Source organism: Lathyrus oleraceus, chromosome 6 (genome assembly GCF_024323335.1).
Source record: "Lathyrus oleraceus cultivar Zhongwan6 chromosome 6, CAAS_Psat_ZW6_1.0, whole genome shotgun sequence".
NCBI classification, from domain to species: Eukaryota; Viridiplantae; Streptophyta; class Magnoliopsida; order Fabales; family Fabaceae; genus Lathyrus; species Lathyrus oleraceus.
Genome location: NC_066584.1, coordinates 402,625,352 through 402,769,530, shown reverse-complemented (window position 1 = coordinate 402,769,530; position 144,179 = coordinate 402,625,352). Strand labels below are relative to the sequence as shown.

Sequence of the window (144,179 nt, the reverse complement as noted above, 5' to 3'; positions counted from 1 at the left end):
GTATTATCCATCAACATATCAATATGTGGTAGAGGAAAATCATCTTTTGGACTAGCTTTATTCAAGTCTTTATAGTCCACACACATTCGGACTTTTCCATCTTTCTTAGGCATGGGCACAATATTGGCCACCCATTGAGGATATGTAGAAGTCACCAGAAACCCTGCATCAATTAGCTTCTGAACTTCTTCTTTAATCTTCACTGCCATATCAGGATGAGTTCTTCTGAGCTTCTGCTTCACAGGCACACACTCAGGCTTCAAAGGCAGGAAATGTTGCACGATATCAGTATCTAGACCAGACATGTCTTCATATGACCAAGCAAAGACGTCGACATATTCTTTTAGCAACTCAATCAACCCCTTCTTCACAGACTCTTCCAGGAGTGCCCCAATATTTACTTCACGAACACAATCCTCAAACCCCAAGTTGACTGTTTCTAGATTCTTAAGATGTGGCTGAATGATTTTCTCCTCGTGCTCAAGCAGACGGGTAATCTCATCAGGAATCTCTTCAACATCATCTTCTTTGGCCTCAAATACAAGGAATTCAAAGTTGGGAGATGGCGTTGGATCATTATGTTCAATGGGTTTGATCAACCTGCATAATGATTTTGAGATATAAAAGAGATTTCAGATTTCAAACAAGGCAAATCATTATGCAGATGAAAAAATGGATTTTATTTTCTTTAGAGTTTTTTGGTGATCACCAATTTCATGCAAAAAGCAAAAAGGGAAAATAATTTGGAAAAACAAACATTTAACATGTAATTATTGAATGAATATCATTGTATTAATATGTGCCAACAATGTCATCACTTCTCCTTTTGGCATGGGAGAAGGGTTTTTAAACAAAAGTGAGCGCATTACGTGGACTTATGGACAACTGTTGGAACATCAACAGCGACCCAATTATTGCAGATTCCTCCAAGGATGACAAAGTTTCCCAAATCTTCCTCTGCATCATCTTCCACTATGGCAGCAGCCTCTTGGTCTTCAACAGTGTGGATGAAACCACCACTCTGGAACAAACCGCGCTCATTGGAAATGCCTGAAGAATACCCTATGCCAGCCCGGGATTTATTATCTTCCAGCTTAATCATTTGTCTTAAACCAGTAGTTGCGCCATGCTCAATGGCCAACTTCGCATCATTGTAGGAAGCAAATGAAGATGGTCCTTTCCTTGAAGGCTCAGCAATAGATAAGGCTTGGAACGGAGTCCCAACCTCATCCTCAGCATCTATATAGGAAAAGGAAGACAAATGACTTACCAAGAGAGCCTTCTCTCCCCCTATCACCACCAACTTCTTATTCTTGACGAATTTCAACTTTTGGTGTAGGGTGGATGTCACGGCGCCTGCCTCGTGAATCCATGATCTGCCAAGCAAGCAACTATATGATGGGTGAATATCCATGACCTGGAAAGTCATCTGGAAATCACTAGGTCCAATCTTGATTGGGAGTTCAACTTCACCAATCACAGTTTTTCTCGATCCATCAAAAGCTTTGACTACCACTCCACTCTGCCTCATGGGAGGCCCCTGGTAAGAAAGTTTAGCTAGAATGGACTTTGGCAACATATTTAGCAATGATCCTGTGTCTACCAGCACATTAGACAAGGTGTCATCCTTGCAGTTTATAGAAATGTGTAAAGCCAAATTGTGGTCTTTTCCCTCCTCGGGAAGATCAGCATCACAGAAGCTCAGATTGTTACAAGCAGTTATGTTTGCAACAATACTATCAAACTGTTCAATTGTGACATCGTGATCCACGTATGCCACGTCTAACACCCTCTGCAAAGCTTCACGGTGTGGCTCAGAATTCATCAGCAAAGATAGGACAGATATCTTTGATGGAGTTTGAAGCAGTTGATCAACAATATTATACTCGCTCCTCTTGATGAGCCTCAGCATCTCATCACAGTCCTCTTTTAGAATTCCATTCTGGCCAACAGGGACAGGAGCTTTAGTAGATTTATCAACAACAAGTGCGGGATTCGGAGAAGAAGAAGTCCCCACAGGACTGGCAGAATTATTAACAACATCAGCTTTTCTCATGTCATCTTGGGGTTTCGGCGGCGCCGAGAAAACACGACCAATGCGGGTCACACCATTGACATCAAATATACTCATAATAGAAGTGGAGGGCAACGAAACCTCCTTCCCATCTTCTAACGCGGCCGCGTTATATCTGTAGGGAACAGCTTTATCTGAAGAGTACGGGACAGGGCCCACTGGCTTTATTATAAGAGATGGAGAAACCTTCTTCTTGCTGCCATCGTATCTGACAACAACAGGTTCTGGTATTCTGAAAATAGAGGATATAACATTCATTTCATCCTCGTCACGATTCTAAAGTATCTCGATGACACCCTGATCCAACATCTCTTGGATGTCCTTCCTAACTTGGCGGCATCCTCTCTCGTTGACAGTGCACACTCGGTATCTGTCATGGTCATGCTCATAGTGACTGTATCCACATAACAGTCTGTGCATCTCGACCAAAGATTGCCTGATATGACTGACATACAGGACTTTATATTTGCCAGGGTAACCTTGGACCATGTTCATAGCAGATTTCCCATGCTCGGGCAATGGGTTCTTCTTAACATTCGGACCTACGTCCTCGAAAAACAAAATCCCACTTCTAACAAGGTCTTGCACCTTGGTCTTCAGGGGATAGCAGTTCTTCACATCATGTCGGGGAGCACCAGAATGATATACAGAGTGAAGCTCAGGCTTATACCACCATTGAGGGTTGGTCGGTACAGCAGATGGGTCACGTGGAGTAATCAACTTTCTATCTATAAGAGACGGATAGAGTTCATCATAGGTCATTGGAATTGGACCAAAAGTGACCCTCTTTCTATCGTAGCTGGTGCTGGTATTGTTGTTGTTTCGAGGCTGGTAGGCCTGCTGTTGCGGACAATGATGTTGTTGTTGATATTGTTAATGTTGTTGTTTTTGATGCTGATAATGTTGAGTTTCCCTGAAGGCAGGTGCTATATGAGCCAGCTGGTACTGGTTACTATCAGGGCGAACAGTCTTCTTCTTCACCGAGGGTCTTCGTTTGATATGGGAAGACACAACATATGCTTCTCCCTCTTTCTTCTTTGCAAAACCCCCATACCATTTTGCAGAAGAGCCTTCATCTCTGGTTAGACGTCCTTCCCAGACTCCTTCCTCTAGTCTCATCCTCATGTTCACCATTTCGGTGAAGTCCGAGGGAGCACTAGCAATCATCCTCTCGTAATAAAATGAACTCAAGGTCTTCAGAAAGATCTTGGTCATTTCCTTCTCTTCGAGTGGGGGTACAATCTGTGCGGCGAACTCACGCCACCTCTGGGCGTACTCCTTAAATGTCTCCCTCTCCTTTTGGGACATAGCCCTCAGCTGGTCCCTGTTGGGAGCCATATCAACATTGTAATTATACTGCTTGACGAAAGCTTCGCCAAGGTCATTGAAGGAGCGGATGTTAGCACTATCCAGACCCATATACCATCTGAGTGCGGCACCGGACAGGCTGTCCTGGAAATAGTGGATGAGGAGTTGATCATTCTTTGTTTGAGTTGACATCTTGCAAGCGTACATCACAAGATGGCTGAGAGGGAAAGTGTTTCCCTTGTACTTTTCAAAGTGAGGCGATTTGAATTTGATAGGGATCTTGACATTGGGCATGAGGCACAACTTAACATCAGATTTACCGAAGAGGTCTTTCCTTTTTAGAGTCTTTAGTTCCTTGCGCAGCTCAAGGAATTGGTCGTTCACAGCATCCATTTTCTCATAAACATATGGGCCCTCAGACAGCTTAGAATGATAAATGGTGTCTTCGACTCTAGGTAACATGTGCACAACGACAGGTGGCACAACAAGGACCGGGCTAGATGTCGGCAAAGAAGCGAAGGTTGGAGCAATACCCTCTAGCACAAAGTTTGCGGGCATCCCCCAGGGAAACCCGACTGGCATAGGCGGCGGAGCGAAATGAGCAGTGGCGGAAAGCACAGTAGAGGAAGCTACCTCTGAGATGACCGTCCTCGCGGGAGGAGTTGCAGGTGTTGGAGATGACTGCCTCTGAGCAGCCAACACTGACTCCATCATGGCAGTCAACCTACCTACTTCCTCCTTCAATTCTCTGTTCTCTTGTTCAAGATGATCCATCAGCTTTGGTAGATTTGCCCTGGTGTTATACCGGTGCGTCAACTTGTCTTCAAAATAAATGAAGAACACAGAGTTAGACCACTGATCAAGAAACCCTGAACAAAACCTGCTTATGCACATGATGCATGCAATGTTTGTGCATATGATTTATTTTTTATCAGAGGAACTTTATAGAGATATATCTATAAATATTTGGAAATATTAATCTTTTAGACATATATGGAATATTCATATCAATAATATTTGGAAAAAAAAAATTTACACCAAAGAAGTACAGTCTTGGTAACCAAATACAATACAAGAGAGAAGGAAAATGAACATCCTATGGAACCCTAGAAACAATCGTCCAAAGCTCTCGAGACCGGAAGATAAGTTGCACGGAGCCTCGTCACCTCTCTCTCATAGGCTGCCTTCATATTTGCCTTCTCCTTGGCGAGTCGATCATACTTCCTCTTCCAAAACCTGGATGACTGAGGAAGAAGGGAAGTAACCACGTCATCAGGCTCGTCGATAACCTGATGCTCCAGAAATTCTATCAAAGCATCCTTATCTCTGAGTTGCTGAAGTAGCTCCTCTCGCTCACGGACCCAAGCACGCGAACGATCTTCATATCTCAACTCCTCTACTCCTTGGTTAGGGAGGGTTGAAGGCCCAACCATAACCATAGGGGTAGGTATCGGATAGTCATAGGGCATGCGGTACTCAGAAGCTCTCTTCCTCACCCACGAGGTGTAGGGTTCCAAAGCAATAAAATTCTTCGGACCAAGCTCTTTCCTTCCCTTTCTATGGATCTTGCGCCAAGCGCGGACCATTCTACCCTTCAAGTTTTGGGGATCTTTACCCTCTTGAAGAACACACCTTCCAACAAAATGTTGTTAGGTTTATTCTTTAAGGGGAACCCAAGCTGACGGCAAGCCAAAATAGGGTTGTAGTTAATTCCACCACATGTACCAAGAAGAGGCACATTGGAGAATTCACCACAAGAATCATTGATCTGGACACCATCATACACACGATTATACCAAACGATATCATCATTAGTGAAAGAGATAAGTCTCGTAGACCACCGTAGACATCCTTTGTTCTCCTTGAAGGCAAGCGTCTGTGGTAAGTGCGAAATAAACCACTTGTACAACAGAGGCAAACAACACACAATGGTACCACCACCCTTTGCATTCCTCATATGCAAAGAAAAATAAGTGTCGCCCAACAGAGTAGGAACGTGATTAAGAGTAGAGAAAATCCTAATAGCATTCACATCCACAAAATTGTTGATGTTGGGGAATAACACTAGCCCATAAATGAGAAGTACAAATATGGCTTTAAAGGCATCCTCACTCATGGCCTTCCCAAACAAAGTAGCTTGGGCAATAAGAAAATCAGATGGAAGACCTTGAATTCCACCTTTGGTAGTTATATGAGCACCAATATCAGATACATCTATGTGCAACAGATCAACAATCTCTTGAGAAGAAGGAATTCTCTCCAAGCCACTGAACGGAAACTGATCTAAGATAGGTATACCTACAAGATAGACATGCTCTTCAAGCGTAGGCAAAAGCTGGAAATCCGGGAAAGTGAAGCAACGGTACAAGGGATCATAAAACGGCACCAAGACACTCATCAGACCTTCATCCACCTGAGTAGCTAGAATAGACAGAAGTTTCCCATGGCGAGCTTTGAACTCCAAGGGATCTAATATATAGGATGTCAAACTCCTTAACTCTTTCTAGTCGGGTTGTCTGAAATTGTACTTCTTCGTATTCCTTCTTTGCTTATCCATGTCTGAAAATTTTCAAATAGACCTCTTAAGTTCCTTAAAAATTTTCTTGTTGATGATATGGATGCAAATGAATGCATGAATGCATGGATGCAACAATCACACTCAAGGATCAAGCAAATCACACCACACAAAGGTCACGAGATGGATCAAGTCATCCTCAATATCAATCATCTATTTTGGTGGATTATGGTTTACACCTTATCGACACCCAAGTTCCATTGATATTAAGGATATACGAGAACGGATCAACCGCGGATCAAGGGTTTGTTGCAAGTCACAAGCATGGAGTCTCGGTTAAGAACCACCCAAAGGGAGTGTACTATGGTTAAACCTGATAATCATGTTCTAAAAGAGGTTCCCATAGTCATCATCTCATCTTTCGGATATTATCGGATAAATGACTACTCGTATTCCAAAAATATTCTCAAGAGGGACTCTTATGAGTGTAGTATCGCGTAACAATCGTATCAAATCTTACACTTGAACGAACTTCGCACTACATCCTAAAATAGGCCAAGATGGGCTAGGTAATCTAAGGTCCTTGGCTTCTAAGGTTTATATTGGAAAGAGTAATGCCTAACCACGACTACTCGTGTGACATTATTGATCCCAACATGACCTCCACCAAGTGAATGGGCTTGCAAGTCAACTTGCTAAGAAATAACTCCACACAAGTCAACAAGACTATGCCATTCTCCTATCATAAGTGCACTTGTGTTCGGGTATAGAACTCATCTCACAAGAGACCACCAAGCACACAAGCAATTGATATATCAAGCAATTCATACATTACAAACAATACAGTCATCCCAAATTTGCACAAAAAATATGTCACAAATAAATATAATCATACAATACAACAAAGGTAAAAAAGTAGGCTAATCCCACTAGGAAAGATATATCCCTAGCAGAGTCGCCATTTTTCTGTAGCGGGGTATTCGTTACCTTTAGATTTATTGACTAAATCAAAAGTAAGCATACAATTCGAGTCGCCAGCGCACTTCTATTTATCCAAAGGAAAGGTTAGAAAGCAAACAAAACCCGAGAAGTTTTATCAAATCAAAACTAATAAAAATGTCAGAGATCTGGGTAAGGGGGTTGGTTATGCAATGGGAAGGTTTTAAGCACCCAAAACATCCTTAGTACTCTAAGGGAGCCCTTTTTGCAAAGTGTATTGTAGGTTGGTATTTGTGAAAATATTTGTGCAAACAAGATTGGGGAGATGAGAAGAGAATATACATATTATTTACAATTTTTGTTGTTTGAATGGATAAACCCATTGCCTACGTGCCATCACAAAGGTAGGACCAAAACCTCGTAGTTCGGGGTAAAAATCTTAAAATATGGGTGAGTTGATTTGACCAAAAGCCTTAAGGTCTTTTGTTATCAAAGGGAGAAAACTCAACCTAAACCAACAATCCACCATGTGAGGAGAGCTTCAACATACTAGTGAGGGATCCACCCTATAATAAGTATGGAAGACTTATAGTCCAATCACTAAGGATAAGGTGAGGTTTACATCAGCCACTATGATAACTCAAACCTATGGCTAATGTTTATGAAAAGTTTTAACCAAAAGTGGCCATTGGAACCACAAAAAATCACTTGAAGTGAGTTGTATTTACAAGTTAGAAGTATTCACAAAATGAAGTCAAAGTTGACTTAAGGTTCATTCAAAATAAGTATTAATGAAAAGAGTTTGAAAAATCAAAGGCATAAGGCCTAGGTTTCTAGTTTGAAAACAATGTCAATGTTTGCACAAAAATAAGTTTGGCTTGGGTTAGAGTGGAGAGAAGAAGAGAATGGCTAGTCCTAATCATGCAAAGAAGAGGGAAGAGATAAAAACCCTTGGAGTTCCTTTCTTGAGGTTGTAAAGATGATTCAAGATACTCCTTTATGTAAGACCCCAATTTTGACCCTAAGATCCCTCATGGCATCATAACATTGCATTTGCATCTTGCCTCAAGGATCATAAGCATCTTGGCTCTTAACTTTGGGTGGGATCTCTTGAGAGTTGGTTTTAGATCACCAAGCATGCTTGAATTGTATTATTTCTTTTCATATTTTATTTACTAACAAAAAGCATAAAAATATGTCACTAACATCTTTTGTTTGTAGCTTGAGCAGTCACAAGATCCAAAGCTTCTAGGAGATCCTATGGTCAAGGGAAGATGAAAGCAAGCATGGAAATGGTCCCCAAAGCTCCCATCCTTCAAATATGCCTCCCAAGTATCTCAATTCATCATTTTGATCAAATCAAACCAAAGGGTTTGAGGTTTGTTTCCCAAGGAAACCCTAATTCATCTGTGTACCAATTGTGCCTTACTCATGAAGCAACCTCAACCTATGATCAAATGCAATCAAGGGAAGTTCTTTAATGATCATCTCATGCATATTTGAGCTTATATGAGTGTCCTCAATCATTAACTCATCAAGATATGAGGTATAGACTTGAGAAGTTGATCAGTCAATTCATTTGACTATTTTGAAGTACACTGAGACCTAACTTTTAATGTGTTTGTCAAATGGAGATGACCCCAAGAGAAATAATGTTCTTAAGATCCATATGAACAACTTTCATGTTCATCAAAAATTTATTTGAAGCATGGAAGGTCATCATCCATTTCAAGATATTATAGGTCATTTTGACTAAAACCCTAATTTTGGGTCAACTTCCCAAGGACATAACTCCTTCACTTTTCATGATTTTGAGGTGGGATCAAATGCATTGGAAAGCTTAAGATGTATATTTCAAATGTTATGTTTAGTAAAATTTCAAAATCCCAAAATAAATACATGTGATAATGCAAAACATCATAGGTCACTTTGGACCAAAGGCATTGAAATGTGAAAAAGTCCAACTTCAAGTGCCCATAACTTCTTCATCAAAAATCCAAATGATGCAAACTTTAAGTTAAAATTGATTGTCTTTAAAATCTATACAACTTTTATGTTGAAGATTGTGTCATTTGGAGCTTGCATCATTGAAACAGAGGTGCTTAAAGTTTGGCTATTTTTGAAAATCTCACATGTACATGTTTTGCACCCTACACTTCATGATCACTTTTCACCAATTTCCAAGTTTCAAATGAAGTTTTGATCAACATAACAATTGATCCTCATGCAAAAATCTTTCCAACCATTACTCATAAGGTTGTGTTTCAATTATGGAGATGGCATTTTTGAAGGCATGAGCAAGTTTGTACAATTTTGGAAACCATTTAAATTTGCATTGCATGAAATGATTATGCACAATCTGCACGACCAATTTGATTCCAATTAGCATCAACTTGCAAATCCAAGTGGAATTGGGCCCACCATGCGCCTGTACAGGCCCATGCATGGAGGCCCTTTCCATCCATGCACATGAATTGATCATGCATTTCAGCTGCAATCTGCTATAAATACAATGCCAATGCCTCTCATTTCAGCAACCTGAAGGCGCCCTAAATGCTGCAAAATTGATTCTTCACCCACACTCAAAGGAACTCACCATTTTTTTCTCTCAATTTTTTCAGATCTAAACTTCAATTGCATTGATTGATTTTAGATCTAAAGTTCCTAAGTCTCACTACCTTGATTCATAGAGCACACTGCAAGCATCAACCTCAAAAAATTGTGTCTCCAAGCTCTGCAAATCAGAGGTTTACTTCTGATTTTATTTTCTTCGAATATGCTCATACATTGCTTGTTTCTTGTTGTTTTTGTGAGATCTGAAGTCCTCTTCATAGAGGCGGTTGATTTGAGCTTTAAATTTTCAAATTCCAACAAGTTCAGTTGAACACCACAGAAATTCAACCTCTGATTTCTCTTAATGTAGAAACCTAGAGTGGATTTGGTTGGCACAGAGGTGATGTACATCACCCCAGCTTTCGATTCGTACCTAGATCGTGGCATTTGGTGCTCTTTTATTTCTCTGCAATTTTTGCCTTCGCCGGAAGCTGGCCGGAGAAGACGGTGGCGCAGGTCACCGTCCAATCTCTAGATTGAATCTGAGCCATTCATTTGCTTTTCCAGATTTAATCCAGGCCACTCAATGTTATGACTTGTTTATTGGCTATGTGTGATTCAGTTGACTAGAGTGTATGGTGAGCGCGCGCTTCCTGGCCACGTGATGATCCACGTCAATTAATGAAATCAGATCAGACGCTCCACGCTTTTTTCACATTTTTAAATTCTGATTTTAATTTTCTTTTATTTCTTTTAATTCCATTTCATTTTAAAAATTCATATCTCCTTCATTATTGGTCCAAAAAATGTGAGACCAATTGCATTTTTCTTCTTTTAATTTCTAGTTTCTAAAAATGATTTTTAATATTTTTTATTTTGTCATTTGATATTTTTTATGAATTTTCTCTTTTTCTGCTTATTTTTAATTCTTTTTAAATAGTTTTTGATATTCAAAAATTACAAAAATATTTTTCCAACCTCTTTGAATGACGATAGATCTATGAAAAATATTCTCATCAATTTATTAATTAATTTGAGATTTATTTGAGATTTTAATTCAATTAGGTTATTTTTATGCATTTTTAATTGATTAAAAATAGTTTCTGACTTCTAAAAATGCTGAATTTTTTTGTCAAACTTTGTTTGACCTTGTTGAACTTAGGATAATTCACTTGGACTTTTCAAAGTTGATTTGAAGTGAGTTTGAAGTTTGACCTTTCTTTATTATTTTAATTCAAGTATTATCTTAAATTTGAAAAATACCAAAAATATTTTATTTGTTTCTTGACTTCTAATCTTCATTTTGCTTCTGTTTACTATTTTTTGACCTTGATCTTCTCTATCTTTGGTCAATGCTTATTTATTATTTCATTTCATTTCCATTAATGTACTTTAATATTCTCCTTCTTCTTCTTCTTCTTTTTCTTTTTTGATCAATGAGTTAAAGATTGGTGGTTAGCCTTGATACATGGGAGGTTTAACCTTCCTTGATTCAAATCTAATTCAACTTGATCATGGATCAAGTGAATGGCTTTGCATTAAGGATAGGTTGCTTCCTAATCAAGCAAAGAACCTAAATCAATACAAGATCATTTCTCATCTTCTTTTGGCATGGCAAGTTGTAGGAGCTTGGTTCACTAATCAAGATCTCTAACTTGTGTTGTTGCCTACATTATTATTGACCGACCTCAGATAGTTGTGACTTCTCCATAAGTTCAATTACGATTGCTTAACATAGCGCTAAATTGCCTTATGGCACACTAACACTAACCATTAACCATTAACATTTAATTCTTGCACTTTACATTTATGCAATTTACTATTCTTGTACATATTATTCATTTGCTTTTTCCTTTGCTCATTTGAGCACATGTTTATGTTAATGCAATTTGCCTTTTGCTCACTTGAGCACATAATTGTGTATATACTTTTGTGCTTGTGTTTTGTTTGATTGTTGTGAACCAAATGCCAAAATGGACAAAAAGGACTTAGACTTTAGGATATTCCCTATGCAAAATTGGAGTCAAAGAGCAACTAGGCATTGGGCCTTTAGAGTGCTATAAAAGTCAAAGAGCAACTAGGCATTGGGCCTTTAGAGTGTTATAAATGTTGAAGAAACTTTGAGAGGACCAATTTCTAAACTCCTTCTTGTTCATTCTTTGTTTGCTTGATAGAACTTTTTGATGTGTGTGTTCTTGTGCTAGGGATCCCAACATTGAGCCTAAGTGAAGAACCATTGTCATGAGCTTCTAAAGAGAGAGATCTAAGAGCCATTGGGGATCTTCTAAGAGTTTGCTTGATTGATTTGATTGCTTGAACTTACACTTATTTTCTTGCTTATTCCAAAGGATGGGAGCTACTTGGATCATCAATATGATCTCAAGAGAGGAACTCCATTTGTGGTCTTATTTCTTCTCCTTCATCTCTTGTATGATTAGGACTTAGCATTTCTTCTTCTTCCCTCCACTTTAACCCAAGCCAAAACTTTTGTGCAAACATTGACACTTGTTTTCAAACATTAGAAACCTAAGCATTATGCTTTTGATTTTCAAACTTTCTTTTCATAACACTTATTTTGAATTGAATCTCTAAGTCAACTTTGACCATATTTTGTAAATACTTCTCATTGGTAAATATAACTCATTCAAATACTTTTTGTGGTTTCAATGGCCACTTTCTTATCAAAACTTTTCATAACCTTTAGCTATTAGGTTTGAGTTATCCTTGAGGTAGATGTAATACTCACCTATATCCTTAGTGATGGACAATGAGTCATCCATGCTTATTATAGGGTTAACCCCTCACTAGCATGTTGAAGCTATCCTCACATGGTGGATTTGTGGTTTTAGGTTGAGTTTTCTCCCTTGGATAACAAAAGACCTTAAGGCTTTTGGACCAACCAATTCACCAACTTGTTTTGAGATTTTTACCCCGAACTACGAGGTTTTGATCCTAATCTTTTTAAGATGGTACGTAGGCAATGGGTTTATCCATTCAAACACAAAATTGTAAATAACTTGTATATTCTCTTTTCACCTCTTCCATCATGTTTGCACAAACAAATTTTCACAAAATACCAACCTTACAACAAGTGTGAAAAGGGCTCCCTTGGAGTACCTAGGATGTTTTGGGTGCTTAACACCTTCCCATTGCATAACCAACCCCCTTACCCCGATCTCTGACATATTTATTAGTTTTTGATTCGATAAAACTTCTCGTTTTTTGTTCGCTTTCTAGCCTTTCCTTTGGATAAATAGAAGTGCGGTGGTGACTCGACTTATATGGTTTACTTTTGATTTAGTCAATAAATCTAAAGGTAACGAATACCCCGCTACACTTTCCTTTGGACTTAGCAATTAACTCAAGTAATCAAACAAATATTCAATCAAGCTCCTAGGATCTCCACTTGGCTTGTCTCTCTTAACTTGGATCCTTATGACAATGGTCCTTCTAATTATCTCAAGTTTGGAATCCCTATCACACAGGAACAAACAATCAAAAAGTTCACAATGTAATAAGAGGAATGGACAAAGAGAGAGTTTAGATTAGGGGTCCTTTCAAGTCAACTTCAAGATTAAGCATTCTAAAGGTATGAGGCCTAGTTGCTCTTCAATCAATTTTAGCATTCTAAAGGCATGAGGCCTAGTTGCTCTTGAACTCCATTAAGCATATGTGAGGTCTTAATTCTAAGTCCTTTCTCCTTTTTGCATTGGGTTCACACAAACAATCACAAAAACAAACACAAAGCAACAATATATTTACACAATAATGTGCTCAAATGAGCAAAAGGAAAATGGAATAAACATAAACATGAGCTCAAATGAGCAAAGGGAAAAGACAATATGAATAAATTGTTAGACGGTGTGGCTAGTGATCGAGAGGGGGGGTGAATAGATCACCTCTTTAAAAGTAACGGATTTAAAGTTTTAACAGAATTATTGAAACTTAGCGGAAAAATTCGGTCCTGAATCGACTTTCGTCTATTCTGAACCGCTGCTGGAAAACCGGACACGCGAATATAATGCTGGATTTGAATTAGAATGACAAAGATAATCAACACCAGAAACTAATTAAATTGAATGCACTTATTACTAGATCCTATTTCCAATGGAAGAAAACACTGCAAATAGTTTTATCAAACAGTTGGTGTGTATGCGCTTTGTGATGAACAATGGTGGACTTTATTTAACAAAGTTTTCTTGCCACTATTGTATCGCGAAGAACACAGCCACAACACACTAACTGAAATTTCAAAACTATTGAAAACGTAAAGAGAGATAAGGAGAGAATATGATACGCAGAGATTTGGTAAGGAAGTTCCCCACGTCGTCCTCGCGTGTGGGTACGTCTCCCTCTCAATTTCAAATGAAATTGAGAACTGTGATTATCAATTAATGCCGAATTCGTTGATACAAGGTTACAATACAAAGACAGAATTCTAAATCCCAAGAACTTCTTCTTGTATGAAACCTCCACTTGATCTGAGCTCGATCAAGAATTTCCTGCAAGAAATTGCAAATAATTCACCGGTTCCATGACCTGTTTGTGAAATCCCCTGATCTCCAAACGCAACGCTGCGGCGGAATCTGTTCTGCAAACGTGACTGACAAACCCTCAAGAACACTCCAGTTCTTGAAGGACAAACCAATTGGTTTTTCCTCGAAACCCCCTTCAATATTCAACTCAGCTAGATCCTCGATCGTTCCACTGAACACCTCAGCTAGATCCTTGATCGTACCACTGAACGTTATCTCGTTGATCCTTTTATCCGAAGAACAAGAATGATTATGTGTTGATGTTCTTGAAGAAAAGTGATTAAGAAGATGAAGAAGATGAAGTATCTTTCAGGTTTCTATGTGCTCCAAAACAATTGCTCTTACACTGCTTTAATCTTGTGTTCAACTGTTTTTCTCTTTGTGAATTCGTTTATATTCACTGCTGTCAAAAAATATTTCTTATATACAAGGACAGAAGCTGGTAGTTGGTTAAAACAGACTTATGTATTGATGCATGATGTTATGTATCGATTCATACTGTAACATTGAATATTTTTAGAGAATTAATGAAGGCATGTATCGATGCAAGGCTCGTATGTATCGATGCATGAAGCATTTCAACTAAGCTTGTATCGATACAAGATGCGTGTGGATCGATCCATAGAGCAATTTGCCTGTCCATGTATCGATGCATGACTCGTATGGATCGATGCATGCTTAAGCAAAAGTGTTTTGTGGTTTACAATATATTTCATGGATCGATGCATAAGATCATGTATTGATCCATACTGATACAAAATAGTTTTTATGAGTTCTTTTAATAGGTGTATCACTGTGGATCTTTATGTATAGATGTGAGACGCTAGTATGAGATAAAAACACAAATGAATCATGCAAACTGATGCACATGCCAACAATTGGTCAATGATCACACAATTTGCTATCATTCAAAACTTTATTCAAGGTAAGGACTTTGCTCACAAACTCCCCCTTTTTGATGATGGAAAATTTTGGCAAGATGTGTGATACTCCCCCTGAGTTTGTGCATTCTTGTCAGCTGTGTCAACATCTGCTTTCTCCCCCTTTGTCAACATCAAAAAGAAGAACCAGTTTCATCAAGGCAATATGTAAGTAGCAAGACACAACAAAATTGATAATAAAGCTAACAGTCACAGAGAAGGAAGCTTAAAAGTAACGAGTCACTCACAAAGAATGACAAATAGGGGTAAAGACACCGAAGGCGGAAAGTAAACAGAAAGTAATAGGCATTTTACTAGGAGAAGATGTTTTAAGATACATAGAAACCAAAACATATAAAGTACAACCAAATCGACAGAGAAACAAAACTAGAGCAATATGCAATGAAATGTAATGAGATGAAATGGGGATGGTTCAATGTGGATTATATCCACCACATGACTCCTCGTCATCTCTATCAGGATCTCTGAAGCTAGGCGGTGGAGGAGGAGGAAATTAGGGCTAGCCGCTGGTTTTGGGAGGAGTGGTGATGGTTGAGATGAAGTTTTGTGACAGGATGTGATAAAGTGGCTGATGTGTCGATCCATGAGAGAGAGAAAAATGCATTTAATCCAAGTAGCAGACAGTATGTATCGATGCATATTTCCATGGATCGATCCATGTCGCGAATTTTAGTTTGTATAGGATCTATGTATCGATACATACGATGGTTGGATCGATGCATACTAAACTCATTTTGAAATATTTGTAATCCTGAGAACATGAATCGATGCATACATGTTTTGGATCGATGCATACTGATGCTAAACCATATTTTTAACTAAGTTTTATGCAATATGCTCAATTATGATTCACACATCAGATTTGAATGTTCAAACAGTATATGCAGAGATATTTACATAAACGATAGTTGTTGTAACATACATAATTACATAGTTCGAAATGAGATATAGAGAGGAGTGATATTACCTCTGTTGGTGTAACCTTGAGAGGAATAGGTAGAATCTAAAGCAAGTCTCATAAACCAAGGTGAAGTATAATATAAATAAATTCAACCAAGCTTAAGACACCAGTGGAGATAGATCTAATATCCCTAATTCGCGACGAATGTTGAAGAATGGTTCCGTTGCCAAGGGTTTAGTGAAAATATCAGCAAGCTGATTTTTAGAATCAACATGCTCAAATACAACGTCTTCTTTTTCAACATGATCGCGAAGAAAGTGATGTCTAATCTCTATATGTTTAGTGCGAGAGTGTAAAACAGGGTTTTTAGTAAGGTTTATGGCACTAGTGTTGTCACATTTTATTGGAATACGTTTGAGTTGAATGTTAAAGTCTTGTAGTTGTTGTTTTAGCCACAAGATCTGAGCGCAACAACTACCGGCTGCAACGTATTCAGCCTCTGCAGTTGACAAAGCCACAGATACCTGCTTTTTGCTATGCCAACTTACCAAGGAGTTTGAAAACAGGTGACACGTACCACTTGTGCTTTTCCTATCTGATTTGCAGCCAAAAAAATCAGAATCGGAGTAACCTACTAAACTACAATCACTTCCTTTGGAGTACCAAAGCCCATATTTAGATGGTCCATGAAGGTATCTAAATATACGCTTAACCGCTTTTAGGTGCGATTCCTTAGGATTTGATTGATACCGTGCACACATACAAACATTAAACATGATGTCAGGTCTAGAAGCAGAAAGATACAGAAGAGATCCAATCATACCTCTGAACTTTTTGACATCTACACTCTTACCATGCTCATCTTTATCTAAGTTCCCGTTGGTAGGCATAGGGGTGTCAATTGATTTTGAGTCATTCATTCCAAAGCGCTTGAGTAGTTCTCTGCAGTATTTTGTTTGACATACTGTTGTACCTTCATCAAGTTGCTTTATCTGAAGTCCTAGGAAGTAGGTCAGCTCCCCCATAAGACTCATCTCAAATTCACCCGGCATAACCTTAGAAAATTCTTCGACCAAGTGTATGTTAGTTGAACCAAAAATTATATCGTCTACATAAACCTGAACTAAAAGAATGTGCTTTCCTTTGTGTTTAATGAAGAGTGTATTATCCACTTTACCTCTTGAATATCCATGATCAATTAGAAATTTGCTAAGCCTTTCATACCAAACCCGAGGGGCTTGTTTAAGACCATACAAAGCTCGTTTTAATTTGTAAACATGATCTGGATTTTCAACATTCTCAAAACTAGGAGGTTGTGAAACATATACCCCTTCATTTATGACACCATTTAGAAACGCACTCTTTACGTCCATTTGGTAAAGCTTAAAATCATTAGAGCACGCATAGGCAAGCAAGAGCCGTATAGCTTCAAGGCAAGCAACTGGAGCATAAGTTTCCTCATAATCTATGCCCTCCTCTTGGTTATACCCTTGTGCTACTAAACGTGCCTTGTTCCTAGTTATCACTCCGCTTTCGTCAAGTTTATTTCTAAAAACCCATTTAGTACCTATGATATGATGATCTCGCGGACGAGGGACAAGTTCCCAAACGTCATTTCTTTTAAATTGATTAAGCTCTTCTTGCATGGCCATTAGCCAAAATTCATCAATCAAGGCCTCTTTGGCATTTTTAGGTTCTACTTGGGATACAAAAGCGAAGTGAGAACAAAAGTTACTTATCTTAGAACGAGTCATTACTCCCTTTGAAATGTCTCCCAAGATGTTGTCGATAGGATGGTCTTTTGAGGATTTCCAAGCTGGTGGAAGGTCGTTCACTTCAGCTGTCCTTTCTTCCTCATCTTCTTCATGACTAGTATCTTCATCCTTCTCATGGGCAGCTGTTCTAGACTGATCAATTTCCGTAGCAGCTTCCTTGAGTATGTCTTCTGTAGATACACCTGCGTCATCAAGAGAAATACCTTTTCCGAATAAGACTCATCAAAAGAAACATGGACAGATTCTTCAACAGTAAGTAAACGCTTATTATACACTCTATATGCTTTACTTGATTGTGAGTATCCAAGAAAGATACCTTCATCTGCTTTTGCATCAAACTTCCCAATATTTTCTTTACCATTATTCAAAACAAAACACTTACAACCGAATACGTGAAGATGTGACAAGTTTGGCTTTCTCCCTTTCAAAAGCTCATAAGGGGTTTTATTTAAAATAGGACGGATTAGGATCATGTTTAAAACATAACAGGCTGTGCTAACTGCATCAGCCCAAAAGTATTTTGGTAATCCACCCTCATATTTAGCATTGTTCTTGCCAACTCCTCTAAAACACGATTTTTACGCTCCACAACGCCATTTTGTTGTGGAGTTCGAGGAGCTGAAAAGTTATGCTCAATACCATACTTGTCACAGTACTTATCAAAGTGGTAGTTTTGAAATTCACCACCATGATCGCTACGGATTGTAACTATTTTGGAATTCATTTTGTTTTGGGACAGATTTGCAAAATTCTTAAAAGCAGAAAAAGTTTCATCTTTGCTATGAAGGAATATGGTCCAAGTAAATCTAGAGTAGTCGTCAACAATTACAAAACCATAATAATTTCCACCTAAGCTCTTTGTCCTAGAAGGTCCAAAGAGATCCATATGGAGAAGCTCAAGGGGTCTTGAAGTTGAAATTACATTTTTTGATTTGAAAGAGACCCTTGTTTGTTTTCCCATTTGGCACGCGTCACATAGGTGGTCTTTTGAGAATTTTATTTTTGGAAGACCGACTACTAGATCCTTAGATACAACCTTATTAAGCAAATCGAAATTAACATGTGCTAAACGTCTATGCCAAAGCCAAGAATCATCATTCAAGGTAACTAGACATTTAGTACTTGTTAAAGATACATCAAAAAGGTCAAGCATATAGATGTTGTTTACTCTTACACCCTTAAACACAACGTTCTGTTCAGCATGTTCAATTATGCAGCAAGTTTTTGTGAAGGAAACTTTATAGCCCATGTCACATAATTGACTTATGCTTAACAAATTGTGTTTAAGTCCCTCTACTAGATGGACATTAGAAATAGTAGTGGTGGAGGGATTACCTACACTACCTTTGCCGAGTATAACTCCTTTGTTATTGTCTCCATAAGTAACATATCCCTTCTTCTTTGCTTTGAAGTCTATGAAAAGCGATATGTCACCGGTCATGTGCCTTGAGCAGCCGCTGTCAAGAAACCATCTTCTATCTACGGAAGCAAGGCACTCATCCTACAATATCAAAAGAGAGAAGCTGGTACCCAATTTTCATTGGGTCCAAGTGGGTAAGTGTTAACATGGTTGCCTTTTGGCTTCCATTGATAAATACCTTTAGGGACAAGAAATCTCCTAAACTTGCATTTCTCAATGGTATGGCCAGCACGACAACAATAATGACATAAACCATGATGATGTGGTTGTTTATTCTTGTTCATTAAATCCTTTGGAGCGTAAGAGTATTTTGCATATGGTGGATTTAACGACTTCTTAAACAACATATATCCATCAATGTCAATATCTTTTGAATTTTCTGCAATACTAGCTTTTAACGCTTCTAAATCATTTTCAGCTTTGTATACTTTACCTTCCAAAAATGAAAAAATTTGTTTATCGGAAGATAGTCTTTTAAAAGCATCTACAGCTTCGTTATGCAGTTTTTCAAAAGCTATTTTCAGTTCGGAAAAAGATATAGAAGAGAAATTATTGTAATAGGCTTGTTTTACCTTTTTGTCATTGCTTTTCTTCTTGTGGTAGGACAGATTTTTGGTGTGAGCCATAAGGCACAGATTTGCGGTTTCATCACTATCACTTGAGCTTTGTGTGCTTGATGAGTCACTATCACTTTCCCATGCAATGTAAGCTCTTCTTTGTTTGATGTACCCTTTTGGTGAGGCTTTTCTTTGATCCTTATATTTCATAGGACAGTCTGTTTTATAATGTCCAGATTTACCACAATTAAAACAAGATCCTCTTCCTCTACTCTTCTTATTCTCTTCCTGTTTCGCATCTGTAGATTGTCTTCGAAACTTCATGAGGTTTTTGTCGGAATGCTTGACTCCATTCTTTCGAATAAATCTATTATATCTCCTTACAAACAGTCCTATTTCCTCATCATCCGAATCTTTGCCACTACTAGAATCATTGTCACTTTGCTCTTTTCGTAAGGACTTAGAGCTAGAGGCCCTAAGAGCTATTGGTTTCTTCTCTCCCTCTTTGTCTCTTTTCTTCTCCTTTTCCTTCTTACTTTTGTTCTCATATTTTTCAAGACTTTCCAATGCTTGCTGATGTTCTTCCAGCTTTCCAAACAGAGTTGTAATCGTAAGTCTTGTTAAATCGTTGGCTTCCTTAATTGCTGTTACTTTAGGTTGCCATTCCCTGCTAAGACACCTGAGAATTTTATTAGTAGCGATTTCATTGGAAACAGGTTTTCCAAGTGCATTCAACCTATTTGTGAGATGAGTGAATTTCTTTTGCATGTCGGAGATAGATTCTCCTTGTTTCATGCGAAAGAGCTCAAACTCTTGATTTAGTGTATTAATGCGGGACTGTTGTACTTCAGTAGTACCCTCATGGGCAACTTCTAAAGCATCCCACATTTCTTTAGCTGTCGTGCAATGGGATACTCGATAATACTCATCAACACCAAGTGCTGAAATTAGCATATTTCGAGCTTTCCAATCACACGACCACTTTTTCTCATCTTTCTCATTCCAATCAGCTTCTGGTTTAGGAACTATGGCGCCAGTCTCATTTGTCATTGTAATTTGAAAAGGACCATTTTCAATGGTAGCCCATACTAGCCTATCCACAGAATTTATATGAACTCGCATGCAGTCTTTCCAGTAGCTATAATTTTCACCGTTGAAAATAGGCGCTCTATTATACGCCCCCTTTGGTTCAGAATCCATACTGTTACAGGCAGCCACAGAGCACCAACGAACCGGCGCTCTGATACCACTTGCTAGACGGTGTGGCTAGTGATCGAGAGGGGGGGTGAATAGATCACCTCTTTAAAAGTAACGGATTTAAAGTTTTAACAGAGTTATTGAAACTTAGCGGAAAAATTCGGTCCTGAATCGACATCCGTCTATTCTAAACCGCTGCTGGAAAACCGGACACGCGAATATAATGCTGGATTTGAATTAGAATGACAAAGATAATCAACACCAGAAACTAATTAAATTGAATGCACTTATTACTAGATCCTATTTCCAATGGAAGAAAACACTGCAAATAGTTTTGTCAAACAGTTGGTGTGTATGCGCTTTGTGATGAACAATGGTGGACTTTATTTAACAAAGTTTTCTTGCCACTATTGTATCGCGAAGAACACAGCCACAACACACTAACTGAAATTTCAAAACTATTGAAAACGTAAAGAGAGAAAATGAGAGAATATGATACGCAGAGATTTGGTAAGGAAGTTCCCCACGTCGTCCTCGCGTGTGGGTACGTCTCCCTCTCAATTTCAAATGAAATTGAGAACTGTGATTATCAATTAATGCCGAATTCGTTGATACAAGGTTACAATACAAAGACAGAATTCTAAATCCCAAGAACTTCTTCTTGTATGAAACCTCCACTTGATCTGAGCTCGATCAAGAATTTCCTGCAAGAAATTGCAAACAATTCACCGGTTCCACGACCTGTTTGCGAAATCCCCCGATCTCCAAACGCAACGCTGCGGCTGAATCTGTTCTGCAAACGTGACTGACAAACCCTCAAGAACACTCCAGTTATTGAAGGACAAACCAATTGGTTTTTCCTCGAAACCCCCTTCAATCTTCAACTCAGCTAGATCCTCGATCGTTCCACTGAACACCTCAGCTAGATCCTTGATCGTACCACTGAACGTTATCTCGTTGATCCTTTTATCTGAAGAACAAGAATGATTATGTGTTGATGTTCTTGAAGAAAAGTGATTGAGAAGATGAAGAAGATGAAGTATCTTTCAGGTTTTTATGTGCTCCAAAATAATTGCTCTTACACTGCTTTAATCTTGTGTTCAACTGTTTTTCTCTTTGTGAATTCGTTTATATTCACTGCTGTCAAAAAATATTTCTTATATACAAGGACAGAAGCTGTTAGTTGGTTAAAACAGACTTACGTATTGATGCATGATGTTATGTATCGATTCATACTGTAACATTGAATATTTTTAGAGAATTAATGAAGGCATGTATCGATGCAAGGCTCGTATGTATCGATGCATGAAGCATTTCAACTAAGCTTGTATCGATACAAGATGCGTGTGGATCGATCCATAGAGCAATTTTCCTGTCCATGTATCGATGCATGACTCGTATGGATCGATGCATGCTGAAGCAAAAGTGTTTTGTGGTTTACAATATATTTCATGGATCGATGCATAAGATCATGTATTGATCCATACTGATACAAAATAGTTTTTATGAGTTCTTTTAATAGGTGTATCACTGTGGATCTTTATGTATAGATGTGAGACGCTAGTATGAGATAAAAACACAAATGAATCATGCAAACTGATGCACATGCCAACAATTTGTCAATGATCACACAATTTGCTATCATTCAAAACTTTATTCAAGGTAAGGACTTTGCTCACATAAATGAGCAAGAAATTAAATTGCATTAAAGTAAATTGCAAGAATTAAATGCTTGAATTAAAGGTTAGTAATTATTAGTTAGTGTTAGTGTGCCATAAGGCAATTTAGCGCTATGTTAAGCAATCGTAAGTGGACTAATGTAGTAGTCACACCTATCTGAGGCCGGTCAATAAAACTATAGGCAAATAAACACAAGTTAGAGATCATGACTAGTAAGCCAAGCTCCTATAACTTGCCATGCCAAAAGAAAAGAAGAATGACCTTGTATGGATTTTAGGTTTTTTTCTTGACCAAGAAGCAACCTATCTTGGACACAAAGCAATTCACTTGATCTTTGATCAAGTTGAATTTGATTTGGATCAAAGAAGGTTAAGTCTCTCATATGTCAAGGCTAACCACAAATTATTAACTCATTGGTCAAAAGAAAAAGAAGAAGATGAAGAAGAAAATGAAATGGACAAAATGAGAATCCAAATGACATAATCAAAACACAATGATCAAATGTGAATGGAATCAACATCGATCAATGGTAAACAGAAGTGAAATGAAGATTAGAAGTCAAGAAAGGTCAAACATATTTTTGGTATTTTTTGGAATTAAAATAATACATAAAAATAAAATGAACAAAGTAAGGTCAAACTTCAAATCCAATTCAAATCAACTTGGATAAGTCCAATTGGATCATCATAAGTCTAACATGGTCAAACTAGGTTTGACAAATTTTCTCAATATTTTTTGAAAACAGAAACTATTTTTAAACAATTAAATATCAAGAAAAATAACACAAATGAATTAAAATCTCAAATCAATTAAGAAATTGATGAGAATATTTTTCATAGACTTATCATCATCCATGTGTTAAGAAAATATTTTTGGCATTTTTGAATATCAAAAGGTATTTAAAATGAATTAAAAACTAATAGAAACAAAATAATTCACAAAAAATATCAAATGGAATCATAAAAATAATTAAAAATCGGATTATGAAACTAGATTTTAAAAGAAATTTTTTGCAATTGGTCTCATATTTTTTGGATTCCAAATAAAAGAGTTATGAATTTTTGAAAATAAATGGAATAAAAGAAAATAAAACAGAAATTAGAAAAATAGAAAAATCAGGAAGCGCACGATCCATCTCATTAATTGACGTGGACAAAATCAACGGATCAGAGGCGCGCGCACATCATGTACATAAGTCAAACGCGAAACATAATGCATTTAAAAAAGTCAAATATAACAAAGGCTGAGATTAGATCATAGGGGTCAGATCCAAGGGCCAAGGGAGTTCCACGTGGGGACGGTGGTGGAAACCACCGTCTTCTCCGGCGAGCAAACAGAAACCAGCCACCAGTTGCAGGTTTTACAACCTCAACCAAATTGCATGATCTTTATACCAAATTAAAGCTGGGGTGATGTACATCACCCCTGTAACCTTGGATTTCTCTCAAGATCCCTATGGAAGGAGAAATCTGAGATGGAAAATTCAGGTGCTCAATCTGAAATGCATCAATTCATGAAATTAAAGCCACCATTGGCTTGCCTCTCACACGAGGACTTCAAAGAACCAAACAAACACAAGCAAAGCATAATATATGATGAGATTCGAATCAAAACAGTTGAGATGTAAACCTTTGAAGTGCAGCTTTGATGAGCACGATCCAACCAAACTCTTGCTTGCAGCTTGATCCTGAGGTATGGTATGAATGCAAGGCTAAGGAATAAGTGTTGAAGATCAACTGATTTTGTTGAAATTCAAACTTGAAAAGAGAAATGAAAATTCAAAATTCCATTGGTGTGAGGTTTGGTATGGATTTCAGCAGAGCTTTAGGCGCCTTCAGGTTGATAATTGAATGAAGCAAGGTTCCTATTTATAGCTGAAATGCAAGGCAAGGTGAGAAGAAACTCGTGTGCATGATCATTGGATCCTCCATGCATGGGCCTGTACAGGCACATGTGAGGCCTAAAACAAATTGGAAATGCAAGCTGAAGTCACTTGGAGTTGAAATGGACGTGCATTCTGAGATGCATTGGCTTGTGCTTCAAGTTACAACGTGAAATGCATAATTGATCACAAATGTTCCTCTCTTTGAAAGTCCCATATGGAAAATCCAAAAATAGGAATGTGAGTAATGGTTGGAAAGGTCTTGACATCAGGAACAAAAGCTATGTTGGAAAAAAATCCATTTGGAGTTTGGAAAATTGTGAAAACTGGTCATGAAGTTTGATGTACAAAACATGTCTTTGAAAAATTTGTCAAAAGTGACCAAGTTCAAGCCCGTCTGTTTTAATGATGAATGCCTAAAATGAAAACACCTCCAACATAAAAGTTGTATATATTTTCAATATGATCAACTTGGACTTAAATTTTGCATCATTTGGATTTTTGATGAGAAAGTTATGTGCACTTGAAGTTGGAATTTTTCAAGATTCAATGGCTTTGGTCCAAAGTAACCTATAATGTTTTGTATTATCACATGTGTTTATTTTAGGATTATGAAATTTTGTCCAATATAACATTTGAATTAGACATCTCAAATTTCCAATGCAATTGGTCTCACCTCAAAATCATAAAAAATGAAGGAGTTAGGTCCTTGGGAAGTTGACCCAAAATTAGGGTTTCAGTCAAAATGACCTATAATGTTTTGAAATGAATGATGACCTTCCAAGTTTCAAATGAATTTTTGATGAACATGAAAGTTGTTCATATGGTTCTTAAGAACATTTTTGCTCTTGGGTCATCTTAATTTGACAAACACATCAAAAGTTAGGTCTCAGTGGATTTCAATTTAGTCAGATGACTTGACTGGTTAACTTCTCAAGTCCAAACTTCAAATCTTGTTGAATGAATGATTTAGGAGCCTCACATAGGCTCATATGTGCATAAAATTATGAATGAAATAACCTCCCTTGATTGTATTTGATCATAAGTTGAGGTTGCTTCATGAGCAAGGCACAGTCAATGCACAGTTGAATTAGGGTTTCCTTGGGAGACAATCCTCAAGCCCTTTGGTTTATCTTGATCAAATTGACAAATTAAGATACTTGGGAGACATATATGATGATTGAGAGCTTTGAGAACCATTGTCATGCTTGCTTTCATCTTCATCTAGCCACTTCATTGAGCATAGGAGCCTCCTAGGAGCAAGGGATCTCATGATTGCTTAAGCTTCAAAACAAAACAAGTTAGTGACATATTTTTGTGCTTTTGGTTAGTAATCAAAATAAGAAAAGAAATAATATACAATTCAAGCATGCTTGGTGGTCTTAAACCAAATCACACAAGTCCCAACCCTAGGGTTAAGGAGCCAAGATGTTATGATCCTTGAGGCAAAATGCAATGAGCAATGATACGATGCCATGAGGGATCTTAGGGTCAAAATTAGGGTCTTACACTAAGGTTTTTGAGTTTTCACCCCGAATCTCAACAACTTTGAGCTAAAAGCACCTGCTACTCACATATTACCGTCAAAGGCATCCATAGCCAGGATTCTAACAGAAGGAAAAGGAATTCAAAGGGAAACGAAATGTACACAAAGACAACTAACCTGACAATATTTTTTTTCTTCATTTACGTCCGAACTGGTAGATCCTTGCATCTTTACTCTCTTACTCTGACTCATTGCACGCATCTGTAACACCGAGGGACTAAGATTCATATTTTTTGTGCATCGCATATCTATTATTGTGGGTTGCTCATTGCTTGCTTCACATTTTTTTCCCTATGCCATGTTTTGCTTGTAAGATTGATTGTTATGGTGGGACTGTTTGAAGAACTCGTTTGTCTTCTAAGAACAGGGCTTGTATCGATTTAAAGCATAAAACGAGTTGTTTGTTTTTTCGTGTGCGAAATGGTTTTAAGAATGTTTCTTTTTGATGGTTTTGGTTTTAAGAGGATAGGTTGAGAGAAGATAGAGAGTGATGGTCGGGAGGGAGAAAAGGACGCATCTGAATGTCATTCTTCTAGGTTCAGAGCTGGTTTTTTATTTCTTTTTTAAAGGTAGTTTTAAAGCACAATCATGAAAACGCTTTCATCACTGCTCGACGTCTGAGTCCTTTTCGGTACTCCCTCATGCATTAATGACCCCTTCACCTTTGAAAAACCGCTACCATGTGACCGTTGGAATAGGGAAAGCCTTCTTTCCCTCTTTCATTTCCCTGCAGATTTTGGGAAGATGTTGTTGGATTCAAACCAGTTCTCCGGTTGGGCCGAACCGAGGTCTATTTTCTTGGGCCTTACATTTTTTTGGCCCACCATTTGCCTGTTACTGTGCGCCCCAACTGGGCTTAGGGTGTTAAAAAAAAGCACATCCGTTTTGTGTACAGTTTCTTGTTCACTTTAGTATATTTGTTCTTTTTCTTTTCATTTCAAATTTTATTTGATTTAAGTGAAGTCTTATTTATCAATTAAATTTTTTATTATTAAAACCTTGTATTTAATTATATAATTCTCACTATTTAATTTATTAATATGTTCTTTTTGTTGGTGTAAGCCCTAAAGGACAATACTTTTGGTACTTGTATCTAATTATTTATTAATAATAAAAGGCTTTTTCTTTATTATGTTTGTCTAATAAAGTCCCTAGAATAGCTAGTCCGTTTAATGTATCAAGTGTGACTTAATCATGAGTTCACATTAAACATAAGGATACTATTCTTAAAGTATCTGTAGTCGAGCTTTATTGTGAAGTGGGATAACATTAAAGCATTAAGACTATTATGTATATAGACTGATGATCACATCTCATGGATCATGGATAAGGAGTTATCAAGTCTTAAACATAGGTATGAATATAAAGAGTAATATTTATACTGGATTTACCCGCTATGAGAATACTATATAGAATGTTATGCAAAGTGTCATAAGTTATTCTCATGGTGATAGTGGTGTATACCACCCTTCGACCTGAAACCATTATGGACCCTAGATGTAGAGTCGAGTGCCTTATTGCTGATCAAACATTGTCTATAACTGGATGACCATAAAGACAATTGATGGGTACTCCACGAAGCATGCTAAGGGACATGAGTGACCTAGATGGAATTTGCCCATCCTGCATAACAAGATAAATGTCTATGGGCCCAATATTGAACTGGACAAGGATGACACGGTCTATGCCTTGTGTTCAATATAGACATAAGGGCAAAAGGGTAATTGTACATATAAGTATTATCACAAAAGGATTTGTCAGATCACATGACATTTTCGTGTCTTGGGTAGCAGTGATGTGTTGCTAGATACCGCTCACTGTTTATTATGTTAAATACGTGATTTAATATAATTGCCAATGCCGCGAAAATCTACCGGGTCATACACAAAAGGACGGATTGATGAGAGATAGAGTAACTAAGGAACACCGTAAGGTACCGTGGACTTAAGTGAATTGTAGAACATCGTAAAGTACGGTGTACTTAAGTAGAATACGAAATATGGTAAGGTACCATGCGCTTAAGTGATTTTGGCATATTATAAGATATGGGCCACGTACACTTAAGTGGGCTTTTGAGCTTGCAGCCCACACAAGTGGTTCTATAAATAGATCCCTTGTGCAGAAGCATTAATGCAGTTGCAATTTCATTTGTCTCTCTATCACACTCAAAGCCTTCATTCGTAGCAGCTAGCACTGAGATTGAAGGAATTCGTTCGTGTGGACTGAGTAGAGGCGTTGTCATCGTTCAACATTCGTGATCGCTCCGTAGATCTGCATCAAAGGTTACAATCGCCACAAGAGGTGACAATTCTATCACTGATCATGCCCATTTGTAAGGATCACTAAAGGATAAATTTTAAATTCTGCTGCATTTTGGAACCACCGTCCGCTGACCAGGCAGCGGACCCCCGGCTAACTCTGCGTAGTATGATTGGTCGCCGAAATTTAATTTGGTTTTAATTAATTAAAAGAATTAAAATTAATAATAATAATGTGTTTATTATTATTGTCTTGTGGTGATCTGTTATGGCCTTAGTTCTCCTTTATTTTGTTTTGGGTTTTTAAAATACGACTTGTGTGTCGTGCCTCTCTTTTAATCTCTTAATGTAACTTCTTTTCTCATCTCACTCCCTCATATGTAAAACGAGTTTCTTTTATGCAATGTAATGTTATGAAGAAAGAGAAGAATTCAATATCAAAGGAGGACAACCTTGAAGATCTTGCTTGGAGAAGCTTAGATCGTTATTAGGTTAGCTTAGGTTCTCTCATTGGCTTGGGAGAACAATTGCGCTAGGGGCCATAACTGTTTCATTATGTATGTTCATACATGTGAATGTATGTTGATGCATGTGAGAGACGATTTATATGATAAATAAGCCGATGAGATCAGAATAATTGCAAATTCCCTCAAATTAAATATTAAGTTCATGTTTTCCAAGTTTTAGCACTCATAAAGACTAGTATCGAATAATGTGGGTTTCGCCTACGCGAGGTGCATGTTCTATATTAGTAAGGTGCGATGGGATAATTGTAATATCCAATTGCTAAAACAATGGTTCAAACTTAACTAAACAAATTATAATAAGATTATATATGTTTAGAAGCAAGTGTTGGAAATGATCCATGTGATGGATTGGAATAAGGAGTTATTCACCCAACTAAAATATTCGAGTTGTATTAGATACAATTGGAAGGAGTTCCTACCTAAATAACCTAGTTTTATGTAATCCGTCTACGCGGACTTAAAACAAAGTGAAATGTGGATCTCGACCCACTAGAAAATCTTCCAACGGGATTTTCCGAATCAAATGGTGAGGGTTACTTGTTTTGAGTAAAATAGTGGGAGCATATTTAATTAAAGGCCTAATTAAATATGTTATTGATACTTATATTTTCATTATTTTCATGTAGATTACCATGACAACAAACACCTCTAACAACATTTTGCGATCAATCCTTGACAAGGAAAAATTGTCTGGGACAAATTTTCTAGATTGGTATCGAAATCTGAGGATTATCCTCAAACATGATAGAAAGCTGTATGTCTTGGAGAAACCTGTTCCTAAAGAGGAACCTCCTAGTTCTGCACCTAAGGCAGAAAGAGATGCTTATAAGAAGCATGTCGATGATGCCAATGAAACTTCTTGTCTCATGCTAGCTACCATGAACTCAGAGTTGTAAAAGCAACATGTAAACATGGCAGCGTTCGATATGATTGAACACCTGAAGATGCTCTATCAAGAGCAAGCAAGGCATGAAAGGTTTGAAGTTTCAAAAGCCCTTTTTCAAGGCAAGTTAGCTAAGGGAGCCCCTGTAGGTCCCCATGTGCTCAAGATGATTGAGTATGTGGAGAACCTTGAGAGGTTGGGTTTTCCCCTCGGAAAGGAACTTGCGACTGATTTAATCTTGCAATCGTTGCCAGATAGATTCAGTCAATTTGTCCTAAATTTCAATATGACTGATATGGACAAATCTCTTCCTGAACTGCTAGCCATGTTAAGAATTGCTTAGCAGAATCTGAAGTCAAAAGGGAAGTCCATTCTGATGATCGGAAATGGAAAGAGACAGAACAAAAGACCCACCAAGCAGGGTGATAAAGGGAAAGGCAAGGAAGTTGCCAAACCCAAACCCGTTGTTGCTGCTTTGAAGCCTAGTGGAGGCATAGCAAAGGAAGGCACCTGCTTCCATTGCGGTAAGACCGGACACTGGAAGAGAAACTGCCCAAAGTACCTGGAAGATAAGAAGAATGGAGTAGAGACTTCAACTTAAGGTATTTTTGTTATTGAAATTAATTTATCTACTTCTGCATCATGGGTATTAGATACTGGATGCGGTTCTCACATTTGTACCAATGTGCAAGGGCTAAAAAGGAGTAGAGATTTGGCAAAAGGTGAAGTTGACCTATGAGTTGGCAATGGAGCAAAGGTTGCTACTTTATCCGTAGGAACTTATGTATTGACTTTACCTAGTGGTTTAATAATTCAGTTAGAGAACTGTTATTATGTACCTGCAATTAGCAGGAATATTATTTCCGTTTCTTGTTTGGATAAGTTTGGTTTTTCATTTATAATAAAGAACAATTGTTGCTCAATTTATTTGAATGATATATTCTATGCTACTGCACAAATAAACAATGGACTATATGTCCTTGATCTTGAAATGCATATTTATAACATTAATACTAAAAGGATGAAACCTAATGAGTTAAATCCAACTTACCTTTGGCATTGTCGATTAGGCCAAATAAATGAGAAACGCATTTCCAAACTCCATAAAGATGGACTCTTGTGTTAGTTCTAAGTGTTGGCAACAATTTTGGTAAAACAAAGAGTGTTCACAAGATGTTCTGTGTGATGTCTTAACATGAGATATCCTATGTACCTGCTGGAGCTTAAGAAACATAATCATGCAGGATTGTTTCAGAATGTCATACACAAGGTCATGGCATCTGATATGTGTGTACCTGCTGGAGTTCAGATGGAAAATATGATCATGCAGGATTGTTTCAGAATGCCATACACAATGTCATGGCATCTGATATGTTTGTACCTGCTGGAAATTATAAAAGGAATTATGGAATTATGTAGGATTGTTCCAGGATGTCAGACCCGATGTCATGACATCCTGTACACAGAACATTTAGTGTGAATGTCTGGTGTTTTGTGATTGCGCATTTAATGGCAATCTGTGTATGATTGAAGATCTGATTTGCAGGCGCATTCAATCATTGATTACAACCTGTTTTACTTATTTTCCAAAGAGATCTAACCAACTGTCATGAGAAGATTTGATTGGAAAATAGATTTAGGGTTTTCAAGATGTCCAAGCCCAGCTGAAAGCTTCTATAAAAAGGGACTTAGAAAACCTGTTTTTACACACAACCAATACTGAGCGAAATATAGAGAGAGAGCTAGGGTTTGTGTCTGTTTAGTCGTGAGACTTGTAAGCCATTCAAGTCATCCATAGATGATTAAATTGGTCTGATTTGTGGTTGTAATTTGTCACTCTAAGCTTGTAAGCAAGAGTGTGTGTCTACTTGATCAAAGTTGTTAAGCAAGATCAAGTGAGTGTCTTCTTGAACAAAGTTGTTAAGCAAGATCAAGAGTGTGTCTACTTGATTAAAAATGTGAAGTAAAATCAAGTGTGTGTTATTGAAAAGTGTTTTCTTTTCACAAGGGATTGTTGTTTAAAATCAGAGGTGTGATTGAAGGGAAGTGAGTGGGTTCTCATATCTAAGAGTGCTTAGGTAGAAATTGCACGGGTAGAGATTAGGTGAGAAAGACTGTAACTTGTTGAAGTGTACGGAGAGTCTTTGAACTGATTCTATTTTAGTGAATTTCCTTCCTGGCTTGGTAGCCCCCATATGTAGTTGAGTTGGACCGAACTGGGTTAACAATTGCTTGTGTCTCTTGCATTACTATTCTTTATCTTTATCCTGTTTGTTTTACTCATATATTAGTGTTATGACATTACCTTCGACATTTCATATCTGATACCAGAATTTCAATTGGTATCAGAGAAGGCATCCTGCTCTGGTTCTGGGTGAGATCTAGGGACGATACTTTCTGGTACTATGGAGAGAGATGGAGGATCTGTTCACAGACCACCTATTTTGGATGGATCCAACTATGACTATTAGACACCTCGAATGGTAGCCTTCCTAAAATCTCTAGATAATAAGACTTGGAAGGCTGTGTTAATAGGCTGGGAACATCCAGTTGTTACCAAGAATGGAGAAGCTACTATTGATAAGAAGGCTGAAGAACAATGGACCAAGGAGGAGGATGACTTAACCCTTGGGAACTCTAAAGCATTGAATTCTATATTCAATGGTGTAGATAAGTATATATTCAGATTGGTAAACAACTGTGAAGTGGCTAAAGATGCTTGGGACATTCTCAAAACCACTCATGAAGGCACCTCTAGAGTGAAGATGTCTAGACTGCAACTGCTCACTACCAAGTTTGAAAATTTAAGGATGAAGGAAGATGAAAATATTCATGAATTTTATATGAATATCCTTGAAATTGATAATGCCTCAGGAGCCCTGGGTGAGAAGATGTCAGATGAAAAATTAGTGAGGAAAATACTCAGGTCACTCCCTAAGAGATTTGCCATGAAAGTGACAGCCATAGAAGAGTCTGAAGACATTTCTAATATGAGAGTTGATGAGCTAATTGGATCCCTTCAAACATTTGAGATGGGAATGTGTGATGGATATGAAAAGAAAGCCAAAAGCATATCATTCAAGTCAAACACTGAGGAGGAAGAGGAGGAAGGTGGTCCAGATATTGATGAAGATCTGGCAGATGATGTAGTAATGCTGGGAAGACAGTTCAACAAGCTTGTGAAAAAGATGGATGTAAGATCTAAGGCTAATGTCAAGAACATCGCATCTGACATCAGTAAATCCAACAATATTGGAAGAAGAACAAGGTCAAATGAAAAGCCCAAAGAAGAAAAAGGAGTTCAGTGCCATGAATGTGATGGGTATAGACACATTAGAACTGAATGTATGACCTACCTCTAGAAACAGAAGAGGAGTCTTGCTGCCACTTGGTCAGATGAAAGTGAAACAGAAGAGTCTGTAAATCTTGTGACTGCCTTGACTGGAAGATGGGATTCTGATGAAGACTCAAGTGATGGTGAAGTAACCTTTGAAGAGTTGGCCACTACCTACAGAAAGTTGTGTCTCAGAAGTGCAGAAGTGTGTAAACAGGTTGAAAGCCAGAAGAAGGTGATAGTACAGTTGGAGAATGAGAAGGTAGAACACTTGGAAACCATCTCTAAATTAAAAACAGAAGCAGTGGTTCTGAATGCCAAACTAGATGAGAGTCAACAAGTTGAAAGCCAGAAGAAAGTAATAGCACAGCTGGAAAATGAGAAGGCAGAACATGTGGAAACCATCTCCAAGTTAAAAACTGAAGCTGTATTCTTAAATTCTAAACTGGATGAGATGACCAAGTATGTAAGAATGTTAAACAATGGATCTGACACCTTAGACAAGATTCTCCAGACTGGACAAATAACAAGAGACAAATCAGGCATTGGGTTCAATGAATCTAAGGCTGAGTGCAGTTACACTGGTGGCAAACCTAAATCCAAACCTAAGTGCAGCCATATTGATAGCAGACCTGCGATGTCACATCACATGTCACAACATCATAAAGGAAGATAGCAGAAAGGGAAACACCAAAAATGGAGATGTCACTACTGTGGAAAGTTTGGCCACATAAAACCTTTCTGCTATAAGCTGTATGGTTACCCTCAGCCTGCTCATCATCAACCTAGACCCAAACATCAAAGGTCTGTCAACAAAAAGCAATGGGTTCCTAAGACTAATGTTACAAATCTAATAGCTCACACTTCCTTCAGAGTTTCAGCCAATGAAGATTGGTATTTTGACAGTGGGTGCTCCAGACACATGACTGGAAACAAAAACCTTCTAACTGGCCTTCATCCTCATGCCATGAGTTATGTAACCTTTGGTGATGGAGCAAAGGGTGAAATCAAGGGGATTGGTAAGCTTGATTGCCCTGGAGTTCCTGACCTTGACAATGTCCTACTTGTTAAGGGCTTGATCGCAAATCTAATAAGCATCAGTCAACTATGTGACCAAGGTCTAAATGTTAACTTCACTAAAACTGAATGTCTGATTACTAACAAAGAAAGTGAAGTGATCATGAAAGGAGTCAGGACCAAAGATAACTGTTACATGTGAAGTTTTCAAATTGGTTATTCTTCAAAGGGTACCTTAGTCAAATAAGAAGGATTGAAGATATGGCATCAAAGATTGAGCCATCTGCATCTTAAAGGTATGAAGATGATTATATCTGTTGAAACTGTTAGAGGAATTCCCAACTTGAAGATTGATGAAAGAAAAGTCAGTGGGAAATGTCAGACAAGGATGTCACACCAGAAACTTAGACATGACACCACTTCCAAAGGTTTGGAACTCCTCCATATGGAGTTGATGGGACCCATGCAGGAGGAAAGCCTTGATGGGAAGAAGTTTGCATATGTAGTGGTGGATGACTTCTCCAGATACACCTGGATCAACTTTATAAGAAACAAATTTGATGTGTTTGAAGTCTTCAAAGATCTTTGTCTAAAACTTCAAGGAGAAAAGGAAAGTCAAGTTATCAAAATTAGAAGTGAACAAAGAAGGAAGATGGATCCCAAAGGATTATTTCTGGGCTACAGCAGAGCATATAGAGTCCTTAATTCCAGAATCAAAATAATGATGGAATCTATTAATGGTGTGGTTGATGACCAACAGACTAATGTCTCAGACGAGGTTAAGACATCTCTGAATGATCCCCCAGCTGATTTCTCAAACAAGGTGAATGAACCTTCTCAAGCTGAACCTGACAAAGTCAACAAGGGACCCTCCATCAGAGTTCAGAAGGATCATCCCAAAGATCTCATTCGAAGAGATCCAAGTAAAAGGGTCACAACTAGATCAAGGGAAGTGATCTCAAATGGCTACTTGAAAGAGGAAGTATATGTTGAACAGCCTAAAAGGCATGTGTACAGATTGAAGAAAGCCCTCTATGGTTTGAAGCAAGCTCCTAGGGCTTGGTATGAGAGACTCATAATGTTCCTCACTAACAATGGTTACAAGAGGGGAGGTATTGACAAGATCCTATCTGTGAAAAATGAAAGAGAAAAGCTCATGGTGGCTCAAATAGATGTGGATAATATTGGGTTTGGTGGAAGGTCAAATCAAATGGTAGAACATGTTGTTAGACAAATGCAGTCTAAGGTTGAGATGAACCTTATTGGACTTGGGTACAAGTCAAGCAGATAGAATAGTCTATTTTTCTATCTCAAAGCAATTATGCCAAGAACAAGGTTAAGAAGGTTGGCATGGAGAATGCAGATCATAAAATGACACCTGCTCCTACACATTTGAAAGATGAAAATGGTGTTTGTGCTAGATATCAAGATGAATACATAGCAGCTGGAAGTAGCTGTTCTCAACTGGTTTTGATGAAACAAATGTTGACAGAATACAATGTCACACAAGATGTCATGACAGTGTACTGTGACAACCTGAGTGCTATTAGGGGTGTTCAAAACCAAACCAACCCAATAGAAAACCGCAAACCAAACCAAACCAAACCGAAACCGCAAAAAACCGCATTTGGTTCGGATTTGTTTGGGTCATTTTTTAATAAAACCGCACGATTTGGTTCGGTTTGCGGTTTGTATTTTGCAAACCGAACTAAACCAAACCAAACCGCATTATGTTACAACCCAAAGTTCACTTATCCCACATCCAACCCAAACCTAAAACCTAGTATGCCTTAACCTTACAATTACAAACGATTTTCTCTTAATCACACTTAGGGTTTCAATGTCAACCTTCTTAAATCTCTCATAGTATTATCACACATTCTTCTCATCTTCTTTTCCATGTAGGTCTCGCCTATTCTACTCTAATAAGTCTTCTATTATGTTCTTTCTTTTTTATCTTTTATGTTACTATTTTCTCTTCCAATTACGTTTTTATTGCACTTTTCTTCTCAATCTCGCATCTCTTATGTTCTTTTTTTCATCTTCTCTAATCTCTCATCTCATATGTTTTTTTTATGTTTTATTATAATATCTTTGATATTATTTTATGCTACTATTTATATTTGTCTTTTATTCTACTTTTGTCTAATCTGGTTTTTTGTATATTGAATGAAACGTTTTTGTCTAAATATGATGAATTTTGATGTTATTTAGTCATATATGAATGATTAAATACAAAGTTATGTCATTATTTATAGGAGTATATTTGGCTCAATAAAAATATTATAAAAAACCGAACCAACCCAAACCGCATTGATTTGGTTTGGTTTGGTTTGGTTTTATTTTTAAAAGTCAACCGAACCAAACCGAACCGCATGCTTTTTTCTCTTGCGGTTCGGGTGATTTTTATCGCAAAAACCGCCCAAACCGCACCGCGAACACCCCTAAGTGCTATAAATATTTCTAAACATCCTATTCAGCACAGCAAGACAAAGCACATTGATATTCGCCATCACTTCATTAGAGAACTTGTGAAAGAGAAAATCATAGCACTGGAGCATGTTACAACTGAAATGCAATTAGCTGACATATTTACAAAGGCTTTGGATGCTAATCAATTTAAATGTTTAAAAGGGAAATTGGGGATTTGTATCCATGAGAATTTATAGAAATTAATGTGGAGTGGAAAAAGCTCAGATAAGGAAGATGACACTGCTGAGAATGTTATTAATCTGGAGGAAGAGAGTTCAGAAGAAGAAGAGGACACCTTGGTTCATCATGTAAAACCAAGTGTTGCTAGGAAATTCAAGACCAGAAAAGGGAAGACAGTATCTGAGATGTTGATAGCCAGAACTAGGAAGAAGACTGTTGGTGTAGGACCCTCCAAATCATGGAGAAAAGTTGAGGTTAAGAAGAGGAAAGTCAGAGAAAGTTTTGACTCTGAAGAGGATGTCGAAGACGATGTCCCAGACATCTCTCCTGCTAAAAGGCAGGCTGTTAAAAAGTCCCAAGCCAAAGAGGCAGTTGTGCACTTAGACAACATCTCTTTCCATCTGGAAGATGGTGCTGCCAAGTGGAAGTTTGTCATTCAAAGGAGGGTTGTTGTTGAAAGGGGGAAAGGAGGTTGTGGAAGTGAAGGAGGTTATGCAATTGATCAAGTCTGCTGGTTTGATGAAAACAGTTAGTGCATTGCCCCAATGTTTTGAAGGTCTTGTGAAGCAGTTTGTGGCTAATATCCCAGAGGATATTTCTGACAAAAATAGCAAGGATTTTAGCAAGGTGTTTATAAGAAGAAGATGTTGCTTCCTCAGACTGAGTAGTAAAGGTCCCCCTGTTATGATGACATGTGTGTTCTGGATGCTGTTGTAGATGCTGGATAATTTGTTTGTAATTTTTGGCAGTCCTTTTTGATGCCATATTTGGGCTCTTTATGAGTTCCCTGGATGTCTAATTATCTCAGCTATTACAATTGTGTATAATTGTGGTTTGTATCTCCTAACATTTATGTTTTAACATTTTATATGTTATAACATCGGTTATGACATTCTTTGCTAGGCTGATTGACATTTATTTTGTCTAATTGGTCATCTTTGGTCAATTTTGACTAAAAAGGGGGAGAAGTGATTATGTGGAGAGTTGTAGTTAAATATGTGATTGTGGAGATCTACAGTGTTGATGTAGCTAGCTAGGCTAAACAAATGACAGCTGATGATGTTGAATAGAATGATGTTCTATGATGTTCTGTTCTGTGATGTTGGAGGAGATGTCTGATGTAAGACAGAATGATGTTTTGTTCTGTGATGTTGGAGGAGATGTCTGATGTAAGACAAAATGGTGTTCTGTTCTGAGATGTTGGAGGAGATGTTTGATGGTTTGTGCAAGCTTTGTGTTGTACAGGTGATGTTGAAGGAGATGTCAGAAGGAGGTTTTGAATGTTAACATGTTGAAGCAGATATCAGAATGATATTTTGATTGTTACAGGTGATGTGGTTACAAGTGTTGTTCTTATTAAAGAAGATGTATGTGGTGCACAGATTTAGGGGGAGAAGGAGTACCCTTGTGTATTTGTGTGTCTTACTAGTTGCATCCATAACTAGTAATTCTGTTTCTGTTGCACAAATTTAGGGGGAGGAGAAGTACCCTTGTGCATGTGTGTATTACTAGTAGCTATAGCTAGTAATTGCATTTGCTTCTGCTGCTGTTTAAACTGTTGTTTAACTGTTGATAGTTTCTCTTGTGAACAAAAAGGACAAATATATGTTTTAGCCAAAATTTGCCAAAGGGGGAGTTTGTTGGTTCTAAGTGTTAGCAGCAATTTTGGTAAAACAAAGAGTGTTCACAAGATGTTATGTGTGATGTCTTAACATGAGATATCCTATGTACCTGCTGGAGCTTAAGAGACATAATCATGCAGGATTGTTTCAGAATGTCATACACAAGGTCATGGCATCTGATATGTGTGTACCTGCTGGAGTTCAGATGGAAAACATGATCATGCAGGATTGTTTCAGAATGTCATACACAATGTCATGGCATCTGATATGTTTGTACCTGCTGGAAATTATAAAAGGAATTATGGAATTATGTAGGATTGTTCCAGGATGTCAGACCCGATGTCATGACATCCTATACACAGAACATTCAGTGTAACTGTCTGGTGTTTTGTGATTGCGCATTTAATGGCAATCTGTGTATGATTGAAGATCTGATTTGCAGGCGCATTCAATCATTGATTACAACCTGTTTTACTTATTTCCCAAAGAGATCTAACCAACTGTCATGAGAAGATTTGATTGGAAAATAGATTTAGGGTTTTCAAGATGTCCAAGCCCAACTGAAAGCTTCTATAAAAAGGGACTTAGAAAACACGTTTTTACACACAACCATTATTGAGCGAAATATAGAGAGAGAGCTAGGGTTGTGTCTGTTTAGTCGTGAGACTTGTAAGCCATTCAAGTCATCCATAGATGATTGAATTGGTCTAATTTGTGGTTGTAATTTGTCACTCTAAGCTTGTAAGCAAGAGTGTGTGTCTACTTGATCAAAGTTGTTAAGCAAGATCAAGTGTGTGTCTTCTTGATCAAAGCTGTTAAGCAAGATCAAGAGTGTGTCTACTTGATTAAAACTGTGAAGTAAAATCAAGTGTGTGTTATTGAAAAGTGTTTTCTTTTCACAAGGGATTGTTGTTTAAAATCACAGGTGTGATTGTAGGGAAGTGAGTGGGTTCTCATATCTAAGAGTTCTTAGGTAGAAATTGCACGGGTAGAGATTAAGTGAGAAAGACTGTAACATGTTGAAATGTACGGAGAGTCTTTGAATTGATTCTATTTTAGTGAATTTCCTTCCTGGCTTGGTAGCCCCCAGATGTAGGTGAGTTGGACCGAACTGGGTTAACAATTGCTTATGTCTCTTGCATTACTATTCTTTATCTTTATCCTGTTTGTTTTACTCAGATATTAGTGTCGTGACAATACCTTCGACATCTCATATCTGATACCAGAATTTCATCTTGGACTCTTTTGATTATGAATGATATGAGACATGCAGGTCTTGTTTAATTGGAAAGATGACAAAGTCTCCATTCATAGGAAAAGGTGAAAGAAATAATGATCTTTTGGCCCTCATACATATTGATGTATGTGGACCACTGAACATACCAGCCAGAGGAGGTTTTCAGTACTTCATCACATTTACTGATGATTTCAGTAGATATGGTTATGTGTATTTAATGAAACACAAATCAGAATCCTTTGAAAAGTTCAAGGAATTCAAGAATGAAGTACAAAACCAACTAGGTAAGAATATTAAAACTCTTCAATCAGATCGAGGTGGTGAGTATTTAAGCCTAGAGTTTGATGACCATCTGAAAGAGTGTGGGATCCTATCCCAACTTACTCCTCCTGGAACACCCCAACGGAATGGTGTATTTGAGAAAAGAAATTGAACCCTGTTAGACATGGTTCGATCCATGATGAGTCACGCCGATCTTCCAAACTCCTTTTGGGGACATGCACTATTGACAGCAGCTTATACACTTAACCGTGTTCCATCCAAAAAGGTTGGAAGACACCATATGAGATATGGAGTGGTAAGAAACCACATATGTCTTACATGAAGAGTTGGGGTTGCGAAGTTTATGTGAAACGACAAATTTCAACTAAGCTTGAGCCCAAATCTGACAAATGCTTATTTGTGGGGTATCCTAAAGAAACAAGAGGGTATTACTTCTACAATCCTTCTGAGGGCAAAGTGTTTTTCGCTCGAACTGGAGTTTTCCTAGAAAAGGATTTTATTTCCAAAGGAATCAGTGGGAGGAAGGTAGAGCTTGAAGAAATTCAAGAATCACAAAGCATTGATACACCTATGGAGGAATTAGAGCAAGAAACATAAGTATTTGTGGAAGAGCAACCTGCTCAAGTAGAACAAGACCAGCGTAGGTCAAGCAGGATACGTCACCAACCTGAGAGATATGGATATATCATAACTGATCAAGGTGATGTATTACTCATGGATCAAGATGAGCTTGTGACCTACCAAGAGGTCATAACTGGTCCCGAGTCTGAGAAGTGGCTAAAAGCCATGAAATCTGAAATGGATTCCATGTACACAAACCAAGTTTGGACCTTGGTAGAGCCTCCTGTAGGAGTTAACCCTATAGGATGCAAGTGGGTCTTCAAAAAGAAGACTGACATGGATGGTAAGGTACATACCTATAAGGCAAGACTGGTTTAACACCCCAAAATTTGCCCTCCTCATTCATGCATTCATTTAGCATTTCATATTGCATTTCATCATGTCAATCAGAATAAGATCCGGAAAAAAAAATAAAAAAATAATAAAAAACGAAAAAAAAATGAAAAAAAAAACGAAAAAAAATAATAATAATAATTTTTTACAAAATAAATAAATAAATAAAAATAATAATAAAAAAATAAATAAAATATAATAAAATTTTTTGGACTTGGGTCTCTCTCATTTGAGCCCACAAAACCATGAAATTCAGTCTATAAATACCAAGGCTTCACTTGAGAAAAAGGAAGAGAAGCAAAATACTCTGAGGTTTCCTTGGAACAAAACCCTGAGGAAAAAGATAGTGAGAGAAGAGCTAACAGAGTTCAGAGCAGCCTCCAAACCCTGAAGGGAACTCAACTGCACAGAATCACCTTTGCCTCACGGGTGCAACTCAATTTCAATCAAGCTCTCCAATCAGGTTTGCCCTATATCCATCATCTTTATGCCTTTAATTTGAATGCTCTAAATGTATGAGGTATTATGGGTGAATTTGATACCCTTTTGATGCATGTGTTTGACAAGAGGTTTAGGCCTCCTACCCTTGGTTGCTTTTTGTGAATTGAAAGAGCATGATTCATGTGGTTACATTTTGATTTGGGGGCAACTCTTGGTTACCCTATCTTGTTTCACTAACCCTTTTGTTGAGTTTTTGTGAAGGCACATGACTTTTGCAGGGATAACTTGCGTGGTTTCCCACTTTATTGGTGGGATAACCCCTGGAGGTTCATTCCGATTACCTGTACTGACCCACTTTCTTTGATGATGTTAGCTTGGAAGGATCTCAGGATTTCCCATTCCTCTAATTGCTGTTACTTCGGATCTTTATCCGCGTGGTACTTTTACATTTTTCCCGCATTTTACTGCTTTCCTAGCTGGAAGACCTCGATAGGAGGCATTTGTTTTCTTTTGTTTATTTACTTCTGAGCCCCTTGTTGGCACATTTACTTTATACATGTTTGTTTTGTATGTGTTCATATCCCTGCAGGTAGTGCGGTTCCTTCGTCAAGGACTGCCTTTTTGCCCTTGAGCATCCCAAACCCTAAAACCCAAAGCAACACGTTAACTCCTTCTACTACAGGCGAGTAAGTCTCCAAAGGTCGAGCATCCGGTAGATTGCGTAGTGACGTCGTTCGTCCAAAACCCAATCCACAACCCCGTAGTTAGCCGAACTACGTTTTGCTCTGATTCTCAGGCCAGATGAGATACGTAGGCATAAGACGCGATGTCTTAGCGAGCACACATCCCCCAACCCCTAGGTAGCCGAGCTACGAAGACTCTGATTCTCATATTCAAATGAGATACGTATGCAGTGGATGCGACATCCGCGCGAGTCATTTTCATTTAACCCTTTTTTTTTAGTAAATAGTACATTAGATAAACCCACACCCTTTAGATAAGAACTACAAAAGTGGATCCCGTAGAGTACTACGGATGCGTAGGGGTGCTAATACCTTCCCTTCGCATAACCGACTCCCGAACCCAAGATTTGGTTGCGAGACCCCGTCTTGTCCTTTCCTTTTTCAGGTTTACTTCGAGCGTTTCCTTTCCCTCCTTTGGGATGAATAACGCACGGTGGCGACTCTTCTGTCATTTTCTTTCGCCGGTTGTTTTTTCGCGCACTGTATTTTTCAGGTTGCTACAGCTGGCGACTCTGCTGGGGACAAAGAAGTTGACCTCTTGCTGGTCCATCTTCCCTAAGCGAGTCCCTCCTAGCTTGTGTGATTTCTTGTTTATTTGGTGTTCATGTTTTTGTACATTTATTTGCTTACCTGCTTGCATGCATCTGTTGTATCTATTGGATCTGTTTGTTTGTTTGTTGGGATGGGATGTTCTATGAGAGATAAGCCCATTACCCAGGCTTGAGTGTACACACAGGTTTTAGAGTGGATGATCATGAGGCTTGCGTGGCATGTTGCTACGTTAAGTCGTTCGTGAAGAACCACACCCAGACGAGGTTTCTTTTGGATATATTATGTCCTACGGATGTTCCGTAACGACATGGTGTTCCTTTAGAAATCGTCGACTCTGGTGACCATTTCCCGAGAACACAGTCGAGGCCTCTCCTCCGAGACGTGATTATGTTAACTCTGGTGGGCGCATTCTCGCTGATCAATCCGAGGACCCCGAGACTGGGAACTTGCTTTAGGATGTCCTGTTGAGGGGAGTCAGTGGAGGTCTTTTATCCCGTAATAATGCCAAACCTTCAGTGGTAAACGTATTATTCGCGACTGAAGGGCTGAAACTGACGAACTTCTGTTCTTAGAACCTACCAGTGAGGGGCGGGCTAAATTCAGGAAACCTTAACCTCCAACCAACCCGGTTTTCTGGAGCAGAGTTTTGGTCTTGTATTATATTCCTCAGTGAATTTCTCTCCAGGCAGTGCAACCTGACAGATGTTCAAGCGGATCCATCAATTCGGATTGACATGCCTTTGCATTGCATAACATCATCTGCATATTTGCATCCAACATCTCATGATGAGTCACGCCGATCTTCCAAACTCCTTTTGGGGACATGCACTATTGACAGCAGCTTATACACTTAACCGTGTTCCATCCAAAAAGGTTGGAAGACACCATATGAGATATGGAGTGGTAAGAAACCACATATGTCTTACATGAAGAGTTGGGGTTGCGAAGTTTATGTGAAACGACAAATTTCAACTAAGCTTGAGCCCAAATCTGACAAATGCTTATTTGTGGGGTATCCTAAAGAAACAAGAGGGTATTACTTCTACAATCCTTCTGAGGGCAAAGTGTTTTTCGCTCGAACTGGAGTTTTCCTAGAAAAGGATTTTATTTCCAAAGGAATCAGTGGGAGGAAGGTAGAGCTTGAAGAAATTCAAGAATCACAAAGCATTGATACACCTATGGAGGAATTAGAGCAAGAAACATAAGTATTTGTGGAAGAGCAACCTGCTCAAGTAGAACAAGACCAGCGTAGGTCAAGCAGGATACGTCACCAACCTGAGAGATATGGATATATCATAACTGATCAAGGTGATGTATTACTCATGGATCAAGATGAGCTTGTGACCTACCAAGAGGTCATAACTGGTCCCGAGTCTGAGAAGTGGCTAAAAGCCATGAAATCTGAAATGGATTCCATGTACACAAACCAAGTTTGGACCTTGGTAGAGCCTCCTGTAGGAGTTAACCCTATAGGATGCAAGTGGGTCTTCAAAAAGAAGACTGACATGGATGGTAAGGTACATACCTATAAGGCAAGACTGGTTTAACACCCCAAAATTTGCCCTCCTCATTCATGCATTCATTTAGCATTTCATATTGCATTTCATCATGTCAATCAGAATAAGATCCGGAAAAAAAAATAAAAAAATAATAAAAAACGAAAAAAAAATGAAAAAAAAAACGAAAAAAAATAATAATAATAATTTTTTACAAAATAAATAAATAAATAAAAATAATAATAAAAAAATAAATAAAATATAATAAAATTTTTTTGGACTTGGGTCTCTCTCATTTGAGCCCACAAAACCATGAAATTCAGTCTATAAATACCAAGGCTTCACTTGAGAAAAAGGAAGAGAAGCAAAATACTCTGAGGTTTCCTTGGAACAAAACCCTGAGGAAAAAGATAGTGAGAGAAGAGCTAACAGAGTTCAGAGCAGCCTCCAAACCCTGAAGGGAACTCAACTGCACAGAATCACCTTTGCCTCACGGGTGCAACTCAATTTCAATCAAGCTCTCCAATCAGGTTTGCCCTATATCCATCATCTTTATGCCTTTAATTTGAATGCTCTAAATGTATGAGGTATTATGGGTGAATTTGATACCCTTTTGATGCATGTGTTTGACAAGAGGTTTAGGCCTCCTACCCTTGGTTGCTTTTGTGAATTGAAAGAGCATGATTCATGTGGTTACATTTTGATTTGGGGGCAACTCTTGGTTACCCTATCTTGTTTCACTAACCCTTTTGTTGAGTTTTTGTGAAGGCACATGACTTTTGCAGGGATAACTTGCGTGGTTTCCCACTTTATTGGTGGGATAACCCTGGAGGTTCATTCCGATTACCTGTACTGACCCACTTTCTTTGATGATGTTAGCTTGGAAGGATCTCAGGATTTCCCATTCCTCTAATTGCTGTTACTTCGGATCTTTATCCGCGTGGTACTTTTACATTTTTCCGCATTTTACTGCTTTCCTAGCTGGAAGACCTCGATAGGAGGCATTTGTTTTCTTTTGTTTATTTACTTCTGAGCCCCTTGTTGGCACATTTACTTTATACATGTTTGTTTTGTATGTGTTCATATCCCTGCAGGTAGTGCGGTTCCTTCGTCAAGGACTGCCTTTTTGCCCTTGAGCATCCCAAACCCTAAAACCCAAAGCAACACGTTAACTCCTTCTACTACAGGCGAGTAAGTCTCCAAAGGTCGAGCATCCGGTAGATTGCGTAGTGACGTCGTTCGTCCAAAACCCAATCCACAACCCCGTAGTTAGCCGAACTACGTTTTGCTCTGATTCTCAGGCCAGATGAGATACGTAGGCATAAGACGCGATGTCTTAGCGAGCACACATCCCCCAACCCCTAGGTAGCCGAGCTACGAAGACTCTGATTCTCATATTCAAATGAGATACGTATGCAGTGGATGCGACATCCGCGCGAGTCATTTTCATTTAACCCTTTTTTTTAGTAAATAGTACATTAGATAAACCCACACCCTTTAGATAAGAACTACAAAAGTGGATCCCGTAGAGTACTACGGATGCGTAGGGGTGCTAATACCTTCCCTTCGCATAACCGACTCCCGAACCCAAGATTTGGTTGCGAGACCCCGTCTTGTCCTTTCCTTTTTCAGGTTTACTTCGAGCGTTTCCTTTCCCTCCTTTGGGATGAATAACGCACGGTGGCGACTCTTCTGTCATTTTCTTTCGCCGGTTGTTTTTTCGCGCACTGTATTTTTCAGGTTGCTACAGCTGGCGACTCTGCTGGGGACAAAGAAGTTGACCTCTTGCTGGTCCATCTTCCCTAAGCGAGTCCCTCCTAGCTTGTGTGATTTCTTGTTTATTGGGTGTTCATGTTTTGTACATTTATTTGCTTACCTGCTTGCATGCATCTGTTGTATCTATTGGATCTGTTTGTTTGTTTGTTGGGATGGGATGTTCTATGAGAGATAAGCCCATTACCCAGGCTTGAGTGTACACACAGGTTTTAGAGTGGATGATCATGAGGCTTGCGTGGCATGTTGCTACGTTAAGTCGTTCGTGAAGAACCACACCCAGACGAGGTTTCTTTTGGATATATTATGTCCTACGGATGTTCCGTAACGACATGGTGTTCCTTTAGAAATCGTCGACTCTGGTGACCATTTCCCGAGAACACAGTCGAGGCCTCTCCTCCGAGACGTGATTATGTTAACTCTGGTGGGCGCATTCTCGCTGATCAATCCGAGGACCCCGAGACTGGGAACTTGCTTTAGGATGTCCTGTTGAGGGGAGTCAGTGGAGGTCTTTTATCCCGTAATAATGCCAAACCTTCAGTGGTAAACGTATTATTCGCGACTGAAGGGCTGAAACTGACGAACTTCTGTTCTTAGAACCTACCAGTGAGGGGCGGGCTAAATTCAGGAAACCTTAACCTCCAACCAACCCGGTTTTCTGGAGCAGAGTTTTGGTCTTGTATTATATTCCTCAGTGAATTTCTCTCCAGGCAGTGCAACCTGACAGATGTTCAAGCGGATCCATCAATTCGGATTGACATGCCTTTGCATTGCATAACATCATCTGCATATTTGCATCCAACATCTCATTCTTATTCATTTTCAGGGTATTCCCTTTCAAAACGGGGGTGCCTTAAAACTGAACAAGCAGTGCATCGCATACCATGCATATTAACCCTTGTCTGTTTTGCAGGTGTCACCGCAGTGTCTAATGTTTGTTCCCTGTATCAGGCAGTTATTGGTCCCAAGCGAGTTCACAGATACCCGACAAAGGAAAACCGTCCACGACTAGCGATGGACCAAGTACAGAAAGAGCTGGCTGATATGTGTGAAAGGATGGATCAGTTCATGACATTGATGACTGGTATGGCAGTAGGTCAAGAAAAGCTGAGGGAATTGGTTGGGCAACCGAGGCCTGATCCGGAGGTGGAGATACTAAATGCTGAGGGAAACCCTGGTAACCCTGGGAACGCTGATAACCCTGTGAACACTGGTAACGCGGGTAACGCAAATGCTGATGGAAACCCGGGTAATGTTGGCAACACAGGGAATGTTGGAAATGGTATTGGTGGAAGGTACAATGTGAATCAAGGTATTCGGATTAACGGGCACCCCGTTACTGAAGATTATCAGTATGATCAATTTTCTTTGCACGACGAGGCCCTCGAGACCACTCGCCGTATGGATGAGCTTGCTGAGAAGCTCAAATCTTTGGAGTCTCAAAATTCCTTAGGCTTTGATGTCACAAATCTTGGTCTGGTTCAGGGAGTAAGGATTCCTCACAAGTTCAAACCCCCTACTTTTGAGAAATACAACGGGGCTTCTTGCCCATGCACTCATCTCCAATATTATCTGGGAAGGTTGGGAGCTCACACGGAAGATGAAAAGCTGTGGATGTACTATTTTGAAGACAGTCTAACTGGAGCTTCTCGTGAATGGTATTCTCATTTGTCTCGTACTACCATCAAGAGCTGGAAAGACTTGGCAGAGGCTTTTGTCAAGCAATATCAATACAACTTGGACATGGCTCCAAATCGGACCTTGTTGCAAGGTATGTCCCAGACTGCCAAGGAGACCTTTAGAGAATATGCTCAGCGTTGGAGACAGATTGCTGCGTCCGTCCAACCCCCTATGTCTGAAAGGGAGATGGCGGACATGTTCATGAACACTCTTCAAGGCAATTATATTGAGAGATTGGCTGCTTGCCCGTCAATCAGCTTTGCAGAGATAGTAATTGCTGGAGAAAGAATCGAGAGTCTGTTGAAGATGGGCCGAATTCAAGACAATAGTGTTTCCAACCCATCAGGTCCCAAGAGACCGTTTGCTGGTAACGGTCAGCGAAGAAAAGAAGGCGAGGCAAGCGTTGTGTATGTCGGCAGAGGCAGGAGTAAAGGACGCCCTAATTATTATCAAGATCAAGTGGCCGCAGTCACTATTCCAACACATGTTCCTCAACCGCAATATCATCCGCAACAACAACCCAGGTACAACAATCAACAACAAGGAGGTAATCCGGGTCAGCAGAGACACTATCAACAACGTCCAAGGCAGACGGACCGGGTCATCGAGCCAATCCCAATGCCTTATTCAGTATTACTTCCCAAGCTGATTGACATGAATCTGGTTACATTGAGAACTCTGGCCCCACCAATCGATCCCAATAATTTGCCTAGAGGTTATGATGTCAATGCCAGATGTGCTTTTCACTCCAACGCACCTGGCCATACTACAGATAATTGCAAGGCTCTCCAGTTAAAGGTACAAGATTTGAGAGATGCCCAGGCTATCAATTTTGCTCCGGTGCCTAATGTTATCCAGAACCCGATGCCGGCTCACGGCGGGCAGAGGATTAATGTTGTTGATAGTGGGGAAACTTTGAATTTGGTTTCTGATGTGACTAAGGTGAAGACTTCGCTATCGGTGGTTAAAGACCGAATTCTGAAAGGACAGATTTTCCCGGGCTGTGGGGAAGGATACAGAAATTGTCAAGCTGCCGAAAACGGATGTGACAGTTTGAGAAGGGGTATTCAGCAACTGATAGATGAAGGTTGTCTTCAGTTCGATCAGGCCCGTCCAGTGAAGAATGATGTATCGACGGTGACGTTTTATTTCACTCCTGAAGAAATATATGTTCCCGAGAGACTCGCTCCGACAACAATATATTTCCCAGAAAGTACAGAACCGGCAGCGGTGAACATCGAAAGTTCAGCACCAGTCGCAATTTACTCTGACAGCCCTCAACCGACTTTGGTTGGTCCAATCACCATCACGGTACCAGGACCTGTTCCGTATGAGAAAGACAGTGCTATCCCGTGGCACTATGGGGCTGATATCTACTGCCAGGGGCAGAAAGTTAACGAAGAAGACATTGACATTGGTAGCTCCGCTGTAGACAATGTTGGAGGGGTTGGTGGCTTCACTCGCAGTGGACGCCTATTTGCACCATCAACATTACGCGCGAATACTGAAGCCGAGGCAGCTGCCAAGGCTAAAGGGAAACAGGTATCCACCGAAGAGGTTACTACTGAGGAAGATCCTCCTAAGACCGCATTCGAGAAGGAAGTGGATGAGTTTATGAGGATTATCAAGAAAAGTGACTACAAGGTAGTCGACCAGCTAAATCAGACACCCTCAAAGATCTCATTCTCTCACTATTGCTGTGCTCTGAGGCGCACAGAGCAGCCTTGTTGAAAGTACTGAATATGGCCTATGTTCCACCGGAGATAACTGTTAACCAGCTGGAGTCGGTAGTTTCCAATGTAAACGCTAGCCGGGGGCTAGGTTTCACCGATAATGACCTGACACCTGAGGGCAGGAATCACAACAAAGCCTTGCATATCACAATGGAGTGCAAAGGGGTGGTGCTTTCCCATGTTTTGGTTGATACAGGCTCTTCTCTGAATGTTCTTCCAAAGAAAGCCTTAATGAAGTTGGATTGCGATGGCATCATCCTGAGGCCAAGTAACTTAGTTGTGAGGGCTTTTGATGGCTCTAAGAGAGTTGTTTTTGGCGAAGTTGAGTTGCCAGTTAAGATTGGACCGCAGGTGTTCAAGAGCACCTTTTATGTGATGGATATCCAGCCTGCCTACAGCTGTCTGCTAGGTCGGCCTTGGATTCATGCTGCCGGTGCTGTTACTTCTACCCTCCACCAGAAGCTCAAATATGAACTAGAAGGTCAGGTCGTCACTGTCTGTGGTGAAGAGGATATTTTTGTTAGCCACCTATCTACATTTAAGTATGTAGAGATGGATGGCGAGATGCACGAGATGTTGTGTCAGGGCTTCGAAGCCATAAACATCAATGAGGTCGCGCCCGAAGCTGTCTTTTCACCTGAGTTTGAGAAGGTCGGGACTTCTATCTCTTCATACAAGCAAGCTGTCGAAGTGGTTAAAGCTGGTAATGCCCAAGGCTGGGGCAAATTTGTGGAGCCAGTCATCAAAGAAGACAAGTTTGGATTGGGGTATGCTCCGGGATCTCAGAAGAATGAAACCGGTACTCTCTCCAGCGGGGGTTTGGTTTCTCCCCACATCGTCAATGCTGCAGATGAAGACAAGGCTGACAGCGACTGTGACTTAGATAGTGGATTCGCCCGTGTGTCCCGGGAGAAAAGCTCGACAATTGGTCGTCTGAAAAAACCGTCCGGGTTACTCTACTGAAAGAGTGATTTTTATTGTTTTCCTTTATTACATGCATAATAAAGTCTTACACTTTCCCAAGGTGTAACGGCTCATTTTAGGGCCATCCATTTAGTTACGTTTCGCAATTATTTTTATCATCAATAAAGGACGGCTTTTGCAAACATTTTGTGTTCTCTTTCTTTCAGTTTTTTACTTTTTACAAAAAAAAAATGGCAATGTTTCTTTTTTCGTTTTTCCTTTCTTTCCAAAAAAAATCTCTCATTCTAAGGTAAAGCATGATCCTCCATCATGCAGAGCCGACCACTCGGATCTCACTGCTAACGACACTGCTATGGCCAAGTATGACTTCGACAATCCTATCTATCAAGCCGAAGAAGGGGCTGAGGAAGATTGTGAATTGCCTGAAGGGTTAGCCAGATTGTTGAAACAGGAGGACCGAGCTATTACACCTTATCAGGAGGTGGTTGAGACCATCAACGTTGGTACCGAAGACGACAAGAAAGAGATCAAGATCGGGGCCAGTCTACAGGCCGAGAGGAAAGACCGTTGATCATGTACTTGACTGTGTTAGAAAGGTCAATGGGTTGTGTGCTCGGTCAGCATGACGAGTCAGGTCGAAAAGAGCATGCAATATACTACCTTAGCAAAAGTTTACCGACTGTGAACAAAGATACTCATTGCTCGAGAAAACTTGTCGCGCTTTGGCATGGGCTGCTCGCCGACTAAGACAGTATATGTTGACTCACACGACTCTATTGATATCAAAAATGGATCCAGTCAAGTATATTTTTGAAAAGCCAGCACTTACCGGAAAGGTTACTAGGTGACAAATGATACTGACAGAGTATGACATCCAATACACTTCACAAAAAGCCATCAAGGGAAGTGTCTTGTCAGACTATCTTGCAGAGCAACCGATTGATGATTACCAACCTATGAGGTTTGACTTTCCTGATGAGGACATCATGTTTCTCAAATCGAAAGATTGAGAGGAACCACTCCCGGAGGAGGGGCCTGACCCTGAATCCAAATGGGTTATGATGTTTGATGGGGCGGTCCACGTCAATGGTCGCGGAGTTGGTATAGTGTTGATCACACCGGAAGGGGGTTCATATGCCATTTGGTGCCAGAATAACTTTTCCCTGCACCAACAATGAAGCCGAATACGAAGCCTGTATCCTAAGACTTGAGGAAGCCGTCAATATACAGATTAAAACCCCGGATGTATACAGGGATTCAGCTTTGGTCATCAATCAAACCAACGGGAAATGGTGCTATGCTGGAACTACGTACCCAGAATTGACGTATCTCGGTCAGAGACGAATGAAGAAAGCATTTGGTCAGAAAGTGCGCCCTCGGGGGTATCAAGTCGGTGAATTGGTACTCAAAAGATTTCTTCCTCCCAACACAGATCACAGGGGCAAATAGACACCGAACTTTGAGGGTCCGTACGTGGTTAAAAGGATTTTCTATGGCGGAGCTTTGATGCTAACAACCATGGATGGCGAAGGATTCCCGTCCCCTATTAACTCAGACGCAGTTAAAAAAAAATACTTCGCATAAAATAGACCCGCTGGACGATAAAAAGAATAGTCCGGGCAAAAAAAAGGGCATCCCGACGAACCAAAAAAAAAAGAGAATAAAGAGGTTCGGGCAAAAATTAGGGATATAAAAAAGAGTACACCCGGTGAGTCGAAAACCCAAAAGGGCGGCTCAGGCAAAAATGGGTATCCCGATGGATTGAAAACCCGAAAAGGGGGCGATCCAGGCAAAAGTTAGGGAATAAGCGAATGACTGTGATCTGAGTTCATCAGTGTTATATCACCGTTTCATTCAATCCGGCAATCTTCGAAGGTTAAAGATCGACTAATCATCCACTTCAGAAAGCAAGATGAGCAGAGCGTCTTGAGGACATACGAGCCATAGCAGAGTCGAAACTCGGTGGGACCCCGTATCCCCATTGCCATTAGGATAGTTCTCTTTTTATAGCGATCACCTCTTTTCAGGGATCAGCTTCCTGATACCCTCGCCTATTCCTGGCACAAATTTTCTCCCCATTAAGAGTCGAATAATTCAGTTAAAGAGCCTCTTTATTTTTCATTTATCAGTTTGTTTGCAAAAATGTCCGAATTTTTGATAAAACATATTGCATATGAACATAATGGTGGCTTTTGCAGATGATTTGCACAGGAAAACATTTAAAATTGCTTTGAATGTGCTTAATCCCGAACGGTGAATTCAAACCGAGTAATTCCCCCGAGGCATACGTGTATTTTTGGTTGCAGGTCACAGGAACCGGATGCCAAGTCATGAATCCTCATCCCCAAGCGGTTGACAAAGTCTCTCCTCAGCAGAGCATGTTCCCCAACAGAGTTGACAGTATCCAGACTGTCTATCCCCAGTAGAGTTGACAGTATCCAGACTATATATCCCCAGTGGAGTTGACAGTGTTAGACTGTATCTTCCTAGCAACAGCGGAGTAGTTGCATAACCAACAGATGAGAGGGTGGCGTTCCCAGTGTTCATCTCATCCCCAGCAGATTATTTCTAACAGATTTGTTCTAATCCCCAGCTTGAGGACGATTAGCAAGTTTATATCCCCAGCAAAGGTCGTTTCCTACGACATTTCCCCAGGAAGTGTTTTCCCCACAAACTCTCCTCACAGAGCCTCGCCGAGCAAAGTTTCCATAGTTGATACTCCCCCCGCCAGGTCAACTTTTCAAGCAGCCAATTTATTTTTGGTGGCTCATTGGTCCCGGCAGATGGATCATTCCCCACAGAGCATTCAAGGATTGATACAGCGATATGTTCCCTACCGGAGTTTGCTTCCCCAAGCAGATTTCTTTTTACACCATGCATAACATTTGCATTTGCATGCATACCATATCAAGCATACACATAAGCTGATAAACAGGTTCTTCCAAGCAGACTGAAGAATTACTTTACAACCAAGGTCATGAGATCCAGCCAGAGGATCAAGCGTGAGTGATCCAGCTTGAGGGTCGTTTTGAAGATTCAGCCTGAGAATCGTTTTCCAGTGATCCAGCCTGAGGGTCATTTTGAAGATTCAGCCTGAGAATCGTTTTCCAGTGATCCAGCCTGAGGGTCATTTTGAAGATTCAGCCTGAGAATCGTGTTCCAGTGATCCAGCCTGAGGGTCCATTTCGAAGATTCAGCCTGAGAATCGTGTTCCAGTGATCCAGCCTGAGGGTCATTTCAAAGATTCAGCCTGAGAATCGTGTTCCAGTGATCCAGCCTGAGGGTCATTTCAAAGATTCAGCCTGAGAATCGTGTTCCAGTGATCCAGCCTGAGGGTCATTTCGAAGATTCAGCCTGAGAATCGTGTTCCAGTAAGCCAGCCTAAGGCTCAATTTGAAGATTCCCCAGTGAAGTCGCCTACAAGCTTTATTTCCCCAGCAAGCCCAAGTCTAATTGAGGAGTCGTTACAACATGTTCTAGCCCGAAGAATATGTACGAAGCCCAAAAGTGGAATATTCTCGAAGCTGCATATCTAATATGAAGGTTGGGTGTAGATTTCAAAAGAGGGTCAACCAGCGCATGCCTCAGATGCGGGATCCTAATGACGGGAATTTATCATCAAAACAATCCAGATCTAGCCAGAAGATCGAAGTAGATTCAGCCAGAGAATCGAAACAAAGAAGATCTAGCCAGAAGATCGAAAATCGCAACAATTCAGATCTAGCCAGAAGATCGAAGTAGATTCAGCCAGAGAATCAAAGGAAATAGATTCAGCCAGAGAATCGAAACGGAGGAGATCTAGCCAGAAGATCGAAGAAGATCTAGCCAGAAGATCAAAATCGTATCCAGCCCGAGGATCAAAATTAATATCCAACCAGAGGACTAAATTGAGTATAGGTTCAGCCAGAGGATCGAAACTCCAGATTAAGCCAGAGGATCAGAAGAAAAATAAACAGCACGGTGTATTTCCGCGTTTTTGTGGTGTTCTCGGAGCGCAAATTTTCGGTCTGTCTTTGGTATTCAATCACAGCTCACCCCGTTTGTCTGATAAGCTGTTCGCTTTCATCCTACTCAGTTTAGCTGATGATTGAATAGGGGCAGCTGTAACACCCTAAAATTTGCCCTCCTCATTCATGCATTCATTTAGCATTTCATATTGCATTTCATCATGTCAATCAGAATAAGATCCGGAAAAAAAAAACGAAAAAAAAAATAATGGAAAAAAAAATGAAAAATAAAACGAAAAAAAATAAAATAATAATAATAATAATAATAATAATAATTTTTTACAAAAAAAATAAATAAAATATAATAAAAAATTTTGGACTTGGGTCTCTCTCATTTGAGCCCACAAAACCATGAAATTCAGTCTATAAATACCAAGGCTTCACTTGAGAAAAAGGAAGAAAAGCAAAATACTCTGAGGTTTCCTTGGAACAAAACCCTGAGGAAAAAGATAGTGAGAGAAGAGCTAACAGAGTTCAGAGCAGCCTCCAAACCCTGAAGGGAACTCAACTGCACAGAATCACCTTTGCCTCACGGGTGCAACTCAATTTCAATCAAGCTCTCCAATCAGGTTTGCCCTATATCCATCATCTTTATGCCTTTAATTTGAATGCTCTAAATGTATGAGGTATTATGGGTGAATTTGATACCCTTTTGATGCATGTGTTTGACAAGAGGTTTAGGCCTCCTACCCTTGGTTGCTTTTTGTGAATTGAAAGAGCATGATTCATGTGGTTACATTTTGATTTGGGGGCAACTCTTGGTTACCCTATCTTGTTTCACTAACCCTTTTGTTGAGTTTTTGTGAAGGCACATGACTTTTGCAGGGATAACTTGCGTGGTTTCCCACTTTATTTGTGGGATAACCCCTGGAGGTTCATTCCGATTACCTGTACTGACCCACTTTCTTTGATGATGTTAGCTTGGAAGGATCTCAGGGTTTCCCATTCCTCTAATTGCTGTTACTTCGGATCTTTATCCGCGTGGTACTTTTACATTTTTCCCGCACTTTACTGCTTTCCTATCTGGAAGACCTCGATAGGAGGCATTTGTTTTCTTTTGTTTATTTACTTCTGAGCCCCTTGTTGGCACATTTACTTTATACATGTTTGTTTTGTATGTGTTCATATCCCTGCAGGTAGCGCGGTTCCTTCGTCAAGGACTGCCTTTTTGCCCTTGAGCATCCCAAACCCTAAAACCCAAAGCAACACGTTAACTCCTTCTACTACAGGCGAGTAAGTCTCCAAAGGTCGAGCATCCGGTAGATTGCGTAGTGACGTCGTTCGTCCAAAACCCAATCCACAACCCCGTAGTTAGCCGAACTACGTTTTGCTCTGATTCTCAGGCCAGATGAGATACGTAGGCATAAGACGCGATGTCTTAGCGAGCACACATCCCCCAACCCCTAGGTAGCCGAGCTACGAAGACTCTGATTCTCATATTCAAATGAGATACGTATGCAGTGGATGCGACATCCGCGCGAGTCATTTTCATTTAACCCTTTTTTTTTAGTAAATAGTACATTAGATAAACCCACACCCTTTAGATAAGAACTACAAAAGTGGATCCTGTAGAGTACTACGGATGCGTAGGGGTGCTAATACCTTCCCTTCGCATAACCGACTCCCGAACCCAAGATTTGGTTGCGAGACCCCGTCTTGTCCTTTCCTTTTTCAGGTTTACTTTGAGCGTTTCCTTTCCCTCCTTTGGGATGAATAACGCACGGTGGCGACTCTTCTGTCATTTTCTTTCGCCGGTTGTTTTTTCGCGCACTGTATTTTTCAGGTTGCTACAACTGGTTGCAAAAGGATATATACAACATCATGGCGTTGACTATGATGAAATCTTTTCACCAGTTGCAATGCTTAAATCTGTTCGGACTTTACTTGCTATCGCTGCATATCATGATTATGAAATATGGCAGATGGATGTCAAAATTGCTTTCCTTAATGGGAATCTTCTTGAGGATGTGTACATGACACAGCCTGAAGGATTTGACATACCAGAAGAAGCCCAAAAGATATGTAAGTTACAAAGATCAATCTATGGATTGAAGCAAGCTTCCAGAAGCTGGAATCTTCGTTTTGATAAAACGGTAAAACAATATGGATTCATCAAGAATGAAGATGAGCCTTGTGTCTACAAGAAGGCTAGTGGGAGCATGATCATTTTCCTGGTATTATATGTAGGTGACATATTACTCATTGGAAACGATGTCCCTACCCTGCAACAAGTAAAGTCTTGGTTGGAGAAATGCTTTTCTATGAAGGACCTAGGTGAAGCAGCCTATATATTAGGAATCAGAATCTATAGAGATAGATCACAAAAACTGCTTGGCCTAAGTCAGAGTACGTACATAGACAAAGTGCTGAGACGCTTTAATATGCATGATTCCAAGAAAGGATTCATACCTATGCAACATGGCCTGTGTCTATCAAAAACACAATCCCCTTCAACTAAGGAAGAAAGGGATCGCATGAATAAGATTCCATATGCATATGCAATAGGATCTATCATGTATGCCATGTTATGTACTCAACCAGATGCCTCGTATGCTTTAAGTGCAACGAGTAGGTACCAATCTAATCCTGGTGATGCTCATTGGGTAGCTGTCAAGAATATCCTTAAGTATTTGAGAAGGACTAAGGACTCATTCTTGATATATTGAGGTCAAGAAGAGCTAGCTGTAATTGGATACACCGATGCTAGTTTCCAGACAGATAAGGATGACTTTAGATCGCAATCTGGTTATGTATTTTGCTTAAACGGTGGCGCTGTGAGCTGGAAAAGTTCAAAGCAAGACACAGTTGCTGATTCTACAACCGAGGCCGAGTATATTGCTGCCTCAAGTGCAGCAAAGGAAGCTGTTTGGATCAAAAAGTTCATTAGTGAACTTGGCATAGTTCCTAGCATTGTGGATCCCATTGGTCTCTATTGTGATAACAATGGTGCCATCACACAAGCTAAGGAGCCTAGATCTCACCAACGATCCAAACACATACTTAGGCGTTATCACCTCATTCGAGAGATAATAGATAGAGGAGATGTGAAAATATGCAGAGTACCTACACTTGACAATATTGCTGACCTATTGACAAAGCCTCTTGCGCAGCAGAAGCATGATGGCCATAATAGATCTATGGGCATTAGGGGTATGCCTGATTGGATCTAGTGCTAGTGGGAGACTATTGTTGTAAGCCCTAGAGGCCAATACTTTTGGTACTTGTATCGAATTATTTATTAATAATAAAAGGATTTTTCTTTATTATGTTTGTCTAATAAAGTCCCTAGAATAGCTAGTCCGTTTAATGTATCAAGTGTGACTTAATCATGAGATCACATTAAGCATAAGGATACTATTCTTAAAGTATCCATAGTCGAGCTTTATTGTGAAGTGGGATAACATTAAAGCATTAAGACTATTATGTATATAGACTGATGATCACATCTCATGGATCATGGATAAGGAGTTATCAAGTCTTAAACATAGGTACGAATATTAAGAGTAATATTTATACTGGATTGACCCGCTATGAGAATACTATATAGAATGTTATGCAAAGTGTCATAAGTTATTCTCATGGTGATAATGGTGTATACCACCCTTCGACCTGAAACCACTATGGACCCTAGATGTAGAGTCGAGTGCCTTATTGCTGATCAAACATTGTCCATAACTGGATGACCATAAAGACAGTTGATGGGTACTCCACGAAGCATGCTAAGGGACATGAGTGACCTAGATGGAATTTGCCCATCCTGCGTAATAGGATAAATGTCTATGCGCCCAATATTGAACTGGACAAGGATGACACGGTCTATGCCTTGTGTTCAATATAGACATAAGGGCAAAAGGGTAATTGTACACATAAGTATTATCACAAAAGGATTTGCCAGATCACATGACATTTTTGTGTCTTGGGTAGCAGTGATGTGTTTCTAGATTCTGCTCTCTGTTTATTATGTTAAATACATGATTTAATATAATTGCCAATGCCGCGAAAACCTACCGGGTCACACAGAAAAGGACGGATTGATGAGAGTTAGAGTAACTAAGGAACACCATAAGGTACGTGTAGCAGTGTATTCGTCACTTTATGATTTATTGACTAAACCAAAAGCAAAGCATACAAAGAATCGAGTCGCCACCGCACTTTTATTTATCCAAAGGAATGGCTAAAAAGCGAACAAAAGCCTAAGAAGTTTTACACATAGAAAACTAATGAAAAGGTCAGAGATCTGGGTAAGGGGTTAATTACGCAATGGGAAGGTGTTAGGCACCCAAAACGTCCTAGGTACTCCTAGGGAGCCCTTTTCACACTTGTTGTACGAAATGTTATTTGTTTATGAAATATTTATTGTGCAAACATGGATTGAAGGGATGAGAGAAAGAATATACAAGTTATTATTTTTGTGTTTGAACGGATGAACCCGTTGCCTACGTACCTTTCCATGGAAGGTAAGGATCAAAACGCCGTAGTTCGGCTAAAAGATTTCCAAAATATGAGTGGATTCATTTTAAAATAAAAGCCCTAAGGTCTTTCGTTATCCACGGGAGAAAACTCAACCTTATACAAACAACAGGTCCACCACGTGAGAAAAGCTTCAACTTGCTAGTGAGGGGTTAACCCTATAATAAGCAAGGAAGTCTTACAATTCAATCACTAAGGACAAAAGGTGAGATTAACATCAACCAACTAGGATAAATCAAACCTATGGCTAATGTATGAAAACTTATCAAGGATGGACAAAGCCACAAAACAATTGAATGAGTGAAATTAACCAATTAGGATTTATTCACAAAAGAGTAGTCAAAGTATGATTAGAATTCAACTCAAAAGAAGTATTATGAAATGAAGTTTGAAAAAATCAAAGGCCTAAGGCCTAGGTTTCTAATTTGAAAAGAGATGAAAATGTTTGCACAATAGTTTTCAGGTTTGGATTAACATGCAAATGGGGGTTTGAAGAAACACAAAGGTGGGAGGGTGAGGAAGTAAAACTTCTTAGATGTTCACCTCTTGAAATCATATGTAGATGATTCAAGTGATTCCTTTGGAATAGGCAACAAATGCACATAAACAAATGAGCAAAGCAAATGGATACCGGATGCCAATCAATGGACTTATACCAATCTCCTAAAACAAAACAATGATACCAGATGCCAATCAATGGACTTACACTAATCTCACAAAACAAAAATGGATACCGGAAGCCAATCAATGGACTTATACCAATCTCCTAAAACAAAGAAACAATGATACCAAATGCCAATTAATGGACTTACACTAATCTCACAAAACAAAATCGGATACCGGAAGCCAATCAATGGACTTATACCAATCTCCTAAAACAAAGAAACAATGATACCAGATGCCAATCAATGGACTTATACTAGTCTCACAAAACAAAGAAACAAGGATACCAGAGGCCAATCAATGGACTTATACTAGTCTCCCACCATATCATAGGAACAACTGCCAAGTAATGGACTTATGCTTGTCTCCTCCATGGACAAAACAAGATGCTATAAAGCAAAGTTTATGAAATGATATACAAATGATGATGATAAATGCACAAAGGCATACTCAAGCAAATATGCACAAATGAATCAAGTAAGCAGACAATCAAGTCAGTTAGCACACACTATATACAATCAATCAGGCTCAAGCAAGGTTAGGCTTTACAGCCAACTAGAGTGGGGTATTTTGTGCTCTTAACCCTAACATTGAGAGTTAGGGTGAAGCAGATGAAAAGGAGATGAGGGGTGTGCCTCATAGCTCTTATCCCTGGTCAGGGAGAGCTTTAAACAATGGAAGGTGTGGGAGTTCAGAAAGTTGGAACTCTTCTCCACATATGACTCTATAAGATCTTGGGTTATTATCCACAATGCATCAACATATTGTGTGAGCAAAGTAGATGACACACTGAGTAGTAGGAGATGGGTTACACATCTCTTTTATCTACCAATTGCCTCATAAGAGGACTTTTCCTGCTTGGCACAAAAGATAAACAATCACAAGCATTGCCTCTTAAGGAGGACTTCAGACAGGTGCCTGCCCACATAACAGGACAGGTCTTCTAGACTACATGAAGAAGAGAGGTTATACCTAAGTGGTTAAGAAACCAAGAAAAAGCAAGTTCAAAGTGAACTTAAAGCAACTTATATACCTGTGGAAACATCAAACAAATCAGTACAAGACTCAGACAATCAAACAACAGTCAATAAGCAACCAACAATCCCAATGTACAAAATGTGTAAGCCAAAAGTCAAACTCAAATGAGATAACAATCAAGCTACAAAACACACAAAGATTAGTAATCAAAGGCAAACATCAATGCTCAAGTGATGGAGCATCAACAACTATAGAACTTGGATGTTCAACCTGAAATCAAAGCTCAAATATGAGAGGCAAACCACTAGGTCAAAGCCTAGGGTCAAAGATGGAGAAAAAATTTGAAACAGAAGCTGAAATTTAACATGAATCAACTTTAAACACATCTTGAAACATTCCAAAAGGTCTCACATCAATATCATTAACCAAAAGCATTTCATGATCAATTGAAGTTCAAGGCAATTTTAAAGCTCAAATGTGATCAACCAGAATGAAAAATCTCAATTAAATCAGAAAGGATTCAAATAATTCCAACAAAATTCATGAGGAATCACAACATTCATAACATGCATCACATAAAAAATCAGGACAATTGGAGATCATTTGGCATTGCAAACACATCACATAAGTTGAACAAGCAAAGGTGTGACACAAATTGTCACACCAACTTAGCATGATCATAAAACATAAATGGAAATTGATAAAAATACCAAATCAACACCAAAATGTCAAGCAAAGTGTCTAGTTTCATCATGCAAATTTTCAGAATCATTGGATCAAAGACCAGCATTTCACAAATGAATAAGCAAGGCAAGGTACAAAATGGATACATGCTCAATCATCCTAGCACCAAATGAAATCCAGCCAAGCACAATTTTGTAATTAATAATAAAAAAATAGTAGACAAAAAATGAAACACAATGCAAAAAACCTGGCAATTTTTGGATGATTATTCAATTTAATATGAATTTTGCAAGTTGAAGAAAAATTAAAAAAAATGTATGAAGCATGTATATGGAATCATGGAGGGAAAGTGGAAAATAGGCAAGGCATTTGAAAAATGTGGAACCGCTGGGAATCGAAGTAGGGACGGATTTGAATTCAAACGCGCGCGCCACACAAAACGACTGCGTATCACCTCAAAACCCTAAAGCGCGCGCTGTGCATGGCAAATGGAATCCGCAGGTAATCATGATGAACTCGTAACAAAATCCGCAACAAAGCCTATGCGTTTCCTAGCAAAATTCGCAGGAAACCTGGAAACGCTATGAACATGATGAACACGATGAAGATCTTCATCCAAAATTTCCAAAAAAATTCAAAGTGTCCAGAAATCAAAACCAAGCATATCATTATGTAGTGCCTTCATCATAGATCACAAATCCACAAACAAATCATCAAGAAACATCAAGACACGCATGGATCGAAGAAAATAAAAATCATCATCAAAAACTTTAATCAATCGTATCTCACTCAAAACAGCATGGATTTTCATGATTCAAAGCTCAAATTCATCAGCATAACAAGATCTATAATATCATGGCAAGGAAAATCAAAAACAAGAGAGTTGATTTGTAACCTCTTGAAGAGCAGATCTGGAATTTGTGTGGTTCAAGGCCTTGTGATGCTCAACAGTTCTTCTATGATGCTTATACAAGTGATTGGAGAAGAATATGGAGCTTAATTGTGCACGATTTTGCCAGAATCTTGATTCACCATTGTTGCTTCAAGCTTCAAGAATGCTTCAACCTTGCATTGTTTGCTTCAGTTCCACGTGTGAATCTGCTCAAGAATACCTCAGAAACAAGAATCAAGCAAGAAGAATGGATTGAATGTGAAGAAATTGCAAGAAAATTTGAGAGGAAAATTTTGAGTGTTTTAATCTAGATCTGAAATTGTGATTGCTAATCTGAAAAACAGTTAGAGTTTTTGTTTATATATGTCATGTTAATCACCCTTTAATCATGTTTAAGCCAATGTTAATGGTAATTAACAAGAATGAGGTGTAAGTGCAAATTTGGTTTTCCACCCTTATGCATGATATGCATGTGAACAGTGCACGAAATTTCATTTGATTTCACTTAAAATTCTATTTTGGAGCCAATGGTGGTGGGAAAAAGATCAAATAATGCACCAATTTTTAATTTCAAGTTTCCCTCCAAAGATCAAATGAATTACCAAATGCTCATGTGATGATAATTTATGCAATGCAATGCATGTTTTGGAATCTAGAGGTCAAAAGAAGAACAATGCAAAAAGAACCATCCAATTTGGAGCTTTGGTTGAGAAGTTATGGCCATTTGAATCTTCAAGTACACCTTGCCATGTTTTAATCATATTTCCTTAACCACACATGAGAAATTGATGATCTTTGACTTTTTGGAAATGGGAGAGAAATATCTACAACTTTCATGTTAAACAAAATTTCATTTGAAGCTTTCTTAATGATGTAATTTGAAGTTGAAGTTAGGCTAAAACCTTTCCATTTTTGGCAAATTTGAATTATAGGTCACTTTCTATTTTTGGAAAGTTTTGACCTGACTTTAAATTCTTCAATGTTGATGTTTGAAATGTTAAATGAGACTTGTTTGAACATGAATGAAGTATTTCTAATCACTTCCCACCTCTAAATCCACAGTTGAACTGGCAGTTGACTTTCTAGGCCTTCAGTTGACCTGGCAATGTTCTGATGAAATTCAAGCCTCTACCACTTGGGATTTTGATTCAAAATGGCATCATAGCTCATATGAACTCTTGTGAATGATTGTGGGGTCCAAATTCTCAAGAATGGCCACCATCTACTGCCCAATGACTGCCTTTGACTGTCTTGACTGTGATTGCTTCATCTGCAAGACAAAGGTTAGATGACATATTTTTGTACTTTTGATTAGTGATAAAAAGAAAAGCCATGACATACAAATGCAAATAATGCTTGGTGATCAAGAACCACTCTCAAAAAGATAACCCACCCACAGGGAAGGAGGCAAGGTGCACAATGATCCTTGAGGCCATGAAATGTCATGATATGATGCCATGAGGGATCTTAGGGACAAAATTGGGGTCTTACAGATGCCCCTATTTAAGGTCATTCTAGTCGGAGAAGTGAAGTTTAGAAATCTTCCTCTCGACGCGGTAGAATGGGCTTAAATAACAGTAATGAGACAAATTTTGGTCCCTAAGAGACCTCATGATGAAGATGTATGCATGTAAAAGAAACAAATTTCTGTGGGGAATATGGGTCCACAAAGAAAAGACGATCCATCGGAGTAATACACTCACCAGGAACAGAGACTCTAACAAGACTCTCATGGGGATAAGAAAAAGAAAAAAGAATGTGTGAGATGGACACGACTCTGAATTAGGGGAAACAACAACTAGACACTGCGTGAACAAAACACGACTGGACTAGAGACCTCACTGGGGAGCGAAGGACTCAAACTGGGGAAAAGAAGAAAATTCCAAAGGGACAAATCCAATGGAAAGACTCAAGCTGACTCAAACTATCCACAAAGGATACTTCGGATGAAAATCCGGACTCGGACTGGGGAAAGATTCACACAGAACCTCCCTGCCGGGGAAAAATGCATATGTTGGGCTAAAACGCCAATACAGGACAAGGGTAAAATCACAACGGAAACTCCACTGAGGAAATGTCTAACAAAGAGACTCTCTTGGGGAAGCAACAAAGAAATGAGGTGTTACCGGTATAAGGGTAACAAACTCAGGAAGAATGAATATCTAAGACCGGTATAAGGGTGAGAGATATCAATCAACCAAACATCTGAGAAAGACCTGAAAAAGGTACATCAACTCAGGAAAATCTGACTCCACAGGGGACCGAGGTCATAATAGGGAGCAGAAAGGAAGGAACACCAGGGATACCGGCTACTGGGTATATAATAGGTGACCGACCAAAACGTGAATTGGTATATATGCAAAAACACTCATCATCCGAAAGGAGGGCTTGAAAAAGCAAATCGACTTATAGGATGGACATTCGAATCCGCAACGGGAAAACGAATCTTACTCAGTTGGGGAAAAAAACCCAAAGAGCGCATGAGAAATAATATCCATTACCGTCAGAACATGGATATTATACTCGTATGAGATATATTATCTATTACCGTCAGAACATAGACAATATACTCGCATGGAAGGAACACCAGGGATACCGGTTACTGGGTATATAATAGGTGACCTACCGAAAACGTGAATTGGTATATATGCCAAAACACTCATCATCCTGGAAAGAGCAAAACGCAAACTTATCAAAGGATGGATATTCGATTCTACAAAGAATACGAATCTTACTCCGCTGGGGAAAATCAACAAAGGATTTCAACCAAAGAGCGAAAGAGATATATTATTCATTACCGTCAGAACGTGAATAATACACTCGAAAAGGAAGAGACACCAGAGATACCGGTTACTGGGTATATAATAGGTGGCCAACCAAAGATAGAGAGACAATCGTTACCAACAACAACAGGGTAAACGAAAGATAACTCACAGGGGATAAATTGCAAGCATCCGACAATTATCCAAGAAACAACAAATATTCGATTCCATAAAGGAATACGAATCTTACTCGACTGGGGAAACACAACAGGCTTCGACTGAAGAGTGCATGAGATATATTATCCATTACCGTCAGAACATGGATAACATACTCGCATGGAAGATTATCCACAACCGGTTACTTGGTTAATAAAGGGATAAATCGACCAAAAAAGAAAGGCATCGGGATACCAAAACTAGGTATATAATGATGACCGGTCAAAGGGAGCAACAATCATTACCAAGCAAAAGAGTAAATGAAAGAGGACTCACCAAGGATGCATTGATAAACAAATCAATGATCCGGGGAACAAATCACTGGCAAACGGTGAAAGGACCCACTGAGGATAAAATTGCTAGCATCTGGCAATTATCCAGAAGACTTGCTGGGGATACAATTGCTAGCAAACGGAAATTACCAGAAGCAAGGGGGGAATATCAACATTGAATACTGGATGAAGATAACCACAAAGAGTAACCATCATCGGTTAGGATGAACAACAAGGTTAACTCTGCAAAAAGGGAGAAATTAGGGTTTACAACTACCGAATACGGGGTAGAAGACCACAAGCTCTGGCTGAGGATAAGATTGCTAGCAATCAGCAACTATCCACAAGAAAGCACAGACTCCGTTGGGGATAAAACCACAACAACATAGGATTTACAACTACCGAATACTGGGTAGAAGACCACAAAATCCACCATCCATCAGAATGAACCACAACGGTTACCTCTGCTAGGGGAAAAGAGATAGGACTTACAACTACCGAATACGGGGTAGTAGCCAACAACTCTGACGAGGATAAAAAAGTAGGGTTTACATCTACCGAATACGGGGTAGAAAACCAAAACGTCCGCGTGAGAATGAAAGAATCATAATTCCGCACGGGAAACAAAAATAGGGTTTACAACAAACCACCAACTGCTGAAGAGCAAGCAAAACCAGGATTTACGACTACCGACTACTGGGTAGAAAACCGACGACTCTTGCCGAGGAATAAAAGGTATATAACCACAAATTCCGCCAAGAGGAGGGAACATAGGACTTACAACTACCGGTATAAGGGTAGAGGCCCAAAAGATTCCGCTGGGGATAACAAGAATTTTTGTCGGTTACTGGGCAATTCGTTCATTTATTCCACAGGGAAGCACAAGAAACAGTTGACAAATGCCAATTCAGGATCGAACCAAAAAGGAAAACTGAATCAAAACTCGTCCTAATGAGGAGATAACTCAATAGGAAGATCCATCCCAATATATGTGTTGGGAGGAAACGGAAGAAACCGTCATCCACGAGGATATATCTCAGTGGGGAATTGCAGAAGGAAAGACAAACACTTTCTGCTTATGGGGTTGACTCTATATGGAGAGATTAAACACCCGGCATCTGCTTGGAGAGATCTATTGGAGAGATCTATACCACCATTAGCAGGAGACAACAAACAAAAGATATATGGCAAAAAATGCAACATGAATATCTGAATGTTGATGAGTATGTATGAATATGCGTAATTTATGTTTGATGAATGTGGACAAAACAGACATTTCTAACACAAACAGGTCCAGGAATCACACGCCCAGTACTACACTTCCAGAGGAAAATCCAAGGAACCAACTGGAAAACCAATCTGGTGGAGATCTGTCTGCTAAAAAGCAAAGATCTGCGAGGAGGCAAAAGATCAGAGATATCAAAGAAATCACAAAATCTCTGAGTGATGGATCAACAATCAACCCAACTGGGGAACAGAAGTTCACAACAGGCAGAAACTGCCACCAAAACAAGTTTGTTGGGGAAATGGAGAAATCCCGAGATTTCTGCAGGAGGATCCTCAGTATCAACTGGGAAACAAAAGTTCACCGCTCAAGCAGGAAATGCTGAAGAGAACAGAACACACAAGTAGAATCTGGCCGCACAAGCAACTCTACTGGGAATACTGTCAGCCACTCCATCGGGGATAAACCCACTGAGGGAAAAAATAGATCACACAAGTAGATTCTGCAACAAGCCACTCTACTAGGGATCAAAGCATCAGGAAATCAACCAAATCTCTGGATGATAAATCACCAACCGACCCAACCGGGGAAACAGAGATTCACAACAGGCAGAAACCGCCACAAAAGTAACTCTGTTAAGGATACCAACTCCGTTGGGGAATACCAACTCTGGCGGGGATTCTGTAGGGAAATCATACAGATGCAATCCATCATACCACAAATCTAAATAGTGGCTCCACTGAGGGATGAGGAAGAGAGTTGGGGATTAACCACCAAATGCCGAACCTTCCAAGAGGAAACCAACATCCGCTGAGGAGGAAAATAATCACTGCTCTGCTGAAGGAATAAGAGGTGAAAACCTCAACAAGCACTCTGATGGAGAGATATAGCACAGCTGAAGTATATCATATCAACAACTTTGCCAGCGACTGTGCTGAGGAAAATGATGAAGTACCGGGATGTCAACCCAACCACCACTGAATCTTCCAAAGGAAAGCACCCATGCTGAGGAGAGAATACTATTGGAGAGGACTGTATAGTCCTAACAAACACCCTGCTTGGGGGAACAACCCCAACAAAAGCTCTGCTTGGGGAACAACCCCAACAACAAAATCTGGAGAAAGAGGATACAACCATGCCAGGAATATGAACAAATGTCTTACCCTGTTGGAAATCATGCCACCCTTGGGAGAGCACTGAGAAATTCTTAAGTATCCTTTTATCATAGTGAATGTTCACTTTGTTTAAAACAACAATTTGAAAAAATTCATTTGTTTAAAACAATGACATTTTATCAATTAAAACATGCAAAACATTTGTTGAATTGAAACAAATAAGAGTGCAAATAATTGGATAAAAGCTCAAATTGATTTGATGGAATGGTAGCTTGCAAATGGCAAGGCTCCATAGATCTGTACAAGTTTGAAATCAGTGATGTATATTGGAAGAGGGCTTCATTGAACATAATGATCCTTTCTCTACCAATTTGAATCTCGATGTATTCGAAGCTTCAGTCGACGACGAATCGAAAATCTCTGATGAAAAGACAGCTGCGGAACAGAAAGTATTGTCAGGATGCAGTTACTTGCCAAATCTCTAATTTTTGCCTAGATTTCCCCAAGGTGAGGTACTCAATCTAGCGGGATGCAAATTCACTTTTTTTCATGTCTCTAACTTTTGCCTGGATCGCCCTTTCGAGTTCTCCACCGAGACGCTCATTTTTGCCTAAGCCGCCCTTTCGGGTTTTCAACTTAGCGAGCTATTCTGTTTTTCTTATATACTTTTTTTTAGGCAAAGTATTTCTTGACTGCATCTGAATTCACAGGACGAGTGAAATCCTCCCCATCGATTGTTGTAAGCATCAAAGCTCCGCCTGAAAAGGCTCTCTTAACAACATATGGACCTTCATAGTTTGGAGTCCACTTGCCCCTGGAATCGGGCGCGAAAGACAAGACTTTCTTGAGCACGAGGTCACCTTCCCGGAACACACGAGGCTTGACCTTCTTATCGAATGCTTTCTTTATTCTCTGCTGATATAACTGACCATGGCACATGGCAGTCAATCGCTTCTCTTCAATCAAATTCAACTGGTCATAACGACTCTGAATCCATTCAGCATCAGTCAACTTGGCTTCCATCAAGACTCTCATTGATGGGATCTCCACCTCTACTGGGAGAACAGCCTCCATGCCGTAAACAAGAGAAAAAGGGGTTGCCCCTGTTGAAGTGCGGACAGATGTACAATAACCATGCAAAGCAAATGGCAGCATCTCATGCTAATATTTGTACGTAACTGTCATCTTCTGGATAATCTTCTTGATATTCTTATTAGCAGCTTCAACAGCCCTATTCATCTTAGGTCTGTAAGGAGAGGAGTTATGGTGTGCAATCTTGAACTCAGCGCACAACTCTTCCATCATCTTGTTATTCAGATTAGATCCATTATCAGTAATGATCTTATCTGGCACACCATAACGGAAAATCAACTGGTTCTTGATAAACTTCACGACCACCTGCCTGGTCACATTCGCATATGAAGCGGCTTCAACCCATTTGGTGAAGTAATCAATTGCTACGAGAATAAACTTGTGTCCGTTGGACGCTTTCGGTTCAATCATACCGATCATGTCGATTACCCACATAGAGAAAGGCCATGGTGATGAAATCACATTCAGAAGTGTCGGAGGAATATGAATCTTATCCGCGTAAATCTGACACTTGTGACATTTCTTCACATATTTGCAGCAGTCAGACTCCATTGTCAGCCAATAGTAGCCTGCTCTCAACATCTTTCTAGCCATGGCATGTGCATTGGAATGAGTACTAAATGAACCCTCATGGACCTCAGTCATCAATAGGTTTGCTTCGTGTCTATCCACGCATCTGAGCAAAACCATGTCAAAATTTCTCTTATACAGCACTTCACCACTGAGGTAGAAACTGTCTGACAACCTTCTTAAAGTCTTCCTATCTTTTACAGATGCCCCAGGCGGGTAGACCTGGTTCTAAAGGAAATTCTTGATATCAAAATACCAAGGCTTGGCATCATTCACTTCTTTAACTGCAAACATGTGAGTTGGTCTATCCAAGCGCATCACGGTAATGTTGGGAACTTCATTCCAATATTTGACTACAATCATGGAAGCAAGCGTAGCAAGCGCATCTGCCATCCGATTATCTTCTCGAGGAATATGATAAAAGTCAACTTCAGTAAAGAACGTTGAAATCCTCCTCACATAATCTTTGTACGGAATGAGACCTGGCTGATTCGTTTCCCATTCTCCCTTGATCTGATTGACAACTAGGGCCGAATCACCATACACATCAAGATGTTTGATTCTCAAATCAATACATTCTTCCAATCCCATGATACATGCGTCATACTCAGCCATGTTATTCGTGCATTTGAAAGTTAGCCTTGCTGTAAACGGAATATGTGTGCCATGAGGAGTAATGATTACTGCCCCAATTCCATTTCCGTATTGATTCACAGCGCCATCAAACACCATCGTCCATCTGGAACCAGGTTTTGGACCTTCATCAAGTGTATGCTCATCACAATCTTTCATTTTCAAATACAGAATCTCCTCATCTGGGAAGTCGTACTGAACAAACTGATGATCTTCAATCGGCTGGTGCGCTAAGTGGTCAGCCAAGATACTACCTTTGATAGCTTTCTGAGCTCGATACTCGATATCATACTCAGATAACAACATCTGCCAACGGGCAATCCTCCCAGTTAAAGCAGGTTTCTCGAAAATATACTTGATTGGATCCATTCTGGATATCAACCAAGTAGTATGATTTATCATGTACTGGCGTAAACGCTTAGCAGCTCAAACCAAAGCACAACACGTCTTTTCAAGCATAGAGTATCGAGACTCACAATCAGTAAACTTCTTACTGAGGTAGTAGATAGCAGATTCTTTCTTCCCTGATTCATCTTGTTGACCGAGTACACAACCCATCAAGTCTTCAAGAACAGTCAGATACATGATCAGAGGTCTTCCTTCTACAGGCGGAGACAAGATCGGAGGTTCAGACAGATACTCTTTGATACTGTCAAAAGCTTTCTGGCAATCCTCAGTCCAATCATGAGACTGATCTTTCCGGAGGAGCTTGAATATCGGCGCACATGTGGCAGTCATGTGGGATATAAATCTGGAAATATAGTTCAAGCGGCCAAGAAAACCTCGGGCTTGCTTCTCAGTTTTAGGCGCAGGCATCTCTTGTATTGCTTTGACCTTTGTAGGATCAACCTCAATACCTCTCTCGCTGACTACAAAACCCAACAACTTTCCGGAACGGACTCCAAATGTACATTTGTTCGGATTCAGGCGAAGTCTGTACTTCCTCAAACGCTGAAAAAGCTTCAACAAATGCTCAACATGTTCAACTTCCGTTCGGGACTTAGCAATCATATCATCAACATAGACCTCTATCTCCTTGTGCATCATATCATGAAACAAGGTAGTCATAGCTCGTTGATACGTGGCTCCGGCGTTCTTCAAACCGAAGGGCATCACTCGATAACAGAATGTTCCCCAAGGTGTGATGAAGGTTGTCTTCTCCATATCCTCGGGTGCCATCTTGATTTGATTATAACCGGAAAATCCGTCCATAAACGAAAAGACTTTGAATTTAGCTGTATTGTCTACCAACATGTCAATGTGTGGTAGAGGAAAATCATCTTTTGGACTAGCTTTATTCAAATCTCTGTAATCAACACACATACGGACTTTTCCGTCTTTCTTAGGCACAGGCACAATGTTGGCCACCCATAGAGGATATGTAGAAGTCACCAGAAACCCCGCATCAATTTGCTTCTGAACTTCCTCTTTGATCTTCACTGCCATATCTGGATGAGTCCTTCTGAGCAGACTAATCAACCCCTTCTTGATAGACTCTTCAAGAAGTGCCCCAATCTTCACCATACGAACACAATCTTCAGACCCCAAGTTGACTATTTCCAGATCTTCGAGATGCGGCTGAATGACCTTCTTCTCGTGCTCAAGAAGAAGGGAAATCTCATCAGGAATCCCTTCAACATCATCTTCCTCTGCTTTAAATACAGGGAATTCAAAATTGGGAGATGGCGTTGGATCATTATGTTCAATGGGTTTTAGAATCAACATGCTTAATGATTTTGGATAATAAAAAGCTTTAGAATTTAAACAAGCAAATCATTATGCAGATGAAAAAGATTGCTTTTATTCTTGTTTTTAGGGTTTTTTTGCGATCACCGATTTCATGCAAAAGCAAAAAGTGAAAACAAATGGAAAAATAAATGTTTAACAATGCATTAATTGAATGAAATATCATTGTATAAATGCTGCCAAGAATGTCATCACTTCTCCTTTTGGCATGGGAGAAGGGTTTTTAAACAAAGTGAACAAATTACGCTGACTTATGAATGACCGTAGGAACATCCACAGCGACCCAATTATGGCAGACACCGCCAGGGATAACAAAGTTGCTCAAGTCCTCTGCATCCTCTTCCAAAATAGCAGCAGCTTCTTCAGCTTGATCAGCATGGATGAAGCCTCCACTCTTGAACAGTCCTTTCTCATTGAATGCCCCAGAAGAATAGCCAATGCCAGCCCAAGATTTATTGTCTTCAAGCTCAATCATCTTTCCTAGACCAGCAACTGCACCACATTCAATGGCCAGTTTCGCATCACGGTAGGAAGCAAATGAAGGAGACTTTTTCTCAATCGGCTCATCAACAGACAAAGCTTGGAAAGGCGTTCCAACTTCATCTTCAGCATCAATATATGAGAAAGAAGACAAGTGGCTAACTAGGAGATCCTTTTCTCCCCCTACCACGACCAATTTCTTATTCTTAACGAATTTCAGCTTTTGGTGTAGGGTGGATGTCACGGCGCCAGCCTCGTGAATCCATGGTCTACCAAGGAGACAGCTATAAGATGGGTGGATATCCATAACCTGAAAGGTAACTTGGAAATCACTTGGTCCAATCTTGATTGGGAGATCAACTTCCCCAATCACGGTCTTACGTGACCCATCAAAAGCTTTCACAACAACACCACTCTACCTCATAGGAGGACCTTGATACGACAATCTCGAAAGTGTGGTTTTCGGCAATACATTCAAAGATGACCCAGTGTCCACCAGCACGTTGGACATGGCGTCAGTCTTGCAATTCATGGAAATATGTAAAGCCATGTTGTGGTCTCTTCCCTCCTCAGGGAGATCAGCGTCACAGAAACTCAAAGTGTTGCAAGCAGTAATATTTGCAACAATACTGTCAAACTGTTCAATAGTGACATCATGATTAACATAAGCCACATCCAATACTTTCTTCAGAGCCTCCCTATGGGGTTCTGAATTCAGAAGCAAAGATAGCACGGAGATCTTGGACGGCGTTTGTAGAAGCTGGTCTACAACGTTGTACTCACTCTTCTTGATGAGCCTCAACATCTCATCGCAGTCTTCATTCACAGTGCCACTTGGGCCAACAGAAGAAACAGGAGTCTTTTGTACAGAGGAGGGTTTGGCAACAGGTGCCAGATTCGGAACATCCACTGCAGTCCCAACCGGACGCACAACAGTATCAGCAACATCAGCTCTAGCCTGAGGCTTTGGCGCTGAAAATACACGACCACTACGGGTCAATCCGCTCACATCAGCAATATTAACAACGGAAGTTGAAGGCAACGGCACTTCTTTCCCATCTTCCACAGCAACGGGATTATATCGGAAAGGAATAGCTCTATCCGAAGAATAAGGCACAGGGCCTGCAGGCTTGATTACCAGAGAAGGAGAAACCTTCGGCTTGCTACCATCATAACGGATAACAACAGGCTCGGGCAATTTGAACACAGGGGAAATCATATTCACCTCTGGTTCGTCTTCATCAAACTTTTTTGTTCTGAAGAATCTCAATGGTACCTTCATTCAACAGCTCTTGAAGCTCTCTTCGCACTTGGCGACTGTCATACGGTGAACTGACTTTGGTGTGTTTTTGCTTTGGAAAGCAAATGTCGCGGATAGCAAGAGTCGCCACCGACTTTTCTTTTATCCAATAAGGAAAGGTGGAAAAGAACAGGAAAGACCTTAATTAGATTTTGGGTTCGGGAGGTACATTATACAAAGGGAAGGTGTTAGCACCCTTTGTATCCATGGTTATCCATGAGCTCTTAATTGCTTGATCACTTATGTTATTTTTCTTGTCTGAAAAAGTGTTTGTGAATTTGCTTAGAAAATGTTTTGAAAAGAGAGTTTAACTTTGTAATGATTCTTGTACGAATGTATACAAAGTATTTATCTCGTTTAATTTGAAAGTTGTTTAGAAAAATATAGCTTGGCAATGATTCTAGTATGAATGTATACCAAGTGGTGGTTTTCTAGTAGATGTTTTGCAAAGTGTGATGTATGAAAAATGTTTTAGGTTGTGAGTCAGCAATTAAGAGTTATACCTACCCAAGGTCTTTATGGGCATTTCCTATCCTTATGAGGGTAAAATTGTCCTTTCTATTGACAAGTAAGTAGTTTTATCCTTTGGATGTAAACGGGACATCGTAGGGTCATCGATTGGTCATTGAAGGCAACATCTGTAAGGATACCTTAGCATTCGAAGGGACGATCATCATTTAACCGTAGGCTACAACGACGGGTCATCGAGGGACAAAAATCATATATTCGCAGGCAACATCCGAGGGACTATGATTTATCTTATAGGGACATGATGATTTAACCGAAGGGTCTTTGCTAAGTGCATCCCCACATTCGCATGACATGACCGTAATACCGTAATACCGTAAGGCAACAAAGAGAGGTCCAAGATCACATATTCAAAGGCAATATTTTATGATCAATTAGGTAATTAGGATGAATCTCCATATTAAAATCAATTAAGTAATTAGGATGAATCTCCACAAGGGTATCCCACAAATAAAGTGGAATACCTAGCGAGCTACCTTTTCCGGGAACATGTGAACCCTTACAAAATTCAGCAAACAGGTCAGAATACCAAATCAGGGTGCAATCGAGAATTGCACCAAACAAAAGGAATCACAACAGTAATGATGTCAGGTAAACAATGCATGGTGATAATAAAACATGTCAGACGAGCAAAGATCAGAACAGAAAAGTCAGCGAATGTCATGTTCGCTGCTGCCTCGCCTAGCGAAGGCCTAGCGAACGCTCGCTACATGTTCGCTTAGCAATGTGCTAGCGAACGGCTGCGGGTTCTGAATTTTAGAACAGTACTATTTCAGCGAGCTCCAAACCCTATGGCGTCCATTACGGAAACTACATGGTTAAACATTCAAGATATTCAGGCATATTTAAATCCACATGCAAAACCTCAAATATATTTATGAATTCAATTATAATATCACATGTAAATTGGGAACATAAAGCGGTAATAGTAATTCAAACCTGTTTGCAATTGAATTACAACCTTGAATTGGCAAGTCACTCTTAGGGTTGGCGCCGAATTGAGTTGGGCGGTGGTAACCTTTGTGCAAATGAGTTTCCTTCAGGGTTTCCTTTAGGGTTGCTCTGAATTCTCTGGGTTAGCCTCCAGGGTTTGCTGTTCCTTCTCTCTGTCTCCGTCCGTCCGTCTCCTCCTTTTTTTTGGCTCTGACTGAAGTTGTGGTATTTATAATGAATTTTTGTGACCTAATGGGCTCAGAATGAAGCCCAAAATTTCTGGTATTCAAAAGCTTCGCTAGGCGAGTGGTGTAGCGAAGGGTTCGCTAGGCGAAGGATTTGCTCGCCTAGCGAGCAAGCCAGTTTAGGCCATCTTCTGGATTTGGCCACCTGTGTGCTGGGTCTTTGTTCCTTTAAGATCAGTGTCTTGAAAAATGAATTGAAGTGCCTTGAAAAATGTCTTGCAAGATTAACGGGCAAATTTTGGGGTATGACAGCTGCCCCTGTTCAATATTCTTGAACCGAGAGAGTTAGAATGGTATGTACGCCATTCGTGGTCTGGAGGTGGAAGATTATTGAACACTTAGAATGCCCCGAAAATTTGCACTTGTTAATTAGTCTTGATGGAGATGGGCTTAAAGATGCCATCCAGGAAGTTTGATGATGAAAGATCAGAACGGATTATACGCTGCTGGGGCCGCTGGATCGTATCTGAATTGCAGAATGAACCATCTATTAGGCTGCCTCTGGAGAGGTAAAGATCAGAATGGATCGTACGCTAGATCGTATCTGAGTAGCAGAATGAGTTATCCATTAGGCGGGTGACTTCGCTGGGGATGAAAGATCAGGATGGATCATAAGCTAGATCGTATCTGAGTTGCAGAATAAGTCGTAGGTTAGGCTGTATCTTACGAAGTAAGAATCAGAATGGACCGTATGCTAGATCGTATCTGAGTTGCGGAATGAGCCGTACGTTAGGCTGTATCTGACGAAGTAAGAATCAGAATGGATCGTACGCTAGATCGTATCTGAGTTGCGGAATGAGCCATATGTTAGGCTGTATCTGACAAAGTAAGAATCATTGATGATGAGAGCTTCAGAGTGCGTCGTATATCAGACCAATTTGAAGACATGGGTGCCACACCGGGTCATACGCTAGACCACATAGCGAGTCATCCATTAGGTTGTCGACTTCACTGGGAGTAAAGGATCAGAATGGATCATACGCTAGATCATATCTGAGTTGCAGAATGAGCCGTATGTTAGGCTGTATCTGAAAAAGAAAGTAGTCGTACGCTAGACTACACCTCGGAATGTACCGTACGCTAGGTAGTATCTGAGGAATGAAGATCCAAATGGGTCGTACGCTAGACCGTATTGGAGTTGCAGAATGGGCCGTACGTTAGGCTGTATCTGAAAAAGAAAATAGTCGTACGCTAGACTACACCTCGGAATGTACCGTACGCTAGGTAGTATCTGAGGAAATGAAGATCCAAATGGGTCGTACGCTAGACCGTATTGGAATAGTTGAAAGAATCATATGTTGGGCTGAATCAGAATAAACCGTACGTTAGGCTATATCTGATAATATTTGTATATGTTGTATTTGCCATAAATATCTGGGGTGGGCTTAAAGATGCCACCATTAGGAGGATATCTGAGTGTTTGTCAGAATGAATGTTCACATGGATTATATCCGAAAGATGTATTTGAATCTTGAATGTAATCGATAAAGATGTCCGTCTGAATGGATCTTTATTTTGACTGTATCAGGAGGATAATTAACCTGAAAAATAAAGTTAGCCTCATGCCATGTCATGATGCATGAGATATTTTATGCTTTCGAAAATAAATGCGAACATTGTATGCATGCGTATGTTGTGAAATGATGTAATGAATGAATTATGTGTCTGAAAAGTTCTTCTAGGGGAAAATAAATCCCGATATTCTGGTTGGAGATACTTGTATTGATGACCCTTTCTTAGCTGGGGATACTTGATTTCTGTCTGATGATAGAAACATTCAACCGGACCTGGATGGGGATAAACAGATGACCAGTTATCTAGTAATGCCAATTTCTTATGGGGAATAACTGGTTTTGCTGGGGGGTAGAATTAGCAACGGATTCATTGGAAAGCATAGTTAGACCTTATCTCGATCCCGAAGTCTTTTAGTAATTGTGATCTCTATTCTATGTATGTATTTTTGGTAAACATCGATCATATTCAAATGCATATATTAATTCAAATTAAATCAATGGACGTTTACGCAAACAAAACAGAGAAAGTAAAACAAGAGCATCTTTTTGGAAATAAAATTGTATTGATTTTGAAAGAGGGCCTATAAACAGGCAATTTGAATACAAGGAGACAGAAATCCTAGTAAGAGGAAATTGTCAAGAAAGCAAAGAACAAGCTATGAAGGAAAAGTCATATTAAGTTTAATTCTGCTACTGTCATTATGTCTTCAAGCGTCTCATTTCCTGCTGTCGGATAGAAGTGATTGGCTTGTTCAGTCCCTTTGACTTGGGTGAAGCTGACTGAGAACGGGACATAGTCATACGCTTTAATCCCTAATTTTTGCCAGGACCGCCTTTTCAGGTTTTCAGTCCACCAGGATACCCTTTTTTTGCCCAAGCCGCCTTTTCAGGTTTTCGACTTGCCGGGTGTACATTTTTATATGTTTATCCCTAATTTTTGCTCGAACCCTTTTGGTTCGCCGGGATGCCCTTACTTTTGCCTAGATACGTCGACCTAGCGGGTCTCTTTTATGCGTAGTATTTTTTAACTATGTCCGCGTTCACGGGATGCGGGAAGTCTTCGCTGTCCATTGTAGCAAGTATCATGGCTCCACCAGAGAATACCTTCTTAACCACAAATGGCCCTTCGTATGTGGGAGTCCATTTGCCTCTGGGATCACCTTGCGGTAGAATGATACGTTTGATCACCAAGTCGCCGATTTGATACACCTGTCTCTTGACCTTTTTGTTAAATGCCTGGGTCATGCGCTTCTGATATATCTGCCCATGACAAACAGCCGCAAGTCTCTTTTCATCAATCAAATTTATCTGATCGAGTCGAGTCTGAATCCATTCATCCTCATCTAAGCCTGCCTCTTTCACGATTCTTAGAGAGGGAATCTGAACTTCCACTGGTAAAATGGCTTCCATTCCGTAGACTAAAGAGAAAGGAGTTGCCCCTGTCGAAGTGCGCACAGAGGTGCAATAACCATGAAGAGCAAAGGGTAACATCTCATGCCAGTCTTTGTATGTTACTGTCATCTTTTGTATGATCTTCTTAATATTCTTATTAGCAGCTTCTACGGCGCCATTCATCTTTGGCCGGTACGGAGAAGAGTTATGGTGTTTTATTTTGAATTGCGTGCAGAGTTCAGTAATCATCTTGTTGTTCAAATTGGTACCATTATCAGTGATAATTCTTTCAGGGATGCCATATCGATAAATAAGACAATTCTTGATGAACCGTGCCACCACATTCTTGGTGACAGAAGCAAATGAGGCTGCCTCTACCCACTTTGTAAAGTAATCAATAGCAACAAGAATGAAACGATGTCCATTAGAAGCAGTAGGTTTAATCTCTCCGATCATATCAATGCCCCACATTGCAAAGGGCCAAGGTGTTGTCAACACGTTCAATGGAGCAGGAGGTATATGTACTTTGTCCGCATAGATCTGGCACTTGTGACAAGTTCTGGAGTGATGGTGGTAATCAGCTTCCATGGTAGACCAATAATACCCTGATCTCAGAATCTTCTTGGCCATCGTATGTCCACTAGAATGAGTCCCAAAAATACCGTCATGTATGTCTTCCATAATCTTTTCTGCTTCCTTTTTATCCACACAGCGAAGCAAAGTCGAATCATGATTACGTTTGTATAATACTCCATTACTCAAAAAGAATTTAGCGGAGAACTTCCTCAGAAATTTTATGTCATTGATGGATGCCCCTTCTGGGTATTCCTGAGTTTCTAAATATCTTTTTACTTCGTGGAACCAAGGTTTCTCTTCTACTTCATCAGTATTAAGTTCATAACAATAGGCTGGTTCATCTAATCGTTCAATGGTGATCCTGAGAGCTTCATCATCCCATCTGACTCTGAACATAGATGACATGGTAGCCAATGCGTCGGCCAACTGATTCTCTTCTCGTGGAATATGTTCGAATGTAATCTCTTCAAAGCATGGGATTAATGTCATCACCCGCTCTCGATAAGGGATGAGATTCGGATGTTTAGTGTCCCATTCTCCTTTGATCTGACTGATTACTAATGCTGAGTCTCCGTACACACTCAAAAACTTGATTCTTAGGTCTATAGCAGCTCTGAGTCCCAAAATACATGCTTCATACTCAGCCATATTATTGGTACAATCAAAACATAGTCTAGCAGTGAAAGGCGTATGGCAACCCTTGGGAGAAATAATTACAACACCAACACCATTGCCCAATGCATTAGAAGATCCATCAAAAACCATAGTCCATCGGGACCCCCTTTCGGGTCCTTCATCCGGTCCAGGTTCTTCATAATCAGTAACAAGCATGACATCCTCATCTGGGAACTCAAAATTCATAGATTGGTAATCATCAACTGCTTGATGAGCCAAATGGTCAGCTAGCACGCTTCCTTTGATTGCTTTATGGGTAGTATATTGGATATCATACTCTGTTAAAATCATCTTCCATCTTGCTATTCTTCCGGAGAGGGCAGGTTTCTCAAATATATATTTGATAGGATCCATCTTAGAAATCAATAAAGTGGTATGATTCAACATATACTGTCTTAGTCGGCGAGCAGCCCAAGCCAAAGCACAGCAAGTTTTCTCGAGCAGTGAGTATCTAGTTTCATAGTCGGTAAACTTTTTGCTAAGGTAGTATATGGCATGATCTTTTCGACCAGACTCGTCATGTTGCCCCAACACACACCCCATTGAATTTTCTAACACGGTCAAATACATGATTAGAGGTCTTCCTTCAACTGGTGGCATCAGAATTGGAGGTTCTTGGAGATACTTCTTGATCTTGTCAAAAGCTTCTTGACATTCATCATTCCACATCATCTCTTGATTTTTCCTCAGTAATTTGAAGATGGGTTTGCAGGTAGCAGTCAAATGGGAGATAAATCGGGCAATGTAATTCAAGCATCCCAAGAAACCTCTGACTTCTTTATCTGTACGGGGAACCGGCATTTCTTGAATAGCTCTCACCTTAGCCGGGTCAACCTCAATTCCTTTACTACTGACAATAAAGCCCAAGAGTTTACCGGATCTTACTCCAAAGGTGCATTTGTTCGGGTTCAATCTCAACTTGTACCTCTTCAACCTCTCAAACAGTTTGTATAAATGATCGAGATGTTCTTCTTCAGTATGAGATCTGGCTATCATGTCATCCACATATACCTCTATTTCATGATGGATCATATCATGGAACAAAACTACCATAGCACGCTGGTATGTTGCCCCTGCATTCTTTAAACCGAATGGCATTACTTTGTAACAGAAAGTGCCCCATTGCGTCACAAACGTAGTTTTGTCCATGTCCTCAGGTGCCATCTTAATCTGGTTATAACCCGAGAATCCATCCATGAATGAGAATACCTTGTGTTGAGCGGTGTTATCTACCAGAACATCAATGTGCGGAAGTGGAAAGTCATCCTTGGGACTCGCTTTATTCAAATCTCTGTAATCTACACACATTCGCACCTTACCATCCTTCTTTGGCACTGGTACCACATTAGCAACCCATTGAGGATAAGAAGTAACAACTAGAAAACCTGCATCAAATTGTTTCATAACCTCGGCTTTGATTTTCTCGGACATTTCAGGACGCATGCGATGAACCTTTTGCTTAACAGGATGACAATCTTCCTTCATTGGCAAACGATGCACTACTATATCAGTATCCAGTCCTGGCATGTCTTCATAAGACCAAGGAAAAATCTCTATACAGTCATGTAACATTTGAATCAATCTTTCTTTGACGCTGTTTTCCAAGCCTGCTCCTATTTTGACTTCTTTCTTGTCTACTTCGGTACCCAGATTTACAGTCTCAATTGATTCCTCATGCGGCTGTATAGTCTTTTCCTCTTGCAGTAACAGTCTGGCAAGCTCTCCAGGTACTTCACAATCTTCCTCACTTCCATCCTCGGCTTGGTAGATCGGATTTTCAAAGTCATAATGAACAGTAGCAGAATTATTATCAATAGGATCCAGAGTGGATACGGATCTGCAATTTGTTACGTGAGTGTGTGTAAGAAAGCATAGCTTGTTTGAAAGATGACAGGAAAAATAAAGAGCGCAATATTTGAATGCAAAAGGTCCATTGATTTATTGAATGCGAATATGCTTATGAAAATGACAAAACCCTTAACAAATTAGCTATTTGTGCCCCGGGCATAGACACAATGCTTTAAGAAGTTCAATTGTAAAAAAAAATAAAAATTTGCAACACTAAAATAGGCAATAACAATTACTCCTGACTAAAGGAAATCGGGATAGTGTCTTCAGCCTTCCAATTATTGAGTCTGTCACCAATTGTTGGGAAAATCCAGCTATCCAAGTCGCAATCGCTATCAGCATCTTCTACAGCATTAATCTGATCTTTGACTATCTTTTCTGAGTCAAACCCCAGGCCAGACTTGTCAGACTTGTACGGTACATCGATCAGTTGACCCCAGCCAGTATGACCACCCTCTTCAATCATGGCTTGAGCATCTTTCAGAGAAATCATAGCAGGAGGAGCACGAATAACCTTGGGCACAAGGGGAGTTGGCTCAAGGACAGGACTGGTCGGAGGAACTACTTCAAATGACTGAGAAGGAGTCTCAAAGAATTCACCATCCATCTCGATGTATCTGAAGGTATGCACACTACTGACAATATACTTTTCTTCCCCACACACAGTGACGATCTTACCCTCTATTGGATACCTCAGCTTTTGATGGAGAGACGAAGCTACAGCACTTGCCCCATGAATCCAAGGGCATCCCAGCAAGCAGGAATAGGCAGGACGAATGTTCATTACGTGAAAGATAGTGTTGAAAACCTGAGGTCCTATCTTGATAGGGAGAACCACTTCACCATGGACAACACTCTTCGCACCATCGTAAGCACGCACCACAACGTCGCTAGGTTTCAGTTCAATGCTTTTACAGTCAAGTTTATCGAGTACAGCTTTCGATAGCACGTTCAAAGAAGAGCCATTATCGATCAACACATGAGCCAAGGTGATCCCCTTACACTCAATGGAGATGTGCAGAGCTTTGTTATGATTCTTTCCTGCTGGTGTCAAGTCAGCATCGGAAAAGCCTAGGCCATTGTCAACAGTCAGGTTAGCAACATAGTTTTCGAACTGATCGACAGATGTCTCCTGAGGTACATGAGCGGTCTTCAGGAATTTTATCAATGCATTGGCATGAGATTCAGAAGATAACAACAAGGATAACATCGAAATCTTAGACGGAGTATGCCCCAACTGTTCTACCACATCAAAATCACTCTTGCGGATGATTTTCAGCATTTCTTCCATTTCCCGTTTGGCAACATCTTCGGTAGTAACTTCGACCGGTGTCCTTGACTGAGAAGGATTGGTTACTGGTTCCTTTCCTCGAGTTTCCGGGGCGGGAGGTGAGATTTCTGGAGAGAAAATCCTTCCACTTCGAGTAATTTTACTAGTCCCAACAATGTCACTAGGATTAGCAGAATTATCAACTTGCTTTATGTCGTGGATGTAAACATCACCTCCGTAATTCCACGGAATGGCTTTGCTTGAGGAATATGGTACTGGGCCAGGTGCAGTAATAATTAGGGGAGCTATCTTGGGCTCAGCAGTAATCTTCACAGGCACTCTAGTAGCGGTAATCTTTACCGGAACTTTGGACCTAGCAATCACAGATATTTCTTCAATAGGGTTTTCCACCTTAGGAATCTTTTCGAAGAGAATTGTGCGATCATCCATCAGCCGTTGAATACCACTCCTCAACTTCAAGCAATCATTGGGTCGGGGTATACAGAGATCGCAATCTTCAGCACAACCTGGAAATAATCCAGCTTGCAACAACTTCTTCTTGATGGTCAAGAGAGGAGATGCTAAGTCAGCTACATTAGAAATGTGAGAATTGTCATCCACAGCATTAACAGTCTTGTCATGATTAGGCATAGGAGAAGTGATGATATTAGGAGTCTCTGGAGGATCAAATTCAATTTCCCCAGCGTCGATCATATCCTGAATCTTATTCTTCAACAACCAATAATCGTTTGTATCATGCCCGGGGCTATCGGAATGATATGCACACCTGGCATTGGGATTATAACGAGGAGAAGTAGTGTTGGGATTTGCAGGAGGATCTCTGAGGGTAATCAAATTTGCTTTTAGCATACCCTGCAGTGCTTGTGCTAAAGTCATATTGATCTTGGTAAACTGCCTTCTTGGTCTGTCCTGTCTGTGTTGGAAGTTTTGAGATGGCGGTGCTGCAATCGTAACTGCTCCAATAGTATGGTCACGATTTTTCTTGTTATGACCCTTTTGACCGTACACAGCATTTGACTCGCTCCTCCCCTGATAGGGTTTTTTGGTGCTTGCAGAGGTAGCCGCCTGTATCTTTCCACTTCGAATGCCGCTTTCAACACGTTCACCCGTCAATATAAGTTCAGTGAAACCCGATGAGGAACTTCCCAATAGATGGCTGTAGAATGGGCCAGTCAGTGTACCCATGAACATGTCCACTAATTCTCGATCAGTCATAGGGGGTTTGACTCTGCCAGCCAAATCTCTCCATTTTTGAGCATATTCTTTGAAGCTTTCTTTAGAGCCCATAGTCATATTCTGCAACTGTAGCCGAGTAGGCGCTAATTCAGAATTATACTGGTAATGCTTGTAGAAAGTTGTTGCTAATCAGTCCAGGTGCGGATGTTAGAGCTCTCGAGCTGATAATACCACTCTAATTGTGTGCCAGACAGACTCTCTTAGAAGAAATGGATCCATAGCTTCCTATCAGTGGTATAGGGCTGAATCTTTCTCACATAAGCTCTCAGATGCATCTGAGGACAAGACGCACCATCATACTTAGTGAAAGCAGGGACCTTGAATTTGCGGGGAATGACCATATCAGAGACCAGACCTAAGCTTTCGAAATCCAGACTGGGCATCTTTTGACCCTCCATAGCTAGCATGCGTTCTTCCAGCAACTTATACTTATCATCTTTTGGAGAGTACTGTTCATTTTCATAATCTTCATCGTCGTCCTCATGGTTGAAAGGATCAGCATTCTCATCTTCCGAATCATTTTCTGTCTCCTCTCCTTGATCCTTCGGAATTCTAATCTTGACTCCTGTAGCCTGTCCTTTAAGCCTTCTTCCCGGGTTAATGTAACTCACAGCTTTCTTGTCTTTCTTCTTCTCGAGCAATAGAGCCTTCAGTTCCTCCTGCCCCTTGGATAAACTCAAGATCATTTCCCGGAATTGAGCATTTTGAGCCTGGAGATCTTTGACAGTTTGTTCGAGGGCCATTTTTCTGTTTAGAAGGAAGACCGTGAGAACATTGATCCTTTAGAATACCTGTTATGCAATGTTATGTCATGCTATGCAATGTATGAAATGTTTTCAAGGACTTTTGGAATTTAACTTTGCGTAAACCACCGAGAAAGGACTTTTATTAAAAAAAATTTAGTCAACGTTTATTATAACAAAATAATAAAATACAATGAAAGCTCAAGTCTCCCAGGGACGGCTTCTTTTTGGGCGAAGATATGCATTGAGTCTTCGTTCCTCATTAAGCTGGCTGGTGATCTCTAACACCTTCTTCCTTTCTGCACCAAACTGAGTTTCAAAAGTATCCCTTTCCTCTCTCAACTGGATCCAGGATTTCTTCAATTCTTCAACATTGGTAGGCATATCTGGATAAGGAATGATCTGAGGAGTACCTCCTTCAACTCCTGGTTCAACCATCAGCGGTCCGACCGCAAGATATGGCATGACAAGTTCACGAGCTCTTGCGCGTACCCATCTGAGATAAGGTTCCATAGGAATAGAGTTTTTCTGTCCTAAAGCGCTTCTTTTCACCATGCCCCAAGCTCGTACAAATCTTTGACGGAGACCTTGGGAATCGTTGTCATAGTCAAACACAGTGCCTTGGATAATTATCTCATGTGGACCATCTCTTCGAGCACAACCGAACTGACGTAGGGCTAAAGCAGGATTATAAGTAATACCTCCCCTCATCCCCAGGAGTGGTACGTTAGAGAATTCTCCACAACGGTCGATGAGGATAACATTTTCTTCGAGATGAGGACACCAACGGATGTCTGAATGGGAGAGCGACATTATCCTTTGAGACCATTTCAAATTTTGCTCATTCTTCAAGACGGATCGAGGAAGGTGCGAAATAAACCACCTAGATAATAAAGGTATGCAGCACATGAGAGTCCCTTGCCTCTTCATAGTACGAGTGTGAAGGGAATGCAAAATGTCTCCAAGCAAGGTAGGCACAGGGTTATGAGTGAGAAATATCTTAATAGCATTCATGTCTATGAATTGGTCTGGATTAGGAAATAACACCAAACCATAGATTAGTAATGCTAGGACATCTTCGAAAGCATGGACATCCATAACCTTTAAGAATTCTCGGGCCTTATTTATCAGAAATTTGACAAGTAAACCCTTAATTCCACTTCTTGTTACCCAATTGGTTTCAATGTCGGACTTTGTCATGTGTAAAGCCGCGGCAACTTCTTCAGACTTCGGAATATTTTCTAGACCACTGAAAGGTGTTTGATCAAGGATAGGCATCCCAAGCAGCCTGGAAAATTCTTCTAATGTGGGTACCAACTGATAATCTGGGAATGTGAAGCAATGATGTTTAGGATCGAAGAACTGGAATAGGACTCTCATCATATCTTCTTTGAAACCAGTGATAACCAAATTGAGGAGAGAACCATGTTTCTTGATGAACTGAGCATGATCGGGAAGTTCTGACACTAAATCCTTGAGTTGAGGAGAGGTCGCTACGAAATTGATCCGGATAGTCTTCCTGGAAGCCATAGCCTTACAAAACAGAGCAAAGTTAAATCCCTAAGTCCTTGAAATGGTTAGTACAATGCCATGATGTTATGATGTTATGATGTTATGATGTTATGATGTTATGATGTTAAGTAAATAACAAGCACAAGCAAGTCACACAACGATCATTCCTAAGTTTTAAGGCTTGCATGAGTTCCATAGGTAAGTACCCTCCCCACTGAAGTTTGGTTGGTTCAACCTGTCCTAGAATAGTAACTGGGTTCTAAAAGGATCTCCAATCATTGACCTTCCCTTAAGTCCACTTCGGTGCAACACCAAGTGGTTGACCAAAGCTTCCCTAAAGTCCAATCTCAAAGAGTGTAGTATCGAGTCTCAACCAACCCCAGTCGGAACCGAAGTCAGTTATCTCACTACTTTCTAATGGCCAAGATGAGTCAATTAGGGTTCTAAAGGTCTGGTTAATGCTTTGATGACACCACGCAGACGCCAAATTTCTCCTCAAGTAAACATGAGGAACATCAGGACATCCAAAGTGTCACATTAACCGTAGCCATCATTTTAACCATTCCAGTATACGTCGGATAGTCGCGATGATCTCTTGCTACTTACCTAAGGTATACTAGATCCGGGTGTAGGATCTTTCACTCAAGCATAAAATACCCAAGCAATCCCTTAAAATTAAATCAGACAATTCAAATAAGTGATCTTTTTTTTTAAGGCGACCTCTCTTTTAACGATCCAGCGTCCCTAGCAGAGTCGTCAGTTCTGTCATACGGTGAACTGACTTTGGTGTGTTTTTGCTTTGGAAAGCAAATGTCGCGGATAGCAAGAGCCGCCACCGACTTTTCTTTTATCCAATAAGGAAAGGTGGAAAAGAACAGGAAAGACCTTAATTAGATTTTGGGTTCGGGAGGTACATTATACAAAGGGAAGGTGTTAGCACCCTTTGTATCCATGGTTATCCATGGGCTCTTAATTGCTTGATCACTTATGTTATTTTTCTTGTCTGAAAAAGTGTTTGTGAATTTGCTTAGAAAATGTTTTGAAAAGAGAGTTTAACTTTGTAATGATTCTTGTACGAATGTATACAAAGTATTTATCTCGTTTAATTTTGAAAGTTGTTTAGAAAAATATAGCTTGGCAATGATTCTAGTATGAATGTATACCAAGTGGTGGTTTTCTAGTAGATGTTTTGCAAAGTGTGATGTATGAAAAATGTTTTAGGTTGTGAGTCAGCAATTAAGAGTTATACCTACCCAAGGTCTTTATGGGCATTTCCTATCCTTATGAGGGTAAAACTGTCCTTTCTATTGACAAGTAAGTAGTTTTATCCTTTGGATGTAAACGGGACATCGTAGGGTCATCGATTGGTCATTGAAGGCAACATCTGTAAGGATACCTTAGCATTCGAAGGGACGATCATCATTTAACCGTAGGCTACAACGATGGGTCATCGAGGGACAAAAATCATATATTCGCAGGCAACATCCGAGGGACTATGATTTATCTTATAGGGACATGATGATTTAACCGAAGGGTCTTTGCTAAGTGCATCCCCACATTCGCGGGACATGACCGTAATACCGTAATACCGTAAGGCGACAAAGAGAGGTCCAAGATCACATATTCAAAGGCAATATTTTATGATCAATTAGGTAATTAGGATGAATCTCCACATTAAAATCAATTAAGTAATTAGGATGAATCTCCACAAGGGTATCCCACAAATAAAGTGGAATACCTAGCGAGCTACCTTTTCTGGGAACATGTGAACCCTTACAAAATTCAGCAAACAGGTCAGAATACCAAATCAGGGTGCAATCGAGAATTGCACCAAACAAAAGGAATCACAACAGTAATGATGTCAGGTAAACAATGCATGGTGATAATAAAACATGTCAGACGAGCAAAGATCAGAACAGAAAAGTCAGCGACTGTCATGTTCGCTGCTGCCTCGCCTAGCGAAGGCCTAGCGAATGCTCGCTACATGTTCGCTTAGCGATGTGCTAGCGAACGGCTGCGGGTTCTGAATTTTAGAACAATACTATTTCAGCGAGCTCCAAACCCTATGGCGTCCATTACGGAAATTACATGGTTAAACATTCAAGATATTCAGGCATATTTAAATCCACATGCAAAACCTCAAATATATTTATGAATTCAATTATAATATCACATGTAAATTGGGAACATAAAGCGGTAATAGTAATGCAAACTTGTTTGCAATTGAATTGCAACCTTGAATTGGCAAGTCACTCTTAGGGTTGGCGCCGGATTGAGTTGGGCGGTGGTAACCTTTGTGCAGATGAGTTTCCTTCAGGGTTTCCTTTAGGGTTGCTCTGAATTCTCTGGGTTAGCCTCCAGGGTTTGCTGTTCCTTCTCTCTGTCTCCGTCCGTCCGTCTCCTCCTTTTTTTTGGCTCTGACTGAAGTTGTGGTATTTATAATGAATTTTTGTGACCTAATGGGCTCAGAATGAAGCCCAAAATTTCTGGTATTCGCAAGCTTCGCTAGGCGAGTGGTGTAGCGAAGGGTTCGCTAGGCGAATGATTTGCTCGCCTAGCGAGCAAGCCAGTTTAGGCCATCTTCTGGATTTAGCCACCTGTGTGCTGGGTCTTTGTTCCTTTAAGATCAGTGTCTTGAAAAATGTCTTGCAAGATTAACGGGAAAATTTTGGGGTATGACAGCGACAACCCAGTCTATTAACAGAGCAGATACGGCATTTGTCATGGTCGTGCTCCATATGACTGTACTGACACAGCGAACAATGCAATTCGACCAATGACTGTCGAATATGGCTCACATATTTGACTTTATATTTGCCAGGGCAACCCTGGACCATGTTAACCGACTTCCCATGCTCGGGCAATGGGTTCTTCGTAACATTCGGGCCTGAGTCCTCAAAGCTCAGAATGCCGCATCTCATAAGGTCTTGAACCTTAGTCTTCAATGGATAGCAGTTCTCTATATTGTGACCGGGAGCACCAGAATGATAAACACAATGCTGGTCGGGCTTGTACCACCACTGCGGGTTAGCAGGCCCAGCCGGAGGATCTCTCGGGGTAATCAGTTTCCGCTCTATTAAAGAGGGATATAGCTCAGCGTATGACATAGGAATAGGATTGAAATTGATCTTTTTCATATCATAATTCAGATTAGCTTGATTACTGGTGTTGCCACGAGGCTGGTAAGCCTGTTGCTGTGGACGATGCTGCTGTTGATACTGAGGTTGTTGCTGATTATGCTGATGTGCTGATGCTGATAATTGTCTCTGAAGACAGGTGCTACACTAGCCACCTGGTGCTGACTGCTGGCATGACGCACAGGTTTCCTCTTGGCAGAGGGTCTTCTAGGTTTAGCATGGGATTGCACAGCATGTGCCTCCCCATCTTTCTTCTTAAACGCCCCATATCGTTTAGAAGAGCTTTCCTCTTTAGATAATCGTCCTTCCCGGACACCTTTCTCCAAACGCATCCCCATATTCACCATCTCGGTGAAATCAGAGGGAGCACTCGCGACCATCCGCTCGTAATAAAATGAACTAAGAGTCTTCAGAAAGATCTTAGTCATCTCCTTCTCTTCCAGCGGAGGAGTAATCTGAGCTGCTAACTCTCGCCACCTCTGGGCGTACTCTTTGAATGTCTCTTTATCCTTCTGAGACATGGCTCTGAGTTGATCACGGTCAGGAGCTTTATCAACATTATACTTGTACTACTTGACGAAGGCTTCGCCAAGATCGTTGAAGGATCGGATGTTTGCACTATCAAGGCTCATATACCAACGAAAAGCTGCACCAGACAAACTATCCTGAAAATAATGAATCAGCAGCTGATCATTATCTGTTTGAGTAAACATTTTCCTGGCATACATAACCAGGTGACTGAGAGGGCAGGTGTTCCCCTTATACTTCTCAAAGTCAGGGACTTTAAATTTGACGGGTATCTTAACACCGGGAACCAAGCATTACTCGGCAGCAGACTTGCCGAACAAATCTTTCCCTCTGAGGGTCTTCAATTCCTTTCGGAGTTCGAGGAATTGGTCATTCATAGCTTCCATCTTTTCATTAACATCTGGGCCCTCAGACGGCTCAGAATGATAGGTGGTGTCGTCTACCCTGGGAATGGTATGCACGACAGGAGGAGGCATTGCAAGGACCGGGCTAGATGCCGGCATGGAAGCAAAGGTCGGTGCTGGAATATCTGGCATGAAACCAGGAGGCATACCCCACGGAAACCCGGCTGGCATGGCATGCGGCACAAAATGGGCACTAGCAGCTGGCACTGTCGAGGAGACAATCTCTGATATAACAGTCCTCTGGGGAGGAGTTGCAAGAGGTGGAGACGGTTGATTCTGGGCAGCCAACAATTGCTCCATCAGAGCACCCAATTTGGCGACCTCTTCCTTCAGCTCTCTGTTCTCTTGTTCTAACTGATCCATCACTCTTGCAGAATTGGCTCTAGTATAGTACCAGTGAGTCAGCTTGTCTTCAAAATAAATGAAGAGCAAAGAATTAGGCCACAGGCAAGAAGACCAGAACAACACCTGCTTATGCAAAATGATGCATGCAATGCTCGTGCACATGCTTTGTTTTTATTTCAAGGAACTTTTAGGGTATTATTTGCAAATTTTGAAATTTAAAGCATTTAATCGCATATGGAAAATATCTCATCAAATATATTCGACAAAGAAGTACAGCATTTTGATTATTACAAGGGAAAAGGAAAATGAACATCCTATGGATCCCTAGAAGCTCGAGATGCTGGAAGACGAGATACACAAAGCTTCTTGATCTCTCTCTCATATGCTGCTTCCATATCTGCTTTCTCTTTAGCAAGTCGATCATACTTCCTCTTCCAGAATTTGGAAGACTAAGGAAGCAGAGAAGTCCAGGTATCATTCGGATCATCTATCACCTGATGCTCGAGGAATTCGATCAGGGCGTCCTTCTCCTTAAGCTGTTGAAGCAACTCTTCTCTTTCACGGATCCAGGCACGTGAAAGGTCCTCGTCTCTCAACTCTTCTACGCCTTGGTTAGGGAGGGTTGAGGGGCCAGCCACAACCAATGGTGTAGGTCTTGGATAATCATATGGCATAAGGTACTCTGATGCTCTCTGTCTGACCCAAGAAGTATATGGCTCCAAAGCAATGCAGTTCTTCGGACCCAACTCGTTTCTACCCTTCTTGTGAATCTTGCGCCAAGCGCGGACCATCCTGGCTTTCAGGCCTTGGGGATCTTTACCCTCCTGAAAGAATACCCCTTCTAACAGAATGTTATGAGGTTTATCCTTTAGGGGGAACCCAAGTTGACGACGTGCTAAGATAGGATTGTAGCTGATCCCACCACATGTACCAAGAAGAGGCACATTAGGGAATTCACCACAATAATCAATAATCTGAACTGTATCATACACGCGATCATACCAAGAGACATCATCATGAGTGAGAGACATAAGTCTCGTAGACCACCGTAGACATCCCTTATTCTCCTTGAAAGCAACCGTCTGCGGTAAGTGAGAAATAAACCACTTATACAACAGAGGCAAACAGCACACAATAACTCCTACACCCTTTGCATTCCTCAGATGCAAAGAGAAATAGGCATCACCCAACAGAGTAGGAACGGGATTAAGAACAGAAAAGATCCTAATGGCGTTCACATCCACAAATTTGTCGATGTTGGGGAATAATACCAAACCATAGATGAGCAGCACGAATATGGCCTCAAAGGCATCCTCACTCATGGCCTTCCCATAAACGGTAGCTTGAGCGATGAGGAAATCAGAAGGAAGACCCTGAATTCCACCTTTGGTGGTCATATGCGCTTCAATCAGGGATTCATCTATGTGCAACAAGTCTGCAATCTCTCGAGAAGTCGGAATACTCTCTAAGCCACTGAACGGCACCTGATCCAGAATAGGAATACCCACAAGATGAGCATACTCCTCAAGCGTAGGCAACAGCTGAAAGTCCGGAAAAGAGAAGCAATGATACAGAGGATCATAGAACTGTGCCAAAGTACTCATCAACCCTTCATCAACCTGAGTAGTCAACAGAGGCAGAAGCTTCCCATAACGAGCTTTGAAACCCAAGGGATCTAATACATAGGATGTCAGATTCCTTAACTCTTTCAGATCGGGTTGTCGACAGCTGTACTTCTTTGTATGCCTTTTTGGTCTTTCCATGTCTGAAAATTTTGCAAATAAACCCTTTAAGTTCCTTGAAAATCTTCTGATTTTTTCTGATGACATGAATGCAGATGAATGCATGAATGCAGCAATCACACTCAAGGATCAAGCAAAGCACACCAAACAAAGGTCATGGGAAAGCTCATAGTATCCTTAATATCAATCATCCATTTTGGTGGATTATGGTTTTCACCTTATCGACACCCAAGTTCCATTGATATTAACAATACATGAACCGGCTCAATCATCCTTAATATCAATCATCCATTTTGGTGGATTATGGTTTTCACCTTATCGATACCCAAGTTCCATTGATATTAAGGATGTCTGAACGACTCAACCACGAATCACGGGTTTGTTGAGAGTCACGAGCATGGAGTCTCGGTTAAGAACCACCCAAAGGGAGTGTACTAGGGTTTAAACCTGCCAAACATGTTCTACCAGAGGTTCCCATAGTCATCATCCCATCTTTCGAATATTGTCGGAGGAACGAATACTCGTATTCCAAAAATATTCTCAAGAGAGACTCTTATGAGTGTAGTATCGCGTAACAATCGCATCAGATCTGACATCTGAACGACCTCCGCACTACGTCCTAAAAAAGGCCAAGATGGGCTTGGTAAACTAAGGTCCTTGGCTTCTAAGGCACATGATTGAAAGAATAATGCCTAACCACAAATAACTTGTGTGACGTTATTAATCCAACATGACCTCCACCAAGTGAGTGGACTCGCAAGTCAACTTGTTAAGGAATACTCCACACAAGTCGACGAGACTATGCCATTCTCCTATCCTAAGGTGCACTCGAGTTCGGGTATAGAACTCATCTCACAAAGATCACCAAGCAAGCAGCAATTGTATATCAAGCAATTCAAACATTACAATCAATACAGTTATCCCAAATTGTACAAAAATATGTCATATAACAAATAAACAATATCATACAACAAGGGTGAAAAGTAGGCAAAACCACCAAGGAGGATTGTCCCCAGCAGAGTCGCCACTTTTCTGTAGCGGTGTATTCGTCACTTTATGATTTATTGACTAAATCAAAAGCAAAGCATACAAAGAATCGAGTCGCCACCACACTTTTATTTATCCAAAGGAATGGCTAAAAAGCGAACAAAAGCCTAAGAAGTTTTACACATAGAAAACTAATGAAAAGGTCAGAGATCTGGGTAAGGGGTTAATTACGCAATGGGAAGGTGTTAGGCACCCAAAACATCTTAGGTACTCCTAGGGAGCCCTTTTCACACTTGTTGTACGAAATGTTATTTGTTTATGAAATATTTATTGTGCAAACATGGATTGAAGGGATGAGAGAAAGAATATACAAGTTATTATTTTTGTGTTTGAACGGATGAACCCGTTGCCTACGTCCCTTTCCATGGAAGGTAAGGATCAAAACGCCGTAGTTCGGCTAAAAGATTTCCAAAATATGAGTGGATTCATTTTAAAACAAAAGCCCTAAGGTCTTTCGTTATCCACGGGAGAAAACTCAACCTTATACAAACAACAGGTCCACCACGTGAGAAAAGCTTCAACTTGCTAGTGAGGGGTTAACCCTATAATAAGCAAGGAAGTCTTACAATTCAATCACTAAGGACAAAAGGTGAGATTAACATCAACCAACTAGGATAAATCAAACCTATGGCTAATGTATGAAAACTTATCAAGGATGGACAAAGCCACAAAACAATTGAATGAGTGAAATTAACCAATTAGGATTTATTCACAAAAGAGTAGTCAAAGTATGATTAGAATTCAATTCAAAAGAAGTATTATGAAATGAAGTTTGAAAAAATCAAAGGCCTAAGGCCTAGGTTTCTAATTTGAAAAGAGATGAAAATGTTTGCACAATAGTTTTCAGGTTTGGATTAACATGCAAATGGGGGTTTGAAGAAACACAAAGGTGGGAGGGTGAGGAAGTAAAACTTCTTAGATGTTCACCTCTTGAAATCATATGTAGATGATTCAAGTGATTCCTTTGGAATAGGCAACAATTTCACATAAACAAATGAGCAAAGCAAATGGATACCGGATGCCAATCAATGGACTTATACCAATCTCCTAAAACAAAACAATGATACCAGATGCCAATCAATAGACTTACACTAATCTCACAAAACAAAAATGGATACCGGAAGCCAATCAATGGACTTATACCAATCTCCTAAAACAAAGAAACAATGATACCAGATGCCAATTAATGGACTTACACTAATCTCACAAAACAAAATCGGATACCGGAAGCCAATCAATGGACTTATACCAATCTCCTAAAACAAAGAAACAATGATACCAGATGCCAATCAATGGACTTATACTAGTTTCACAAAACAAAGAAACAAGGATACCAGAGGCCAATCAATGGACTTATACTAGTCTCCCACCATATCATAGGAACAACTGCCAAGTAATGGACTTATGCTTGTCTCCTCCATGGACAAAACAAGATGCTATAAAGCAAAGTTTATGAAATGATATACAAATGATGATGATAAATGCACAAAGGCATACTCAAGCAAATATGCACAAATGAATCAAGTAAGCAGACAATCAAGTCAGTTAGCACACACTATATACAATCAATCAGGCTCAAGCAAGGTTAGGCTTTACAGCCAACTGGAGTGGGGTATTTTGTGCTCTTAACCCTAACATTGAGAGTTAGGGTGAAGCAGATGAAAAGGAGATGAGGGGTGTGCCTCATAGCTCTTATCCCTGGTCAGGGAGAGCTTTAAACAATGGAAGGTGTGGGAGTTCAGAAAGTTGGAACTCTTCTCCACATATGACTCTATAAGATCTTGGGTTATTATCCACAATGCATCAACACATTGTGTGAGCAAAGTAGATGACACACTGAGTAGTAGGAGATGGGTTACACATCTCTTTTATCTACCAATTGCCTCATAAGAGGACTTTTCCTGCTTGGCACAAAAGATAAACAATCACAAGCATTGCCTCTTAAGGAGGACTTCAGACAGGTGCCTGCCCACATAACAGGACAGGTCTTCCAGACTACATGAAGAAGAGAGGTTATACCTAAGTGGTTAAGCAACCAAGAAAAAGCAAGTTCAAAGTGAACTTAAAGCAACTTATATACCTGTGGAAACATCAAACAAATCAGTACAAGACTCAGACAATCAAACAACAGTCAATAAGCAACCAACAATCCCAATGTACAAAATGTGTAAGCCAAAAGTCAAACTCAAATGAGTTAACAATCAACCTACAAAACACACAAAGATTAGTAATCAAAGGCAAACATCAATGCTCAAGTGATGGAGCAACAACAACTATAGAACTTGGATGTTCAACCTGAAATCAAAGCTCAAATATGAGAGGCAAACCACTAGGTCAAAGCCTAGGGTCAAAGATGGAGAAAAAATTTGAAACAGAAGCTGAAATTTAACATGAATCAACTTTAAACACATCTTGAAACATTCCAAAAGGTCTCACATCAATATCATTAACCAAAAGCATTTCATGATCAATTGAAGTTCAAGGAAATTTTAAAGCTCAAATGTGATCAACCAGAATGAAAAATCTCAATTAAATCAGAAAGGATTCAAATAATTCCAACAAAATTCATGAGGAATCACAACATTCATAACATGCATCACATAAAAAATCAGGACAATTGGAGATCATTTGGCATGGCAAACACATCACATAAGTTGAACAAGCAAAGGTGTGACACAAATTGTCACACCAACTTAGCATGATCATAAAATAGAAATGGAAATTGATAAAAATACCAAATCAACACCAAAATGTCAAGTAAAGTGTCTAGTTTCATCATGCAAATTTTCAGAATCATTGGATCAAAGACCAGTATTTCACAAATGAATAAGCAAGGCAAGGTACAAAATGGATACATGCTCAATCATCCTAGCACCAAATGAAATCCAGCCAAGCACAATTTTGAAATTAATAATCAAAAAATAATAGACAAAAAATGAAATACAATGAAAAAAACCTGGCAATTTTTGGATGATTATTCAATTTAATATGAATTTTGCAAGTTGAAGAAAAATTAAAAAAAATTGTATGAAGCATGTATATGGAATCTTGGAGGGAAAGTGGAAAATAGGCAAGGCATTTGAAAAATGTGGAACCGCTGGGAATCGAAGTAGGGACGGATTTGAATTCAAACGCGCGCGCCACACAAAACGACTGCGTATCACCTCAAAACCCTAAAGCGCGCGCTGTGCATGGCAAATGGAATCCGCAGGTAATCATGATGAACTCGTAACAAAATCCGCAACAAAGCCTATGCGTTTCCTAGCAAAATTCGCAGGAAACCTGGAAACGCTATGAACATGATGAACACGATGAAGATCTTCATCCAAAATTTCCAGAAAAATTCAAAGTGTCCAGAAATCAAAACCACGCATATCATTGTGTAGTGCCTTCATCATAGATCACAAATCCACAAACAAATCATCAAGAAACATCAAGACACGCATGGATCGAAGAAAATAAAAATCATCATCAAAAACTTTAATCAATCGTATCTCACTCAAAACAGCATGGATTTTCATGATTCAAAGCTCAAATTCATCAGCATAACAAGATCTATAATATCATGGCAAGGAAAATCAAAAACAAGAGAGTTGATTTGTAACCTCTTGAAGAGCAGATCTGGAATTTGTGTGGTTTAAGGCCTTGTGATGCTCAACAGTTCTTCTATGATGCTTATACAAGTGATTGGAGAAGAATATGGAGCTTAATTATGCACGATTTTGCCAGAATCTTGATTCACCATTGTTGCTTCAAGCTTCAAGAATGCTTCAACCTTGCATTGTTTGCTTCAGTTCCACGTGTGAATCTACTCAAGAATACCTCAGAAACAAGAATCAAGCAAGAAGAATGGATTGAATGTGAAGAAATTGCAAGAAAATTTGAGAGGAAAATTTTGAGTGTTTTAATCTAGATCTGAAATTGTGATTGCTAATCTGAAAAACAGTTAGAGTTTTTGTTTATATATGTCATGTTAATCACCCTTTAATCATGTTTAAGCCAATGCTAATGGTAATTAACAAGAATGAGGTGTAAGTGCAAATTTGGTTTTCCACCCTTATGCATGATATGCATGTGAACAGTGCATGAAATTTCATTTGATTTCACTTAAAATTCTGTTTTGGAGCCAATGGTGGTGGGAAAAAGATCAAATAATGCACCAATTTTAAATTTCAAGTTTCCCTCCAAAGATCAAATGAATTACCAAATGCTCATGTGCTGATAATTTGTGCAATGCAATGCATGTTTTGGAATCTAGAGGTCAAAAGAAGAACAATGCAAAAAGAACCATCCAATTTGGAGCTTTGGTTGAGAAGTTATGGCCATTTGAATCTTCAAGTACACCTTGCCATGTTTTGATCATATTTCCTTAACCACACATGAGAAATTGATGATCTTTGAGTTTTTGGAAATGGGAGAGAAAGATCTACAACTTTCATGTTCAACAAAATTTCATTTGAAGCATTCTTGATGATGTAATTTGAAGTTGAAGTTAGGCTAAAACCTTTCCATTTTTGGCAAATTTGAATTATAGGTCACTTTCTATTTTTGGAAAGTTTTGACCTGACTTTAAATTCTTCAATGTTGATGTTTGAAATGTCAAATGAGACTTGTTTGAACATGAATGAAGTATTTCTAATCACTTCCCACCTCCAAATTCACAGTTGAACTGGCAGTTGACTTTCTAGGCCTTCAGTTGACCTGGCAATGTTCTAATGAAATTCAAGCCTCTACCACTTGGGATTTTGATTCAAAATGGCATCATAGCTCATATGAACTCTTGTGAATGATTGTGGGGTCCAAATTCTCAAGAATGGCCACCATCTACTGCCCAATGACTGCCTTTGACTGTCTTGACTGTGATTGCTTCATCTGCAAGACAAAGGTTAAATGACATATTTTTGTACTTTTGGTTAGTGATAAAAAGAAAAGCCATGACATACAAATGCAAATAATGCTTGGTGATCAAGAACCACTCTCAAAAAGATAACCCACCCACAGGGAAGGAGGCAAGGTGCACAATGATCCTTGAGGCCATGAAATGTTATGATATGATGCCATGAGGGATCTTAGGGACAAAATTGGGGTCTTACAGTACGGTGCACTTAAGTGAATTGTAGAACATCGTAAAGTATGGTGTACTTAAGTAGAATATGAAATATGGTAAGGTACCACGCGCTTAAGTGATTTTAGCATATTATAAGATATGGGCCACATACACTTAAGTGGGCTTTTTAGCTTGCAGCCCACACAAGTGGTTCTATAAATAGACCCCTTGTGCAGAAGCATTAGTGCATTTGCAATTTCGTTTCTCTCTCTCTCACTCAAAGCCTTCATTCATAGCAGCTAGCACTGAGATTGAAGGAATCCGTTCGTGTGGACTAAGTAGAGGCGTTGTCATCGTTCAACGTTCGTGATCGCTCTGTAGATCTGCATCAAAGGTTACAATCGCCACAAGAGGTAACAATTCTATCACTGATCATGCCCATTCGTAAGGATCACTAAAGGAGAAATTTTAAATTCCTCTACGTTTTGGATCGCTCTTCTCCTTCACTTTTATTACTTAACATAACTTAGATAGTTATCCACTTTTTAGAGATTTGTATGAATTATTATTTTATGCTTGATTATTCATGTGTACAAATTATTGGTTTCATATGTGTGGTGCATTACAGTCACGACAAATCATTTCAAATTTCATCGCTTCAAAACCATTTCAACCAACTTCAAAAGAAAAATCATAATTCTCGATTCAATGTCGAACTCATCTTCCACACCTTTGTAAGTCGATTGCTTTTAGCATTGCCATCAACCTCACATAGATTACTCTTGGGATTTCTTACAATGAGACCTATTCGGTTATCAATTAATCGAGTAGATGATAGATACACTAATTATAATTTAATTCATCAACAAACACCAATTTAAAACCTCGATCTCACATCGAGTATTTTCATCCAAACTCAATTAAAATACTTAATCACAATCAAATACCATTTCATTTGGAAATGTATAGGGGGATGGTTTTGAGTTTTCAACTCCTCTCCTCGACTATTTGAATATGAGTTCTCTTACTCAGCTATTCAAATAATCGTCATTTCTAACTCTCCCAAACTTAACCTAATCAAATTATGTTCATAATAATGAAATGAAAAGGGAGATGAGTTTGAGCCTTTAACTTCTCTCCTTGGTTGTTTGAATACGAGTTCTCTTACTCGGTTAGTTTGACAATTGTCATTTCTTTGCAAACTTCTAACTCAATTAAATCAAATCATTCTCACAATAAACTATACGAAAAGGGAGATGGTCTTGAGTCTTCGATTCCTCTCCCTAAATGCTTGGATATGAGTTGTCTTACTCAGCCATTCGAGTACTTGTCGTTTATATAAAATACATCAACCATACATAAACCGATTTTCATAATCACTAAGATGAAAAAGAAAGTTGTCTAGAGTCTTCTATTCCCTTTCCCGACTATTAGGATACGAGTTATCTTACTCGACTATTCGAGTAATCGTCATCCAATAAAAAGGCCTCAAACCATCAAATATATTCTCTTTCTCTCCCCCGTGCGATCGAAACCAATCCAACAAAACATCAAACATATTAACTCAAATTGTCACCCCCGTGTGATCAAAACTCTTTTCAAAGGACACTGTTTCATCCTTTCTAATGTGCATAACAAATTAGTGCTTAAGCCTCCGCCGAGAGTAGACAAGCCAATGTTTAGCCTTTAGAACACGATCTAAACAGTTGTTCGCCAAAAGACACCAACCAACCGTAGTTCCCCGAACTACGAATGCTCTGATTTCCTTATTGCGCCATAAGGATATGTAGGCAGGAGATTGATGCATCTTCACGAGCACACTAATAAAAAAACCTCCATTTTCCCTCTTCTGAGGTTCCCATCCATCTCTTTTAAATATTTCAAATTACTCGAAGAAAGCCACTAACATTCAACTAACATTCAAATAGCAAATTGGACTAAAAGGTTCCCGTTGAGTACAACGGACATGAGGGGTGCTAATACCTTTCTAAACCCGAATATGGTTGGGACGACCATTATTCTATTTTCTAAAGGTTTTATCGATATTTTCCTTTTCCTTCATTGGAATGAATAAAGTTCGGTGGCGATTCTGTTCGAACTAACATTTTTTCACGTCCATCGTGAGGGATCGCATTTTTCGAGGTGCGACAGATGGCGACTCTGCTGGGGACTAAGCTCCAAGCAAGAGAGAGTGAAGCCTAATTTAGTTCAATTTATGCATTGAGTGTTAACCTTGTTTGTGTGTTATCTTTATGCTGTTGTTATTCTGTTATAATTATTGTGTTGTGGTTTATTGACTATGTCATATTCGGGGCTCTCTGGTTATTGGTAATTTGTGAGATAGACTCTCTACCCGAGTCTGAGACAAACCATAAGATTAAGTTGGTGGTTGTGTAGTGGACGCCCACAAGGAGTCTTCCTTGTTGGGATGATACGAAGACCCCACCTAGAGGAGATTCTCTTGAGATATTATTATCCGACGAGCCTTCGTCACGGCGATGGTGTTTCAAGTTATATCAATGACTCTAGGGACCTTTTAACCCGCTCTACCTGGCGGTTATGTAGTATTAACCTACGAAGTTTTAAACTTGTTGGGTTAATACGAAAACCCCAATCAGATGAGATCCCTTGGACGTATTATTACGTTACAGTAATATTTCCAACCTCGATCTATGACTCTGAGAACCTTGTTAGAACCTTGAACTCGAGAGTTGTGTAGTAGAATCCCCATGGAGCCTTCCTTGTTGGGACAATACGAAGAGCTCACCTAGACGAGATTATCTTAATAGTATTACTGTCCGACGAGTTTTCGTCACGGCAGTCATGTTCTCAAGAAGAATCGATGACTCTGGGAACCTATTAACCTTAGAGCCTACCCTTGGGAACTTCAGTAATCAGAGACACCTATACTTCCTCCTATTACCCTAACTTACACGAAATACATACGATCATGAGTATTGCATTATATTCCCTTGCATATAAAAAAAACATGACAAAATTCCATGCATTTGCATATCACCAACATGCATCGCATATCATCTTCCAGAAACAAAAACTTACACCATATTATACCCTTTGTCCGGTAACACTGACTACTCGACATCGGTACGAGACACGCTGCAACTACAAGATGACACTCGAACAGCTTGAGGCAAACCAAGTTTCAATGAGGACAGACATCGACTCCATGCAGGCTAAGATGGATCGTTTTCTTGAGACCATGTTGCTCCTAGCTCAGAAGGAAAATGATGCTGAGACTAGCGCCGAAGCCAGAAAGGTTACTGCTCAATTTGGATCAACATCGCTTAACATCCCGGGACTGACTGACCTTGATGGATGATGAAGATCCATGATGGGTGATGAAGATCCGTATGATGCTTTCTTCATGCCACAACCCACCAAACCTGTTGTTGGAGGTCTTCTAGACCCAGCTATGGAGAGACTCCATGCTTTGGAAGAGAAATTCAAGTCCTTGGAGGTTCACACTACTCCCGGTTTGGACGCTGTCGATATGTGCTTGGTGCCAGGCCTCGTGATTCTGCAAAAATTCAAAGTCCCGAACTTTGACAAATACAAAGGGATCAACTATCCTAGAACTCACCTCAGAGCTTATTGTCACAAGATGGTTGCCCACATTAGCAATGATCAACTCTTGATTCATTACTTCCAAGGTAGCCTCAGTGGGGCATCCTTGGAGTGGTATATGCAGCTAGAAAGAGGACAGGTCCAATCATGGAGAGATATCGTTGAAGCCTTCCTTAGGCATTATCAATACAACACTGATCTAGCGCCCACTCGCACCCAACTGCAAGACATGACTCAACGCAACAACGAGTCATTCAAGGAATACGCATAATGGTGGAGAGAGCTTGCAGCTCGTGTCCAACCTCCTCTCCTCGATAAAGAACTGATTAATATGTTTATGGGAACTTTTCATACCCAATACATGGAAAAGATGGTAGGATCCAGCTTCCCAACCTTCGTCGAGGTTGTTTCTATGGGGGAACGGATTGAGAGCCAGATCAGGAAGGGAAAGTTGCCTTGCGCCGCCAATGCTTCAGGTGGGATGAAGAAACCTTATCCCAATCTCCCAAAGAAACCAGAAGGTCAGGCCAACACCATAATGGGAGGAGGAGGACATAGGGCGCATCCATATGTTCCTATGCCTTACCATCAGACTGTCGCTGTCATACCAACACCATATTAGCCACCATATCAGCAACCATATCAACAGCAACATCAACAGCTGTATCAACAGCCAGCTTACCAATAGCAATACCAAAATCAATAGCAACGTGCTCCGCATTAACGTCAACCTAACCAGCAGGGGGCAAGGAGGCCAGAAAGACATTTTGATCCTCTGCCAATACCGTATAGCAATATCCTCCCCTACCTACTAAAGGATGGATCAATTGTTTTGAAGGAGCTAACGCCTGCAACTCCACCCTATCCACCAGGCTATGACGCAAATGCTCATTGCGAGTATCATATGGGTGCCCCAGGGTACGCAGTGGAGAACTGTAAGGCCTTCAAACACAAGGTTCAAGACTTGATTGGAAGCAAAGCAGTTTCCTTCATGCCAGTTAGTCCAAATATTGAGATAAATCCCATGCCGGCGCATGCGGAGCAGAGTGAAGCTCCAAGATAAAGCTTCACACCGGCCTGAATAAGCAGAATAATTCCTAATGAAGCTAGCTTGACAATGAATCCAGATACGAAGGCCCGTTGCTTTGAATAAAATCAATCATTATGTCATTTTTACCGTTTCGCATTCTTGTAATTTGTTCTTATTTGTCTAAGTATTGTATGCTTTAAACATTGTTATTTGTATTTGGTCTTATTAATGGGATGATTATGCATGTTCTGAATCAATATTTCATATTCACTCATATTATTGCATTTGCAAAACACAAACACATACTTTTCCACTTCACCTTCTTTATCACAATGTTGTTAGTAAATGTTGGAAGGAGGATGACGAAAACAAAATACTCATAATTGTTGATTGTGTGCTTTCGGATCAAATCCTGCTAATGATGTACATGCATTGTTTCAAATCCCCAAACGCCGGAGAGATAAGGAGTTAATCCCTAATCAACCACTTCGAGCCTATAAGTAGGAGTTTCTTTCGGATCTACAAACCCTTACGCTTAACCTGGGGCAGGGTAGTGTTCAGTTGATCTGACTACACGGTCAAATTACAAGATGAGATATCCCATATACGGATCAACCACATAATATTCTTCGCACACATCTTGAAGTGCCGAAGGAACCATACAAAATCCAAAACTAATGTCGGTTGTTCTTCAATGACCAATGACTTGGCAGTCACAATTTTCCAAAAGAAAATCAAAGAAAGAGCCTGCTAAGTCAAACACCCAAAAAGCAAACTTAGGCAAAAACTGGGGCAATCCGATGGATTAAAGCTTCAACAAGCGATCCATGCAAAAACTAGGGATAAAAATAAAAATCAAAAGAGACAACCCTCAACAAAACAAAACACGATTCGGTGACCACCATATCAAAATCAAAAAGTCACCAATATCCATAAAGAGCAAAATAGGATGACTGTCATTTCGAGAGATCCTACACTGCTGAACTCTCGTAAAAGTAAAGTGTGTGTTGAATTAACTGAATGTAGGATTGGAGATCATCATAAGGAAGGGGTGGGTTAAAATGAACTTTGAGCCTTATATTCTTTTGTTTCGACAACTGTGAACCAAGCCACGTTACAACCTTCAAAAGACCTAATTGAAGTAAGGTTTATTCTGAAAGCATACTACAACAAGGGTGCATAAACTGACTTCTAGAGGATGGCTAATTTTCTATTCTCACTATATCACTCACACGCTAGCTAAAATCAGCACCGTGGTTGGACTCATGGTCCACTTGTCACACACTACCACAACACTCCAAATGAATGATTGTTTTTCAAAACTTGCATAACTATTGCATTGAAATCACCATTTCTTGAATGAACAATTCTTAAACAGCAAGTCAATACTTGACATCAAGGAAATTCCAAAAAGGGGCAATTCAAGAGGCACTTGAACGTTGGTGTTGACAAGAATCAAGACCATCTCATAATCCTATGAATCAGGGGCATGGAATCTCTTGATTAGGTTGGCCTAAGGGTTTACCAGCATAAGGCAAATCTCCAAGCCTTAGTTGATCAAGGAGGAAAATCACTTCAATACTCAGTCCGTCTGAGACAAGTCCCTCAAAAGGCTAATCTAGGGACAGACCATTGCAAGAGTCAGACATTGGAGGAAACAAACTAAGGCCGTGTCATGGGATAACCACTCCTAAAAAAGGGTTCCCTTGATAAGGAGCATTCCATTCAAACATCCTACAGATTGGGACAAGACAAGTTGCAAGGGGCAAATTCTCTTCGTATCTTCAAGTAGGTCAAGCAGACGGTGCCAGACACTGGAAACTATTTGAATTCACAACCAAAACGTCAAAAGTTCACGCTAGTTGTCGCAACCTGAAAAATGGAATGCGAAAAAAAAACAACCGGCGAAGAAAGACAGGAGAGTCGCCACCGTGCGTTAGTTATCCCAAAGGAGGGAAAGGAAACGCTCGAAGTAAACCTAGAAAAAGGAAAGGACAAGACAGGGTCTCGCAACCAAATCTTGGGTTCGGGAGTCGATTATGCGAAGGGAAGGTATTAGCACCCCTACACATTCGTAGTACTCTACGGGATCCAGTTTTGTAGTTCTTGTCTAAAGGGTGTGGGTTTATCTAATGTGTTATTTACTAAAAAAAAGGGTCAAAAGAAAATGACTCGCACGGATGTCGCATCCACTGCATACGTATCTCATCTGAATATGAGAATCAGAGTCTTCGTAGCTCGGCTACCTAGGGGTTAGGGGTAATTGTGCTCGCTAAGACATCGCGTCTTATGCCTACGTATCTCATCTGGAATGAGAATCAGAGCAAGCCGTAGTTCGGCTAACTACGGGGTTATGGATTGGGTTTTGGACGAACGACGTTACTACACAATCTACCGGATGCTCGACCTTTGGAGACTTACTCGCCTGTAGTAGAAGGAGTTAACGTGTTCTTAGGAGAAGAAAAATTAATGAGTTGGTAGGGTTAGGGATGCTCATGCACAAAGGCCGTCCTTGGCGAAGGAGTCGCGCTACCTGTGGGGATACGAACACATACAAAACAAACATGTATAAAGTAAACGTGCCAACAAGGCAATCGGAATAAATCTCCCAAATGGTATCCCACAAGCAAAGTGGAATATCCAGCGAGCTATCCCTGCAAAAGTCATGTGAGCCTTCACAAAAACTCAACAAAAGGGTTAGTGAAACACGATAAGGATTAGGAGAAAACATGCTATGACAAACGTAAGTCAGATTAGAGCAAAATAGAAAAAAGCAAATGCTACTGTCGCGATCGCTACTGTCTCGCCTAGCGAAGGCTTGGCGAAGCGTCACTGCGTGCTCGCCTAGCGAAGGTGCTAGCGAGCGCCTGTGGGTTTTGGATTTTTCATGGATAACAGTATGGTTTCAGAAATCTCAAACCCTGTGGCATACACTTCAGAAATTAAACGATTAAGCATTCAAGGCATAGGTTTCACCCATTCATGCATATGCGAAACCTAACGATATCCACACTTCCAAATTCAAACATAATACATCACACATTTAGAACATTCAAATTGAAGGCGTAAAATAATGGGAATAGGGCAAACCTGATTGGAGAGCTTGATTGAAATTGAGTTGCATCCGTGAGGTTTACAAAATAATCTTTAGGGTTTATGTGAGGCAGAGGTGATTATGTGCAATTGAGTTCCCTTCAGGGTTTGGAGGCTGCTCTGAGTTCTCTGTCAGGTAGTCTCTCTCTGATCTTCTGATGAATTCTTGAATGATGGAATTCTGCCTCCGAATTCCTGAATGATGGAACTCTGCCTCCGAATTCCTGAATGATGGAATTCTGCCTCCGAATTCCTGAATGATGGAATTCTGCCTCCGAATTCCTGAATGATGGAATTCTGCCTCCGAATTCCTGAATGATTGAATTCTGCCTCCGAATTCCTGAATGATGGAATTCTGCCTCCGAATTCCTGAATGATTGAATTCTGCCTCCGAATTCCTGAATGATGGAATTCTGCCTCCAAATTTATGAATGATGGAATTCTGCCTACGAATTCCTGAATGATGGAATTCTGCCTCCGAATTCCTGAATGATGGAATTCTACCTCCCCTTTTTCTCAAGTGAAGCCTTGGTATTTATAGACTGAATTCCGTGGCTTTGTGGGCTTGAACTGGATGCAACCTAGGCCCAAAATTCTGTTGTTATATTTTTAACGCGTGGACTTCGCTTAGTGAAGGATTTGCTCGCCTAGCGAGCATGGCAAGTCAGATTGGCTCGCCTAGCGAGTATGACAGCTCAGGAATAGACTTTTACTTCTTCCAGATTAGCGCTTTGACTGATGAATATACCTCATTTGGTCATGTTGGAAGTAACTCACGTCATTCTCTTGTGTTGATTGATCACCCAAACAGAACCCACAAAGCGTCTTGGATGATGTTCAAGCTTTTTGGAGCTAATCCCGATTGACATGATGAAATGCAATATATCTAATGTTAAATGACCTAAAAATGAATGCGTGAATAAGGAGGGCAAATTTTGGGGTGTTACAGCTGCCCCTATTCAGTCATCAGCTAACCCGAGCAGGATGAAAGCGAACAGCTTATCAGACAAACAGGGTGAGCTGTGATTGAATACCAAAGACAGACCGAAAATTTTCGCTCCGAGAACACCACAAAAATGTTGAAATACACCGCGCTGTTTATTTCTCTTCCGATCCTCTGGCTGAATCTGAATCAGTCTTCTGACTTAATCTGGAGTTTCGGTCCTCTGGCTGAATCTATACTCGATTTAGTCCTCTGGTTGGATGTTAATTTTGATCCTCGGGCTGGATACGGTTTCAATCTTCTGGCTAGATCTTCTTCGATCTTCTGGTTAGATCTTCTTCGATCTTCTGGCTAGATCTCCTTTGTTTCGATTCTCTGGTTGAATCTATTTTCTTTGATTCTCTGGCTGAATCTACTTCGATCTTCTGGCTAGATCTGAATTGTTTCGATTCTCTGGCTGAATCTATTTCCGGTCTTCGGGCTAGACCTGACTTCGATCTTCTGGCTAGATCTTCTTCGATCTTCTGGCTAGATCTCCTTTGTTTCGATTCTCTGGCTGAATCTATTTTCTTTGATTCTCTGGCTGAATCTACTTCGATCTTCTGGCTAGATCTGAATTGTTTCGATTCTCTGGCTGAATCTATTTCCGGTCTTCGGGCTAGACCTGACTTCGATCTTCTGGCTAGATCTTCTTCGATCTTCTGGCTAGATCTAAATTGTTTCGATTCTCTGGCTGAATCTATTTCGATCTTCTGGCTAGATCTTCTTCGATCTACTGGCTAGATCTCCTTTGTTTCGATTCTCTGGATGAATCTATTTTCTTTGATTCTCTGGCTGAATCTACTTCGATCTTCTGGCTAGATCTGAATTGTTTCGATTCTCTGGCTGAATCTATTTCCTTTGATTCTCTGGCTGAATCTATCTATTTTTCGGTCTTCGGGCTAGACCTGACTTTGATCTTCTGGCTAGATCTGGATTGTTTTGATGATAAATTCCCATCATCAGGATCTTGCATCTGGGGCATGCGCTGGTTGACCCTCTTTCGAAATCTACAGTCTTCATGTTAGATATGCAGCTTCGAGAATATCCCACTTTTGGGCTTCCTACATATTCTTCAGGCTAGAACATGTTATAACAACTCTTCGATTAGACTTTGTTTTTTTAATGCGATCCGCGGGCTGGATCCTCTTGTAGGTTGATTTTCTGTTGAGCTGTCAATCTATTCCTCCAGTTGGCTTGCTGGGGAAATAACGCTCGTAGTCGACTCTCTGGCTGAATCTTCGAAATGACCCTCAGGCTGGATCTCTGGAAAACGATTCTCAGGCTGAATCTTCGAAATGACCCTCAGGCTGGATCTCTGGAAAACGATTCTCAGGCTGAATCTTCGAAATGACCCTCATGCTGGGTCACACACACACTTGATCCTCTGGCCGAATCTCATGAATTTGGTTGTAAAGTAATTTTTCAGTCTGCTTTGAAGAACCTGTTTATCAGCTTATGTGTATGTTTGATATGCATGCAAATGCAAATGCAAATGTTATGCATGGTGCAAAAGAAAAAAGAAATCTGTTTGGGGAAGCAACTCTGGCAGGGAGCGGATCGATGTATCAATCCTTGAATGCTCTGTGGGGAACGATCCGTCTGTCGGGATCAGGGAGCCACCGAAAATAAATCGGCTTTTTTTGAAAAGTTGACCTTGTTGGGGAAGTATCAACTATGGAAACTTTGCTTGACGAAGCTCAGCGAGGAGAGTCTGTGAGGAAAGCACTTCCTGGGGAAATGTCGTAGGAATCGACCTTTGATGGGGATATGAACTTGCTAATCGTCCTCAGGCTGGGGATTAAAACAAATTTGTTAAAAAAAATAATCTGTTGGGGACGAGATGAACACTAGGAACACCACCCTCTTGTCTGTTGGGTATGCGACTACTCCGCTGTTGCTGGGAAGATACAGTCTGGCACTGTCGACTCAGCTGGGGATATACAGTCTGGATACTGTCAACTTTACTAGGGATATACAGTCTGGATACTGTCAACTCTACTGGGGAACCTGCTTTGTAGAGGAGAGGCTTTGTCAACCGCTTGGAGGTGAGGATTCATGACTTGGCATCCGGTTTCTGTGACCTGTAACCAAAAAATACACGTATGCCCCGGGGAATTACTCGGTTTGAATTCACCGTCTGGGATTAAGTACATTCAAAGCAATTTTGACTGTTTTCCTGCGCAAGTCATCTTCAAAAGCCACCATTACATTCAGATGCAATATGTTTCCTCAAGAATTCAGACATCTTTTGCAAACAAACTGATAAATGAAAGGTAAAGAGGCTTTTTAACTGAATTATTCGACTTTTGTTGGTTGAAAAATTTGTGCCAGGAATAGGCGAGTACATCAGGAAGCTGATCCCTGGAAAGAGGCGATCGCTATAAATTGAACAAGAGAAACTATCCTAATGGCAATGTGGAAACGGGGTCCCACCGAGTTTCGACTCTGCTATGGCTCGTATGTCCTCAAGACGCTCTGCTCATCTTGCTTTCTGAAGTGGATGATTAGTCGATCTTTTACCTTCGAAGATTGCCCCGGATTGAATGAAACGGTGATATAACACGGATGAACTTAGATCGCAGTTATTCGCTTATTCCCTAACTTTTGCGTGGACCGCCCTTTTGGGTTTTCAATCCACCGGGATACCCTTTTTTGCCTGAGCCGCCCTTTCGGGTTTTCGACTCACCGGATGTACATTTTTTTGATTTTTATATCCCTAATTTTTGCCCGAACCTCTTCATTCTTTTTTTTGGTTCGTCAGGATGCCCCTTTTTTGCCTGGACTATTCTTTTTACTGTCCAGCGGGTCTATTTTATAAGAAGTATTTTTTAACTGCGTCTGAGTTGACAGGGGACGGGAAGTCTTCGCCATCCATGGTTGTTAGCATCAGAGCTCCGCCAGAGAAAACTCTTTTAACCACGTATGGACACTCGTTGTTCGGTGTCCATTTTCCCCTGTGATCTGTGTTGGGAGGAAGAATTCTTTTGAGTACCAATTCACCGACTCGATACTCCCGAGGGCGCACTTTCTGATCAAACGCTTTCTTCGTCCGTCTCTGATATAGCTGGCCATGGCATATAGCTGTTAGTCTCTTTTCCTCAACTAGGCTTAGCTGATTGTATCGAGAACGGACCCATTCTGCTTCGTCCGGCTTCATTGTTGGTGCAGGGAAAAGTTATTCTGGCACAAAATGGCATATGAACCCCCTCCGGTGTGATCAACATTGCACCAACTCCGCGACCATTGACGTTGACCGCCCCATCAAACATCATAATCCATTTGGATTCAGGGTCAGGCCCCTCCTCCGGGAGTGGTTCCTCGCAATCTTTCGATTTGAAAAACATGATGTCCTCATCAGGAAAGTCGAACCTCATAGGTTGGTAATCATCAATCGGTTACGCGGCAAGATAGTCTGACAAGACACTTCCTTTGATGGCTTTTTGTGAAGTGTATTGGATGTCATACTCTGTCAGCATCATTTGCCACCTAGCAACCCTGCTGGCTTTTCAAAAATATACTTGTCTTGATCCATCTTTGATATCAATAGAGTCGTGTGAGTCAACATATACTGTCTTAGTCGGCGAGCAGCCCATGCCAAAGCGCGGCAAGTTTTCTCGAGCAGTGAGTATCTTTGTTCACAGTCGGTAAACTTTTTGCTAAGGTAGTATATTGCATGCTCTTTTCGACCTGACTCGTCATGCTGACCGAGCACACAACCCATTGACCTTTCTAACACAGTCAAGTACATAATCAACGGTCTTTTCCTCTCGGCCTGTAGACTGGCCCCGATCTTGATCTCTTTCTTGTCGTCTTCGGTACCAATGTTGATGGTCTCAACCACCTCCTGATAAGGTGTGATAGCTCGGTCCTCCTGTTTCAACAACCTGGCTAACTCCTCAGGCAATTCACAATCTTCCTTCTTCGGCTTGATAGATAGGATTGTCGAAGTCATACTTGGCCATAGCAGTGTCGTTAGTAGTGAGATCCGGGTGATCAATTTTACGAGGTGTTTTTTGGAAAGAAAAACGAAAAAGAAACATTGCCGTTTTTGTAAAAGTAAAAATAATTGAAAGAAAGAGAACACAAAATTGTTTGCAAAAGCTGTCCTTTATTGATGATGAAAATAATTGCGAAATGTAACTAAATGGATGGCCCTACAGATGAGTCATTACACCTTGGTCAAACTGTAAGACTTTGTTATGCATGTGATAAAAGGAAAACAATAAAAATTACTCCTTCAGTAGAGTAAACCGGACGACTTTTTCAGACGACCAATTGTCGAGCTTTTCTCCTGGGACACACGGGCGAATCCAGCTATCTAAGTCACAGTCGCTGTCAGCCTTGTCTTCATCTGCAGCATTGACGGTGTGGGGAGAAACCAAACCTCCGCTGGAGAAAGTACCAACTTCATTCTTCTGAGACCCCGAAGCATACCCCAATCCAAACTTGTCTTCTTTTATGATTGGCTCCACAAATTTGCCCCAGCCTTGGGCATTACCAGTCTTAACCACTTCAACAGCTTGCTTGTATGAAGAGATAGAAGTCCCGACCTTCTCAGACTCAGGTGAAAAGACAGTTTCGGGCGCGACCTCACTGATGTTTATGGCTTTGAAGCCCTTACACAGTATCTCATGCATCTCGCCATCCATCTCCACATACTTAAATGTAGACAGGTGGCTAACAAAAATATCCTCTTCACCACAGACGGTGACGATCTGACCTTCTAGTCCATATTTGAGCTTCTGGTGGATAGTAGAAGTAACAGCACCGGCAGCATGAATCCAGGGTCGACCTAGCAGACAGCTATAGGCAGGCTGGATATCCATCACATAAAAGGTACTCTTGAATACCTGCGGTCCAATCTTAACTGGCAACTCAACTTCGCCACAAACAGCTCGCTTAGAGCCATCAAAAGCCCTTACAACTAAATTACTCGGCCTCAGGGTGGCGTCATCGCAATCCAACTTCGTTAAGGCTTTCTTTGGGAGAACATTCAGAGAAGAACCAGTATCAACCAAAACATGGGAAATCACCGTCCCTTTGCATTCCATTGTGATATGCAAGGCTTTGTTGTGATTCCTGCCCTCAGATGTTAGGTCATAATCGGTGAAACCTAGCGCATGGCTAGTGTGTACATTCGAAACTACCGACTCCAGCTGGTCAACAGTTATCTCTGGGGGAACATAAGCCATATTCAGTACTTTCAACAAGGCTGCTATGTGTGCCTCAGAGCACATCAATAGTGAGAGAATGGAGATCTTTGAGGGTGTCAGATTTAGCTGGTCGACTACCTTGTAGTCACTTTTCTTGATAATCCTCATAAACTCATCCACTTCCTTCTCGAATGCGGTCTTAGGAGGAGCTTCCTCGGTAGTAACCTCTTCGGTGGATACCTGTTTTCCTTTAGCCTTGGAAGCTGCCTCAGCTTCAGCATTCGTGCGTAATATTGATGGTGCAAATAGGCGTCCACTGCGAGTGAAGCCACCAATTCCTCCAACATTGTCTACAGCGGAGCTACCAATGTCAATGTCTTCTTCGTTAACTTTCTGCCCCTGGCAGTAGATATCAGCCCCATAGTGCCACGGGATAGCACTGTCTTTCTCATATGGAACAGGTCCTGGTACCGTGATGGTGACCGGACCAATCAAAGTCGGTTGAGGGTTGTCAGAGTAAATTGGTGTTGGACTTTCTAGGAAATATATTGTTGTCGGAGCGGGTCTCTCGGGAACATATATTTCTTCAGGAGTGAAATAAAACGTTACTGTCGTCACATCATTCTTCACTGGACGAGTCTGATCGAACTGAAGACAACCTTCATCTATCAGTTGCTGAATACCCCTTCTCAAACTATCACATCCGTTCTCGGCGTCTTGACAATTTCTGCACACTTCCCCACAGCCCGGGAAAATCCGTCCTTTCAAGAGTCGGTCTTTGACCACCGATAGCGAAGTCTTCACTTTAGTCACATCAGAAACCAAATTCAAAGTTTCCCCACTATCAACAGCATTAATCCTCTGCCCGCCGTGAGCTGGCATCGAGTTTTGGATAACATTAGGCACCGGAGAAAAATTGATGGCCTGGGCATCTCTCAAATCTTGTACCTTTAGCTGGAGAGCCTTGCAATTATCTGTAGTATGGCCAGGGGCGTTGGAGTGAAAAGCACATCTGGCGTTGACATCATAACCTCTAGGCAGATTGTTGGGATCGACCGGTGGGGCCAGAGTTCTCAACGTAACCAGATTCATGTCAATCAGCTTGGGAAGTAATACAGAATAAGGCATTGGGATTGGCTCAATGACCCGGTCCGCCTGGCTTGGACGTTGTTGATAGGGTCTTTGCTGACCCGGATTACCTCCTTGTTGTTGATTGTTGTACCTGGGTTGCTGTTGCGGATGATACTGCGGTTGAGGAACAGGTGTTGGAATAGTGACTGCGGTCACTTGCTCTTGATAATAATTAGGGTGTCCTCTGCCCCTGCCTCTGCCGGCATATACAACGCTCATCTCACCTTCTCTTCTTCGCTGACCGTTACCAGCAAACGGTTTCTTGGGAACTGATGAGTTGGAAGCACTGTTGTCTTGAATTCGGCCCATCTTCAACAGACTCTCGATCCTTTCTCCAGCAATCACTATCTCTGCAAAGTTGATTGACGGGCAAGCAGCCAATCTCTCGATATAATTGCCTTGAAGAGTGTTCATGAACATGTTCGCCATCTCCCTTTCAGACATAGGGGGTTGGACGGATGCAGCAATCTATCTCCAACGCTGAGCATATTCTCTAAAGGTTTCCTTGGCAGTCTGAGACATTCCTTGCAACAAGGTCCGATTTGGAGCCATGTCCAAGTTGTATTGATATTGCTTGACAAAAGCCTCTGCCAAGTCTTTCCAGCTCTTGATGGTAGTACGAGACAAATGAGAATACCATTCACGAGAAGCTCCAGTTAAATTGTCTTCAAAATAGTACATCCACAGCTTTTCATCTTCAGTGTTAGCTCCCAACCTTCCCAGATAAGATTGGAGATGAGTGCGTGGGCAAGAAGCCCCGTTGTATTTCTCAAAAGTAGGGGGTTTGAACTTGTGAGGGATCCTTACTCCCTGAACCAGAACAAGATTGGTGACATCAAAACCTAAGGAATTTTGAGACTCCAAAGATTTGAGCTTCTCAGCAAGCTCATCCATACGGCGAGCGGTCTCGAGGGCCTCGTCGTGCAAAGAAAATTGATCATACTCACAATCTTCAATAACAGGGCGCCCGTTAATTCGAATCCCTTGATTCACATTGTACCTTCCGCCAATACCATTCCCAACATTTCCCGTGTTACCAACATTACCCGGGTTTCCATCAACATTTGCGTTACCCGCATTTCCAGTGTTCACAGGGTTATCAGTGTTCCCAGGGTTACTAGGGTTCCTAGGGTTACCAGGGTTCCCCTCAGCACTTGGTATTTCCACCTCTGGGTCGGGCCTCGGTTGCTCAACCAATTCCTTCAGCTTCGCCTGGCCTTCTGCCATACCAGTCATCAATGTCATGAACTGATCCATCCTTTCACGCATATCAGCCAGTTCTTTCTGTATCTGGTCCATTGCTAGTCGTGGACGGTTTTCCTTTGTCGGGTACCTGTGAACTCGCTTAGGACCAATAACTGCCTGCAACAGGGAACAAACATTAGACACTGCGGTGACACCTGCAAAATAAACAAGGGTTAGTATGTATGGTATGCGGTGCACTGCTTATTCGATTTTAAGGCCCCCTCTTAAAAAGGGAATACCCTGCAAATGAATAAGCATGAGATGTTGGATGCAAATATGCAGATGATGTTATGCAATGCAATGACATGTCAATCAGAATTGCTGGATCCGCTTGAACATATGTCAGGTTGCACTGCCTGGAGAGAAATTAAGAGGATCAAGCAAAGCACACCAAACAAAGGTCATGGGATGGATTATGTTATCCTTAATATCAACCATCCATTTTTGGTGGATTATGGTTTACACCTTATCAACACCCAAGTTTCATTGATATTAAGGATACCTAAACGGATCAACCATGAATCAAGGGTTTGTTGCAAGTCACGAGCATGGACTTTAGGTTAAGAACCACCCAAAGGGAGTGTACTAAGGTTTAAACCTGCCAAACATGTTCTACAAAAGGTTCCCATAGTCATAATCCCATATTTCGGATATTATCGGAGGAACGACTACACGATAAGGATTAGGAGAAAACATGCTATGACAAACGTAAGTCAGATTAGAGCAAAACAGAAAAAAGCAAATGCTACTATCGCGATCGCTACTGTCTCGCCTAGCGAAGGCTTGGCGAAGCGTCGCTGCGTGCTCGCCTAGCGAAGGTGCTAGCGAGCGCCTGCGGGTTTTGGATTTTTCATGGATAACAGTATGGTTTCAGAAACCTCAAACCCTGTGGCATACACTTCAGAAATTAAACGATTAAGCATTCAAGGCATAGGTTTCACCCATTCATGCATATGCGAAACCTAACTATATCGACACTTCCAAATTCAAACATAATACATCACACATTTAGAACATTCAAATTGAAGGCGTAAAATAATGGGAATAGGGCAAACCTGATTGGAGAGCTTGATTGAAATTGAGTTGCACCCGTGAGGTTTACAAAACAATTTTTAGGGTTTATGTGAGGCAGAGGTGATTCTGTGCAATTGAGTTCCCTTCAGGGTTTGGAGGTTGCTCTGAGTTCTCTGTCAGGTAGTCTCTCTCTGATCTTCTGATGAATTCCTGAATGATGGAATTCTGCCTCCGAATTCCTGAATGATGGAATTCTGCCTCCGAATTCCTGAATGATGGAATTCTGCCTCCCCCTTTTCTCAAGTGAAGCCTTGGTGTTTATAGACTGAATTTCGTGGCTTTGTGGGCTTGAACTGGATGCAACCTAGGCCCAAAATTCTGTTGTTATATTTTTAACGCGTGGTCTTCGCTTAGCGAAGGATTTGCTCGCCTAGCGAGCATGGCAGGTCAGATTGGCTCGCCTAGAGAGTATGACAGCTCAGGAATAGACTTTTACTTCTTCCAGATTAGCGCTTTGACTGATGAATATACCTCATTTGGTCATGTTGGAAGTAACTCACGTCATTCTCTTGTGTTGATTGATCACCCAAACAGAACCCACAAAGTGTCTTGGATGATGTTCAAGCTTTTTGGAGCTAATCCCGATTGACATGATGAAATGCAATGTATCTAATGTTAAATGACCTAAAAATGAATGCGTGAATAAGGAGGGCAAATTTTGGGGTGTTACACTAGTACAACATCATATGTGGACAAGATCCTTAGGGCACGTCAAAGGCATAATCATCATGTGTTGATCACGTCGCTATGCTTAGTTACAGGCAGGCCAAACATCTCAGAAGAAGAAGTCGAAATTGCCTTAGGGGCAAAGACACAACGTATCAGCAAGAGATCAAACTTGGGGTACCAAGAGTATTCACACCCGTTGTCTGATCATCGCATCATCAACTGCCGAGTTTCGGGAAGTCAAATCCTTTCACCAACCAATAGTCTAATCCATATTGGCAATTATCAGAAAATGAAGCCCACCTTGCTGGCATTCTCATAAAAACAAATACAACCAACATTGGTGTCCAGAAAAGACATCTCCTTTGAAAAGGGGGGCCAATCCCAAACAAACCAATCATCCTCCGCATTCAAACATGCATCACATGCACTGCATGCGTCACCTCATACATAACACATACATGACATTTATGCATATATCACGAATCAAGGGCCAGGCCAACCCTTAGTTGAGTCATTATTATTTTCTCTAAGTGAGTTCCTACCTTGTATTGTTGGGTGTTCCCCATTGAGTTACATCCTTTAACCTTTTGTTGATAAGATGTTATCCTCAGCTAAGTCAAACAATGTTTCTTTAAACCCCTACCTTGTTTCTCATTGAGAGTTCCCCGATGAGTTGTTTCTTTTAACCTTTTGTTGATGGAAATTATATCTTTCAGGTTCTGTTCTGCAACCTTTTGTTATTGATATCCTCAAGCGAGTCTTACCCAGCGATGTTCCAATACCATCCAACAGGTCTATCCTATTTGAACCTTTGTTGGTAGTATGATTTTCTAATAGGTTTTTCCTAATATCATCCTTTTGGTGAAAGTCCCTTGATGAATGATGACCACCGTCTTGTTTACAATAATCGTTATTCCTTCTAATAATGGTAAATCCTTGACATTTGTGATCTTACCGTCATCCTTTTGGTGTCAGCGATCCTTGAAGTTTTGTCCCAACCTTCACCCTTTTACTGAATGGCGATCTCTGCAATTATTACAGCTTACCATCATCCTTTTGGTGTCGGCGATCCTTGTGGTGATAGGGATCCTTGTCATTTTGGGTCAAACCATCATCCTTTTGTTGATGGTGATCTTTGTTATTATGTCTAATCATTATCCTTTTGGTGATGGCATCTAGTTCGATCTAAACAACATCCTTTTGATGATAGAGATTATGGAGTTTTGTTTAAGCTATCATCCTTACAGTGATTGCGACATTTGGAAAGTTCAATCCTATTGTCATCCTTTTGGTGTCAGTGATATTTGAAGTTATTGTGACTTATTATCATCCTTTTGGAGGTAACGAGTTGCGCTTTGATCTTACCTTCATCCTTTTGGTGATGGTGATTGTTTGAGTTGTGTGCTTATTATCATCCTTTTGGTGATAACAAATTTTGTTGTTAATCTTACCCTCATCCTTTTGGTGACGGTGATCATTGAAGTTATGACTTATTATCATCCTTTTGGTGGTAACAAGTTTTGTGGTTTGATTTTACCTTCATCCTTTTGGTGATGGTGATTACGTGAGTTGTTGTGACTTATTATCATCCTTTTGGTGGTAACAAGTTTTTTGTTAAATCTTACCTTCATCCTTTTGGTGTTGGTGATCGTTGACTTATTATCACCCTCTTTGTGGTAACAAGTTTTGTTGTTTGAGCTCACCTTCATCCTTTTGGTGGTGGTGTTTGTTGACTCATTATCACCCTTTTGGTGGTAACAAGTTTTGTTGTTTGATCTTATCTTCATCCTTTTGGTGATGGTGGTCATCAGAATGTTATGACTTATTATCATCCTTTTGGTGATAACAAGTTTTGTTTGTTTGATCTTACTGTCATCCTTTTGGTGTCAGTGATATTTAAAGTTATAGACTTATTATCATCCTTGTGGTGGTAACGAGTTGCGTTTTGATCTTACCTTCATCCTTTTGGTGATGGTGATCGTTTGAGTTGTTGTGACTTATTATCATCCTTTTGGTGATAACGAGTTCTGTTGTTTGATAGTACCTTCATCCTTTTGGTGATGGTGACTGTCGACTTATTATCATCCTTTTGGTGGTAACAAGTTTTATTCTGATCTTACCTTCATCCTTTTGGTGACGGTGATCATTGAGTTAGTTTTGACTTATTATCATCCTTTTGGTAATAACAAGTTTTGTTATTAATCTTACCTTCACCCTTTTGGTGACAGTGATCATTAAAGTTATGACTTATTATCATCCTTTTGGTGGTAACAAGTTTTGTGGTTTGATTTTACCTTCATCCTGTTGGTGATGGTGATCATTTGAGTTGTTGACTTATTTTCACCCTTTTGGTGGTAACAAGTTTTGGTGCAACTTTCATCCTTTTAGTGATAACAAGTTTTGTTGTTGGATCTTACCTTCATCCTTTTGGTGACAGAGATCTTTGAAGTTGATGAGTTAACTATCATCCTTTTTGTGGTAGCCTTGATATTATACTCTCGGTAATGGAAAGCTTTATCATGATAACCATCATCCTTTTGGTGATGGAAATCTTTGAATTTTGTTGTATCGAATTTTCATCCTTTTGGTAACAGCAAGTTTGGTTATTAATCTTACCATCATCCTTTTGGTGATGGCTACCTTTGAAGCTTGGTTTATCCATCACCCTTTTGGTGACAACGATCCGGAAATCGTGATGAATTACTATCATCCTTTTGGAGGTGGAAATTCCTCATCCCATTATCATCCTCTTTGTGCCAGAAACTTGTTTCAATTATAATATCACCTTTGTCCTTATATCAATGACGATTTTTGCAAGGTTTAAGTGTTCACTCGGGGTTGACATTGATTTGATATCCTATCTCCAATATCCTGATGCTCTCGAAATTCATTCTTACAATTGCTTTCTCTTCAGTCAAATTTGGGGTCTTTTCATATTTAATTGACTTCTACCTCAAGAGTATCAACTTTATAGCAAATCATTTTACTAGTTTTAAAACAATTAGATAGGGGCAACTATCATACCCCAAATTTTCGCACCCTACTGCGTCATGTCATCTAAACACTTTAGCTTTATTAAGAAATAGATTAATAGTCTAGAATACAAGATTATGGAGTATTTGTTTGCCTTTCTTTTAATAACAAGCATACATTCATCATTAGCTCATCTCTCCATTCATGCATTCATCCCTCATTTCTTTCATAGCCAAAGTTTCCATAAATTTGTCTTGCACATTAAAAAAGCATGAAAGGATTTAAGTTACATTATTTATTAAAGTGGTTTTGCGAGTTATGGTCATTCAAGGTCTACCATTGCAACAATGTTTAGTCCAGACAAAAATTCTTGCATCTGTGCACGGTGACCACACGGTAAAGATAATCGATTGTGAAACTGGACGTCGCTTAATGGGTGTTAATGGGCCATATGAGGACGTCTTGGGTGGTTAGGCTCCATCCATTACATCTACCTATACTTGCTAGTGGGAGCTTGGATCAAGAAGTTCGATTTAGGGATGCCAACGTATCATAGTGCATAACATCTCACTATTTTTATCGCCCAATTTGCTTCCATTTGCTCTTCATGCCAAAAGGGAAATTATTACCGTCACATCAGACCACAAGCTGAACATATGGCACTATGACAAGAAAAGTGAAGCATCCTACTCAACTTTTTGTGTTGGAAACTAGGTGATCTCTACGAGCTTTGGATTTTTCACCCTCATGTTGCACCATATCTTTTAACTGCTGAGGCAATATCTATTGGTTATTTACAATATCCTCCACCTGGTGTTTCTGTCACAAATATTCAAACCATGAAACATGTTACTTTTAACGGTGAATCAACTAGCGTTTCATCCACTTTATTCTTTGTTGATGATTCAAGAGACGAATTACAGCGTGCTAGTCATGACGGATTGCCTTTGTTTCCCCATGAATACATACCCTGCAAGAAAGATGACTACAGGGATACTAAAGAAGCACATGGTGAAGCCTTTAGAGTTTAATTGCTCTTGGGTGAGGGAACTGCCACAATATACCGTATCTCAGGAATTATTGGAAAAAAACCCAAAGAGGTGACAATAAGCCATGAAGATTTGATCATACAGTCCCTAACAAAGTTTGCAGAAGTTAGATATAGTGAAGATGATGTATGCCATCCAACATTACATCCAATTTGTGTTAATTATTGGTTTTTAACAAATTACCATTATATCACAACATGATACTACAACCTACAGTCACATCTTTTATCATGGAACTTTACTATCGGGTCTGCAAGATGATAGTTATTACCTTCATGCCAAGTCATCATAAATACCATGTCCTGCAAACCAATAGCCATCAAATTACAACATGACAACACAAAAAGCCACGACACCAAGCAACATCCAAATGACAACCAAATGTTACTGTCATCAAGTACAGACATTATGCGCATAGCCAAGGCCTACCTTTCACAAATGTGTCAAAAGGAGCTACAAGTCAAAATCCAAAGCAATGGGTGCATAAATGTAAAGGTACCACAATTTGGTGTCATAAGCATAAGTAAACTTACACCAAGCTTTGCCCATAATAAGTGGCAGGTGAGACATCATGTTTCAAGGAGCCATGGATATACAGGGTACAGGCTTGTAAACCCCTATGCAAAAGAAGAGGATCAAAATATAAATAGAAAGGGCAAATACGAACCAACACATTGAAGAATAATGCTGTGAAGTTATCACCTCCGTGTCGGAATTGTCACGACATAGGCTACTTTGGTAAAGTCAACGGTACCTGTTGCAAAATGCACACTGTCATAAACTTAAAAGCAACATATAAGTATGAAACAGGGATGTCTATGGCCTTGAGGTTACTTACTGCAAGAGGCCTACCAATCTGCAACCGTGATGCAAAATCCTAGACACTACAAGACAAAGTCCAAGGTCATTATAAGATGCAACATTGAAACATTAAAGGGACAAATGGATATCTTTACCTGTACAAGAACCGGTAGCACACCAATATCGTTCATCTCATTAAAACATTAGTCGAACTTCCACCAAGGACCAAGCGCAGTCATTCTTAGAATTTCCAGCACATGTATTCACTACCACAATTATTTACAAGATTACAAGTACATCAATGGAAAGCAACCACGATAAGGTCCATTAGGCAAAGCAAAGCCAATAAGGTTGAATCAAATTCATCAATAGCAGCCCAAATGGCCATTGAGTTAAATATCTTCATCACATCAGTTAAGCATAACCTGCGGAAACACTAAATGTGCAAGAGTTGAATCCACAGTTAAAAGAGTACAAGCTTAAAACATGTGCACACATGTTACGACTTCATGACACTTCCAAAACAAAAAAGGCCTGCGTAAAATAAGGGAAGGGAATGTGAAAAGCATGAAAAAGGATAAGTTTTGAAAACAAGAAGGACACCACAACACGTATGTTTCACTGTGGTAATGACTTGATAAAAGATTCAACAAGAGGGACCACTTATCTGGAGAGATCTTTCCACCAACAAATTCGTACGTATTGCCTTCACTCGAGGACCACACAAAATTCGAAAAAGGATCCGTTCTCTAATGGAAAGATCCGCTAGAATTTGCCAGCTCATGATTGAAGGGCCACTCATCTTCGCCCTATATGAGGAGACTCCCAATCATTTGAGAAACAAGACTGTTACTCTGCAGAAAACGGACCAAACAAAATTCTGAGAAAATATCTAACACATAACATCTAAAGCTCCATTCCTAAGGTTGTTGAGTTTTCACACCGAATCTCAACAACTTTAAGCTAAAAGCACCTGTTACTCACATATTACCGTCAAAGGCATCCATAGCCAGGATTCTAACAGAAGGAAAAGGAATTCAAAGGGAAACGAAATTTACACAAAGACAACTAACCTGGCGATATTTTTTTTCTTCATTTACGTCCGAACTGGTAGATCCTTACATCTTTACTCTCTTACTCTGACTCATTGCACGCATCTGTAACACCGAGGGACTAAGATTCATACCGTTTGTGCATCGCATATCTATTATTGTGGGTTGCTCGTTGCTTGTTTCACATTTGTTTTCCCTATGCCATGTTTTGCTTGTAAGATTGATTGTTGTGGTGAAACTGTTTGAAGAACTAGTTTGTCTTCTGAGAACAGGGCTTGTATCGATTTAAAGCATAAAACGAGTTATTTGTTTTTTAGCGTGCGAAATGGTTTTAAGAATGTTTCTTTTCGATGGTTTTGGTTTTAAGAGGATAGATTGAGAGAAGATAGAAAGTGATAGTCGGGAGGGAGAAAAGGACGCATCTGAATGTCATTCTTCTAGGTTCAGAGCTGGTTTTTTATTTCTTTTTTAAAGGTAGTTTTAAAGCACAATCATGAAAACGCTTTCCTCACTGCTCGAGAGGTCTGAGTCCTTTTCGGTACTCCCTCCTGCATTAATTACCCATTCACCTTGGCAAACCCGCTACCATTAGACCGTTGGAATAGGGAAAGCCTTCTTTCCCTCTTTCAGTTGAAAACTTTATCCTCTATCCCTACAATTGTATCCACATCCCTACATTTAAAATTTTTTGATCAAAATACCCTCATATAAATAGGGTATATTTTCCATTTCTAAATTTGTTTACCATTTTCGTTCAAGAGTTTCGGAGAAGAGAAATTTTTAGCTTTTTTGCATTGTAAACCAGAACACTCAGAGTAAGTCTTCCGGTTCATGAAATGTATACCGGAACACTTCTCTAAAGAGTTCCGGTTTGTTGCCTTTAGGGGCACTAAACTGGAAGTCTTTTAGAAAGTCTTCCGGTTTGGATTGTTGTATACCGGAAGTCTTTCTTAAAGACTTCCGGTTTGGATGATGTATACCGGAACTCTTTAAGAAAGTGTTTCGGAAGTCATGTTGTTTTTTACTAACTGGAACCGGTACGTAATTTTTTTTTTTATTTTTTTTTTTAAAAATAATTATTTTTTTAAACTTTTTTTTTGCAGTGGTTCGAAGACGGGGTGCAGATGGTAGGATTCCAGTCCGCACGTTAGACCGGGGTGCATCTTCATCTGCAGTTGAGCCGACTGGATATCCAGGAGGGCCGTACGATACGTCTCTTTTGGTGAAGTACGAGCATCATGTTGCTCGACATTTATGGTTCGGTGAGGTAAGTAAACGGGCTATATTTGAAAATGAATAATAGTTGAATATTTTATATTTTGTCTTCTAATATGTGTTTTAATTGTTTTTAGGAAAGAGGTCCAAAGAAAGAGTTGAAGGTTGATGGACATGGACTGAAGTTGACTTCTAGGGTTCCATTGGCTCTTCCACCACAGATGGAGAGTTGGGTATCTAGATCCGGTTTATATTCACTGCAGAGAACCAGTCTGAACAAGATAGACACAAATCTTGTCTCTGCATTTGTGGAAAGATGGCATCTAGAGACATCTTCATTTCACATGTCGTTTGGTGAAATGAGCATTACTTTAGATGATCTCGCATGTCTACTTCACTTGCCCATCAGGGGTATCTTCTGGAGTCCTTAGGATGTGACTGAAGAGGTAGCTGTTGAACTTGTTGTTGACTACCTAGGAGTGTCACAGGGTCAGGCACAGTCACATGTTCGTAGCTGCAGGGGGTCGTATTACAAGTTGGAGTGGTTATACGATTTATTCGTACAGCATAGAGCTGCTTCCAACTGGGCATATGCGACTAGAGCATATCTATTGATGTTGGTGGGTTCCACCATATTTGCTGATAAGATCTTTACACTTGTAGAGGCACGATACCTCCTCCTATTTACGGACTTGGATGGATGTTTAGGATATAGTTGGGGAGCAGCTGCACTAGTTACCCTCTACAGATATCTTGGAGATGCGTCCATGTACAGTTGCAAATAGCTCGGTGGATATCCTACTCTTCTACAGGTATATAATTTAATTTTGTTCATTAAGTGTTGGATTCATTTTATAAAATATGTTAACTTAATTTGTTTTATTTATTATGTTTGTATTTTATAACAGTGTTGGATTCAGGAGTACTTTCCAACTGTTGGAAAAAGAGGGGAGAATTGGAAACCTGTTGATAACTGTGGTCTTCCCCGAGCGATGAGATGGTCGTATAGGCAGGGAGCCCTGAAGGTTGATGATTTACGACCTATTTTGGACGAGCTGAGACCTGTCGACGTCATATGGCGACCATTTGAGGATCATAGAGCATGGCATGTATTTGATGAGATATGTCTTTACAGGGGGGCTGTTTGAAGTGGGGTGAAACAGTTGTTCCATACTTGCCTGATAGATGTTTACGTCAGTTCGGGTATAGGCAGTATGTTCCACCCCCACCTCTGGATTGTATGATGGCGACGGATATTGATGTTGATTGGATCAGTTACCATCAGAGTGTTATCGCTGTGATCGGTTCATCTACCGTGGCCACCACTCCATCTGATGTAGAAGACGGTTATCTGGAGTGGTATTATCGTGTTTCCCATCCACGGTTGGTCCCTCCCCATCGTGACGCTCCTAGAGAGGTACCAGTTCCTATATATGACGTCGGACCATCTGATCCTGATTGGGCTCGTGTATCTACATTGATTCATCGCTATCTGAGACAGGTTAATGCCGAAGAGGAAGATCCACAGTTTTCTGGTTTATTTGAAGCTTTGCATATTTCTCGTTCACATTGATTTATGTATTAAGCTTTGAATATAATAGACATAATAATATAAAATTCATGTTTTGATTACATATTTATGTTTTGAGTACATAATCATGCTAATACAGGTGTAAGTAATTGCCAATGTTGCATACGTCCTGCAAATCCTAACATCCAAGTAGTTGCTATATGAGAACGAAATTTCTTCCAATCTAATGTGACCGGTGGCAATGGAAACCCCTCTTTCATGTTAACCTGATAAAGTAAAATAATTAAAAGATTAAGTCATATAACATAAAATATTAACTGAAATAATTAAAATATTTAGGCATATAAATACATACCTGAACCCAATGATTGTGGTTAACAAAACCAATGCAATAAATAGAGACATTTGGCGAATGTGAACTTGTCATCGGAAAGAAAGTCATGCACGGATTTCCTAAACAGACAAGTACAACATTATAGCGATTCGCTATCAAGTAACCCATATCTGGTAGACTCAACCATTTTTCAGGTGGCTGTGAACCAAAGGATTCTATCATCAAAGATTCTCTCACTTCTGACAACCGATTAGGAAATAACTTGTCATACAAAGTTGACCTATCCTTGTCTATTATTTCCAACCCCAACTCTCTGCGAACCATTGGCCAACCATCCTCACCATATCCATGCAATGATGCAATGACTCTAAGTCCACAATTACCATTTGATTCAACATTAACTACATCTTCAATGTATGACCTAATATGATTAGGAAACTGAAGAATGAATTGTGGTTGCTTCTTTGATAATTTGATCTTCTTCGAAGTCTGTGATGGTTGAGATTGCATTTGTGAAGATTGAGATGCCTTATCAACATACTCGTGATACGAAGGGTCCCTATAAACATCATATTCTGCTGGTTTTTTCCCTTTCTTCTTCACTCTTCCTTTGGTTTTTATTTTATCAGGTGGTGGACACAATGGAGTCATTGTTGGGTATGCTAGTTCACATACCATACTATTTAATGCCCTTTTCCCAATAACATCTAATGACCTAAATCGTCTCCACAACTCATCCATTACAGAAGTCATATCCACCTCTGATCCATCATCTTCACCTACCTCTAACTCAACTTCCATAGTTAGTTTCCTCCAATGAACATGAACATCATCAATGGGTATCGGTATACCACCTAGTCTGTATCTTCCTAACTCACAAGCACAAGGTAACCCATAAGATGTTCTAAGAGTACAACCACATATTTGCCTATTAGTTCCAACATAATCAACTCTCAATAACTCTTCAGCAATACGTCTCAAAGCAGCTCGAGATACGGAACCACGCAAATAACCATAAAAGGGACTTACATGCGCGTGCTCAACTTCGTAAAAACTCTTTTGAAAAGAAGCTCTAATGTTTCCCAGTTGTAACCTCAAGTTGTTATTCATGGCTTCCCAACATTTGACCATGTCACCTATACTGTTTCCTAACATCTGCTTTAACTTCCAATGAGCAGATTCAACCCTAAAAATATTGAAAATAACACATAAAAAATACATAGAAATAATATCAGATATAAAAATAACACATACAAAATTATAAGACGTACCGATTAGTCGTTGTGTTACCCAAATGTAGCACTCGATTAATCCATGCTCCAACAAATCTATGCCTATGTGGAGTCAACCATGTGTCTTTCACATAATTAATAAATCCACTATAATCAACACATGCTTGCTCAAGTTGATGCAACCGCTGACCATACTCAACCTCATCACTAGCCCAAACAACTTCCATCCATAATGTGTTTATCGTCTTTTGCAGGTCATTCACCACATGTTGTTTGCATTTGGCACCAACGTTTTTGTTAATGTGAAATCTACATAGCAAATTAATCGAGCTGGGAAACACAACTTCAATTGCTTTCATCAAAGCAAGATCTCTATCTGTCAAAATCACTTGTGGACACATGTCTTTCTTCACAAACAACTCTTTTAATTTCTCCAATACCCAACAAAAATTCTCTGTTTGCTCAGACTCCATATACGCAAATCCAACAGCAAAAGTCAACTCGGTTGATGTCATGCCAACAATTTCAAACAAAGGTTGTTTATATTTGTTTGTCTTGTAGGTGCTATCCATAACTAACACAATCGGAAAAATATTCAACAACTTAACTGAATCAGGATGTGCCCAAAATATCTCTCTCATCACTTCCGAGTCATCCTTTTTTCTACTCCAATAGACATAGCCTGCATCCTCAATAAGCTTAAACAGATGTTGTATCTCACTCCTAGGACCTCTTATCTCTTTTTGTATCACACTCTTATGCTTGTATACTTGCGTAATCCGAGTGACATTCTCAGGATATCGGTCTTGCAAGGAAAGCAATATGTGTCTAGGTGCTACATGTCTCTTTGCCAAATCAGCGACATGTTTCTTCTCATCTGTGGTCAACCTACCAATAAACGAATGACCTTCTAATCTATCAAGTAAACCATGATTATGTAACCCACGTTTTACATCAATCTTCCAACCAGATCCATCTTTCGCCGGAGTCGACCTGATTTTAAATGGGCATCCACATTTCTTGGACACACTTTGGATACCACTATCACTAATCTTGTGTTTCCCACCTTTATCACAACCAAATATTATTTTGTTACTTCTCCCTCTCTTCCCCGTTTCAGTATCTGAACGACTGATAATAACAGTTACTTTATTATCGATTCCAACCTCTTTAATCCGTTTGATAACCTCTTCTCGTGTACCAAATCTTTCCGTTGTCATAAACGCATCAGTAGTATCTACACATATTTGGGGAAGATTTTTCATTCCTGCAAAATAAAAAAAAATTAAAAAAAAAATTAAAATTAAAAAAAAAAAGCGAACCGGAACACTCTATGAAAGAGTTCCGGAACACATATAATACAAACCGGAACACTTCTCCAAAGAGTTCCGGTATGTATAAATTTGTTCACCGGAACTCTTTCAAGAAGTGTTCCGGTTTTGTAAATTTTTTCTGATTGAACCGGAACTCTTTCATGAAGTGTTTCGGTTCATTTATTTGTGTGTACCGGAAGTCATTCTTGAAGTCTTCCGGTTTAGGAAAAATACATACCGGAAGTCTTTTTGCAGGAGTTCCGGTGCGAGGGGTGTGAAAGTATAATTTCTGAAATTTTCAACTGAATGGTAAAAATGAAATGGTAAATTGGTTAAAATCAATTAATGGTAGAATGGGAATTTTTAAAATTTTGTAGGGGTATGAGGCTAATTGTAGGGGTACAAGGTAAAATTTTCTCCCTGCAGATTTTGGGAAGATGTTGTTGGATTCAAACCAGTTCTCCGGTTGGGCTGAACCAGGGTCTGTTTGCTTGGGCCTTTCATTTTTTTGTCCCACCATTCTCCTGTTACTGTGCGCCCCAACTAGGCTTAGGGTGTTAAAAAAAGGCATATCCTTTTGTGTACAGTTTCTTGTTCACTTTAGTATATTTGTTCTTTTTCTTTTCTTTTCAAATTTTATTTGATTTAAGTGAAGTCTTATCTATCAATTAAATTTGTTATTATTAAAACCTCGTATTTAATTATATAATTCTCACTATTTAATTAATTAATATTTTCTTTTATTACTTAACATAACTTAGATAATTATCCACTTTTTAGAGATTCGTATGAATTATTATTTTACGCTTGATTATTCATGTGTACAAATTATTGGTTTCATATGTGTGGTGTGTTACAATCACGACAAATCATTTCAAATTTCATCACTTCAAAACCATTTCAACCAATTTCAAAAGAAAAATCATAATTCTCGATTCAATGTCGAACCCATCTTCCACACCTTTGTAAGTCGATTGATTTTAGCATCGCCATCAACCTCACATAGCTTACTCTTGGACTTTCTTACAATGAGGCCTATTCGGTTATCAATTAATCGAGTAGATGATAGATACACTAATTATAATTTAATTCATCAACAAACACCAATTTAAAACCTCGATCCCACATCGAGTATTTTCATCCAAACTCAATTAAAATACTTAATCACAATTAAATACCATTTCATTTGGAAATGTAAAGGGGGATGGTTTTGAGTTTTCAACTCCTCTCCTCGACTATTTGAATACGAGTTCTCTTACTCGGCTAGTCAAATAATCGTCATTTCTAACTCGCCCAAACTTAACCTAATCAAATTATGTTCATAATAATGAAATGAAAAGGGAGATGACTTTGAGCCTTCAACTTCTCTCCTCAGTTGTTTGAATACGAGTTCTCTTACTCGGTTAGTTAGACAATTGTAATTTCTTTGCAAACTTCTAACTCAATTAAATCAAATCATTCTCACAATAAACTATACGAAAAGGGAGATGGTCTTGAGTCTTCGATTCCTCTCCCCAAATGCTTGGATATGAGTTGTCTTACTCAGCCATTCGAGTACTTGTCGTTTATCTAAAATACATCAACCATACATAAACCGATTTTCATAATCACTAAGATGAAAAAGAAACTGGTCTAAAGTCTTCTATTCCCTTTCCCGACTATTAGGATACGAGTTGTCTTACTCGACTATCCGAGTAATCGTCATCCAATAAAAACGCCTCAACCCATCAAATATATTCTCTTTCTCGCCCCCGTGCGATCGAAACCAATCCAAGAAAACATCAAAGATATTAACTCAACTTGTCACCCTCGTGTGATCAAAACTCTTTTCAGAAAGGACACTGTTTAATCCTTTCTAATGCACACAACAAATTAGTGCTTAAGCCTCCGCCGAGAGTAGACAAGTCAACGTTTAGCCTTTAGAACGCAATCTAAACAGTTGTTCGCTAAAAGACACCAACCAACCGTAGTTCCCCGAACTACAAATGCTCAGATTTCCTTATTGCATCATAAGGATACGTAGGCAGGAGATTGTTGTATCTTCACGAGCACACTAATAAAAAAACCTCTCCTTTCCCCCTTCTGAGGTTCCCATCCATCTCTTTTCAATATTTCAAATTACTCGAAGAAAGCAACTAACATTCAACTAACATTGAAATAGCAAATTGGAATAAAAGGTTCCCGTTGAGTACAATGGACGTGAGGGGTGCTAATACCTTCCCCTTGCGTAATCGACTCCCGAACCCGAATATGGTTGCGACGACTATTATTCTATTTTCTAAAGGTTTTATTGATATTTTCCTATTCCTTCACTAGAATGAATAAAGGTCGGTGGCGACTCTGTTCGAACTAACATTTTTTCACGTCCATCGCGAGGGATCGCATTTTCCGAGGTGCGACACCTGTACCTGACTCTAACCCACTTAGGTTATCTTTCATCGTATGGGATTCTAACTCACTTAGGTGTCCACCTTTCCCACATGTCCGCCATGGTTGGGACTCAAACCCAATTGAGGCATGAATTATTGGTGCCACATCCCCACTTACTGCTTTACCTAAGCCATTGAAGTGGTATGTACACAATCACGTCCAAATACGTGATTTATTCTCATAAACTCGTGATTGCTCTCATCAATCACCAGGTGATCCTTTTCACCAACTATCATGATATCATATTAAGTCTCATGGCATCATAACATGATCTAGTCATTATATATAACCACACATGTTCCATACAAATCATATTCATTCATTCATTCATGTGACTACTTGTCCATTGTACACACCACGACACAATCACGTCCAAGCATAGCCATCTAAGTCATTTTCATAACCTAAGTTATCTTTGTAGTTCAGTCACCTAGTTATGCTCCTAGGTTTTCTCACTCATTATCAAAGGCATTTAATCATGTTATTACACAACCAGGCAAAAACAATTCACAATATAAAGCATGCATCATGATATAATTCATAATGTACATAATAGTTTATCCTCGCTATCTTATCAATCATTTACAAAAAAAAATCATGTTTTTACTTCACCATATAATACATCATTGAAATAGCTTTCCAACGCATCCGTCTATGCGTTAAACGGAGTTACGAAACTCAAATTATTTTACATCTAACTTAATTCAAGAATTAGGTTAACATTATTCATTGCACAAGTATTCAACATAAAAGCCTTAGCCTAGTGGTAAGGAATACACCATGACAAGGAAGTCCTAGGTTTGACCCCACTTATGCCAAATTCCATTTTTTTCAAAGAATTAAGTATATAGGTTGACCTATGAAAGCAATGTGTTGAACTATAAAGATCTTAGGTCGACCTATAAGAGGCGACCTGAAGAACATAGGTTACATGGTTCAATATTGAGGTGTGGGTATTGACCTATACTGAAGAAAAACCTCCATAGGTCAACCTAAATAAGTTATGTGTCAACCTATACTGAAGAAAAACGGTTATAGGTCGACCTAAACCCGTATGTGTCGACCAATGTTGAATGTTTTCACCTAAAACTTCAATTTTTCTAACATGTATAACTTTTCTTCCATTCCAACCATACCCAAACACTTCTAACAGCAACAACTCATAGAGTTCAAGATGCACATGATTTGATCCACATAACACACCATTATGCATCACTCTAATAACAACATCATCAAATCATATGGAAGTACATCAAACACATAGAATCCATACAACAACAACATAGAATCAACACAATAATAACATATGAGCAAGAACAACATAAACTTCATCATGTCATGAACATATAACAACAACAACATAAAATCCTAACTTTTCCAACATGAATTTCTTCCCCCAATTGCTATCTAAGAACTCACCTTACCATGAAGAATATAATGAAGTTTGGTGAAGGAAATGGAGAATGATGATGAATATGAGATGATCATCCATGACTGTTCTTCTTTTCCTCCCAAGCCCTTCTCTTCCTCTTCCTTCTTCCATCACATTTTCTTCTTCTTTTTCTTTCTTTATGATATCTCCAATGATATTCTCTTACTACTTACTAATTAACCAGATATTATTTACCAAATGTCCCCTATTGTACTTATTAATAATTGTTTTTTCTTTTAATAATAATTGAGCTCTTTAGAGTCCGCAAGTTACTCTATTGGTCTTAACTAACAATAGTGCGAGCATTTAAATGTATATGTGATACTACAGGTTCAATGGTAAATTTGGTGGATAGTAGTTATTTCAAAAATATATATTATTTACCAAAATAATACTTTATGATTTTTTTTGAAATAACAATAACAAAAAAAACTTATATATTAAATGAGAATTTTGTATTAGTAACATAGCACTTAGAACAATGACCATCAAACAAATTTAAACAACATGCATTTAGAACCATGATCATTCAAACTTGCTTCATTATAGTAATCAACAACATTATCATTTGATATTTTATTCAAACACTAGAAAATATTTATCATAACTAAACAAGTAACATAACAAATCCAAAATATCATCAAACATCAACTCCACACTAAATCTAAAATTTAAGAAGAAGAAATATTTAGAATATATGTAATTATAGTCTTTAATCTTATAAGATATGTTTAAAAAAATGATTATTTTTTTTGTAAATTAAGCTATTCATTTTTCTTAAAAATAAACAAAATATTATTAAATTTTATAATTTTACATTATATCAAGTTTTTTAAACTTAAATGTTTCTTAGTCATTTAAAAAAATATTTTTTGAAATGATTTTTAATAATTTAATTTATATTGTCATGTACATGTAACTCCTTGAGATCATCAACACATTAAAGAGCATAAATTTTTTTAATTCTTTTTTAATGCATATATATATATATATATATATATAATATATATATATATATATATATTAATATATAATATATATAATATATATATATTATATATATATTATATATATATATATATATATATATATATATATATATATATATATAATATATTATATAATATATATATATATATATATATATATATATATATATATATAAAATACATTAAAGAGCATATATATATATATATATATATTATATATTAAAATGTTATTATTTCAGATTTTATTTCATTAATTCTTTTGATAAAATAAAAAAAAAAGTTTTATTTTTTTTGTACTAGACAAAAAGTATTTTAAAAAAATAAAAAAGTGACAAAAAAATATAGAAATAAATGAAAGGGTAAAAAAAATTGAAGAATAATTTGGAAATTATTATAATTTATAATATCCACCTATTATATAAAAATGATGAAGTTGCAAGAAAATAATGTGAGATCGATCATTGATGAATAATCAACCTACCAATTGATAATAAATTAATAGTAATTGATGATTCATTGTTATTTCCTTTGTTCCGTAATGAGTGACGTAGTTGACAATTTGACACATATTTGTAGCACCTCAAATTTGCACCCTACCATTGTGTACATTCATTTCATATTAGGTCATAGCATTAACAATGTCCACTGCATAACATTGCATTGTCCATTTGCCCAAGTGCAAGCTCAGCTGACCAATCAGGACAAACTGATCAGGAGAATCAGTCAATCAAGCAAGCAAGTGCCATTTTCATTGAGACAAAGCCCTAGGGTTGATTTTTCAAGCTCATATGGTCCAAGGATCATTTTGAAGTGGTTTGGCCAAAGATTGGATGCTCAGAAGTCACCAGTCATTGTTCAGTCAACCAAAAGTCAATAAAAGTCAACTTTGGTCAACTGTACATTTAATCAGTGATTTGATGATTGGAATTGGTTGAATATGTCTCATTCATGTCTATATAAACTTCATTTGGCATTTCAAAGACCAAGGTTGAAGGAATTGAGCTCAGGCAGACAGTTTCCCAAAATGGCAAGTGGACCTGTAATCTCAGCTGCCCAAAATGGAAAGTTTTTCCCCTCAAAATAACTTCATCATACAAGCTTCAAATGGAATTTTGTCCAACATGAAAGTTGAAGATCTTGTTCTCACTATTCCAAAAAGTCCAAGAACTTGAAAATCCAATGTGTGGTTTGCAAAATATGGCTCAGTGAATTTCAGAAAAGACCCGTAATCAGGAGGGCATAACTACCACATGGTTTATCCAAAATGCAAGTTCTTTATATGCACAAACTCCATTTAATGTGTACTTCAAGGGTGCATAATTGGATTTCTTGGAAAAGGCTCAATGCAAAAGCTCATTTTTGAAGTGAATTAATTAGAGGGAGGGGCAAAATCGTCCAAATTTGGAAATATGGGGAATTTGAAAATAGGGCTTATACCAACAGCTTCCAAATGCTATTTTCGACTTGTTTCAAGTATCAATTTGCTGCTGTCATGCTTCTAAATTAAAAAGAGTTAAAAGTCCAAAATGCACATAAGCTTAATTAGGAGAAAAGCTCATTTTTCATTAATCTTGATTAAGGAATGGATTAAGAGTCCATATATATTGTTAATCTCTAACAGTATTGAAGAGGTTAATCACTCTCTCACAATCACAATCACAAACTTCTTCATAATAACTTTTTCACAATAACAGAAAATCAAAGAATTCTCTTCTCTTTTCTCCTCTTGCTCTAACACTTTTTTTGCTGAAATTTGATCAAGATCTATCAAACTTTGGTGCGTTTTTGCTGTGAATTCACAATCTGCAGGTAACCACCATCTTCTGTTGATCAAGATTGGAAGGAAACGGTGACCGATTCGTGCCGCCGCCAACACCTGCTCTATCCCATAACAGTTGACGAAAGCGAGTAATTTGAAGGTGTTGGAGCTCAACAAACCGTTCCATTCGCCTGCTGCACTAATTTTCTACATCTGTATCGCATTTTTTGAGCTGGAAATCGCAACGACATCGCAACTGTCATCAAGAAAGGTTGGATTTCGACCATCGCCTTTCGTCAAATTGAGTTAGGAATATTATAGAGTATGTATCATAGATCATGTAGAAGCTTTTGGATTGTAATTTCGTCGCGATTTGAGTGAGTTATGGTCGATCGAAGCTTGTACGCCATTAGTTGTTTTGCTCGATTTGTTGAACATAGTAACTTCTGGACATTTTCACTTATAGATTCATACTCGCGATCACGAACCGGTTCGATCGGTATATTATTCATGCGTTTCCGTTACCGTTTGCTCGTAACCGAATTCGCCGGTGATGAACACACCGGCGGCGCGAGGAAGAAGATGATTCTGGAAAATTTCTCCAGTTTGATTCATTATGTTCCACGCTGCGTTTTGGCTTCTGTATCCGTTATTACATTATTGCCCCAAATTAATTAATTAAATCATACAATAACACCTAAATAATATTTCAATAAATATTTAACAACTTAAAAAAATCCATAAAAAATTCAATAATAATCCAAATAAATCAGAGTTTTTTTGTTAATCTTTATTTTTTTCTCTACTTTTTTATAAAAATCAAAAATAAAATGTTGCTTGAAAAAAATATAAATTGACCTAGAGATATCTTTAATGTATGCTATTTCCACATGATTTACCATTTTAATTATAGAATCAACATGCTTAACCCAAATTAATTGAAATTTTAGATAATAATTCCTAACTCATCCCTGGAATTTTTGACATAGGTTTCATAATTTTTGGGCCTATGGTTTTTTAGATATGGATTATTGAATTTGAGTGTGTATATGTGTGACACTATTCGACATGCTGAGCTTCCCTAATTTTTCGCCATGCTTCCCATTGGCCAATGGCCTTAATTTTTTGCAGGTAGCACCATTAACATGTTAGCATTCACTGTGAATTTTTTGTGGATTTTTACAATCCATTTCCAAATTGATTAGGATTTTTATCTTCTGCCTATCATTTTTTGGACCTTGTTGGTGACACCTTTGTATATATGTTGCCATATCCACATACCTTATCCAATGACCATGAAAATTGATAGGGTAGTTCTTGACATGTATAACTATCATTTAGTTTTGGTCCCATCCATTTCCCATTTACCATCACTGTTTACCACTTAATTGAAGTTAGTGTACATTTTGTAGCTTCATTTGATTGTGTTTTTGCATGCTTTGTCATGTTGAATTAATTCCCATAGTTCCACTAGTCCAAATGGCTTAAAATTTGACATGTAGCTTGTTGAATGTCCTCTGTTTAGGATATAATTTTTGTGGAATTTACTGTGTTGTTTTGATTTTTTTTTTGATGTGATCTCGCTGGTTGTTTATATGTGGTTTAACATTGATTCCTTTGCCTTACATGTTGCATAAATTGAAATGTGTACATAGTTTGGATATGGGACCAAGTGGGATCCCTTTGTAATTGAAATAGCTTGACTTTGATCATGAATTGGTTGCTGTTTTAACATTTTTCCATCTTTTTGACCCTAGGCTAGTCCTAGTGGTCATGTTACTTACATTTGAAGTTGATTGTGCCTTTTCAGGTTAAGAAGTTAAGGCTTAAGGATATTGTTTCACATTTGGGATATTTTGCTTGATACTTGTAAACTAATGTGGCGGTTTTGTAGGATGTTGGTCCACATGGACTTGTGCTATGCACATCATTGGGATTGTTAATTGGTCATTATATTGTTGTCTGATTATGAATGGGACGCTGATTCTGTTTGACTGTTTCCAGGTACCCCTAGTTGCTCAGTTCTCTTAAGAACTTGCATTGCTTTGCTTATAAGCAACTTGCATTGAGGTATAACTTCCTAACTTCATGTAGTCTGGAGACCCGGTCTGTTATTTGACCGGGCAAACTGTCTGAAGTCCTCCTTAAGAGGCAATGCTTGTGTATGTTTATATTTGTCCCAAGCAGGAAAAGTCCTCATTTGAGGCAATTGGTGGAAGGTAGGGATAAGCAATCTATCCCCCACTATTCTGTGAGTCTTCTCCTTGCTCCCATTACATGGTTGTAGCATTGAGATCCAAGCCCAAGATCTTGTACATTGTACAGTCGAGTCTATGTCCTGAGCGTAGAAGGGTCCCCCATTCTGGACCCACGCTCCCTTGTCTGATGCTCTCTCTGACTTGAGATAGAAGCAATGAGGCACACCCCTCATCACCTTTCATCTAGATTCACCTTAGCCCTTCAATGGCAAGGTTAAGAGCTAACCTGACCCCGATACAGAGGCTTGTTTGTTGAGGTTGATATGACCCCTCGACTAAAGCCTAGCCTTGATGTTTGAGCCCCTTGTTGGTGTGTTTATTTCATGCTGTATATGTTTGTGTGGTGTGATTGTATCCCCTAGGTTTGCTAGACTCCGCGTAGTCTCATTTGCATGTCAATTAAGGTAGCACGGTTCCTTCGTATAGGACTTCCTTTCTTGCTTGAGCTTTCCTAAAACACAAACAAACATTATCCCCTCTTAAGGATACGTCAACTCCTTCTACTACAGGTGAGTGAGTCTCCAAAGGTCGAGCATCCGGTAGATTGTGTAGTGACGTTGCCCACTTAAAAAACACAAACCAACAGGAATAGTTTAGCCGAACTACGGCAACTCTGATTCTCATGTCCAGATGAGATACGTAGGCACGAGATGCGATGTCTTGTCGAGTTTGACTAACAACTAACACTAATGCTTTTCTCTCGCCCTCGTTGCGATTGAGACCTTCCCCTTCTCTTGCCCTAGTTGCAATCGAGACCTTTCTTCTGCCTGTGTCTTCGTTTTGTGTTGTTGTGTGCTTGGAAGCTGATGTAAGTCCATCGAGTGGCGTTCGGGTTCCAGTGTGTGTTTTGGTTCGGATGCTGATGTAAGTCCAGTGATTGGCATTCAGGCTCCACGTTTGCCTTCTTGTGCGTGTTTCGGTTCGGATGCTGATGTAAGCCCAGTGATTGGCATTCAGGCTCCATGTTTGCCTTTGCCTGTGTTTGTTTGTGTGCGTGTTAGCCGAGCTACGGATGCTCTGATTCTCCTTCGTCCAAAGGAGATACGTATGCATAGGATGCGACATCCTAGCGAGCATGTGTCGTTTCCCCAGTCCGAACTACTTTGACTCTGATGTCTATGCCTGATAGACTAAGTAGGCCCAGGATACGATGTCCTGCCGAGTCAGTCTTGTCTGTTTTCTTGTGTCTCTTTCAGCCTGTGTAGATGTGTGTTTTGAGCAGTGTTTTAGCAACCATTTTCCTTCCTATCGTGCGCGGATCCCGTCGAGTACGACGGATGCGTAGGGGTGCTAATACCTTCCCTTCGCATAACCGACTCCCGATCCCATTCTCTTTGGTCGCGAGACCATGTCTTTTCCAGGTTTACTTCGAGCGTTTCCTTTCCCTCTTTTGGGATAAATAACGCACGGTGGCGGCTCTGTTGTTCTTGTTTTCCCGCCGGTTTTTCGCGTAATGCGACAATATTAACAAAAATAAATAAAATAAAAGAGAGAAAATAATATTTAAGATTCTCACAAAATAGACCTACAAATTTAGTGTTACATTATTCATTCCTTCATTTTCAATCAACTCTTTCAATTAACAGTAGATTAAGAATTGTTAAACTCTTTCAATTAACAAAAGATTTCAATTAACAGGAGATTAAGAATGGTTAAACTCTTTCAATTAACAAAAGATTAAGAATGGTTAAACTCGGCCCGCTGGGCATGCCCGTTTTGCCCACACTTTTTTGCGGGGCGGGCCAAGGATTTAGGCCCTCACCCTCAAATGTGTCCGCCCCGCCCCGCCCCATTTTTTTCGCGGGCTTTTGCGGGCATGTGTATTTACATAACTTTCTGCATTTTTAGACTTAAATAGTGCAGTGTCCACGGGCTTTCCCCCGCCCCCGCCCTCACTTTTTTGCGGGGCGGGTCTAAGTTTTAGGCCCACATCCTCAACTATAACCGTTCCGCTCCGCCCTGTTTTTTTGCGGACTTTTGTGGGGCGGGTCTAAATGGGACGAACATGCCCGTTTGCCACCCCTAAATATATTATTACAATGTTGAGTATTCCTTATTAATGGGTTAACATTTTTTTTTATTTTTAATTTCTTTTATTTTATTTTATGAATTAAATAAATATTTTTAATAATACAATAATAATTTTTGTAATAAAAAGTTAATTCAAAAAGTATTTTGAATTTTTATATTAAAAAAACATAAATAAAATTTTTATGTCTTATTTTCATTCGGGGGCTAAACTCTTTTTCATATTGAATAAAAATATTTAGGTATAATTATTATTTCTTCAAGTAGGTTTTAGATAAAATTGATATGTTTGATTGATTATATTGATTGAGATGAAAGTAATTGTTTTAGTAAAAATATTATAGGTAGTATATTTGATTATTTTGCCTCATAATAAATACATTGGTTTCATTAACAACATTTAAAATTCTCTTAAATTGACCTATAAATTAAGTGTTATATTATTCATTCATTCATTATCAATTAACTCACAAATTTACAAGTTACAAGATTAAGAATGGGAAACACTTTCAATAAAAAAAATTAAAAATGGTTAAACTCTTTCCATCAAGGAACAATACACGGTTAAATATTGAGTATTGTTACTCTTAAATTATTATCAATTACTATTACAATGTTTACTCTTAAATCACTGTTACAATGGTGAGTATCGTTACTCTTGAATTATTATCAATTACTATTACAATGTTTACTCTTAAATCATTATCAATTACTGACACAAATAATATCCTATTACTATTGTTTCAAACTGATGCAGTTATATCTACAGTTTTATTATAATTGATGAGTGTTTATTAACTTTCATATTGTGTCCTATTGTGAAAATATATATGAATAAATAAATTCATGATATTAATACAAAATGCTAATTTGATTTGTATGTTTTTTATTATTATTGTCTTTTTTAAAGTTGGGTTAATATGAAATTTTTTATTTTTATTGATTGAGTTTGAAAATAGTGTTTTGGTAACATAAACCAATATTTGTAGAACTAGATGAGTGACATAGTTGACAGTTTGACACATATTAACAAAAATAAATAAAATAAAAGAGACATATTAACAAAAATAAATAAAATAAAAGAGAGAAAATAATATTTTAGATTCTCACAAAATAGACCTACAAATTTATTGTTACATTATTCATTCCTTCATTTTCAATCAACTCTTTCAATTAACAGGAGATTAAGAATGGTTAAACTCTTTCAATTAACAAAAGATTAAGAATGGTTAAACTCTTTCAATCAACAGAACAATATACTTAGGGGTGGCAAAACGGACTCGACCCGCTGGGCATGCCCGTTTTGCCCGCACTTTTGTGCGGGGCGGACCAAGGATTTAGGCCCTCACCCTCAAATGTGTCCGCCCCGTCCCGCCCCATTTTTTTCGAGGGTTTTTGCGGGCACGTGTATATACATAACTTTTTGCATTTTTAGGCTTAATTAGTGCAGTGCCCGCGGGCTTTCCTTGCACCGCCCTGACTTTTTTGCGGGCAGAGTCTAAGTTTTAAGCCTAGATTCTCAACTATGACCGCCCTGCCCCACCCTGTTTTTTTTGCGGGCTTTTGCGGGGCGGGCCTAAATGGGACAGACATGCCCGTTTGCCCCCCATAAATATATTGTTACAATGTTGAGTATTCCTTATTAATGAGTTAACATTTTTTTTTACTTTTAATTTCTTTTATTTTATTTTATGAATTAAATAAATATTTTTAATAATACAATAATAATTTCTGTAATAAAAAGTTAATTCAAAAAGTATTTTGAATTTTTATATTAAAAAAACATAAATAAAATTTTTATGTCTTATTTTCATTCGGGGCTAAACTCTTTTCCATATTGAATAAAAATATGTATTATTATTATTTCTTCAAGTAGGTTTTAGATAAAATTGATATGTTTTATTATTATATTGATTGAGATGAAAGTAATTGTTTTAGTAAAATATTATAGGTACTATATTTGATTATTTTGCCTCATAATAAGTACATTGGTTTCATTAACAACATTTAAAATTCTCTTAAATTGACCTATAAATTAAGTGTTATATTATTCATTCATTCATTATCAATTAACTCACAAATTTACAAGTTACCAAGATTAAGAATGGTTAAACACTTTCAATAAAAAAAATTAAAAATGGTTAAACTCTTTCCATCAACGGAACAATACACGGTTAAATGTTGAGTATCGTAACTCTTGAATCATTATCAATTACTATTACAATGTTTACTCTTGAATCACTGTTACAATGTTGAGTATCGTTACTCTTGAATTATTATCAATTACTATTACAATGTTTACTCTTAAATCATTATCAATTACTGACACAAATGATATCCTATTACTATTGTTTCAAACTGATGCAGTTATATCTACAGTATTATTATAATTGATGGGTGTTAATTAACTTTCATATTATGTCCTATTGTGAAAATATATATGAATAAATAAATTCATGATATTAATACAAATGCTAATTTGATTTGTATGTTTTTTATTATTGTTTTTTTTAAAGTTGGGTTAATATGAAATTTTTTATTTTTATTGATTGAGGTTGAAAATATTGTTTTGGTAACATAAACCAATATTTGTAGAACTAGATGAGTGACATAGTTGACAATTTGACACATATTAACAAAAGAGAAATAAAAAAAGAAAGAAAATAATATTTTAGATTCTCACAAAATAGACCTACAAATTTAGTGTTACATTATTCATTCCTTCATTTTCAATCAACTCTTTCAATTAACAGGAGATAAAGAATGGTTAAACTCTTTCAATTAACAAAAGATTAAGAATGGTTAAACTCTTTCAATCAAGAGAACAATATACTTAAGGGTGGCAAAACGGACTAGGCCCGCTGGGTATGTCTGTTTTGCCCGCACTTTTGTGCGGGGCGGGTCAAGGATTTAGGCCCTCACCCTCAAATGTGTCCGCCCCGTCCCGCCCCATTTTTTTCGAGGGTTTTTGCGGGCACGTGTATATACATAACTTTTTGCATTTTTAGGCTTAATTAGTGCAGTGCCCGCGGGCTTTCCTTGCACCGCCCTGACTTTTTTGCGGGCAGAGTCTAAGTTTTAAGCCTAGATTCTCAACTATGACCGCCCTGCCCCGCCCTGTTTTTTTGCGGGCTTTTGCGGGGCGGGCCTAAATGGGACAGACATGCCCGTTTGCCCCCCATAAATATATTGTTACAATGTTGAGTATTCCTTATTAATGAGTTAACATTTTTTTTTACTTTTAATTTCTTTTATTTTATTTTATGAATTAAATAAATATTTTTAATAATACAATAATAATTTTTGTAATAAAAAGTTAATTAAAAAAGTATTTTGAATTTTTATATTAAAAAAACATAAATAAAATTTTTATGTCTTATTTTCATTCGGGGCTAAATTCTTTTCCATATTGAATAAAAATATTTATGTATTATTATTATTTCTTCAAGTAGGTTTTAGATAAAATTGATATGTTTTTATTATTATATTGATTGAGATGAAAGTAATTGTTTTAGTAAAAATATTATAGGTACTATATTTGATTATTTTGCCTCATAATAAGTACATTGGTTTCATTAACAACATTTAAAATTCTCTTAAATTGACCTATAAATTAAGTGTTATATTATTCATTCATTCATTATCAATTAACTCACAAATTTACAAGTTACCAAGATTAAGAATGGTTAAACACTTTCAATAAAAAAAATTAAAAATGGTTAAACTCTTTCCATCAACGGAACAATACACGGTTAAATGTTGAGTATCGTAACTCTTGAATCATTATCAATTACTATTACAATGTTTACTCTTGAATCACTGTTACAATGTTGAGTATCGTTACTCTTGAATTATTATCAATTACTATTACAATGTTTACTCTTAAATCATTATCAATTACTGACACAAATGATATCCTATTACTATTGTTTCAAACTGATGCAGTTATATCTACAGTATTATTATAATTGATGGGTGTTAATTAACTTTCATATTGTGTCCTATTGTGAAAATATATATGAATAAATAAATTCATGATATTAATACAAAATGCTAATTTGATTTGTATGTTTTTTTATTATTATTGTCTTTTTTAAAGTTGGGTTAATATGAAATTTTTTATTTTTATTGATTGAGGTTGAAAATATTGTTTTGGTAACATAAACCAATATTTGTAGAACTAGATGAGTGACATAGTTGACAATTTGACACATATTAACAAAAAGAAATAAAATAAAAGAAAGAAAATAATATTTTAGATTCTCACAAAATAGACCTACAAATTTAGTGTTACATTATTCATTCCTTCATTTTCAATCAACTCTTTCAATTAACAGGAGATAAAGAATGGTTAAACTCTTTCAATTAACAAAAGATTAAGAATGGTTAAACTCTTTCAATCAAGAGAACAATATACTTAGGGGTGGCAAAACGGACTCGGCCCGCTGGGTATGTCTGTTTTGCCCGCACTTTTGTGCGGGGCGGGTCAAGGATTTAGGCCCTCACCCTCAAATGTGTCCGCCCCGTCCCGCCCCATTTTTTTCGAGGGCTTTTGCGGGCACGTGTATTTACATAACTTTTTGCATTTTTAGGCTTAAATAGTGCAGTGCCCGCGTGGTTTCCTTGCACCGCCCTGACTTTTTTGCGGGCAGAGTCTAAGTTTTAGGCCTACATTCTCAACTATGACCGCCCTGCCCCGCCCTGTTTTTTTGCGGGCTTTTGCGGGGCGAGCCTAAATGGGACAGACATGCCCGTTTGCCCCCCATAAATATATTGTTACAATGTTGAGTATTCCTTATTAATGAGTTAACATTTTTTTTACTTTTAATTTCTTTTATTTTATTTTATGAATTAAATAAATATTTTTAATAAGACAATAATAATTTTTGTAATAAAAAGTTAATTCAAAAAGTATTTTGAATTTTTATATTAAAAAAACATAAATAAAATTTTTATGTCTTATTTTCATTCGGGGCTAAATTCTTTTCCATATTGAATAAAAATATTTATGTATTATTATTATTTCTTCAAGTAGGTTTTAGATAAAATTGATATGTTTTATTTATTATATTGATCGAGATGAAAGTAATTGTTTTAGTAAAAATATTATAGGTACTATATTTGATTATTTTGCCTCATAATAAGTACATTGGTTTCATTAACAACATTTAAAATTCTCTTAAATTGACCTATAAATTAAGGGTTATATTATTCATTCATTCATTATCAATTAACTCACAAATTTACAAGTTACCAAGATTAAGAATGGTTAAACACTTTCAATAAAAAAAATTAAAAATGGTTAAACTCTTTCCATCAACGGAACAATACACGGTTAAATGTTGAGTATCGTAACTCTTGAATCATTATCAATTACTATTACAATGTTTACTCTTGAATCACTGTTACAATGTTGAGTATCGTTACTCTTGAATTATTATCAATTACTATTACAATGTTTACTCTTAAATCATTATCAATTACTGACACAAATGATATCCTATTACTATTGTTTAAAACTGATGCAGTTATATCTACAGTATTATTATAATTGATGGGTGTTAATTAACTTTCATATTGTGTCCTATTGTGAAAATATATATGAATAAATAAATTCATGATATTAATACAAAATGCTAATTTGATTTGTATGTTTTTTATTATTATTGTCTTTTTTAAAGTTGGGTTAATATGATATTTTTTATTTTTATTGATTGAGGTTGAAAATATTGTTTTGGTAACATAAACCAATATTTGTAGAACTAGATGAGTGACATAGTTGACAATTTGACACATATTAACAAAAAGAAATAAAATAAAAGAAAGAAAATAATATTTTAGATTCTCACAAAATAGACCTACAAATTTAGTGTTACATTATTCATTCCTTCATTTTCAATCAACTCTTTCAATTAACAGGAGATAAAGAATGGTTAAACTCTTTCAATTAACAAAAGATTAAGAATGGTTAAACTCTTTCAATCAAGAGAACAATATACTTAGGGGTGGCAAAACGGACTCGGCCCGCTGGGTATGTCT

At 39.2% G+C, this 144,179-nt stretch overlaps 1 protein-coding gene and 1 long non-coding RNA gene across 7 annotated transcripts; one reads left to right on the top strand and one right to left on the bottom strand.

The window, feature by feature from the left end:
- The first annotated feature begins 25,904 nt into the window (after nt 1-25,904).
- Nucleotides 25,905-124,468, top strand: LOC127093299 (protein MAIN-LIKE 2-like). 2 transcript variants are annotated; one of them, XM_051032209.1, is made up of 4 exons: nt 25,905-25,977; nt 122,723-122,886; nt 122,972-123,646; nt 123,743-124,468. In XM_051032209.1, the coding sequence occupies exons 1-3, from the start codon at nt 25,920-25,922 to the stop codon at nt 123,263-123,265; spliced, it is 516 nt and encodes a 171-aa protein (XP_050888166.1). In that variant the 5' UTR covers nt 25,905-25,919; the 3' UTR covers nt 123,266-123,646; nt 123,743-124,468. The 2 variants fall into 2 exon arrangements, 1 of the variants encoding a protein (XP_050888166.1); XR_007792514.1 differs by lacking the exon at nt 25,905-25,977 and adding an exon at nt 121,411-121,677.
- Nucleotides 118,853-122,121, bottom strand: LOC127093301 (uncharacterized). 5 transcript variants are annotated; one of them, XR_007792519.1, is made up of 7 exons: nt 121,641-122,121; nt 120,723-121,421; nt 120,605-120,650; nt 120,469-120,520; nt 120,300-120,383; nt 120,038-120,191; nt 118,853-119,853 (listed from the first exon to the last, which is right to left on the bottom strand). It is a non-coding gene; the product is annotated as an uncharacterized LOC127093301 (long non-coding RNA). The 5 variants fall into 5 exon arrangements; XR_007792516.1 differs by having other exon boundaries at nt 119,950-120,068; XR_007792518.1 differs by having other exon boundaries at nt 120,038-120,068.
- Nucleotides 124,469-144,179: the final 19,711 nt, after the last annotated feature.

What these genes read in the sequence shown, in the direction of transcription:
- LOC127093299 (XM_051032209.1), top strand. Translation starts at nt 25,920, where the DNA reads ATGTACACAAAGACAACTAACCTGACAATATTTTTTTTCTTCATTTAC. An exon ending in CTTCATTTACGTCCGAACTG is followed by an intron (nt 25,978 to 122,722) that starts GTAGATCCTTGC and finishes TTTTTTTTGCAG; the next exon opens with TGGTTCGAAGACGGGGTGCA. An exon ending in GACATTTATGGTTCGGTGAG is followed by an intron (nt 122,887 to 122,971) that starts GTAAGTAAACGG and finishes AATTGTTTTTAG; the next exon opens with GAAAGAGGTCCAAAGAAAGA.